Genomic DNA, 109,429 nt, shown 5'->3' on the forward strand with positions numbered 1-109,429 from the left:
CAGAGTCCCGTGACCCGTGTCGTGCGTCGCGCGGTGCGAAGAGGCAGGCCGCACGCCCTGAGGGCTTGGCCGCCTGTGGCCTGGCAGCCTGTCCCGGCGTCGGTCACGCCGTCGGGCTTCTCTCTCCCCACGTGGAAGGTGGACGCTAGGGTCCCTGGCGATGCGCGGGAGAGAGGTCGAGGCACGGCCCTGTGTGCGACGGGCCCCCGGCCTCCACCCAGCAGGCCTGCAGTTCGCGGGTGCAGGGCACTCTGCCCAGGGGAGTGCGCAGACACTGAAGGAAGGGAAGGGAGCTCGGCTGCCTCACGCAGCCCCCGCCCCAGCCCCCATACCCCGGCAGGGACAAGGCCGAGGGGGCAAGCCAGGCCCTGCCACGAGAGCGCGTGCAAACGACGGCGCTGAGCACGCCCGCGGCCCGACTGCGCCCTCGGGGTGCCTGGTGGCGGTCGCGCCCGGTGCTTGCAGCAGCCCGTGTGCGGACCGCGGGGGGACCGGGCTTGGGACTGTGGCGCTGGGGCTGCGCACGCGGGTGCTTGCGGGCTGAGCAGAGCAGAAGGCGCGGAGGCCTGCGGCCCGCACTGCTAACCAGGGGCAGCCAGGCCAGACAGCAGGACTGCGGTCGACGGAAGAAGGGTGCCTCGGCCGGGGGGCCGGAAAGGGGCGGTGGGGACCTGGAGCTGCGGGGAGAGCGTGCAGAGAGGGACAGCAGGTACCTCGTCCCCGTCAGGCAGCTGGCAAGGCTGGGTCAGTGAGCTTGGCGGTGGAGGACGCCCGGGGGAGAGGCAGGGAGGTCCCAAGTCCAGGCCGAGGAAGGCACGGTGTTCTTTCCTTCAGTCTGGGCAGGAGCAGAGAGAGAGGTGGAGATGCCGGCGCAGCCGCAGGTGTGTGTCCCTGGGGGTTGGGAGAGGGGATGGGCGTCTGTGCCGGTCAGCCAGACCTGGTGTGGGGGCGCAGGAAGGGCCGCCTGTGCCCTGATCAGTCACCTTAAATGGGGGTCAGCGACCTAACCTAGGACTCGGTGCTGCTGCAGCCCCGGGGGCCTCACCAGTGCACAGACCAAGGCCGGGGGCGGGGGCTATGTTCCATTCCTGCTTGGTTTACAGAGGCGGGTGGTGCCTGAGTGACTCCTCCTGTAGGTGGCTGTTTACAGACGCCTGGAGTTTTACTCATGACAGGCACCTTACCTGCTGAAAACTTCGCCAGGGTCTTCTGCCCCCACCCTATGCTTTGACTAAACCCCTGGCCCTGGGCCCCTGGGCTGCCTTTCTGTGGGTCCCCAGCGTGCGGTCTCACAGGAGGACACGTGGGTGTGGGTCTGGGTCCCTTGTCTTCTCCCTCCTCATGGCCTCGGCTCACTTGTCCCTCCCCTCCTCTCCCACGCTTGTTCATGTGCCCCCCCCTTTTTAAAAGATCTTATTTATTTGAGAGAGAGAGAGAGCATGAGAGGGGAGGTCAGAGGGAGAAGCAGACTCCCCATGGAGCTGGGAGCCCCATATGAGACTCCATCTCAGGACTCTGGGATCATGACCCGAGCCAAAGGCAGTTGCTTAACCAACTGAGCCACCCAGGTGCCCCTCGTGCCCTTTTTGATCTGGGTCCAGAATTTGTCATTTCTTGATCACTTGCATGTTTATCAGGGTCCCCTCTGAGCAGACCAGCCCCAGGACAGCAGGGACTCTTCCTGGGCCCCTAGCAGAGTGCCTGACGAATCAGAGGTGTTCATTCGTTCAGTAGGTATTTGCAGAGTGCCTGCTGTGTGCTGCGCACCATCCTGGCTGCTTAGGGTAACTCTTTGTCCCGCAGTGGGGACAGGCAGACGTAAAACAGTCCACAAATAAGTAAGACTTGGGGTGCATGGAAGGGAGCAAGAGCTGTGGAAGAAGTGGAACAGGCAGGGTTCGGGGCACTAGACAATGCAGGCTGAACTCTGTGAGCCAGCACCTCTGCCTGGTGCTGTTGCACGGTCTTGGGATGGAGCAGTGACCAAGACAGGAAACCAAGCGGTGCCTTCCTGGGGCACTCACTCTAGCAGGGCAGAGACAGAGAAGCCATAAGGACAAGAGCCGCGTGGTCAGCTGTCCCGGTTTGCCCCAGATGCAGACTTGATTCAGCACCAAGACGGGAGATCGTAGGCTCGTTTGCAGGACAACTTGGGAGGATGCAGTGATACTCATCACCGGACAAGATAGAGCAGGGCAAGGAGTATCCGGAACACCAGGGGAGGGAATTTTAGGCAGGCTGGTCAGGGGAGACTTCCACGGAGAAGAAGGCATTTGACCAAAGAGCAAAAGGAAGCGAGGGAGCATGTTTTGTGGGAATCTGGAGTAAACAGTTCCAGGCAGGGGTACAATGTCCTGACACAGGCATGAGCCTGGGTGTCAGCAGGCTTCGCGGTCCATGCCGTCACGACAGACGCCGCGGCTTTCGTTTGCATGCGCCTCCATCTTCCTGTCGGAGGCTGTTTGGCCTCTGCCCTTGGTGGCCTTGTGGTCTCAGCTCAGTGTCCGCAGGCCTGCGGTGACTGATGAAGGAGAAGCCAGTTCCTTTGTGTCCCTGGAGCAGAAGGCGGCGCTCACCTGGGTGGGGGTGGCTGTCCTGCACAGGTGAACATGCCCTGCAGGGGACCAGTACCCACCAATGATGGACACACTGCGGGCTTTGGGGCCACTCCACAGACCCTAGACAGCAGGGCCGACTTCATGCTGGAACAAACGAGCTTTCCGGCGCTAGGGGCTTCCTTTGATGCCTGGAAAACCAATCCCTCTGACGCCCTCCCATATTCAGCAGATCGGTGCTGGCGAGGATGGGCGAGGATGGGAGTAGACGGGAGTAGACGGCATTCCAGGGCGCGGCCTGGCCCTGAAGTAGCAACTCTTCATTTAGTTCATTGTTCAGGTTTCATTTATTTACTTGGTTTGAGAGCAGGTAGGGGCAGAAGGAGAGGGAAAGAGAATCCCAAGCAGACTCCCTGCTGAGCGTGGCACCTGACATGGAGCTCGATCTCCAGACCCTGAGACCATGACCTGAGCTGCAGCCAAGAGTGGGTGCTTCCCCAACTGAGCCACCCAGGCAACCCCAAGCTGCAGATCTTTGAAACCTTCTAACTCCGCCATTCATCTGGGAGCGCACCGCAGGGAGAAAGACGTGAATGCAGCAAGTGGTGTGTGATAGATGACCTTTAGGGTATTGTTAATAGCAGTGAAAAATGGGAAAAGCCCGAGCGTGTCTGGGCAGGGACTGTCATATGTCTGTCCTATAGTCACGTCTGCGTGTCCCTAAGATGTGGAAAACTCTGCCACGGTTGGAAACGCTGGTAAATTTGCTGTTGGAATCCCTGGCGCGTCTCACAGTCTGATGAAGGGACTATCCGCGGTGAGGTGGGAGGAAGTCACACGCAAATGCTAGCAAATGCCAGAGGAACCGTCAGAGTTGAACATTATCCGTTGACGAACAGCACAGCAGGAACTGATATGGGCAGGACAGGCGCCGTGGAGGCACCAAGTGGAGCCCAAAGGCCCTGCGGTGTCACCGGATCCTCGGCCGGGGTACTTCTGTTTACCGTGGTGCTCTGCTAGCATCACTGTCATGAAGAGGACAGAGGGACTGTTCAGGAGACATAAGCAGGTGCAGTGCTGCGTCCCCACATAACAGGGACTGAAAAGAACCAGCTCCCAAAGGACAATATGGGGACTGTCGGTGAAACTTGAACGTGGACTTTGTCAGCCTGAAGTGCTTGGTTTTAATCATCCCGTGGATGTGTGAGAGAATGTCCTTGTTCTTCAGAAACATCCTTTTTGGGGTGAAGGGGTAGGACGTAGGCAGCTTGCTTACTCTCAGATGCCTCCAGAGGGAAAAAAAGGCGGGGGGGTATTTGTCGGGAAAGAAAATCCTGAAGTGGTGTGTGGAAAAGTTAACCGTTGGTGAATGGGCGAAGGGTATACAGGGTTCGTGGATGTATTCTTGTCTCCGTTCTGCAAATTTGAAATTGTTTCAAAACACAAAGGTAAAAGAAGCAGGGGGCGGTATCCACACACACACCACATCTGGTGTGGAACTGAGACACTGCAAACCTGGCCGGTCAGGTCTAGGAGCCACTGGGGCCGTGCTCACCAAGACTGTGCTGCTGAAGATGGAGTGCGTGTCAGGCCCAAGCCTCGCCTGGGCCCATGGCGGGGGAAACGGAAGGACACAGGCATCCGTCTGCTGCTGGCTCTCAAGCTTCTCCCTGGGAAAGTACTTCTGCTCCCATGTCACAAGAGTCACAAGAGTCATAAGGGCTCATCTGATCTCGAGGGCGCAGGGCCATCCTGTGTCCCTAGGAGGAGAGTCTCTGAGTGCTCAGCAAACTGCTGGTCTGGTGCATGGCACAGTTGCCCGTCCTCCCTGCTCAGCCCCGTCTGCCCCAATGAAGACACTGGTGGAAGAGGTGATTGCTGAGACCACGCCAATGTTGCCTAAATTCCCCACGAGGGGGGGCGCTTTCCAAGTGAGCACAATAGTGATGTTCAGAGCCCCCCTGCCCCGCTCCCTGTAGCCAAGCAGGTGTGCCTGAGTGGGGGAAATCTGGCCAGTGCCGAATGCTTAGCACTTAGGATGAGGCTTTCTCAGACACAGATCCCCCTTTTTCCTCCTACAAGCAAACACCTCCCCGCACATGGTGGGAGGTGGTGGTTAGATTTCATGTGCCACTTGTTGGGTCAAACACCAGTCCAGATCTTGCTGGGAGGTATTTCATAGGTGTGATTTTTTTTTTTTTTCTTAGAAGATCTGAGAGATCGATAGGGAGTTGGGGACAGGGGCAGTGGGAGAGAATCTCAAGCTGACTCCCTGCTGAGTACAGAGCCTGATGCTAGGCTTGATCTCAAGACCCATGACATCATGACTTGAGCTGAAATCAAGAGACTGATGTTTGGGTTGCCTGGGTGGCTCAGTTGGTTAAGCATCAGCCTTCTGCTCAGGTCTTGATCCCAGGATCGTAGGATCGAGCCCTGTGTCGGGCTCCCTGCTCAGTGGGAAGTCTGCTTTTCCCTCTCCCTCTGCTCCTTCCCCCTGCTTGTGCTCTCTCAAATAAATAAAATCTTTTCTTTTCTTCTTCTTCTTCTTCTTTTTTTTTTTAAAGAGTCTGATGCTTAACTGACTGATCTACCCAGGAGCCCCTTGCAGATGTGATTATTTTTATCCATTGACTTCAGGTAAGGGAGATTATTCTCGATCAGATGGGTGGGCCTCATCCAATCAGTTGAAGGCCTTAAGACTAAAACCTGATGGAGCTCAGAAAAGAAGGAATTTTGTCTCAAGGCTGTAATAGAGAAAGCCTGCTTGAATTTTCAGCCTCTCAACCTGCCTTACAGACTTTGGATTTGCCAGCCCTCCCACAATCACGAGATGTTCTTTAAAATGAATCTACCCACACACACATCCTATTGGTTCTGTTTTCTGGAGAACCCTGATTGATAGAGTAAAATCTAAAATTTGGGGAAACACTTAAATGTGCCAGAGAGGAAGGGGTTTCCTTTATTTTCTTTTAAAGAGTTTATTTTTTTTTAAGATTTTATTTATTTATTTGATAGACAGAGATCACAAGTAGGCAGAGAGGCAGGCAGAGAGAGAGGAAGGGAAGCAGGTTCCCTGCTGAGCAGAGAGCTCGATATGGGGGCTCGATCCCAGGCCCCTGGGATCATGACCCGAGCCGAAGACAGAGGCCCTAACCCACTGAGCCACCCAGGCGCCCCAAGAGTTTATTTTTAAGTAATCTCTACACCCAATGTGGGGCTTGAACTCACAACCGTGAAATTAGGAATCACATTCTCCACTGATGGAGCCAGCCAAGCACCCCAGGAAGGGGTTTTCTTAGTGATAAAGTCAATACTGAAATGCACAGCTCACAACCCACACCCAGAGAGATGTGAAAATGAGACCTTCTATGCAAGAGAGCCTACAATTCTCAGCAAACACTTGGATGCCCCCAGGGGAGGGGTGTCCTAAAGTTCATAGGAAGGCCAAGCCTTGGAGGTACCTCTTCTCCCCACTGTGGTTCATAGTCAAGACACTAAGATTGGGGCAGGCAACTCTTATCATCACTATGTTAATATCTTAGTGCACTGGGGAAAATGCTCCCTGGTTCTCATAAGAGCTGGTGTTTGAATGAACGGTGCCATGCCACATGCACTTTCTGGTTTGAATTGTGTCTCCTCAAAGAGCTGTGGAAATGCTCGCCTCCGGGACCTGAGAACGTGACCTTACTTGGGAATAGGGTCTTTGCAGATGATTGAGTGTAGAAGTCACTGAGGGTGGGGACTGGTGTCCTCACCAAATGGAGAATTTGTACACAGAGGGAAGGTGCTGTGCATGTGGTGGGGTCCCAGCCAGTGCCAGCCAAGCCCCAGAAGCTGGGGGCAAGCCCCGGTACCAGCCCTCCCGTCAACCTCTCAGGGAACCAGCAGGTGGCTCGTTGCTGACGCTTCCGCTGCTTGTTACAGCAGCCCCAGCAAATGACCAGAGCATCCCACTTCAATGAGCCTCGGCCAGGGAACTCACCCAGAAGGAGGCACAAACCATGCTGGAATGCCCCGAGGGAAGAGGCTTGGTTAGGAAGGTGCCCAGGGCGTAAAGGCACTGTGCTCCACCCCTGACTCCAGGCTTGGAGGCAGACTCTGGGGCAGCCCTGACCACCTCCTAGATGTCTGCCCCCTCCTCAGCCACACAGGGGACTCCCCAGTGATAAACGTGGAGGTGGAAACCCATCTCTTCCCCACAGTAAACCTGGAGACCCTGGCTCAGGAAACATCTGTTTATTCCAAAAAAATACCAAGTTGCCACTCGGCCCGCTGTCCTCACCAAGGGACTCTGGGGAAGATTCTGGTGTTGAGCAGAGAGAGGGAGGGATAAAGAAGCTGTGGAGAGTCTTCTGGTCCAGAACTGTTTATCTTCTCTCGGCACCCCTTCCCTGCCCCTCCCCAGAAAGGGTGTGTGTGTGTGTGTGTGTGTGTGTGTGTGTGTGTGTGTGTGAGAGTGTGCTCATGCACGCTTGTCTGGGGCCGGAAGACGCAGCTGGCGAGGTCCCAGCGCTGGAGGCATGGAGGGGGATCAAGCAGGACAAGCCCACTTCCTCACCTGCTGGAGACCTCTCCCCACTATGGCTTATTTGAGATCAGAGGTCAAGACCCCAAGGTCAGGCAGCCTGTGGCAGTGAGTGGAGGGAAGGGAACAAGATACCTGGACTCCAGGCCAGGAGACAGCAAGTCTGGGGGGTGGGGGTGGTGTACAAAAGCTGAAAGACCCCAAGCCCCTATATTCCAGGGGCGGCGGGGGGAAGCTGAGTGCTCAGTGGGGGTGGGGAACAGAGGGCTGGGGGTGTGAAAGGGGAGAGGCGCTCAAGCTGGCTCCTTTCTGGGGGATGTCACAGTCTGCCTGAGGGGCGTTGGGCACAGGGAGGCCCTGGATGGGACTGAGGGAACCCACAGGAGCAGCTAGAAGCATGGACACGGGGGCCCAGGTAGATTGGGGTTGCTCCCCAGTTCCCCTGGGTGCTAGGAGCTGAGGGCCAGTTATCTGCCCCAGGCTTTTGATGAGAAGGAATGAGCTGAGGTGCCAATATTTGGGGGAGAAAGAAGAGGGAGGGGGACGGCCCAGAGGAGGGAGAAGAAGCCCCCTCACCTTGCCTTGGGGGCTGGGGAGGGGGTATGTAGCCCTTTAAGAGTGGGGGAATGGCCGCCCCCCCAACATGGCTATATACAAAGAATTGGGGCAAATTGTGCATTGGGTATTGAGGAATCCCCAAAACCCCTGGAGGCTCCCTGGTGTGTGAGGGGGAATTAAGGAGAGAATGCTGCTTCCTCACCATCTTGAGATGATGCAGAGCACCTCTCCACCCCATGGCCTTGGCAGTGGCCATGGCCCTCCAGATGTGCCTGCTCCAAGACCAGGCCAGCAGAAGACATAAGTGAAGGCCCCAGGGAGGTCAGCAGCTGTCCACCCAGCCCATGGGGTCTCTGAGGAGAGTTTGGCCCAAGCCAGTGGAGTGCTGTTTTGTGTGGGGGTCCAGGTAACAGGGGCAGGGATGTCACCTGAGGACTATGAGGCCCGTTCCCCACTCCCCTCGTGATGACAAAAGCTTTCTGTGTTAACCCTGTCACCAATCAGATGGTTGGGTGAAGGGCTTTGAGTTATCAGGAGGGGCCTGGATGCCCTCACCAGGGGGTGATGGGGACTGCCCAAGACCAGGTCTGTGGTGGGGTTGATGCAGGCATCAGCTCAAGTCAGGAGGGAGGCAGTGACATCATTAAGAAGGGGCTGGCTAAGGTTGATGTCATCAGAGGGGACCCCACCCATTCCATTTTTGAAGGAATGGAAAAATGGTGTGTATTGTGCTAGTTCCCCTTAAAGGAACAGTTATAGGTGCTATGGGACCCCAGAAGACAATTGAAATACAGCCATTTTAGTACTTGACCCTCAAAATGATGGATCCTGGAAGATAGTGATGCATGGTTGAAGTGAATCCCAGTAAATGACATATTTTGATGCCATGGATCCTAGGAAATGATGATGCTATGGTTATGGTGGATCCTGGGAGATGATGACACCATGGTTGAAGTGGATCCTGGGAGATGATGACTCCATTGGTTCTCATGGTTCCTGGGAGGTGATGACATCATGGACGAAGTGGATCCTGGCAGGTGATGACATGGTTGAAGTGGATCCTGGGAGGTGATGACATCATGGGCGAAGTGGATCCTGGGAGGTGATGAAACCATGGTTGTGGTGGATCCTGGGAGATGACACCATGATTGAAGTGGATCCTGGGAGGTGATGACACCATGGTTGAGGTGGATCCTGGGAGGTGATGACACCACAATTATGGGGGACTGTGGGAAATGGTGGCATCATCAGTACTCGTGGATTCTGGTAGAGGATGTTACCATCAGCCATAGAGGATTCTGGAAGGTAATGACCTAATATGTCATGGTAGATCTTAGGAGATGATGATACAATGGTTGTAGATCCTGGGAGATGAAGACACTATAGGTCATAGGGAATCCTGGGAAGTGATGTCATTATCAGGCATGGTTAGCATTTGACCCCAGGTACAATGCCATCATGAGTGGTGGAAGTCTTACGGTACTGATATCATCAGCAAAATCAATAGTGGGTACACCCCACCCAACCCCATCCCACCTCACCCCCAATAGGAAGCCAGGAGCTTGTTGACAGATGTGATGATATCTCTAGTCATGGCAGAAAGAAGTGACAAGGGCTTGGGCCACTATGTGTCCCAGGACTCTGGGAGACTGGTGGGCTAGAGTGGCTTCCTTGGGAGCAGAAGCCAGTCTGGGAGTCCTGTCCTCCAGGAGTCACACGGGAGAAGCCATCACTGAGCAGGGTGGTTTCTGAGGCCCAACCACCCTTTAGAGGGAGAGTCTGCTGGAGACCCTGCAATTAGTGTCCCTGGTGTCAGGGAAAGGAGTGACCATGTTAAGTCATGGCAGGACAAGGCAGAAACTCTGGTAACACCATCACAAGTGACGGCCCTCCAGAGCAGGCAGTGTCTCTGGTGATGACATCACAGCATTGGGACGGAGCCTCAGTGGGGGCCAGCTGCCAACAACCTACAGTCAAATCATCATCTCAGTGGAGACTTCTGCAGTTGGGGTTGCCTCCCCAGTGAGACAATCCCTCAAACAACTCCTCAGGTCAGGGCACCTTCTTGGGTGACCCCAGGGTTGCCATGGATCCAGGGCCTGCCCTGCCTTCTCATGACCTGGCATGGAGGCATCTTAGAGCATGACCCCAGAATAGGCAGAGTCCAGAGGTGAGATCACAGAAGGGCCCTCATCCTGGAGGTATCCCAAAACCGGGCTGTCCTCCCTGGTGATGACATTACAGGAAGAGGCATAGTCCTTCTGATCATGTCATAGGGCAAGGCACCTTCTCTGAAGATGGTGTCACAGGAAGGAGGCAGAGTCCCTGTGACAGTGTCCTGGAAAGGTCTTACTTGTAGGGAGGACACAGTTGGCAAGGCCTCTCCCCTGTGATGTGTCCTAGGAAGATGGCTTTGTCTGTAGTGACAACATAAACAGAGACATCTTCTCTGGAAGGAAATATTTTTCTGGTGTTGATGATGTCAAAAGAGGCCTCTCGGTGCCAGAGATGACATCATCAGGGTGAGATGTGTCTCTGCAGTGACATTCACAGGAAGGAATCTTTGTTTCTAGGGATGATGTCATAGGACAAGGCATTGTCTCTGCTGTGACATCACAGGGAGAAAGTCTGTGATGACTTCATGGAACAGAGACATGGCCTTTAGCGATGACCTCAGGGGTGGGCCTGTTCCTCTGTGATGGATTCATGGGAAGAAGGTGTTGTCCCTGTGATGACATCACAGAACACAGACATTTTCACTAGTGATGACCTCACGGGCAGTGCTCTTCCTCTGTGATAACGTCATGGGAAAGAGGCCTTGCCTCAAACAGTGACATAGGAGGAGGGATCTACCATGACATCCCAGAAGGAGGTTTCATCTCCGGTGACGAGTTCATCCAAAGCAGCGTCCTCGGAGGCAGCCCCCCACCCCCACCCCGTCCCGCGCACGGGCTGCTCCCGGGTCCCAGGCCCCTCCAGTGTGTTGGGGGATCCCGGCTGGGGTGGGGGCCTGCGAGGCCGCAGCCCGCCGCAGCCCGCCAGCCCCGGGGCCTGGCCTCAGACTGTCACCTCATTCTTGCTGGCGGTGCGCAGGTGCTGCGGCAGGTGGTGGCCCGGGATGAACTGCAGCTGCTCCAGCGTGCCCTGGCGCTGGAAGGGCGGCCTGCGCGCCAGCGTGCCCCCTCCCCCGCCGGCGTCCGACATCCAGGCGGGCTGCGGGGAGCCGTGCAAGCCGTGGTGGTGGTGCGCGTGCAGGCCGGGCGGTGGGGGCAGCCCGTGCAGCGGCGTGGGCGGCCCTCCGGGGCCCAGCAGCAGGTTGGAGTGGGATGCGGCCAGGCCGGCACGGGCGCCGGGCTCTGGGGGCAGCGCTGGGCTTCGCGGCGGCGACAGCAGGTGCTCCCGGCTCTGGCGCAGGGCCTCCGGCGACGACAGGAGCAGATGCTCCTGCGAGACCAGGCGCGCGCGCGGCAGGGTGAATTCGTAGCGCGAGCGGCCTCCGTCGCCCAGCAGGTGCTCCTGGGACATGACCCGGCGCGGGTTGGGCGCAGGCGCCAGGCCCAGCTCCTCCGGGCCGCCCCAGGCGTCCATGCGGTAGCCGCCCCCAGTGCCGGGCCGCCGCAGCGCGTGCAGGGGCAGCGTCCCGCGGGGCATCTCTGTCAGGGGCCGGCGCTTCAGGTAGGCCTCGTCCAGATCCTTCTCGGCTGGGGGAGGGGGGAGAAGCCAGAGGGGTGAGTCTTCAGCCAGCCCAGAAGCTCCCCTGTCCCCTGGCTTCGGTATGTCCCACCCCCACGAGGGCCCTGGGCATCACGGGAGCGCCCTGGTCAATATTAGCCTGGGCACAGGTGGGTGAGTCCCACATTGTAATTAGAGCAATCAGGCTGCCGGTGTGACCAGAATGCAGATTCCTAGGCCCCGCACAGGATGGTGGGCCGGTAAATGGAGGGACTTCGTTTCTCACCCCATCTCCCAAAACTTGGAGATGTCACCTCTTCGTGGGTTATGAAGTCAGTTTTGTGGATGGTGACTGGTATTTTGTTTTTTTTTTTTTTTTTTAAAGATTTTATTTATTTATTTGACAGAGAGAAATCACAAGTAGATGGAGAGGCAGGCAGAGAGAGAGAGAGGGAAGCAGGCTCCCTGCTGAGCAGAGAGCCCGATGCGGGCCTCGATCCCAGGACCCTGAGATCATGACCTGAGCCGAAGGCAGCGGCCCAACCCACTGAGCCACCCAGGCGCCCGTGACTGGTATTTTGAAAATGAAATAGAATTTAAAAATTATCAGAATGCATCCACACAGGGGCGCCTGGCTGACTCAGTTGGTAAAGCCTCCCAGTCTTCATCTCCTGGTCCTGAGTTTGAGCCCTATATGGGGCACAGATACCACTTTAAAAAAATCAATTAAAAAATTAAGGAGAGTGGTGGGGAAAAAGATTTTTAAAATTATATAAAAAAGAAGGTATTCAGGGGCGCCTGGGGGGCTCATTCGGTTAAGCATCTGCCTTCGGCTCAGGTCATGATCCCAGCGTCTTGGGATAGAGCCCCGCATGGGGCTCCATGTTCTCCCTCTCCCTCTGCTGCTCCCTCTGCTTGTGATCTCACTCACTCTCTCTGTCAAAGAAATAGATAAAATCTTAAAAAAAAAAAAAGCATCTACATAATAGGGGAAAAAGGGTGAGTACCCATTCATAAATTTTTTATTTCAGGTATGTTTGTGTTACTGACATATTAATGGATGCAGTGACAGTACCTACGGTTTGTTTTAAAATAATTCAGCAAAGGGTTGCAGGAGTGGCACAGAGGGTTGGGCGTCCCTCTGTTGGTTTCCACTCAGATCCTGATCTAGGGCTGTGGGACTGAGCCCTGCCCGTGTGGACTCCACACTGAGCTTGGATTCAGCTTAAGATTCTCTCTCCCTCTCCCTCTGCTCCTCCCCACTCTCCCTCTCTTTCTTTCTCTCTCTCTCTAAATAAAAAAATCTTAAAAAAAATAAAAGTAAAAAAAAAAAAAAAAGAAATAATCCACCAAAAACTGGGGTAGAGGGAGTATAGATTAATGAAATTTTGCTCATTTTAAGGTGAGTGATGGGAACATGGGGATTCATTTTACAATTTCCTCTAATGCTGGGTATATTTGAAAAAGTTCATAATAACAAATTTCAAATTTTTCCTGTAACTAAAAAATATGCATAGATATATGTGTCTCATGGGTCATAGCATAAAAAGTATTTCTTAATGGGGCTCTCAGTTTAAAATGTTTGAAGGCTACTCCCATTGACCAAAAATGTCTGGAGTCACAGTGATTGGTTCAGGGACAAGCATGTGACCCAGGTTGGGCCAGTACACTCCAGACCTGGGATTTTTGCTGGAATCATTGGGAAGAATGCTTTTCTGCTGGCAGAATGACACCCTGAAATTCCTCACGTCAGTCTTTGCCACCGCTAAGGAAGAATCTGTCTGAAAATGAAGCCAGCCCATCATTTAGTATAGCTGAGAGAAATAGAATCCTGGAGACAGCTTTTGAATTCCTGGATCTAGGCATACCTAAAGCTCATAGAGACTTTCCATTATCCAGCTAATGTAGGTTTTTTTTTTTTTTTTTGTCTTAAGTTGTGTTTCTGTTAATTGTTAAGTACAGGTCCTGATGAATACAGTAGCTCTTAGGAGGGCATGAATCTGCATTTAAAAAAAACACCTTCAGCGTCATTTGGGCCACTCTCCACCATTCTGAACCCAGGCCCTGGCTCTTCACCCTGCCCCATTGCCTGTGCCCTTCCCCTTCCTGGCACTCACCCAGTCTCTTGAGGGAGGAGTAGCGGTTGAGTTCGGATTTCACAGCGGCCTCGTAGGACGGGGGCAGATGCGAGAGGTTGTGGAAGGACCGTGAGCAGGAGAGTGTGGAGTAGTGCAAGGAGGGGCTGGGTGGCGGAGCGGCGCGCCAGTCTGGGGCAGAGGGGCGTGGCCAGGGTCAGTCCAGCCCCTCCTCCCTCAGACCCCTTAGTTCCAGCCCCCAGCCCCTTAGGGAGTGGAAACCAGGGATTCCAGCCCCTCAGAACCCCAGCAGCCAGCCCTGTACTCATTGCCCCGCCGCAGGAGACAGGCTCATAGCTGGGGAAGCAGGTCAGGGCACAGGAAGAGAGGCAACCAGCACCTGCTCAGCACGTGCTATGGGCCTGGCCCCAGGCAGGAGCGGCAGTCCACTCCGTGCATCATCCCACCAACCCAGGTGGGAGAGACATGACCACTTCTGGTGTCCCAACTGGGAAACCAAGGCTAGCTTGGTTACCTGGCTAGACTGGGAGGTCAAGGCTCACAGGGTCTCACGCCTGCTCTGCTGTGGGCCCCCAGCTCAGGCTCAATTTAAGGCAGGGGAGGAAAGGAGCCTTGTCCTCCCCACAGCCCAGCCCCTGTCCGTACCCATCGTGGCGGCATGGTGCTTGGGGCTGTTGACGTTGAGGTGCAGGTAATTGTGGTGTAGATTATCTGTGGGGACCAAGAAGGGAAGTGGTGTCACTGCTGTCACCTGCCCCCCACTGGCACTGCTGTCATGGTCTTGTGGAAGGATTTCCACTCATGTCCACTCAGTCCCTGGCTCTGATTCCCTCCCACCTCCTGAATCTCTGCTCTGACTTGCCTTTCCCTCCTGGATCATCAAATCAGCCTTCCGGCCATCTAGCCAACCCATCTTCAAGATCAGCCCCCCAGGGTTGTACTCCCAACACCCACAGCTGCTGTTACAAACTCTTTCCATGTCTGTCTCTCACCCACAGGACAAAACTGAAGCCAGGAGGGGCACCTGGGTGGCTCAGTGGGTTAAGCCGCTGCCTTCAGCTCAGGTCATGATTCCTGGGATTGAGTCCTGGGATTGAGTCCCATATCAGGCTTTCCCTGCTCTGCAGGAACCTGCTTCTCCCTCCTCCTCTGCCTCTCCCCCTGCTTGTGCTCTCTCTCTCTCTCTGTGAAATAAATAAATAAATAAATTGAAGCCAGGAATTACTTGGCTTAGATTTGTCTCAGCTGATGCCTTGCCTGAAGGAGCCTAGCTCAGTCCTGTCACCGGGTCTTTGCACATGCTGTTGATATTTTCTCTGCCTTGAATTCCTTCCTCTCCTTCTTTGCCTGAAGAACTCCTACTCATACCTCCAGATCCACCTCAAATGTCTTCTCCTTTTTACTACTATTCAAACCCACCTCTTCCCCTCCATTTCTGACCCCAGTTCAAGCCTTGTCCTGTACAGCCTGGAGTACCATCCAGCCTCTTCCTCTCATCTCTTCCCTTTTACATGGATTCCAGAAAAATCATTCTTCCACTCACTGCTCTAAGCTCCATGGTGGCTTCCCACTGCCATCAGGACAACGGCAGAGCTCTTCAGCCCAGCCTGGTGCTCAGGTCCTTCCCAACACCCTCTTCCTGACCCAGCAAACTCTGCTGCAGCGGCCCAGAGCTCCATTGACCCAAATAACCCCCTCACCCTCCAGGCCACTACTCAAACAGCATTGCCTGTGGGAAGTCTTCCTCCTCCTCTAACCCGCTACAGCTCCCTGGACTTCTCCACTGATGAGCTCATCATAAAATATAAGAGTAACACGAACAGCTGCTCATATCTATATGGCGCTTTTTCTGTGGGAGGCATTGCTCTCAGCCTTAGGTCAATAGTTCCTTTGACCTTCACAATAACCCTGCGAGGTGAATGCTGTCGTGCTCCTGGTTTTATGGGTGAGGACGCTGAGGCCCAGACAGGTGAAATGGTTTGCCCCAGGTCAGCAGTGGCAGAGTTAGGATTCAAACCCAGGTTGTCTGGTTCAGAACACATTCTAATTCAATTGTTAGGAACTTTGTGACTTTGGCTGTTGGGAGCTCAGACACGGACTTTCTCAAGAGCAGGGGCTGGGAATGTCGAAATTTAAATCTCTGCGGCGTCCATGACACCCACTCATGATGGTTCTGAGATGGCAGAAGCCCGTGGATGGGACTGGGGGCGGGCCTGGGCCGCGGGAGGCGGGGCTATCGGGGAGGGTGGGGCTACAGTGCTGGAGGCGGGGCCTGGGCCGCGGGAGAAGCCGTGGAAGGCGGGGCTACAGCCCTGGTGGGCGCGGCCAGAGGCAGCAGCGGCAGCCCGGACTCCCAGGTTCCACTCACCGAGATTGGAGGGCTTCACGGTGTTGTAGAGGTTCTTGGGCGTCCTTGGGGGAATGCTGTCGGGGCCTCCGACCCCTGGGGTCAAGGAGCTGCTTCGTGCCCGGTCCGGTCGGGTCCCGGGCCCCGCCTGATGCCTCAAAATGTCCACCAGAGCCCTAGAGGGGCAGAGCGACGGTTAGCAGCGGCCTGGGGACGGGGGTGGAGCAGGCAGAGAGAGCGCCCAGGGTTCTCATCTCTCCCCGTTCTGCCCTCTGCGGGAGTCAGTCGGGCCGGGCTCCTCGCCGGTAGCCGCACCCGTCGCTAATGTCAGTTTGAGCGCCGCCCGCCCCAAATGTTCCTCCGACCTTGTTTCTTGCTTGAAGCAGCCCCTGCCTCAATTCATTTGGACCCAACCCCTCTGAGGTGCTTCCCACACCCTGCCCCCACCCCCGGCCCCCTGCTCCCCTGAGCCTGAGACCTCACTCCTGTTCCTTTACAGTCATCCCATGGCGGTAAAGTGCGTCCCAGTCGTACAGTTATACGACCGAAAACAATACAATCATCCCGGACTCCCGTGTTCTTTCTTTCATGCCCCTCAGCAATCCTGCAAATTCGGCCTCTAAAATAAATCCCCAGCGGACCACTTCTCACCGCCGGTGCTGCTCCCGGTACCTGCTCTCACCCGGCTCATTGCTAGTGTCCTGACTGGTCTCCCGCGCCCACCCTTGTCCCCTGCAGTCCGGCCGCACACACGCAGCCCGGGGACTCTTGCAATGACCAGACGGCTTCACGTCGCGGAACTCAGTGCCCCCGAGAAGCTCCCCCATCACTCTCAGAATAAGCCTGCTCCGTGCCCTCTGCTCTGTGGCTTCAAGGGCCCCTTCCCTGTCCTGCAAGTACTCCCACCAGGCCCTGGCACGCCCTGTTCCGTCCACAGGGAAGGCCTTTCCCACAGATCCCTGGAGGAGTTGCTCCTTCCCTTCATGCCTCTGCTCCAGGGCCTTTCCTGACCACTTCGCATAAAGCAACACCCTCGGGCCCACTCTCTACCTGTCATGCGGCTTTCTTTTCTTCACAACGGTTATCAACACCTAAAATTATATTGCATATGTGGTTGTTTGCTTACTCTGTCCGCCACTAACGTTTAATGATAATGGCAGCCAACAGTTACTCAGGGCTTGCCATGTGCCAGGACTCGACATGAATCAATTCAGTTAATCCTCGCTACAGCCTGAATGGATGGGAACAGTTCTTAGGTCTATTGTACAAGCAAACGGAGGGACAGGCCCAGGGTCGCACAGCTCGCAGACAGCAGACCCGGGGTTGGAAGTCGCGTTCACCCAGCAGAGTGGGGACCTTGTCTTGATCACTGCTGTATCCCCAGCTCCTGACCCACAGAAAGTCCTCAAAAAATAATCTGTTGGATGAATGAAGGCCTGAGCCTCACCTGTCACTCAGCAGCCAGGTGCGTTCTGTCGCATCTATTCTTAGTGCCCGCCCATCTCCCTAGGCTCCGGTGGCGGCTCCCAGGCTCCCGGTGGCCTCCTTGGTCTCTGAATAGGCCCGCACCCCTGTAGCCACGCCCCCGCCAGGTGGCTCCACCTCTCACCGCCCAGGCCCCGCCCCCAGACCCCATGAGACCTCAGCGCTCACATACCTGGGCACGTTGATCTCCCGATGCGCCCTGGGCGCACGGGACGCCTTGCTGAAGGCCACTTTGGCGCCGACGCCCACAGCCAGGGCGAAGCTGATGACCCCGCACACCACGTAGGCCGTGCTGCCCCCGGGGCCCTCGCCCCCGCGCCCCGCTGCGCCTCCCGCCCGGCCTCCTTCCAGCCACCCGGCCTGGCCGGGACCGGGCCCCCCTCCCGCACCCCCAGCACCCCCGACGCCCCCGGCCAGCGGCGGCGGCGTGGTGGCCCAGCGCGGCGTGTCGTAGTTGGAGCAGGAGGCCTGCGCCAGGCGCATGTGGCGATGCTCGCAGCAGAAGCGGTAGTGGCAGGTGCCGCAGCAGAAGCGGTAGGAGCCCGTGCTGCAGTTGAAGGTGGCGTCGTACTGGCCCATGACGTCGTAATATCCATGGCAGAGCTCCGCGGGAGGGGGCGCCCGCGCCGCCGCGCCTGTCCCGCTCGCGGGGCTGGTCCTGGTGCCGTTGGCGCCCGGGCCCGCAGTGCCCCCGCCGCCGGTCAGCGCCCCGGTCAGGCGCCGCAGGTGCGCCAGCAGGGCGGGCAGCGGGCCCGGTGGCTCGGCGCTTGTGGCGTTGGACGGGCGCGCCCCGGCCTGGCGGGCTGTCGAGGCCAGGAGCAGGAGGGTCCCGAGGAGCAGGAGGGACGGCATGGGGCCGCCAGGCTGGGGGACGAAGCAAGGCGGGAGCCGGCGCGCGAGAGAGACGGCCGGAGGTGCAAGATGTGGGAAATGGGTGGCCGGACAGGGTGAGGCAGGCGGGCCGAAGGTGGAAGGATGGAGGAAGACAAGCATTAGGAGAGCGAAAGGATGGATGGACGGAGCGGGCGATGCACGGGCCCAAGGTGAGCAGCCCCACAGGGCGGTGGAGGGCAACGGTGGGGGGTACGGAGATATGCCCAGACGCGGCCAGGGAGGATGGAAGTGGTAACATGCAGACGGGGAAAGGATCACAGTGAGCGATGAGGGCAGGAGCAGAGATTGGGGAGGTCGTCAAAGATAGCAGAGGGGTGAGCGGAAATAAAGACGGACGAACACCAGAAGCAAGATGTGATGAGGGGAGAGGCAAGCATGCAGGGGAGTGAAGGAGAGAGGGCGAGGGCGGAGGGGGCGGAGAGAGCGGCGGCCGTGGGAGATTGGGGGAGGAGGAGCGGTGAGGGCGGTGGGGTGGGTCGGTGCGGGTGGGGGTGGGAATGCAGACAGAGGTGCAGTGGGCCAGATGGGAGGAGCAGGGGAAATGGGGAAGGAGAGAGGGAGGGGTGGGTAAGGGGAGAGAGAGAGAGAGATTGGAGTTGAGAATCTGAGTTTATTGACCAGGCCCGTGGACCCAGGGGGTGCGGCCACTAGGTGCCAGGAGAATTCGCATTCTTCACATGCGGACAGCGAAAGATGCCTCCGGACATTGCCAAATGTCCGCCTGGGGCCATAACTGAGCCCGACTGAGAGTGACTGGCTTAGACCCGGGCGGTCCTCAGCCGCCCCAAAGGCTGATTTCTCTTCCATTTAGGTTGGGTAATCCAGGGGTCTCAAGCATCTGTCTCTCTGCCTCTTCCTTCCTCCCTCATCTGCCCTGTCTCTATGTCTCTCTCTCACACAGAGACAGGCACACAGAGGCTCACGTAGAGACACACGTACACATGCGCACACCGACACACGCACACACAGACGTTCTCCCAGTTGCAGGCCCGAAGCGTCTCAGAGCCACAGCGGGAGAGGCAGGGTGGCAGAACGCCACCGTGTGCCAGCTGCCTGACACTGCAAGGCTCTTACCCCAAATTCCCGTGCCTCAGTTTCCCCATGTGTAAAATGGGGGTAAGGATGGTTCTCAGAGGGCGGTTATGAGGATGAGCAGGGTTAACCTGTGGAGGGAGCCCGGAGCAGCCGGGCCTATTGCCAGGCGGACTGTGCAGGCGGGCGCGCCGGTGTTTGCCGCCGTGGCTGCGGGCGGAGAGCAGGACGCAGGACGGAACAGGGAGGCGGAGCGGGTCTGCCCCCACCCGCCCCCGCACAGAGGACGCCCGCCGCGCGGACTGAGCCCCGAGGGGACTGAGCCCCGAGGAGACCGCGGTGACTGACCCACGGGGTCCCCGCCTCTATGGGGCTCAGGGCCCAGCGGCGGGAGAGGACCAGTGCACAGACAGAAGCCCGTGTGGAGTGCGGGGGACACTGTGGTGAAGAGTATTAAGAAATCCTGAAGAAGTCACGGCTACAGGAAAGCGGCGCAAGGGGATGGGAGGGCGGGTAGGACTAATCCAGTAAGCATGACGGGGTAGTACTGTCACGTGCTCCTTTCCATTGAGCGCCTCTGTGTCTGGGGACCACACCATTACCCCCACAAGTCGCAGGCGCTGGCGTGGAGAGAGGGTTTTGGGAGCTGAGACTCCCCACGCCGTAGCTGGCTCCCCTCCCGCTTGGGGCCTCAACTCTCCCTTTAGCTCCGGCTCGGCCCCTCCGCTGCACTCTGGGCTAGAACCCCTCACTCCAGGTGTTTCATAGGCATCTTAGATGCGGCTTAGCCCACACTGCGGACAGCCGTCTGGTGGTTCCTCAAAAGTCAAACAGTTATCACATGACCCGGCAGTTCCACTCCTAAGAACTGGAAATGTGCGTTCACACAAAAACTTCCACACGAACATTCATAGCAACACGGTTCCTAATATCGCCAAAGGCCACCCAGATGGCCTTCAAGGGAGGAACAGATAAGCCAATGTGGTCTGTCCAGAGAACGAAACGTTACTCAGCCTTAAAGGAGCACTGGTACACTTCCTCGTGGGTGAGCCTCTAAACATCAGGGGAAGGAAGCCAGACACAAGAGGTCACATAATGTGTGATCCCGTGTATCTCAAATGTCCACAGCAGGAAAAGCCATAAAGCCAGACAGCGGATGATTAGTGGCTGCCTGGGGCTGGGGGTTGGGAAGAGTGTGGAGGGACTGCTTTGGGGGGATGAAGATATTCTGTGTGAGACAGTGCTGATGAATGTCCTAAGTATCATTGAACTGTACCCTTAAAACAGTTTAAAAATAGCTTAAATGGTACATTTTAAGTTAGGTGTATTTTACCACAATTTTAGGAAACAAACAAAAAAACACCAACATAGGTCAGATGACATCAAGCCCTCCCCTGCTGAAACCGCCCACTGCCTTCCTGCCATGCCTGCGATAACATGGGAAGCCTTCTCCCTTTCCTGTCCCTTCATGCCTTTCCCAAGCCCAAGGGAGTCCCTTCCTCTTGACTGCACCTGCGGCTCCTTTCGCCTGGGCCCTCCCTTTGCTGCACATACCAGTCTATGCCCCCCTCTTTCCTTCAGGTGTCCCTTACAGGTCATCTCACTGAGCCTTCCCTGTCCTGTCTAAAGCAGGGGCGCCTGGGTGGCTCAGTCCTTAAGCGTCTGCCTTCGGCTCAGGTCGTGATCCGAGAGTCCTGGGATCGAGCCCCGCATCAAGCCCCTCATTGTGCTCTCCACTTTGAGGAAAGCCTGCTTCTCCCTCTCCCACTCCCCCTGCTTGTGTACCCTCTCTCGCTGTATCTCTCTCTGTCAAATAAATAAATAAATAAAATCTTAAAAAAAAAAAAAAGAAATGCAAGCTGAAAATTAAAAAAAATAAATAAAGCAGGACTTCCAGCCGCTCTGGTCCCCATGCCTGCTTTCTGTCTTGTCATAGCTCGCATCTCTACTTCCCAAGTTATATGTGTTGGGACTTATTGTCTGTCTCTCCCACTAGATCATCAGCCCCGCAACGGTGGACTGTTTCATCTGCTGGTTCCCCATAGTGCCCACAGTACCCAGCACTTGTGCCGGACCCAGGAGGTGTTCCGTAAACATTTACTGCATGGCTGAATATTGAAAGAAAGTGTGAGAGGTGGGACTGCTCTCTCTTTCATACACACACACTTCAGATGAAATACTGAGGTTCCAAGAGGTCCCATCATTTGCCCAAGGCCTATAGCACCCAAGCATTGGAGCTGGGCTCTAAACTCGGGTCTCAGGGCACTGCTACCTGTAGAACCTTTATCTCATGCAGAGAAACGTGGGTTGACATGCACACAGACACACACCTTTCATCAGTGAATCCACATGCATGCAGTGATGTGGATTTCTTCATTCACTGAAGGCTGCCACATACAGTTGGGCAGTTTGGGCACTGTGCAAAGAGGTCTGGTTGAGAGACTGGAATCCAGCCAGGCTCTCATCCTTAAGGCGTACTGGTGGGACTGCATCCATCTGGGGGAAGGGGCACCCTTTAGAATTCACACAAGGTTGCCATCTGCCTGCCAAACCACAGACACAGGGGAGCTATGTTGGGCCAGGGGGTACCTTTGTGTCATTGGCATAAAGGCGCTGTATGGGCTAGCAGTTTGCCTACTCAGTCCCCATTCTGTGCCAAGCCTCCAACTGAGCTCCATGGACACAGTTCTTCCCCCTGCTAACAGAGTCCCATTGTCCCCTCCAACTGCACGTGCATGTACATGCCCAGGAAGACACAACTCCACACCACTGACAACTCTGGGGAATGGGGACTGTGGCATCCATCCCCTCAGACCCAGTGATGCACCCAGACACAGTACACACAGCACATCTACAGTGGGGGGAGTCGTGGCCTCCTGTCCCTGCCTTACACCTCCTAGAGGGAGGAGGACACACACCGGGGGACACAGTGACCTGTCTGGACACAAGGATACAGGGGGACCCATTCTTACCTTGCCTCACATAAAACAACACATAGACATACACAGCATTGTATACACACAACAACAGAGGACACCCGCATGGTGTGTAGACACAACACACAAGGACACCCAATGTCATCCTGGTGGGCGCACCTGTAGCCTCCTCCCAACACATGCACACTGCTCCACGTGGACACACGGCTGTGCACTTCTGGGCATTTCCACCCACAGTACACAAGACCCAGACAATCTCAGACACTGCGACACATGGGGACCACACACAACTCCGGAATACATCAAGGGACCTGCCCAAGTCACCTCTACGCGGACACACAACCGGACACATGCCAGCCCACCACCAGGCAGCCTTGCGGGTGCACACAGGGGCCAGCACACCCTCACCCAGCGGTGGGGTCCGGAAGCATGCATGTGACACCCCCCCACACACAGACACAGCCTTCCCGCACCCCCCCCCTACAGGCACTCTCCTCCCCCATAGCTGGAGAGGAAGGGGGCCCTTCACCCCAATGTCCTTCCTTCCTGCAGCATGCATCCCCAGCAGCCAAGGGCCAGGACTATGGACCCCGGCGCTAGCCTAGGACCTGAGAGGTGGACAGAGGTCAGGGGAGTGGACTCGAGAAGGATTTCCAGAGCAGGCCCTGCTCGGTCCCTGGGCTCCAGGAGACCTCACAGTGCCTGCATTGTCCTGTGCCCCACACTCCACATCCTGCCAGCTGGGGATGGGGGCTGGGGCTGGGTGGGACCAGGTGACCAGCCTCCCTCCTGAGATGTGTGGCTGCAGAGAATGAGAGATGGAGAGGATGGGGGGTAGGGACAGGGACAGGGAGAGAGTCTTGGGAGGTTGGTGGGGGGAGAGGCAGATAAAGGAGGAGAGAGACCCAGGGAGAGGGGGACAGAGACAGGGATCAGAGACCCAGAAGGCAAGCAGGCTGGGGAGAGACAGATACTCACAGGAGGGGCACAGACACCTGGGAAGTGGCAGAGATTGAGAAGCCAAGAGAGAATGAGAAAGAGAGAGGAGAGAGAGAATGGGGGAGGACAGAAACCCACAGAAGAGTAAGACCCAGAGAGAGAAGACCTGGCCTCAGGAAACTGGGGGCTGGAGGGGTTTGCAAGTGGCGGTAGAGGGGGGCTGAGGGTACGCAGTGGGCATTGAGAGATAGAGAGAGGGTCTGGACACATGCAGGGTCTGGGTGGCGTGCAAAGGGAGGGGATCCGAGGCATATCTGGGGTCGAGGGGTCGGTTTGAGGTAGGGATGTGGAAAGCAGGCCAGAGGAGGAGAGGATGTGGGTTCATCAGCCGCTGCAGCAGAACAGAGGGAGAAGGGGAGGGGTCCAGATGTACAGCAGGGATCCCAGTATTGGGCACCCAGGCAGCAGGGACTCAGGGATGAGGAACCTCCACCAGATGCATCCAGAGGCTCACCCAGCCTTGGTCCCTGCGCCCCATCCCCAGGTCTTCCTGTGTTCTGTGCCTCTCTGACTCTGGATGTCTCTGCATCTCCCTGCCCACCCCTCCTCCCCGACCCCGCCTCCCACCCGCCAGCAGGCCCCTCGCATCTCTAGGGATCTGCCCTGGGTCACAGTCTTCCAAGCCTGTGCCTCTACATATCTCATCGCTTCTCTGCATCCCTGAGTCTCTGTCCACCTCCCCAGCCCCCACGCGCTGTCCCGTTCTCTGAGTCTCAGTTTTCTGTGTCCCTTCTTCCCTTTGCCCAGTCTGTCTCTGTCTCTTTAGATCCTGTCTCTGTGTCTCCCCCCACGCCCAACCCCCACAGCCCTATCTCTTTGCCTCTCTGTCTCTGTCTCTGTATGTCTCTTTCCCAGGTTTGCTATCTACAGATCTCTGACCCTCTGAGTATCTCTGTGCCCCCCACCCCGGACCTCAGTCTTCCTCCCTGGTCCCCCTACTCTCACTCAGGCCGGGGTTGGAGGGGCGGGGTGGGGGGGCGCTGCAGCGGGAGCTGTGTGTTCCCAGCGCAAAATAGACTCCCGTTGCCATGGCGACGCGAGCGCGGCCTCCGAGACGCGAAGCATCAGGCTGGGGGGTGAGGAGGGGGGACACCTGGATCCGGAAGGCGGGGGCCGGGGGCGCCAATGCTTGTCCCGGGGGCTCCTGGAGGAGGGGGGAGGATGGACTCCTAGGTTCCTGGGGAGAGGGGGTGCTGGGTGCTCTTGACGCCGGGTTCCGGGGACCCGGATTTCTGGGAGGGGTGTGGGATCCCAGAATTGGCGGGGGTGGGTGGGGGGGACTCAGATTCCCCAGTGGGGGGCGGGCTAGTTGGGAGTTCTGACGCCTTGGTCTATGGGGGATTCAGAGGTTGCCTTTTCAGGTCTCCAAGGTTGGAGGAGTGGGGAGCAAGGACTGCAAACCTCAAGGGGCTGAGGGGTCTTGCCTGGGGGCTCCGTAGAGCCCGGGGCCCCTGGTCTCCGTGCGGGCTGCAGAATTCTGAGAGCCCCCATGTGGATCCCAGGCTCTTGCGTCTTAGGGGAGCAGGAAGCACTCAGGTGAAGCCGTCTGTCCTTCCCGGCCATCCATCCATCCGCATGCCGGTCTCTTCTTCCTCCCGTCCCCTTGTCCCCAGTGCCTCAGTTTCCCCCTCCGCACCGGGGTGCGGTCGCGCTCACCTCACTTTCCAGATTCGGGACCCTTGGGGCGTCGGGGGTGGCGGTGGCGATGGGGGCCGGCCGGGGAGGCAGAGCGAGCGCGTGTCTGCGAGCCAAGCGGCTGGGCGTGTGCGCGCGCTGGTGGGGGGCGGCCGGCGGCGTGTGGGGTGTGCGACCCGGCCGGCGGCTCCCGTCTGTGCAGATGCGCGCCGGCTCCCGTGCAGATGCAGCCGCGGCCAGCCTGCCTTCGCCTGGCACCGGCTGGGAGCGAAGAGGCACCTCCCCCTCCCCACCTGCTGGGACCCCTCTTCCCCCCACCCGCGGCCCCTACTCGCCCCCGGGACACCCCCCAAGTCCACGAATGGTTCGGTCCACAGCCACATCAGTGTTTATTCTGCAAGTCCGGGTTCCACAGCCTGTGACACTCCCTCCCCCGCCCCTCCCCACCCCGTGAAGTGGCCCGGGGCCTAGCCCCGCCCCCAGCTCAGCTCAGCCAACTGCAACCCAGCTTCCAGGAGTCTTATTTGCATTTCCGGGCGCTTTGGACCAATGGCAAGGTAGCGCTTCACCTCCCCTCCCGAGGGGCTGGTACTCCCGGTGGACTGCACCACTCTTGGGAGCCAAGGATGGGGGCGAAGCGATTCCACTGAGGTCCCGTTGACAGAAGGGTGGTCTTGGGGTGAGGAGTTCAGCGGAAGAGGGGGTTGGGGCCTTGGAAGACGCCTAGCAGCCCACTATCCTGGGCAGGCTCCTTGATGATCTTCTGGATCTGTAGGGGGAAGAGGAGGGCTCAGGAGGCGTCAAGAGTTCCCATCTCTGTGACTGATGTGGAGTGGCAGATCTCCATTTCATATGCCTTGCCCCCTTGGCAGCAACTGGCCAAGCCAACCACTCCCTCTTCTCGAAACTTCTCCTTGGGCGCCCCTCCACCATGGCTGCCTGGGTGAGTGCCTGATCACCCGCCATCTTGGTCTGCTTTGCTGGCTTGCACCAAGGCCCTGTCCTGGAGCTTCTTGTCTATACCAGATCCTGCTTAAGTAATCTCACCTCTCCCATCCCTCTCAACCTCTAAATCCAGACCATGCCTTGCCCCTCAACTCCGGACTCATTGATCCAACTGCCTCTTAGAGGTGGGTCCCCACCTGACCTCTCAAACTGGCAATGGTCTTCCCCCAATCTGTCGACCACAGGGGCACAGATGCTCAGCCCCCTCTCTAGGGCTGCCTTCCCCCAAAGCCCCACACCGCACCCACCAGCAGGCCCCACGGTGCTTGCCTCCAGAAAAGTCAGCCCAAATGCACCCCCACTGCCCCCACTCTGGTCTCCCTCCTTCCTGCCCCCGCCCCACATCCATGGGCCACCGAGAACCAGACTGCAGATCTGACCATGGTCCGCTCTCTTGGGCAAAACCCTCAAATCTGTGAGAAGAGGGGGCTCAGGCTCTTCTCTGCCTCCCCTCCTCCCATGCTCACCATGTCCTGCTCGGTTCTCTGAATAAGGCCAAGTTCAGCCCCACCTCCAGGCCTCTGCCCTAGCTGTTCCTTCTGCCAGGAACACACTTTGGATGAATGGCTGCTTGTCCGACTTCAGGTCTCTGCTTCAAGGCCACCCCAGGGAAGGACCTCCCTGCAGCCAACCCCCATCTTATTCCTCACACATTATGAACATGTCCTTCTAGCTTCTGGCCACAATGTGTAACTGACGACAGACGGGCTTTGGCTGTCACCCCAGGACCTCCCACAGAGGCTGGCCCATAGTAGGTGCTTGAAAATGCTCAACAGAACTGAACTAGGAGGAGGGAAAGGGCAGACCTTGGGGGACTGGGCGCCTCCTGCCACCCTCAGGGACAGCGGTGGCGGCTGCGGGGGCTGGAGGAATGGACAAATTGGGTCACAGGGCTCCCATCGGCAGTGCCTCTGCCAGACTCTTCGTGCCTGTCTGCCTCCTGTACCTCTCTTCCCGGGAGGCCTCCCACTCCACCCCGTGCAGCCCCCTTCTTTTGCACCCTAGCCCTCCCAGTCCCCTCGCTTGCTTTCTTGCTCTCCTGTCCTCCTGGCCCCCCGGACAGCTTCCCTCAAGGAACGTAGTACTTTGCTCGCCTGGAGGCGGCCGCCTGCTGTGTTCCCAGATGTATTCTGTCAACTGATAGGTGGTGGGTGCTGGAAAGGGAGGCGCAGGAGGTAGGGGTGCGGGGCCAGTACCTCCTTAAACCGGGGGTGGGCAGCGTCACCCACGAGCTGCAGAATCAGCCCTTCGCTGGTGGAGAGGAAGGCCCCACTCTGCCGCATCCGGGCCAGTGCCACCAGCCTGTCCACCTGGCTGGGAGGGGCAGGAGAGCTGTTGGTACCCTGGCCGGGCCACCTGGATCCCTGGCACACTAAGGAGGGACCCCACTCCCCGGTTCTTCCTGGGCACCCCATCTGTACCCCATGTGTGCCACCCCCAGCAGGATCCGCTCACTTGCGAGAGGAGCAGGCGTCCACCACCACGTGGACCTGCAGCCCGCGGTCTAGGAGGTCCAAGGCTGTGTTCTGGGGGCACAGGCAAGAACAGGGATTAGGGAGGGTCCGATCAGGGCAGGATGGGAGCAGCAGGCAGAGAGGGGTCCTGAGTATGGATGAAGGTCCCAGGTCTTGTAGGGATGGGGTCCTGCCAGGATGGAGGGTTCTGGGCCAGGGAAGATACAGTTAGTGGGAGGAGGGGTCTCACCAGGATGCAGGCGTGTGCCTCGATGCCACAGAGGAGCACAGAACGCAGCTGGGGCCGGTTGTCCAGCTCCTGCTGCACTGCGGGGACCATGCTGAAGCAAGTTTTGGCCATTGGCCGCAGGCCTCCAGCCCCCAGCTCAGGCACCGTGGGGCCCAGGCCTGTTGGATACTGCTCTGTCAGTACAGCAGGCACCTCCAGGAGCCTGGCCACCTGTGCCAGAAAAAGGGACAAAGGCCTGAGCCTGAGGGAGGGGTCTGTAGGGTCAGACTCTGGATCTGAGGGAGGAGGGGGTTGGGGGTCTGGACTCCTGGGTCTAAGGGAGGAGGAGGCTATGGGCCTGGACTCCTCGATCTGAGAGAGGAGAGGCAGGGGGCCTGGACTCCTAGCCTGAGGGAGGAGGCCCTGGGGGCCTGGACTCCAGGTCTGAGGGAGAAGGGGCTGTACCTTGAGCATGCGGGCAGCCACAGAGACAATCTGGGGGAAGTATGCAACATGACGGAACTTCTCCTGCATGTCACACAGGAATAGGATGGATGATCCGGGGAGGACTCGGCCCAGGTTGGGCCCCACAGCTGCCATGTCCTAGGGATGGGCAGAGGAGCTGAGGCGGCAGGGTCAGATGGGCCAGGGGCTTCTCTGCACACCCAGCGTCCACGTACATAGACTCTTGAGGGTCCCACACAGGGCTTTGGAAACCATCGTCCTCCCACCCGCAGGCCACTTTATCTGCGGTTCCCGGTGCCCGGAATCCATTTCTTTCTTAGTGTGTCCTACTCAGCCGGGAGATCACATTCCGAAAAACGTTCTCTGACCTTGACTGCCCTGGTGCTTCCAGCCTCACTATCCCAGGGCCCTGGGAAGCCTTCTCCTTCCTCAAGATCACTCTTTCTCCTGCCACATTGCAGGCTCCAACTGCAATCCTCACCCAGCACTCAGGGGAGAAACTGAAGCCTGAAGGACCCATCCAAGGGCCCACAGCAGCTAACACCGAGCTGATTTGATTCCTGAGGACAAAAGAGCCTGGTGCCCGAGTTCCGTCAGGTTGGACTCCTCCCACTCAGCCTCTGAAACTCGGTTTACCCCAATGTGCAATGCCCAGGCTGCACAACCCCTACAGGTCCTAGACAGGAAGGCGGGGGTCCCCTCTCAGAGGAATGTTATCCCCCCATAGAAAGGAATGGAGTGGTGCCCTGTGGGACATCATGCATGAACCTCAGAATCGCTGTGCTCGGGGAGAGGGGCCAGTTCCTGAAGGCCCCACGCTGTGCAAGCCCGTGTATATGAACTGTCCACAGAGATCAAGCCCAGAGGCAGGAAGCACACTGGTGGCTGCCAGGGGCTGGGGGCGGGGAGCGACCAGGACTGACCCCCTAAGGTGTTCAGTTTCCGTCTGGAGTGATGAACACATTCTGGAACTAGGTGCTGGCCACAGTTACACAGCGTCATCAGTGTTTGTAACGGCCACTTCCTGCTGCGCTTAAAAATGGTGGAAATGGTAAATTTCATTACATGAACTTCAGAGAGAGAGAGAGAGAGAAGGAAGGGGCAGGGCTGGTGGAGCCGTCTGCCCAGCAGCCCTTCTGGGGGGGGTGGTCCACGGAGACCCAGAGGGGTCCCTGATTTGCCTGAGGTTTTGCACGAGTAGAGGACAGCAAGTCTCCCAGTCAGAGTGGCTCCTCTCTAGCACCTGGGGCCCTGCCACCGCAAGTCTCAGCATGTGCCAGCCATGTCCCCAGGAAGCTTGAGTCTTTGGGTGCCCAAGTTGCTGCAAAACTAGGGGGCCCTGGCCAGGCTTCTGCGCACAGCTCTCATCCCCTCTGCGTTCTCACTCGTTTGCTCTCCTTAATTTATCTGGGACACAGGAGACCCTGCTGGCCCAGTGAAGGACAAAGGGTTAACACCGGGGAGGTGTGAAGGCGGGGTGGTGAGCACACACAGGCGTATATGGGTGTTCTCTCAAACACATCTACCACAGAAAATGTTTTCTACAGGCAACTATCTAAAACATAAAAACCCATGGATGCTTACAACAGGGAGTTTTATGCTATGTGAATTTTCTCGAAGAACAAAACAGCACGGCATCTCCCACAAAAACAGTATCACAGTGAATGAGCTAACCACCTAATTACAACCGTGATCAGTGCTGGGATTTCTAGGGAACCTGATCTATCTTGGCGGAGTGCAGAATTCTCGCCAAGGAAGCGGCCAGAGACAGGGAGAGAAAACACTCGGAAAACACAAAGTGCATTCTGCCGCTCCCCGGTCTCAGCCCGCACCCTCCCGCGTGGCTGCTTCTGTCCTCAGGACTAAAAGGTGACCCCCTGGTCCTGCAAGGTGCTGAGAACCCCTACAGCCTCGGCCAGGTCGTGTTGCCCCGCCAGGACTTTTCCCCGTGGTTCCCTCCCACTGTGGCGCTCAGTCTCACTTCCACTCCCTTGAGTCTTCAGGAGGCAGGAGGGTCAAGGTCAGATCAGGGTTTTCTCTGGAGCAAGAAGGATCTCCCCAGCACGCTTGGAGGGGTGTGTACTGTGACAACCCTGAGGGAAGCACGTGGGGCCACATTTCTCAAAACTGGAGTTATCTGAACCCTGCGACCCAGAAAACTTGCTCCTGAGTGTTGGCCCCACAGACACCCATGGGAGATGACACCAGGTTATTCACCACCAGACCTAGGTTACACATCATGGGACTCTTCCCCTGAGCGAAGGAAGAGAAATCAATGTAAACATCTGCGGCTCGGGTCCTGCCCGCCTGTCACGGCCCATGCACACTACGGAATCCTCCACAGCCAGGAAGAATGCCAAGGATGCTCTTTAAGTAACAGAGTGGAAAAGTGTCCAAGAGAGGTTAGCAGTGCAATGAAGCAGCACAGGACATCTGTGCCCCAATCCAGGGAGAAAAGCCAGTGGAGCCCTCCTCTCTACACTGACCACATACTTCAGGCCAGGGAGCAGGTGTCCACTGGGTGTGAAGATTTTATTTGCACTGTTCTGTTCCTTTTGGATTTTGGACAATCTGCTCTGTAACATCTAAAATACAATATAATCTTCAGGTAAGGTGAGAACCCAGCAAAACCAGTCTGTGGTGGTAAAATTATGAATGAATGGTTATCCTTGGATGGCAGTGAAGAAGGGAGTTCAAGGTGGGGGGGCTTCTGGGATGTGGGGGATGTTCTACTTCTGGCTGGGTTCAAATGCTGTTTACACCAGAGTGTTTGCTAGGTATTTGTAATTTGTGTGGTTTTCCTGCATATGCAGTATACCTCCATAAAAAAGTTTTCAAAATATCAGATAAAACGGGGGAGGCCTCACTGGCCTCTGTGGGGCTGGACTGGAGCGGGAGGCCAGGAAGGAAAAACCAAGGCTGCAGTCCAGGTGGGCAAGGGTGAGGCCTGGGCTCTAGGTCAAGGAGAGAACAGAGGGATTCAGGGTCAGGTGCAAATGGCTGTGGGGTAAGGGGGAAGGAGGAAGATCTTCGGGTTTCTGGCTCATGGGTGGCAGGTCCCAGGTACTAACTGGGGACCTGGAGAGGGGAACTGGTTTGGGGAAGAAGATGGAAAATTCAGAGCGGGTAATCTGTGAGTGTGCGTGGGCATATGGGGAGGTCTGGATTGGAGACGGATCTGGGGGTGCCCTGGGGTAGTGGTGAGAAAGTACAGAACTGAGCTCTGGGTGGAGGGAGTCCAAGGCTAGAGGAGGAGGGGCAGCAGCAGGGAAGGGGTGCCGCTTAGATCCCCACGTGGCCTGGGGGGTGGGCAGCCCTGCAGCAGGGACTTCTGGCTGTGTGACCCTTCGCAAGTTTCACGCTCTGTCTGAGCCTGCAAACAGGGGTCAAAGCCACCCACCCCACGGCGATGATGCAAACCTCGGCCAGGGATGCAGACAGGGCGGGCACGACCCGTGGAGGGCCCGAGTCCCTGGCTAGCCAGTTCGGCCTCCCAAGGGGAGGCCTGGCAAAGCCTCAGTTTCCCCATCTGCGCGGCGGGAAGATCGGTCCCTCTGCAGCGCTCGGGGCCAGGGGCCTTACCCGGAAGGTGCCGGGCCCCAGGGTGGCCCGGCCCTCCGCTGGAGAAGCCCGGGGGAGACTCACCTCTCCGAGCCCGGACTAACGCCGCTCAGCCCCTCTCGACCGGTTCCACGGCTGTGGTTACCGTTTCGTAGGTCGCCACACGTGGCCCGCCCCCGCGCCCGCCCATCCAGGCCGAGCCACCCAGTCGGTGCTCGACAAGCTCGGTTCCGCCCCTGCGCCGGCCAATCTACTGGCTAGGCTGTTTCGCCCTCCGTGGAGGGGCGGTGCAGGGCACGCTGGCAACGTTGAGAGCGTGACTGGCCCGCCTGAGGGAGGGGGCGGGAAGGCAGCGCCTCCGACCAATGGGAAGCCGCAAAGGCCGTGAGTGGCGGGCCCGGGGCGGAACAGCGCCGTTGGGTGCAGAGAGAGCGAACTCCAACTGGATAGGTGGGTAGCGGCCACCCGCATTGTTCCTACAAGACCTGGGAGGCCGAGGAACAGGGAGCGAGGAGCGTACCCTGGGCAGAGGCAGGCCTGGGGTTCGAACGCTGGCTCTTGTGGGTGGCTAGAGACAGGAATTTACCAAGAGACCCGAGCACTTTCCAGGAAAGTGGACTTAAGCCCTCCCAACCCTGCTCAGTCTGTTTTTCCATCCGTACGGCACCTGCCTCCTAGGGTGGTGTTTGGCTATTTGTTTGTTTTGCGTCGTGTCTGTAATATTTAGACTCTGTGCTTGGAAATGGGGCTTAAGGAAGAGTTGGGGAGAGAATTTCCCCATTAGCTTTGGAATAAAATCCAAACTATTCCCAATTCTTGTTTGCCTTTGTGAACTTCTCTGACCTCATCTCTTACCACTTGCCCTGCTCACACTGCTCCAGCCACCTCAGGGCCTTTGCACATGCTGTTTCCTCAGCCTGCAGCCCCAGACCTTTGCTTAAACCCCTCCTTGTCATTCAAGGCTTTCCCTGACCCCCTGATGTCAATCAGCCACTCAGTCAAGTTTCTCTTTTATTTTCTTCACAGCACTAATTCCAATCTGAAATCGGAAATTTATCTTGCATTAAGAAAATGTAAAAATGTCCTCATTGTCAGTTCCCCCCTACCGGTACCCGTGCCTCACGCCCTTAGATGCAGACATCTTGTCTGTTTACTCACTGCTGAATCCTCAGCACCTAGATGGGGCCTGACACATGGTGGGTGTTCGGTATATATTTGGGAATAAATGAGGCAAGACCAGACATTAGGCAGAAATGAGCCAAGGTGAGGAGGCTGGAGCAGCAGACACTGCGGAGATGGGGCTGGGACGAAAGAGGGAGAAGGTGGGGGAGGGAGAGTGTAAGGGGGCACCCCGGCAGAGGCAGAGTTGGGGGACCTGGGTGAGCAGAAGATGTGGTCTGAGGTGGGAGGAGTCTGGGGATGGCTCATGCTCCTAGGAGTTGCCAGGAGGGGAGTGGACGGGGCAGGGGCTCTTGGGGGCAGCTGTTGAGCTATTGTAAGGGTGGCCTCTGATTTGTCTGGGGGCGATGGGCCTGGGTTGGGTCGTGGTTGAACATTATGGGGAGTAGGTCCCCCAACCCTCAGGGATTCCCTGAGAATGGCAGGCACAGGGCACCTCCCACCTGCCCACCCAATCCCCCTCAGAAGCCCAGGGCCCGTCCACACCCTCCAGGGCATTTGAGGGAGGGGGTGGGGGATTATAGAAATGTGAAGGCTGCCTCAGGTCTGGTTGGCCCCCAGTGCAGCAGGACAACTCAGATGGCACTGAGGGACACTCTGGGGTGAGTGCAATATCATCAAAGAGGTCGAGGGTGGAGGCGTCCAAGGCCGCGAGGCTCAGGCTGGGGCTGGCATAGGGTGCCTCGGTGGGAGCCACAGCACAGGCCACCCCCAGGAAGGGGGACGGAGGCGGTGGGGGTGGTCTTCGGGGCGGAGGTCTCTGTGGAGGTGCCTCCTGGGACAGGATAGACAGGGCCAGCTCCTGGGTGGCAGCTTCAATCTTGGCAAACTGCCTGCAGGGAGACAAGCATTACTAGCCATGAAGCATCCCCCCGCCCCTGTATGCCATCCCAGGACCAGTTTTTCCCTTTTCCTCCTCTCCATCTTTCTACTCTAGGCTACCTGGTTTCACTTTCTTGAGTCTGACGATTCAGTTTTTCTAACCCTGTTCACAGGGAAGCTCTGAACAGCTGTGGGGGTTGTGTACTGCACAAGGCGGCACCTCTGGTTCAGGACAATGCACATTTTTTACATTTAGACTTATTATGGCCACATCCCAACATATAAAAGTAAAAAACATCTGAAGGAAAGGGTGCCTTAAAAAGTGTCTTCCACACAAGGCATGCTGTGGGCTGGGGGGCATGTGTAACAGTGACGCCCTGTGGATTCTGCTCCCTACAGAGCTCTTGAATCTGCCCACCTCCGCATCTCCACCAATCCTTGGTGAACTTGGTGAACTTTCCCATCTGGATGACCACAATAGCCACTTCACTGGCCTCCCCTTAGCGTTCCTTCCTGTCAAGAACTGTGTGGACGGAACTCACAAACCGTGATGGGCTCAGTTATGTCTCCCTGAAATTCATATGCTGGAGGTTGAACCCTCAGTACTTTAGAACATGAGAAATCACAATGCCAGTTTATGGGAAGGAGACCCCATGAGCACCTCTGGCGGCACGAAGGGCCCTGTTCCTGGATCTGAGTGTTGTTTACACTAGTGGGTTCCCTTTGGGGAAATCCGTCAAGCTCTATGCTGGTACTGTGTGCATTTCTTGTAGTTGCTAAACTTCCAGAAGAGGTTTTATTTAAACAGGTAGCTGACCTTGTATGCTTCTGTTGACGTGAAATGTCCAGAACAGACCAGTCACTGGAGACAGGAAGTGGACTGGTGGCTGTCGGTCCTGGGGGAGGGGGAATGGGAACGACTAACAATGGGTATGGGATCTCCTTGCGGGGGATGAAAATGTTCTGGAACCCAATAGAGGTAATTGCTTGCAAAACATTATGAATATACAAAACACTAATGAACTGTACACTCTAAGACATTCAAAATGGTGAATTTTACCCCAAGGAAAAAGTGTGAGCTGCCACTCCAGAACTCTCTTTGATGCCAGGGAGAAGCTTTTCTCTGAGTCCCCAGGGAAAATGTTCAGAAATGGGAGGTCAGGTTAAATGGCACAGGATGGGGGTGGGAAGAGAGAGAGGAGGAGTTGACTTGAACAGACTTGGTATAAGTGACATTTAGGGCTGAAGAGTCATGACATTTGTGATTTGCTTGAGCTATTTTAAGAATATAGAGGAAGGGAATAGGCTAGGATGTTATGGGCAGTGAAGTCTGATTGATGGTACGTGAGTGATCTTTAGATCAGCAGTTCTCAAACTTGAGTGCACAATGGAGGGCTTTGGCAACACAGGCCCTTAGGCCCCCGAGGTTTGGGTTCTGCAGGCCTGGGGTCGCGTCCACGGATCTGTGTCTCTGGCACACGCCCACACCGTGCTGAGGGACTGATGCTGCAGGTCTGGGGACCACTTTTTGAGAACTGCTGTGTTAGACCGCTGTCTTGACTTTTCTGTTGGAAGTTGGAAGTTGGAAGGTTGGAAGTTCTTCACAATAAAAAGTCAAAAATCCACATGCATGGGTGGGAGGGGGCCCTTGAGGGAGCAGGACCTGAGGGGATCTGGAGGGAGGAGGAGGACGTGGGTGGGAAGGTGCCGAGGATAGTTTGCCTCTGACCTGGATTTTCTCGGGTTGAGGCTGGGTGCCCAGGGGGATATGCTGCAGAGCTTCCCCGGGCTGCCCATGAGACAGCTTGTGGGTGGCCTGGGTCTCCAGGAAGCGTGTGTCAGAGCCAGACATGGGGCTGGGAATGTCTGGGATGCTACAGGGGATAAGTTGGGAGCGGGGAGGCTGATGGGGAAGAGTAGATGGGGAACCTGGGAGGTGAGAGGCTGGCATCAACCAAGGGTCCGGACTGGAGGTGGGCAGGGAACCCAGATGGGGTTGGAGATGGGGAAGGTCCTGGAGTGGTTGATGAGGGGCTGAAGAGCAGTGAGAAGGCCCTGGGACCTAGCGCTGGACCCTCTTTGAAGAGACACATGTTTTCCTCTTCAATAATGGGTGTGTAGGGTGGTGGCCGGGACCATTCTGGGCGTAGCCAGGGCTGGGCATCCTGGAGGAAGGCAGCTTGTAGTGCGGAGGAGGCAGGAGTTAGGTGGGACCAGGCTCCTATTTACTCAGATTGGATTCCAATGCCTCTCGGAGCAAGGTCCTAGGCTGGTGGGGAGAAAAGCCTGCTTTGAAAAAAGCAGGTCCTTGGGCAAGTCACTTTACCTCTCTGTGCCTCAGTTTCCTCATCTGAAAAATGAGGATTATAATAGGGTTATTATGGGGGATTAATGTTCATTGTGAGTGAGTGTGATAAGTTTATACTAAAGTGCTTAGAACAAGCACCACCATTATCACCATCATCACCATCACCATCATCACCATCATTACCATCACCGCCATCATCACCATCACCATCACCACCACCATCACCATTACCAGTACCATCGTCACCACCTTTACCATCATCACCAGCGTCATCACCACCATCACCATCACCATCATCCCTATCACCAACATCACCTCCATCATCACCATCACTATTATCACCATCACCATCATCACCGCCATCATCATCGCCGTCATCATCATCACCATCACCACCATCACCACCACCATCATCGTCATCACCATAATCACATCATTGTTATTGTCATGTGATGATCGTCATTGTCATGTGATCATCATCATCATCATCCCAAGTCCCAAGTCCAGGCAGGACAGCAAAGTGGTACAGAGCACGGGCTCTGGACTCAGAGTGCCTGGGTTGAATCCATTCTTCAACTATGTAGTTTGGATAAGTTGTCGAATCTCTCTGAGCCTCCTGTCTGTAATGTAGGGACAAAGTCAACCTACTGAGCAGATCCACTGGAACACATTGTATGTCATATGTATGTCATACATATGTGTTAAGGAACATATTGTATGTTCTTGTATGTCATAACATATGTGTTAAGGAACATATTGTATGTCAAACCCTTAGTATCATAGACCTGGCCCACAGCAGGTGCTCTTAAGCAGGTTACTGTCACAGCGGGAGGGGAGAGCACAGGGCAAGGTGGGATGGGGCTGGGTGGAGTGTGAGAGGGACAAGCGTGAGCACAGACCTGAAGGAGTTCAGGTCCCCTTCTACATTCCCAGAGGGAGGGAAGGATATTGCCCCACAAAGGGTACAGATGTGCAAAGGCCCAGAGGCTGAATGGTATAGTGCTAAATGGGGATCTCCTTCTTTCTGTTTCCCTCCCCCTTGGACTCTGCTCCAGCCACACTTGCTCTCAGACATTCCAGGGATGTTCCTGCCTCAGGGCCTTTGCACGGGGCTGTCTCTTGCTTGGAATGCTCTTCCCTCAGGCATCCACAGTCTTGTTCCCTGGCTTCACTCAGGTCTTGGCTCAGTTGTCACCTTCTTCATAGAGCCTTACCCACTTTACCTAAAAGGTCAGTCCTCCCCCAGCATGCCATCCATAGCCCTTACCACTTCATAGCATGCCATATAATTTTTAAAAATGGAGGTAAAATTCACAGAACTTAAAACGGGCCACTTTAAAGTGTGCAATTCAGTGGCATTTCGTACCTTTACAATGTGCAACTACCACCTCTAATTTGTTCCAGAACCTTTTGTCACCCTAGAAAGCAGCCCCAAGGCCCTCCCCCAGCACCACTCCCTGACTCTCCGGCCCTGCCTGTTCTGGACGTTTCACATGAATGGCATCAGGCGATACATGGCCTTCCGTGTTGGGCTTCTTTCACTCGGCATCATGTTCTCGAGGTCCATCCATGTATCACTTACTTTATCCACTGTCCCTGACCAGCTGCCTTCCTGCTGGAGCCCAGGCTCTATGAAGGCAGGGGCTTCTGTCTGCCTTGCACGATGGATCTTGCGGGCCCGGGATACAGTTAGTGTTCAATAGATGCATCTTGAGTGTTGATTGTCTCCCGAGGTCCCCTTCTCTCTGTTCTATATGGGCCCCATCTCCCCCACTCTGAGAGGTCTGCCCCCCCCAGCCCACCTCCCCTCTTCCACCCCCCCTCACCTGCAGATCTGGTTGTGCAGAAACCTCCTGTGGTTGGGCCTCCTTTTGGGGGGCCGGGTCCGCCGGGGGTGCAGGGTGCGCAGCATGTGGGTAGTGGCCCCGCTCACGAAGGCACACAGTTCCCGGGGGCTGGGTTCAGAGACTGCAGGGACTGCAGGCACCCCGGGGTGCATGGCCGGGCGACAGCGTAGCTTCTCCACAATATTCTGGCTGCTCAGAAAGGAGCTCCTAACTCAGAGGAGAGAGGAGCAGCCAGGGCTGGGAGCGCAGGGCTGGGGAGCGAAGCAGACAGGGGAGGAGAGGGGCCCTTTGGGAGGGGCAGGCCAACTCTGGAGGGGAGACAGGGCTCTGGTTGGAGGAGGCTCAGGCCGAGGGAATTAGGACCGGTCCTCCTTCCTAAGCCCCATCCCTACCTCCTGGAGGCTGGATGCTGAGCTTCGAGGAACTCGTGGGTGGGTGGGGGCTGATACAGGAAGGGAAGGGGGGGGCTTTATGCGTGCCCCTCCCCAGAGACCCAATTAGCACATAGTTGGACCTGGGATATGGGACAGGGCAGCATGGTGGGGGGCAGAGAAAAGCGCCTGGAGATAGCCAATTACAGGCACAAAGGCCTCATTAGGAGGCGAGGCCATGGGCTGAGTCAACCGCATCGATTAGTGTTGAGGACCCTTAATGGGAATTGAGGGGAGGGGGCGGCAGGAGGCTTGGGTGCAGGCTGGGAGGGAGGGGGCATGGCTCCCTGGGAGGGTGTTGGGAGCCTCCAGCTGCGCCAGACCATGGACATCTGCCCACCCACCTGCAGCTGTACAACCCCCCACCCCACCCCGTGCCTTCCCGGGCTCTGGCCAGGCATCCTGGAGAAACTGGCTCCGAGAAGGGGCTTGCCTGTGCCCCAGGCCTCCAGCCAGCAGGAAGGGTTGGCTTCTGTGTGGGGTTGAGCCCCAAACCCTGCATTTTGGCTGGAGCAGGAGCGAGCAAGGAAGGGGGCGGGGCACATATGCTGGCTGAACTAGTTGCTTAGGTGGGTGACAGGAGGGATTGTTCCTGGCACAGCCTGGCTGCTGCCATGGGAGGGGAAGAGAAAACATGGGTGTGGTTTCCCTGAAGGCATTTTACTGAGGGACTAGGGGGCCCTTGGTGTTTGGGGGAAGCAGAGAATAGGCTGGGACATGGTGGGCGGAGAGGCTGGCTCTGGGGCGTCAGGAGTGGGGTCCTCTTGTTTTCTGGGAGGGCGTTGGCCAGAGTGGGGGACCCTGGTCTGGGCTGTGGCGGGAGAGCATCTCCATGTTTGCTCTGGGGGGTTGTGTTGCAGGTTTGTGCTGGGGGAAGTGGGTGGGAGAGTCCTTGGGGTATGATTTACTACAAACCTGGTGCCTTAAAACCACCTACATTTATTCTCCTGCAGTTCTGGGGGTCACAGGTCCAAGATGGGTCTTCTGAGCTGAAGTGCCCCGTTCCTTCTGGAGGCTCCAGGCGAGAAGCCGTCCCCCGCATATTTTCCCGCCTCCAGAGCAGCCCATACGTCTCCAAGTTCACACTGCAAGTAAGTGGCCTAGCTGGGATTTGAACTCGAGGCACCAGAGGCCCTGACAGGACACCCTTGTGGGCAGGGTCATTTGGAGGGAGACGGTAACAGAGGCCGGCCCCAGCTGGGGATGGGACAGCAGCAGGCACCAAGCGTCCGCCTTGGGTGCCTCTGAGGGTCTCCAGCCCCCTCCTTGGGTGTCTCCTGTCCTCTCCTCCTCACTGTCTCTGACTGCAGCACCCAGCTTGGCTGTGCTTCTCAGCTTCTCTGTCTCTGTCTCTACAGGGTCTCTCAGAGTCTGCGTCCCTGTCCCTTGGCCTGGGCAAGTCGCGCGTGTGTGTGTGTGTTCACATGTGTGTGCGCATCCTGGGCGTGCATGTGATGTTGTGGGACAGCCTGGAAGTTTTCCTGTCCTGTGACTTTCAGGCCCAGAGGGGACCGCACAGGGTCCCTTGGCTAAGGGGCTGTGGGGGAGAAGACCCTCTGGAGGGCCGGGCTCAGGCTCAAGGACAGCCGATGCATGGCTGGGCGTGACCTTTCCTATCCTGGCTTCACGCCACCAGGAACCAAGGACAGCATCTGCTGGCCGGCTCTGTCCCTCAGCGGGTGGGGTCGGACCGCAGCTAGGGCCGCCCGCCCTTCCGGCTGTTGCCTAGGGATGCTCCACCAGGGGGCGCCCACACCCAGGGCAGTGCAGCGATGCCGGGCGGGAGCGGCCCACCTTCGGGCCCCTCTCCTCCTGCGACGTCCTGGGTAAGCCGGGGAGGAGGTCGTTTAGTTGTTTAATCAACATGGATTGAAAACCTGCAGTGAGCAGAACAAGCACAGTCTGTCCCTGGAGGAGTCTGGGAGTGATGGAGCTTGGATGGGGAAGGGGTGGAGAGGGAGGGAGGGAGGGAGAAGGTCTGAGAAGGTGACAACTGTCCTGCAGCCTGAGTGGAAGAGAGGGCAGCCAGGAGCTTCACAGGCAAAGGGAGCAAGAGGAAGAGGTGAAGTCAGAGAAGTGGACAGAAGCCCCAGGGTTCTGTAGGCCAGGTGGGAGGAGTTGGCTTATGAAGGCAAGAATGAGGAGGAGCTATGCAGGGTTTGAAGCTGACTTCTGCCTAGACCTCAGGGCCCTGCCCCAAACCTCCTTTCCCAGCCTCGCTGCACCTGGAATGCGGGGACCCCACTCCTGAATCCCCCTCTAATATTTGGAGGCGGGGGGTACTGAGGTGTCAGGATCAGGCCAGGAGCCCAGACAAAACTTGTCTCCCAGGGGCGCCTGGGTGGCTCAGTGGATTAAGACTCTGCCTTCGGCTCAGGTCATGGTCTCGGGCTTCCTGGGATCAGTCCCACATCTGGCTCTCTGCTCAACGGGGAGCCTGCTTCCTCCTCTCTCTCTGCCTGCCTCTGCCTCCTTGTGACCTGTCTGTCAAATAAATAAATAAAATCTTAAAAAAAAAAAAACAAAAAAAACCTTGTCTCTCCCTGCCTCCATGCTGCTTATTGGCAAGCTCTCTACCTAGTCCCAGAGGGACTTTGTTTGCCTTAAAATTTATTGTGAAAATTTATAGGTGGCAGTTTCCTGATGTTCCCAACCAAGAACTCAGTGGCCAACCAACCCTGTCATATTTGTTTCACACCATGGTGTGGCTAAGTGGTGTCTCCCTAGACTCATCCACTGACGTCCTAACCCACATACATCAAAATGTATCTATTCAGAAATAAGGTCTTTATTATTTTAAAAAATATTTTATTTGGGGGTGCCTGGGTGGCTCAGTGGGTTAAAGCCTCTGCCTTCAGCTCAGGTCATGATCTCAGGGTCCTGGGATCGAGCCCTGCATCGAGCTCTCTGCTCAGTGGGGAGCCTGCTTCCCCTTCTCTCTCTGCCTGCCTCTCTGCCTACTTATGATCTGTGTGTCAAATAAATAAATAAAATCTTTAAAAAAATAAAGATTTTATTTATTTGATAGAGATCACATGTAGGCAGAGAAGCAGGCAGAGAGCGAGAGGGGGAAGCAGGCTCTCCGATGAGCAGAGAGTCCTTCCTGTGGCTCAGTCAGGTGGACACATAAATGCAGGGCTCGATCCCAGGACCCTGAGATCATGACCTGACCTGAAGGCAGAGGCTTAACCCACTGAGCCACCCAGGCGCCCCTGGAAATAAGATCTTTAAAGGGGTAGTTAAGCTAAACTCAATCATATGTCTATGTCCAATCCAATATGCCTGGTGTCCTCATAAGAGGAGGAAATTTTGAAAATGGACAGATACAGGGAAGACCATGTGAAGACACAGGGAGAAGACAAGTTGTGGAGGCAGGCCTCAGAAGAAACCATTCCTCCAACACCTTGCTCTTGGATTTCTAGTCTCAAATATAAGAAAATAAATTTCTGTTGGTTGAGCCACCCAGCCTGTGGGACCTCGTTAGGGCAGCCCCAGCAAACGAACACAAGAAGTATATTAGTTATCTATGTTGTGTCCCAAAGAACCACAATTACCATGGCTTGAAATCATGTACTCTGATTTTCTCACAGTTCCCATGGGTCAGGGAGTCCAGGCGTCACAGCTTATCAGGTCCTCTGGTCAGGCATGAGGCTGTGTTCAAGGTGTAGGCTGGGGCTGCAGTCCCGTCCAAGGTTGGGATCCTCTTCCGGGCTCACGTGGAAGAACTCATTTCCTTTCCTCTGTAGAACCCATGGAAGCAGATGGCTTCAAGGGCAGAATCAACTGACATTTCACATCTCTCACCTCTAGCCCCAGTTTCAAAGACCTCGCCTGATAATATCAGGCCCACCCAGGGCAACCTTTCTATATTAGCGCTCTTCAGGGAAACAGAACCAATAGGATCTATATTGGTGTCTATTCTATCTCTATATCAAGAGACAGAGAGAGATGTTATGTATCTTACACTTATTTTAAAGAGATCTACTATATGATGTTGGCTCATGCAATTATGGGTGAGGTCCCATGATCTGCTATCTGCATGTTGGAGGCCAGGAAAGCCAGTGTGTATTTCCAAGGCCCAAGAACCAGAGAGCCGATGGTGTGGATTCCGGGTTGGGTCTGAAGGCCTGAGAACAGGAGCACTGAGGGCAGGCAAAGATCAGCTTTCCTGCTCAGTCAGGTAGAGAGAGAATCGAGCCTTCCTGCACCTTTTTGTTCTAGCCAGCCCGGGGATTGGGTGATGGCCACCCCCGGTGGGGAGGGCCATTGGCTTTACTCATTCTACTGATGCAAATGCTTCTCTCTTCCAGAAACACCTTCACAGAAACACACAGAAATCGAGTTTAACGAGATACCTGGGCTTCCTGTGGCTCAGTCAGGTGGACACATAAAATTAACTGTTATATTTCCTTTTGATTAACATCAAATGACAGGGAGCCTTGACTGCACCTTCCCAGATCCCTTCACCTTCACCATATCACATAACCTATCATGGGAGTGATGTCTGTCATGTCCACTGGCCACCTGAAGAAAGGGCACTTGGTGTACAAGGGCATGGGTCACTGGGGATTGGCATGGAAAGTGGTGGTCACTCCTGGGGAGGCCATTTGGTGCATATCTGTCCCTGTCCACGTTTTTTTACTGAAAACAGAGGGATGTGTTTTCCCTGTACAGAAGGGACTGTGTGATCCAGGGTGACTGCCAGGGAGTCTTCTCTGGCCCCCATGCTGGGATGTGACCATGCACATGGGGACCTGCTAGATGGGCCTTGGATGGGGGTGGACTCCGGGGCTGGAGACACTCCTGGTTACATCACTTCCGGGTTACAGGAATCACTTCCTGGTTCAGGATGTCACATCACTTCCTGGTTCTGTGCCTGGCCAAGAGACTTCAGAGGACCTCTACTTACCCCCCAGTCAAGTGGGGATCACACTCCTTCCCTAAGACAGGCCCATTCGGGCAGGGCTGACTGGGCACCCATGGGAGCCCCAAGAGATGTCAGAAAGGAGCATCTTCAGTCTGTGGGAGGCATAGGCCACCCCCTGGGCTCCTGCCCACCACCCACCTTGCTTAATGTGCATCTCTGCTCTCTTTCCTGCACTCAGATGAAAAAAGTTATTTTATTTTTAGCCTCTGGCCCTGGGAGTCCTTCTTTGGTCCCTATGCCTCCTGCTATGTGTGTAGGGGGAGCAGGTGCTCCAGGGACATCTGTCACCCCAGCCCCTAATCCTTTCCTCTCTAGGGAGCACAGGTGGTCATCACAAAGATGGAGTGATGGGCAGAGTGGCCCAAACCAGAATCTAATTCCACACAGCCCGACATCACAAGCCCCCTCCTTCCAGAGGGAAGGGATTTGGATTGGAGGGCTTGAGCATGTGGGAGCACCACCCTGTGATCAAAGAGGGTAGGCCCAGGCTCTCATCCTGCCTGGGCCACCTTGGAGCTGGACTGTTTCAGAAACCCAGGACACATTTCCCAGGACCCACAGAGTGGCTGTCAGGGAAGGGAGGGGGGAGTGTGAGGAAGAGGGAAAGGTTCAGGCTCCCCAGTTCCTCTCAGGGTCTCTCTTCTCCTTTGACCACCTGTGAGGGTGGGGCTGCCTTTCTCTGGAATCGGGGGTGGGTGGAGTGCAGATCCTTGCCAACCCTTTCTTGGCTGGCAGCTTTGGGATGCTGGTGGACAGAGAGGGACACAGGGGCCTTTGGGGCAAGAGTAACAGCCGAGGTCCCTGGGAAGGGTCAGGTAGGTCTCAGGTACCTTCAAAGCCTGCAGTCCCCATGCCCAGCTCTGTTCTCCAGGATGAATGGTTCATCTGGCTGGTAAGGCAGGGGGCAGGGGCTCAGAGGGCCTGGGGCTGGATTAGATGCCTGATCTAGTCAAGGGGGTTAGTTTCCCCCAAAAGCACCGGGGGCAGGGTGTGGCTGGCCAGAAACAAGAACGCCAGGGGTCTACAGTGGTGTTTGCTAAGTTCCCCGTTTAAACTCCTAGAGGTCTTCACTCATCCATACCCACCTCTCCTGCTTTATTTTTCTTAGCATGTAGAATGCGACATACATTATCACTTGTTTAGATTTTATATAAACTCACCAGGACAAGACTTTTGTGGCCCTCACACCCTATTGCTTTGTCCCCAGCTCTAAAGACAAGACCCAGGAGGGGCCTGGATCAGGACAGAGGGTCTGGACACCACAAGGCCTAACCTGGGCCCTTCTGATGATTTCCTGTGATCTTATCTGTGTCTCAGATGCCTGGACTCCCAGTTTGCTTGTCCGTATGAGGTCCCATGAGGCCCCTCACAGAGGGTTCTACATGTTGTCTAGCTACTACTGTTTGAAAAAAGAAGTTAAATCTGCACAGCCAGTTGCTTGAGGCCATTGGGTTCAAAACCTTTGCTTACTTTCTGGCTCCAGAGTAAGGGATGGCAGAGGAGGGCAGGTGCTGGGACTCTGCCCTCTGACCTCTCTTATTGTACCTGCTGACTGGCAGGTAGAGGGAGGCTGGCTGGGGCTCTGTTGGCATGGAGAACTCCTTTCACTATTGCGGACCCCAATGGCCTGAGATGAAGCAGGTGGGCTTGGGTTCTCCCCACAGCCAGCTGGGCCATACATTCCACATCCACACCTTGACCCCGTGTGGAGTCCTCCATCTGGAAGCAACCTTAGGGAGTTGGGGAGCTCCAGAAGCAGGTGGTGACCAACCCCCCACCTTCGCCCCCCAGCCTGGGCCTCCTAACTCTATGCTGGTGCCTGCAACTCTTGCCTTCCCCTCTGTATTCTTCTGTAGCTCAGAGCTCTGCTCCTATGTCCCTGCCAGTCCCTGGGCAGCTTCCTTTCTGGCAGAGGAGGTAAAAGCTGAAGTGCAAGGGATGTTCAGGCTAAGCTGGAGTCCTAGGATTTCCATGTACGAGTTCACTGGAGACTGCAAAAACCATCCTGTAGGGCCGGGAGAGGTCCACATCCACTCTGGTCACAGCGGAGTTTGGGCCTGCCTGGGGGCCTTGGGAAACCGCCTGGGAGGCTCACTCAATGAAGAGTAGCACTTGCTTCCGATCAGAACCTTGCTGGTTGCTGCAGATGTTCGGGTGAATCATGGCTGAGTGCGGCTGGGTCTGTAAGGGGACCCCACCTAGCATGGCGGGTTTTCCTGCAGGAGTTGAGGAGGTGTGGGGTAGGAGTAGAGGGGCCTTTTGGTCCAACAAACAGTTGAGGCTGAGGGGGATTTTCCTGGAGCAGTGGTTCTCAACCAGGGGCCATGTGGGGGAGAGAAGGTGGAGGCCCGGCACAGGGAGGCTACTGACCCCCTACGAGACTCAGGATGGCCCTCACAACAAGGAACGGTCTGGCACAGATGTTACGAGTCCCATGGTTGAGAAGCTGAGCTGGATGACCTGCAAGAGCCGGTATGGCTCAAAAGGCTGAGGCCGTCCTGGGCTGTCATTGTCATGGAAAGGAGGGATGGGGATCCGGGACAGCTCAGTGGTTCCCTAAGGTCCCAGGCCACGAAGGAGAGAAAGCATAGCTGGTTCATGCGCAACCACACACACGAGCACGCAGCAGACGCCCAGGAACCGCGAGCGCTGGGACCTCTTCGGGGCAGGAAGCTTCGTGGGCCTCAGTTTCCCCAACAGGGCAATTAGAGACCAGGGCTTGGGGGCCGGGCCAGGAAGCATCACAGCCCTGGCCGGCGAGGCCGTTCGCAAACCAAGGTACCGCAGAGGGATTCTAGACAGAGAGGGAGAATCAATAGTCAAAAAAGGGAACAGGTTACCCCACGTCCAGGCCCGGCCTCCCTGGGCCTTGTGCGGACTTCCAAAACGACCGGGAAGTTGGGGGCCGGGCAAGAACTACAACTCCCACAATGCCGCGCGCCGCTTACGCCACGGAAGGAGCGACTGCCGCCGGCCAACGGGAGGGGCGAGGCGGGGCCTCGGCGCACGTGGCGTCGTGACGCGCCAACGGCGACGTAGGGGTTTGTGTGCGCGAGAGGCCGCCGATAAAGGTTGGGTGCCTCGCGCCGGGGGCTGTTGGGAGGGAGCGCGCCCCCGCCCCCCTCTCAGGCCCCGACTCCCGTCCCGCCGCTGCCGGGGCCCCGTCTTCCCGTCGGCCCCCGCGGGAAGGCCCTAGGTCTCCCCCGCTCATTCCCCCGGTCGGGGCCGCAGGTGAGAGACCGGAGGGGTGGGGGTGGGGGGAGGGACCGGAGGGCGGAGACGTTGGGGAAACGGAGAGCGTGAAACCGGAAGGGACGCCTTAAAGGGAAGGGCGCTACTTCACCTCCGACTTCGTCCGCTAGGCGGGCTCCGCCCTCTTAAAGGGCAAGGGCTGCTTTTAGAGGGGCGGGTCAGGTTGTGCGGTTCCCCGCCGTCCCCGGTTTTTCTCCGCTAAGGACGGGCCCTCTTGTGGAAAGGTCGCGGACAGTGTCCCATACATCGACGGGGTAGTTTATGAGCCCTGGTGGCTTCGACGCCCCCTCTAGCTTAGCTGAGCAAAAGGAGTTAGGTGGGCAGCGGGAGCAGCCTCTTAAAGGGGAAGTCGGGCCTGATGGAAGGGTGTGGTCCGGCTTTGGGCAGGATGGGTCCGGCTCGGGCCCAGGGCGGACCGCTCTCGTTTAAGGCCTACTCAGCCTTCCGAGAGGCACGTGCAGCTTCTCGTAAAAGGACTTACTTCCATTTTAAAGAGGACGCTCATCGTATTAAAGGGAATCTTGATAGCCCGTCTAAAGGGGAAGCCCGGCCTTTTTCATTCAGGACACATCTTCGCTGGGCTCGCTCTGCCAGACGTTGTTTTAGGCGCTGGAGTGCGACAGTGACTAAGATGCCACTCGATTTAGCGGGCAGAGGGCTAGGGATGCTGCCGAGCGCCCCACAGCCCTCGGGACAGGTCCCTGGCACTGGCCAGCCCCACATCTCAACAGGGCTGAGGGTTGGAAACCCTGATGAGAAGCAGGTTGGGAGGTGATAAGTGCTGTAGAGAACGGGGAGTGTTGGAAGGGGTTGCAAGTCTACGTCTGGGGCAGGGAATGCCTCCACGCGGTGACATGTCAGCAAGCACCCTGGCAGGAAGGGGGTGGTCCCTGGTGGGGGTCCTGGGTGGTGTGAGAAGCTAGCGGGAGGTCAGGGAGGGAGGTGGCCGAGGGCATGGGAAGTCTGCAGGCTCCTGCAAGACATCTGTCTTCTCTGAAGTGGGAGCTGCAGAGGCCTTTGGCAAGTTCCCCACAGCCTCTGTGTTGGGCGCACACTGGGGTAGGGCTGGAAGCATGGAGATCTGTTTTAGGAGGCTGTTGCTGCTGCCCAGGAGGAAGGCCCTGGACAAAGGTGGCAATGGGGGACTCAGAGAAGTGGCCACATTCCAGATATGTTCGTGCTGGGACAGGAGAGCCCACCGATGGGTTGGGCATAGGTGGTGAGAGAAAGAGGCGATGCCTGGGGAAGGGCTGAGTGGTATTCAGGGAGGGAGATGGTGGGTGAAGAACGAAGCAAGCAGGAGTAAACCCCTGCCCCCCCAAGTTAGATTTGGGGCATGTTAAGTTTGAGTTGTCTGTGGGGCGTCCGTATGGCACACTGTAGCAGAGGGATTAGAGTTCAGAGGAGACCGGGTCAAATAGAGATACAGACTGAGATCTGAGAATGAGTGGGGGCTCCTTGGGAGACAGTGTGGATGAGGAAGAGGACAAGGATGTGCAGAGTCTGGGACTGAGTTCACAAGTCAGGGAGGTGAAAAGGCACCAGTGCCCCAAGGTGAGGAGAGTAGGTAAGGAGCAGAGACCATGCAGTTCAGCACCAAGGAATCCAGGAGTAGAGTCAGGGGAGGAGCATCTGAGTGATGGGGTTTGAGAGGGAAAAACTGCATGCTTTTTGTTTTCATTTGAGAGAAAGAAACAACGCAGAGGGAGAGTGAAAGGGAGAAGCTGACTCCCTGCTAAGCCGAGAGCCCAGTGCGGGGCTTGATCCCAAGACCCTGAGATCAGGACCACAGCTGAAGGCAGACGCCTGACTGAGCCACCTGGGCGCACTTTGACAGCACTTGGAGTTGCTTTGTTGCAAAAGGGGTGGGGAGAAATAAGGCCATAGCTGGAGGGCGTGGTAAGGTGAAGGGTTTGTTGTTTAAAGAGGAGAGATGCAGCTCGTGGATACACTGAAACAGTCTAGGAGATAAGGAAAAGTTGTAGGTGGGAAGTCAAGAGTCCACGGGCCAGCAGCAGGCAGGGGACGGGATAGTTCCGGAATTCTCAGCTCAGTGCTAGTGGTGTTTGGTGCTGTGGAGGCCTGTTCTGTGCACTGGAAGGTGTCCAGCAGCATCCCTGGTTTCCCCTCACCAGATGCTGGGAGCACCAGCCCCTCCAGGTGACAGCTCGAGTCTCCAGGCATCGTCCCCTGGGATGGGAGAGTCATCATTTGTTCTCGTTGAGAATCACTGCTTTTGCAGTTGGAACATGGGAACGTTCTCTTCTGCTTGCTTTTATGTTCTCAGTGGCAAGGTCACCTGCTAAGAGGAGGGGGCAGAAGGAGAGAGGTTTGAGGGGAGCAGAGGCATGTTCAGTACCACCTGTTGGGTGGGAGTGTGTGTGGTGAATGGACAGAGGAGGGCAGTGTGAGCGGTGCTGGGAACTTTGAGATGCTCGAGTGAGAGTGCAAAGGAAGACTGAAGCCAAGGCCGCCCGCCGGCTTGGTTGGGTAGAGTGCTCGACTCTTGATCATGGAGCTGTGAGTTTAAGCCACACATTGGGCATGGGGATTACCTTAAAAATAAAATTTTGGGGCACCTGGGTGGCACAAATCGGTTGAGCAGCCGATTCCTGGTTTCGGCTAAGGTAATGATCTCAGCGTCATGAGATCAAGGCCCACATCAGGCTCCATGCTCAGCGGGGAATCTGCTTGAGATTCTCTCTCTCTCCCTCTACCCCTCCTGCTTGTGCAGGCTGTCTCTCTCTCTCTCTCAAATAAATATATCTTTAAGAAAAATAAAATCTTAAAATAAAGAATTTTTTAAAAAGGGAGACTGCAGCCAGACAGGAAGTGAAGATGTGGATGGGGTGCTGGGCGCAGAGGCATTATGGGTCTAGGGGAGGTTAGGGATCTTTGATTAATACCCAAAAGGGAGAAGGTGAGCAGGATGGGGCGTGGTGGAGGGTAGAATGCTCGCAGGGCTTTAGTTACAGTGGCATTCGGAACTGGTGGGAACTGGTATTGAGGTGGGGTGGAAGATGAGGTTTTAGAGGGAGAAGGGTCAAGTGTCAGATGCCAGTGTGCTAGAGAGACCCCACGCTTCTTCAAGGACAGTGTCTATCTGTAGAGGGAAGGAGCTTAGTCCTAGGGAAAGTGCTGGGCCTCCTAAAGACCACGCACAGCTTTCTCAGACTTGTCTGGCTTGGAGGGGATGGCCAGCACCCTATGGCTGGTGAGCACTCCTCCCAATTTTCCAGAACTTTCTGTTTCAGCACCTAAAGCCTTGCACTGGGGCAGACCTGGACCACCAGGGGCCCTCATTTTAAGGGAGTCTCCCTATCCCTGGCTGGGGGGCTGGGGTGGTCCTCTCTGCCTCTTCGGGGGCAAAGGTGTATGTCCAGGTTGAGAAGATGGGGTGTTTGGGTGGAGGTGGGGTGAGCTCCCGCCTTCCCTTGACCCAGAATCCCCCGCCAGGTGTGATGGTCGGCTCCCACGCAGACATGGCACCCGCCTCTACCACTGAGGGGCCCGGGGAGAAGCCCGGCCCCACAGCCCCCACCCCGGCGGCCCAGTATGAGTGTGGGGAGTGTGGCAAGTCGTTCCGGTGGTCATCTCGGCTCCTCCACCACCAGCGTACGCACACGGGCGAGCGGCCCTACAAGTGCCCCGACTGCCCCAAGGCCTTCAAGGGCTCGTCCGCCCTGCTCTACCACCAGCGGGGCCACACGGGCGAGCGGCCCTACCAGTGCTCCGACTGCCCCAAGGCCTTCAAGCGCTCCTCACTACTGCAGATACACCGCAGTGTGCACACCGGCCTGCGGGCCTTCACATGCGGCCAGTGCGGCCTGGCCTTCAAGTGGTCTTCCCACTATCAGTACCACCTGCGGCAGCACACAGGCGAGCGGCCCTACCCGTGTCCCGACTGCCCCAAGGCCTTCAAGAACTCGTCCAGCCTGCGGCGCCACCGGCACGTGCACACGGGCGAGCGGCCCTACACCTGCGGCGTGTGCGGCAAGAGCTTTACCCAGAGCACCAACCTGCGGCAGCACCAGCGCGTGCACACCGGCGAGCGGCCCTTCCGCTGCCCGCTCTGCCCCAAGACCTTCACGCACTCGTCTAACCTGCTGCTGCACCAGCGCACGCACGGCTCCGCGGCTGCCGCCGCCCCCACCCCCTCTGCCGCCGCTGCTCCTGCCCCGCCACAGCACGAGCCTGGCGCCAAGGTATTGGTGTCGGACGCCTACCTGCACGCGCCCGCGCCGCCGCCGCCGCCCGCACCTCCGCCGGTGGTGCCGGAGCTCTTTCTGGCTGCTGCGGAGACCACGGTGGAGCTGGTGTACCGCTGCGAGGGCTGCGAGCTGGGCTTCGGCAGCGAGGAGCTGCTCATGGAGCACCAGCCCTGTCCCGGGCCCGAAGCCGCCACCCCGCCACAGGACGGGCAGGGCACCACAGCGCCCAAGGCAGACCCCGCCCTGCTGCCCTCCCAGTCCCCGCCGGCCCCCGCGCCGCAGCCCCCTCCTGCCTCCGCAGCCCCCGGCTTCGCCTGCCTCCCATGTGGGAAGTCCTTCCGGACGGTGGCCGGCCTCTCCCGCCACCAGCACAGCCATGGCGCGGCCGGTGGCCAGGCGTTCCGCTGTGGCAGCTGCGACGGCGCCTTCCCACAGCTGGCCAGCCTCCTGGCGCACCAGCAGTGCCACGTGGAAGAGGCGGCTGCCGGGCGCCCGCCCCCCCAGGCGGAGGCCGCCGAGGTCACCTGTCCCCAGGAGCCCCTGGCCCCAGCCGTCCCCACCCCGCCCACCGCCGTCCCCGCGCCGGCGCCCGCCCCCGCGGGCACCGAGCGGCCCTACAAATGCGCAGAGTGTGGCAAGGCCTTCAAGGGCTCCTCGGGGCTGCGCTACCACCTGCGGGACCACACGGGCGAACGGCCCTATCAGTGCGGCGAGTGCGGCAAGGCCTTCAAGCGCTCCTCGTTGCTAGCCATCCACCAGCGCGTGCACACGGGCCTGCGGGCCTTCACGTGTGGCCAGTGCGGCCTCACGTTCAAGTGGTCCTCGCACTACCAGTACCACCTGCGGCTGCACTCAGGTGAGCGGCCCTACGCCTGCGGGGAGTGTGGCAAGGCCTTCCGGAACACGTCGTGCCTGCGGCGCCACCGGCACGTGCACACGGGAGAGCGGCCCCACGCCTGCGGCGTGTGCGGCAAGAGCTTCGCGCAGACCTCCAACCTGCGGCAGCACCAGCGCGTGCACACGGGGGAGCGGCCCTTCCGCTGCCCGCTCTGCCCCAAGACCTTCACGCACTCGTCCAACCTGCTGCTGCACCAGCGCACGCACTCTGCCGAGCGCCCCTTTGCCTGCCCTGTGTGCGGCCGCAGCTTTGTCATGGCGGCCTACCTGCAGCGGCACCTGAGGACGCACGCCCCCGCGCCCACGGCCGCCGCCGGCCCCGCAGCCCCCGCAGCCCCCGCCTCCAGCTCCCAGCCCCCCGCCCCGCTGGCTGCCGCCCCAGCGGCGTCTGCCACCCAAGACGTCCACGTTCTCCCACACCTCCAGGCCACGCTCTCCCTCGAGGTGGCAGGGGGCCAGGCTCCGGCCCCGCCCCCAGGCCAGGCAGCCCCCAACTCCCAGACTTTTCTCCTGGTGCAGACCGCCCAGGGCCTGCAACTCATCCCCAGCAGCGTCCAGCCCCCCACGCCACCGCCCCCACCGGCTCCCCCCAAGCTCATCCTGCTGCCCTCGTCCAGTCCTGGTGCCGGGAGCAGCCGCCGTAGGCAGGGCCCACGGGCAGCAGGAAAATCCGGTCAGGCGCCTGGAGTAGTATGGCTGCCAGGTCCTGGGGGACTGGGGGTTCAGGGCGGGGGCAACGCAGGGGCCAGCGGGGGAGGGCAGAGCCTCATCGTTCTACAGAATGTAGGGGGTGGGGAGGCAGGGGCCCAGGAAGTGAGTGGGGTCCAGCTCCAGCCCCTTCGGCCAGGCCCGGAAATGACCACGGTCCAGCTCCAGCCAGCCCAGGAGGTGACCACGGTCCAGCTCCAGCCAGCTCAGGAGGTGACTACGGTCCAGCTCCAGCCTGTGGCAGGCCAGCTCTCCAATCCCAGTGGGGGAGCAGTGACCACTGAGGCCCCCAACCTGCTGGTGGTTCAGAGTGGTACAGCGGAGGAGCTGCTGGCGGGCCCTGGCCCCGGGGAGCCCGGTGATGGTGACACCAGTACTGGCGTCGTCCAGGATGTGCTCTTCGAGACGCTGCAGACAGACGAGGGGTTGCAGAGCGTCCTGGTGCTGAGCGGGGCAGATGGCGAGCAGACCCAGCTATGTGTGCAGGAGGTAGAGACCCTCCCCACTGGGCTGGCAGAGCCTCCTGCCCCAGGCCCACCGGGACAGAAACTGCTCATCATCCGCAGCGCACCGGCCACGGAGCTGCTGGAGAACAGCCATGGTGGGGGAGGCGCTCCCACACTGCAGCTGCTGACCCCTCCACCACCGGGCCAAGCCTCTGGTCCAGTGAGCATCTCCACGGCAGCCACCTCCCAGATGGTCCAAGTGGTACCCACTGGCGCTGCCCCCGGAGGCATGCCCCCACAGGGCCTGCCTTCTATCCAGATTGTCCAGACTCTGCCCGCAGTCCAGTTGGTGCACACATTTTGAAAAGAACCACTGGGTTCTTGAGGGCCCCACACAGAGACCTGGACTCCCTGCTTGGGCTGGGCTGGGCTGGGCTGCGCAGCGGGACAGGGAAGCTGCGGGCTGCGCTTGCTAATAAAGACCGGAATTTCCTCTCCGCGGTTTTGTTCTCTTGGGGGCGGCTGCGGTGGGGGCAATGTCACGGCGGTAGCCACTGCTTGGGAGCTCGGAGTCTTGTTCTCTATTGCTTCCTGGCTCCCAGGGGACTGACTTTGCGATTGGGAGCCAGACACTTCTAAGTGAGGTTCTGTTTGTTCTCCAAGAAAAGGAGGCGCGGTGGTCATTAGAGTGGGGAAGAGTGGGGATCTAAAATCCGGGTTGTGCCACTTGTTCGCCGTCAGTCACCCGACTGGTCTCATCTGGAAAATGGGTGGGTGGGAATCCCTGTCCCGAAGTTCCCTGAGATAGAGCCCAGGTGGCTTGGGTGGAGGTTCCTGGGGTCGGATCTGAGTTTGGGAGCGCGGGACGCGGCCCCTCCCGCGAAGGCCGCAGAGCCAATGAGAACTGGGGCGCTCCCGTCGCCGGCCCCCACCCGCCTTGCAGCTTGCTTAGCAACCGCCCTCGTGCGCGTCTCCTCTGCCGGCCGCGTAAGTACCTTCCTGCCCGGCCCCGCCGCCCTCGTCCCCTCCGGCCCGGCTCCGCGACTGCTCCTCCCTCTGTTCCATCCCCGCCGGGGTCGCTGCTCCCCGCTCCCGTCCCTCCTCGGCCACCCGACCGCCCTCCCGCCCCGGCCAGGATGCTTGGCAACCGTTGCTAAGGCAGGGTGCGGGCCCCGCCCCCTTCGAGCGCGGTCGTGACGTTATTTCCGCAGGCGACCCCTTCCCGACCCTGCTGCCCCCTCACCTAGTGGAAGGATTGAGGCGACCTGCAGAGGTTCTTGCGGTGCCTGCTCCCGCGACGCGGGTCGGGGACACCTGTGGGGCAGGGAGCGTGGTCCAGACCCTGGCTGTTTGGGGGCGGGGGGAGTTCCGCTGACTCCCCAGGGCAGCCCCAGAGCCTGGGAGGGAGCGCGGGCTGCGGGGTGTTGGCGTCTGCAGGGCTTTTGGGGGGAATTTGCTGAGCACCGCGGCAGGCGGAGCGGGGCGGTGGTCCGGGAGACTTGAGAAAGGTCGCAGGTTGGAGGGTGAATCCCGTCCTGCCTGGAACCTCGCTCGGGGGCCCCGAGCGTCCCCAGTGTCCCCATCTGGACCCTGCTGCTGCTGGTCCCCATGCCTGGGGCGCTGTGGGGACGAGGGGGGCCCTTCACTGACGCTGGCCTGCTTGTTTCACCAGGTGCACGCCTGCTCCCCTCGGGGGTGCGGGAGCCTGGGGGCTGCCATGGCCCCCGGCCACTTGTCAGTGCGGGAGATGAGGGAAGATGAGAGACCCCTTGTGCTGGAGATGCTGAAGGTGAGAGCCGGCGGGGACGTCTCTTGAGCGGCTCCGGACACCTGCCTGAGCCAGCCCGCACTCCCGGAGCAGGATGCGTTCCTCCTGAGAGGCTTCCTGGCTCGGTCCCTTCCTTTCCTAGTGCCTTGTTCCTACCCATGGGGTCAAAAAGGTTTTAGGGGCACCTGGCTGGTTCATTGGGGACCGCGGGGTCGTGAGTTCAAGCCCTACTTTGGATGTAGAGATTATTTAAAAGTTTTCATAGCTGGAGAGCTGTGAGATGCGTGTGGCATCAGCTCTGTACTCCCTTTGCAGACTTCAGCCTGCCCTACGCCCCCCCCCCCCCCCCCCCCCCCCCCCCCCCCCCCCCCGCCAGCCCACAGGAGCCAGCCTCCCCAGCACTCTCCAAGCATAGCCCTTGGGTCTCAGCCTGGCCCTGAGTAACCCCCCACACACACCTGCCACCCCCCAGTGCCACCTCCTGCTGCCCAGAGAATGGTCCTCCTCGGAACTGGGCCAGTCCCCTGTACTGTTCTGGGCTCAGCCTCACACCTGCAGCTCCCCTGCATCGTATGTCCCCCCACAGCTCCCACCTCACTCACTCGCTCAGGACCCAGTGTGCCGGACTCTGTTTACCGGAGCCACAGCAGATGTGGGCTGTTCCCTGCCTGTTCCCTGGCTGCAGGCCCCAACACAGCGCCTTCCCTTCTCCTCCACCCCTTTGCCCCTACCTGGGCACAGCTCACCCCCTCTCCTCTCCCTGGAGGTCCCCTACCATGGGGGCCCTGGTGGGAGGGAAGGCCCAGGACCCCGGCTCTGACAGCGCCTTTCGCCTGCAGGCAGGTGTGAAGGACACGGAGAACCGAGTGACCCTCCACGCCCTGACGCGGCCACCAGCCCTGCTCCTCCTGGCAGCGGCCAGCAGTGGCCTGCGCTTCGTCCTGGCCTCCTTTGCCCTGGCCCTTCTCCTGCCCGTGTTCCTGGCTGTGGCAGCCATGAAGCTGGGCCTGCGGGCCCGATGGGGCTCGCTGCCTCCGCCAGGTGGCCTGGGGGGCCCCTGGGTGGCCGTGCGTAGCTCAGGCGATGTGTGTGGGGTTCTGGCCCTGGCCCCAGGCTCCAGCGCTGGGGACGGGGCCCGGGTCACCCGCCTCTCTGTCTCTCGCTGGCACCGCCGCCGAGGTGTGGGCCGGCGGTTGCTGGCCTTTGCCGAATCCCGGGCACGGGCCTGGGCAGGCGGCATGGGGGAGCCCCGGGCCCGGCTCGTGGTCCCTGTGGCGGTGGCAGCGTGGGGTGTGGCGGGGATGCTGGAGGGGTGTGGCTACCAGGCTGAGGGGAGCTGGGGCTGCATGGGGTACACGCTGGTGAGGGAGTTCAGCAAGGACCTGTGACTCCGGACCGCGTGCGAGGGAGAGCACTGTGTGAGTGCTGACGGTGTGCAGGTTCTCCCTTGGTGGATGCCCAGCCTGCCCAGGGCCCAGAAGCAGGTCTGCAGAGGGCGAGACACCCCACTGCAGGCCAATATCTGACTGTAGTGTCTGAACTTTTCATAAAGGTCAACTGTCCAGCCCCCAACCCAGATTTTGTCTGCACTAAGACCTCCTCAGTCTGGTGCCAAGGTTGCACCATTTGTGTTCCAGGCCTGAGCCCGGGAGAGAGAAATGGGGAGGAGGAGAGTGGACCCGCCATATGGGGTAGGACTTGTGGCAAGGGCACCCCAAGTAGGGACGAGGCCCTCCTGGGAGTGGGGAGGGGTTTACTGACTGCTCGGAGCGGGTCAGCAGAGCCTTTGCAAAGGAGGGTAGCCTACCCAGCAGAAGGCCCTGGCCAGGACAGGGTGGGCACCAGGCTGCCCATGCCAGGCCCCTCCCCGGAAGGTGAACTGAGAGGGGCCGCCAGACCCATCTGGTTTTTTGCACCCGATTGTTAATAAAGCCTGAAACTGCTTTGTGCAGAGCTCTCTCTCTGATGCCTTTTCCAGTCCGCGTCTGAGCGCCCCCCCCTTCTGTCTGGCTTCTCCTTTCCCCGACTTGACATTAATTGTTGCTGGGGGTGCTGGACCGGGAGAGGGGGAGGCAGTGAGCTCACAGCAGCCCTGCTCCCTGCCAGCCCTCTGACTCACGCTCCCCATTACCGAATTTTTTCCGACTCACAGCTGCCTGGTGCAGAGTGGGGGGTGGGGGGAGTGAGTGAGTGTGGGTTTGTGTGTGTATGTGAGTGTGCGTGTGGAGTCCCCCTCCTTCACCTTACACCCAGCACTTAGTCCGCCTGCCCCCCCCCATCTCCGGCTTCCCTGGGGTTCACCCAGTGCCCCCTCAGATGGGGGCCCAAAGGGTTTGCATCCAGCCCCGCGAGGGCCAGCCGGGAGGGCTTCCTCAGTCCCCTTTCCCAATCCAGGAAGTCCTTCCTGGTGTCTAGCTGTAAGCCCTCTTGCTGCCGGTCAGGATCCATGGTCCACCCGCTCCACCCTGGTCTCACCGCGTCCCCTGGCTGTACAGAGGAGGCAGACGGTAGCGGCCTGTGCGTGCCTCTACTGGGTCCCTTTACCGGGGCCCGCCCTCCCTGCAGCATCTCTAAGCACAGCAGGGCGCCGGGCCTGGCGGCTCTGGCTCCCTGTGGGGGTTTGCAGCTGGACACCCCCCCCCCCAGCCACCCCCTCCTCCTCAGGCCTCCGCTGCGGCCAGCCCCCTCCCTGCCCCCGCTCCTGTCCCCTGCTGCCTCCTCGGCAGGCAGTCTCTCTTCCTTCTGGCAGAGCGTCCAGCCACTGCCTGCTCCTCCCCGGTCCAGGGCGCCTCTGGCAGGCGCTTCCCTCCCTCTCTCCCTCTCTCCTTCCCTCCCTCCGGTGACCGGCCGCAGCCTCCTCCCCTCTCCTGCTCAAGTCCCCTTTCACCCCGTCCCTGCCTTGGAGTCTGCAAACATGAGGGTCTTGGCCTGCCTTATCGGTGAGTGACCCCTTCTCCATGGGGACTCAGGGACCTCTGACCCCTGAGCTCATACACTTAAGCGACTCAGACTTCCGGGGCCCTGTCTCGAGTGCTTGGGATGAATGACATCTGGTCGTCCTTGCCTGATCCCCCCCAAGGGACCCAGCCTCTGGACATGCATCTCACCCTCTGAAGACCCCAGGGACTACTCCCCCTGCAACTGGCCCTGACCTTGGGGGGGGGGTCACTCCCATTTGACATTAACCAGGCCCCTGGGGGAGCACAAAGGGCCTGGCTCCTAGTCCTGACCCAAGGCATGTGGGGCCCCGCCCGTCTCAGGGACCTGAGTCTTGCCCAGCCCTCTGTCCAGAGTCCTGCCTCCCAGCAGGGGTTTCTGGTTCAGAGGAGTGCGGATTTTGTGTGTGTGTGTGTGTGTGTGTGTGTGTGTGTGTGTGTGTGGCGTGTGCTCGCACTTGCTTGGGTATTTAAAACCAGGAGAAAGCACCCCCATGGGGCCTGTCCTCACTCTACCCCACCCCTCCAACCTCCCTTCCAGCGGCTCTGATGGGGATCCAGGCTGTTGGTAAGTGGCCCTGAGCACCTCTGTCTGGCCTTGTCCAACTCCAACCCACCTGGTCCAGTCTCCCCCTCCAGGGGAACCCCAGCAGCCCTGCGGGCAACTATGACCTTGGACATTGCTCCTCCAGAACCGCTGGTGACCAACCCCCCATTTATCATGGGGGTCACCTCTCTCCTGAGAACCCAGGAGTTGGGACCCCCACCAGTGGCCAGGGTGGCTGGCCTCACCCACACCCTGCAGGCAAGCCCCTGGCCCTGCCATTCCCGGGGACCGGGCCTCCCAGGTGTCCCAGCCTTTCCTCTGTCCCCTCAGAGCGGCTGCGTCTGGCTGACGGCCCCCATGGGTGTGCCGGCCGCCTGGAGGTCTGGCACAGCGGCCGCTGGGGGACCGTGTGCGACGATGGATGGGACCTGCGGGACGCCGCTGTGGCCTGCCGGGAGCTGGGCTGCGGGGGTGCACTGGCCGCCCCTGGAGGTGCCTTTTTCGGGGAGGGCTCGGGGCCTGTGTGGCTGAGTGAGCTGGCCTGCCGGGGCAGCGAGGGACAGCTGGGGCTCTGTCCCCACCGCGGCTGGAAGGCCCACATTTGCTCCCATGAGGAGGACGCGGGCGTCGTTTGTGCAGGTGAGAGGTCTTGGAGCCTCCGTCGGGGGGCACTCCTACAGACATGACCCCAGGGACTCAGAGGGTCTGGACTTCCAGGTGTCCCCACCCCTCCGAAAACTGGGTGTCTCCCTGCGGTACTCCCAACTGACTATTGCCTGAGGTGTCCCCATGCCGGCCTTGGTCAGGGCCGCCCAGCCAAGCTCCTGTGCTCTCCTTCCCTCAGGTCAGCGAGTGGCCAACTCCAGGGACGGGGAGGATCCGCCTTCCATCCTGGAGGGGGACCTCTGGCCAGGGCCGTCTGGGGAGCTGAGCCCTGGCTCTCAGGAGCCTCCCATGACCCATGGTGAGCCCACTCTGGCCGTGCATCCAGCTGGGAGGGAGAGGGCAGGGCCTTCCGCACTGATATGTCCCGGGGACAGGGGACAGAGGATGCAGGGGCTTCACCCCCTCAAGGGGCCCCCTGCCGCACCCTCAGGGACTCCCAGGCAGCACGGTATGGCCTGGTGGGAGGATCCGCAGCGACCAACCACAGTCTCTCGCAGCCCCCCGCCAAGCTGGGACCCCACAGAACAACTCCAGGAAGAAGAGCCTGAAGCCAGTCAAGCAGCCCAAATCCACCAGGGCCCCCATGCTAACGGCTAGAGCTCCCCGACAGGGTATGTTCTCTGCATACCTCCCTGTCACAGTTCTGGCCTGGCCTGGACTGACCTGGGGACCTCTGGGTGGCCTCCTCCTAGCTGGTACCTGGGAGGGCTCCGGCGTGCGCCAGATCCCTCGGGGCCTCAGTCGGGCCAGACTCCCATGCCCCGCCCCTCCAGTCAGGGGCCCCAGGCAGCTCCTGCCCCAGACACCTAGCTCCTTCTGGGACCCCAGCACTCTTAAAGGCCCAGCAGGCAGGTGGATCTCGGACCACTGCTCCCTCTGGGGCTCAGTTTTCCCAGTTGGAAAATGAAGGGTGTTTGAATCTGCTTTTCCCAAACTGCCCGGCATGAGAATCACCACCCCCTCCCTCCCTGCCCATCCCCCCACAGAGCGGCTGCGCCTCGTCTCAGGCCCCCACGGGTGCTCCGGGCGCCTGGAGGTGTGGCACGGCGGCCGCTGGGGGACTGTGTGCGACGACGGATGGGACCTGCGGGACGCTGCTGTCGCCTGCCGGGAGCTGGGCTGCGGGAGCGCACTAGCCGCCCCCGGAGGCGCCAGATTTGGCCCAGGCTCGGGGCCTGTGTGGATGGATGACGTGGGGTGTGGAGGCGGGGAGCAGGCTCTGCGGGACTGTCCCCGGAGCCCCTGGGGTCGGAGCAACTGTGACCACAGCGAGGACGCAGGGCTGGTCTGCACTGGTATGCCCCCGCCCGCACCACCCACCCCCTGCACCCCATCTGCTGCACTTGCTCTCACTAGGGCTCTCCTCTGTCCTCCCTCTATCCTCATTCTCCCTCTTCCCTCCCTCCCCCTGCATCCTCTCCCCATTCCTTTCCTCCCTTCCTCACTCCTCCCTCCTCAGTTCTCCCCCCTTCCTTCCCTTCCTTCCTCCTCCCTCCCTCCTTCCTTTCCTCCCTCCTCTTTCCCCCCAGCCTCTCCCATCCCTCCCTCCTACCTCTCTACTTCCCTCTCTCCCACTCTCCCTTCTTCCTCAGTTCTCCCCCTTCTCCATTCCCTCCCTCCTGCTTTCCTCCTTTCCTCCCCCTCTCCCTTTCCTCTCTCCACCCAGTTCTCTCCCCTCTTCCTTCCTTCTCTCCTTCCCCCCTTCTCTCCCCCTCCCCCAATACCATTTGAACCCCATCCACTCCAGGCAGGGACAGCTTGAGACCCAGTCCTCACTCTCATGGACTCACAGCGGGTCTGCTGCAGGACCCGACAGGCACAGGGTGACGGCCACCCAGAGTGGTGGGGTGGGAAAGCACAGGGGCTGCAGGTAGACAGTGGGTGCCCACCAGAGCAGGGAGGCAGGGGGTGGGCAGTGCTTCCGTGGGCTGATGTGAACGGGAAGAGGAAGAGGACATTATCCTGAGTCCTGCTCTGTGCTAAGCAGTGTGCTGGGTACCTCCCGGCTGTGTCTGAGCCTCACCACCACGTGGATACCCTCTGGGGTGGGTGCTCTCATCCTGTCTTCCCAGATGTGGAAATGAGGTTTGGAGAAGGACCCCAAATGACCCAGGTTATGGACTCAGCCCCAGACTCAGAACTTGACCAGCCATGTCTATCCCGCTGCAGACAGAGCTGCTGTGCGGGCGGGAGTCTAAAGCCTGGAGTGGTGGGGACGGAGGCCACCCATGGGGGTTGGGGCCCTGAGCAGTGGGCTGGGACTGTGCTGTGCAGGATGGACAGCCTGGAGAGGCAGAAGCAGGTTCTCCAGAGACCAGATTGGGAGGTAAGTGGAGGCCCCAGGGAAGGCTAAGTGGCTGGGGAAAAGAAGTGAAGGCTACTGAGGTGTCTGGGGAAGCTTGGAGCCTTACTGACACCTTAATCCCCAGAGCAGTCCTGTAAGGCAGCTCCTCATGTCTGACCCCTCCCCGCTCAGTTCTTTTCTTCAGAGCACTGATGGGGGTGGGGGTGATGTACCCCCCAAACTAGGGGGTAGAAAGATGGACTCTGTACTACCCAGTGGTGACCCCAGTCTTACCCAGAGAGACCCAACAGAAATGTACCCTAAAGCCAGCAAGAGGTTAGTCCGCAGACTAGGGGTTCTTTGCAGAGGGTGGGGTGTGATCTCCCCCCACCCCCAACTCCTCCCAGGGGACACTGGGCAAAGTCAGTCACACTGTGGATGTCCCTCACATGTGGGGATGGAGCCCAGGGACACTGTGGACATCCTACAGTCACAGCTTGGCCCCACACAATCCCCTGATGTTGGTGATGCTGAGGTCAAGAAGCCTGCCGTACAGGACTGGGGTAGGCAGCCGGCATATGGGGTGAGGGCCAGTGTCCCCAGGGCTTGCTTCTGCACAAACGGGGCACTGGGAGGTGGACAGACAATTGCTGGACTCCCGGTGAGTGACTTCCCATCCTGGAGCCTTTTCCCCATCGGCAAACGGAAGGTGGGGCGTCTCCTGTTCCCCTGAATACTGCTGCATGGGCCGGAAGCCCAGCCCTGGAGAGCTCAGCTTCTGCGCACGCACGTGGCTGCCTGCCCTCCGAGCTCACACCACTCACCCACTGCAGTCTCCCGTCTGTCTGTTCCCCTCCCTTTCCCCACGTCCAGGCCCAGCTCCCCGGCTGCGTCTAGCTGATGGACCCCACGGGTGTGCGGGCCGCCTGGAGGTGTGGCACAGCGGCCGCTGGGGGACGGTGTGCGATGATGCCTGGGACTTGCGGGATGCCACTGTGGCCTGCCGGGAGCTGGGCTGCGGGGGCGCGCTGGCCGCCCCTGGGGGTGCCTTCTTCGGGGAAGGGGCTGGACCCATCCTCCTGGATGACCTTCGATGCCGGGGTAACGAGACAGCCCTGCGATTCTGCCCCACACGGCCCTGGGGCCAGCATGACTGTCACCACCGGGAGGACGCCGGGGCCGTGTGTGATGGTGAGGAGGACACAGGGAGAGGCTGGGGGTGTGGGAGCCTCAAGTGGAGGCACAGGAAGTGGGGGGCTCGTGGGGCATTGGCACACTCACCCGACGCACCCCTCTCTCCTGTTCTGATGCATGGACCCTCACTCTGAATCTGTGGTCCTGGGATCACCCATGGTGGTGATTGGCTCTTCCCTGCCCCAGGTATGCCTCTGGGGTATGTCCCCCCCACGGCCCCAGCAGCAGACAGCAACCGCTCTTCGTCCCAGGAGGCAGTGTCCAGGCCCTCGGCCCCCACAGGGACCCTGTCCCTAGGCACAGCAGACATCCTACCTCCTCCTGCCTCCCCCACTGTCCCTCGGGAGACTGGACCGGAAGCTGGTGAGTCCGTTCTGCTCCCTGAGAAAACAGGGTCTTACTGACTGCCTCCTCCCCCAGAGTCAGTGCTCCACCCCCCCCCCCCAACCCCTGCCCTTTCTCCCTGCTCATAAGTTCTCATTGGGGGAAAGACAAGGATGGTGAATGGAACAGAGCCCTGTGCCCTCAAGGTTCTGTGCTTGGTTGAATGCCCTGCCGTGTTACTCAGGTGTGGTGAAGCCAGCAGATCAGGACGGGACTGCCCTTGGAAAGATATTGGGTTTCTAGAAACAGAGGCCAGGCAGGGAAGGAGCAGCATGGGCCAGGAGGCAGGGGCAGTGAGGGGAACACACAGCTAGAACCTTGACCGTGGCTGCCGCTGCTGCTGCTTCTTCTTCTTCTTTTTTTAAAAAATATTTGACAGAGAGAGGGAGTGGGACAGGGAGAAGCGGGCTCCCTATTGAGCAGAGAGCCTGATGTGGGGTTTGATCCCAGGACCCTGGGATCATGACCTAAGCCAAAGGCAGATGCTTAACCAACTGAGCCACCCAGGCGCCCCTTGACCATGGCTTCTGTGGGAAGGGGCGGGCAAGGCCGAGTAAGCAAGCTCAGGGTCAGCTTGCTTGGATGGTTTCCAAGAGCTGTGGGGCACCAGGGCTGCCCCTGGTTGTGGGGCACCAGGCCACGTGGACAGTGGACCAGAGTGTGAGCAGGTGGGGGGGGTGGGCTCTGGATTGGCTGGTGTGCAGACAGGAGGCCGCTCTGCTGGCTTCCTGTCTCTTGATTTAGGTAGCCCTCCAGGGGTGGTCCCTTCAGGGTCAGCAAGGCCCTGAGAGACCAAAGCGTCAGAACAGACTGTAGGGCACCCGAGTGGCTTAGTTGGTTGGGTGACTGCCTTTGGCTTGGGTTGTGATCCTGGGGTCTCAGAATTGAGTCCTGCATCAGGCTCCCTGCTCACCGGGGGGTCTGCTTCTCCCTCTGACCCTCTCCCTTTCATGCTCCCCCCACCATAATCAAATGAAAGAAAGAGAGAGAGAGAAAGAAAGACAGACAGACACACAGACAATAAAAAGGCCTGGTTAGCACAACTGACTCCTCCAGGATGGGAAACGCATTCTTGCTGGAGGCCACTTCCCCCTTTTCCTGAGTCACTCAGCGCTCACGGGCTTGTGTGTGATCAGCGCTGTTGCAGGCATGCTCCTTGTCTCCATCAGGGGACACTCCTGGCCACGGGGCCCTGAGTGCAACATGCTGTCCGTGTTACAGAGGAGGCCACATGGCTAAGACATAGGTGAAGGCAGAGCATCCCAGAGCCCACGTCCTCTGTTTGGTTCGTTGTGGTCAACTATACGCAATGTAACATTGACCGCTTCGTCTGTTTTTAAGCATGAGTTCAGTGGCATGAAACCCATTCATGAGGTCGGGCAGCCACCACCATCCAGCTGTGGGACTTTGTCACCATCCCAGACACCCCAGACGGATTACGCGTGGGCTCCCCATCCCCCTGGCCCAACCCAGGCACCCACCCTTCTACTGTCTCTATAAACTAGACTCCTCCAGGGGCCGGGTGCAGATGGGACCCTACAGTACTTGTGCTGATGTCCTCTGGCTTCACCCACGGGGCAGGTCACGGAATTCCCTCCCTAAGAAAGGCTGAATCCTATTCCATTTCGTGCGCAGGCCTCACTCTGCTATCCCTCCATGCAGGGATGCACAGTCAGGCTGTGTCCATCCTTGGACTGCTGTGAACAGTGCCAGGACCCTGTGCGTAAGCACGTGTCTGAGTAGCCATCCTCCATTTACCGGCAGTAAAGCCCAAGCAGTGGGATTTCTGGATCATACAGGGATTCCGTGTCCCGTTTATCGAGGAACCCAGACCATGCCAGACTCTATCCCTGTGCCTGCCACCAGGATGGACGGATATGGGGAAGCCCAGATGAACAGAAGGCTGGATGAATGCAAGGCAGGCAGAGGGACGGACAGCTGGACAGTTTCCTGTCTAAGTCTTTGGGTCTCTTCCACCCTAGGGTCCCCCCAGCTGCGCCTGGTGGCAGGACCCAGCAGGTGTTCGGGCCGGCTGGAGGTGTGGCACAATGGACTCTGGGGGACGGTGTGTGATGACAGCTGGGACCTGCAGGACTCAGCCGTGGTCTGCCGGGAGCTGGGCTGTGGCAGAGCTCGGCAGCAGGACCCTGCGGCTGGCCGCTTTGGCTGGGGGGCTGGCCCCATCTGGCTGGATGACGTGGGGTGCTTGGGGACCGAGGCCTCACTCTCAGAATGCCCCGCTTCGCCCTGGGGGAAGCACAACTGTGCTCACAATGAAGATGTTGGAATCTCCTGCACTGGTAAGGAGGTCCTGACCACCTGCTGGCTCCTGGAGGGCTTCCTGGAAAAAGGAATGGGAACTAACATCTGCACTAACATCTTCTGAGTGCATGTCTTCCTAAGCCCCCTGCCCAGGCTGGCTGTTCCCACACATGTGACCACACTCACGCCTCACAATAAGTACAAGCTGGTGGGTGTTATGCTCATTTTACTGAGGAAGCTGAGGCACAGAGAGGTTCAGTAACTTGTCCAAGGTCACACAGCAACTAAGTGGCACAGTTGGGATTCTTTCTGCTCCTCCTGTTTATGCTCCCCAAGATAAAGGAAGTGAGGACAGGGATGTCGGGAGCTGGAGAGAGGCCAAGGTGAGGGCCAGCTGCAGTATACACAAGCTTTGTTGTGTCTGTCGTTTGCTAACGTTTACGAGTGCCAGACACTGAGCTGGGTGCTGGGGTGTCAGATAGAAGGAGCCCAGTCCTGGCCTTTGGGATGCTCACAGCTCACTGACATAAAGGTGCACCCACACATCTCTGCAAACCTGTGCAACACGGTATCATTCAGAAGGCCCCAAGACAACCCTCAGGTTCTATAATCTTCTAGAAGGACTCCCAAAAAATCAGAAAAGCCGTCATAAAAACCAGTTGAGGGCAGAGGCGCAGGGGCTGATGCAGGAGAGGTCTGCAGGGAGCCCCCAGCCTTCCTCCCTGAGGAGCCATGCAGAGACCACTTAGCTCTCCCAGCAGGGGCAAGTGACCACACACGTGCAGTACTGCCCAGCAGAGACGTCCCCCCAGCCTCGGGTGCAGAGTTTTTACAGGAGCTTGGCTACGACCTCTGGCTGCCTGCCCACTGGCTGCCCGTGAGTCACAGTATTGGTACTGACTCTCTGGGTAGCCCCATGAGCCAGTGGCCAGACATTTCCTTGGGCAGAGGTGACACTTTACTGCACACACGTGCTAATCTAATCAGAGAAATGTGACAAGGGCTGTGGCCCACACAATGGCGTCACAGAAGCTAAGGCCCTTTCCCTCTCCTCCCGAGGTCACAAGAGCCACAGAAGGGTTTTCAGCTGGGGAATGACCCGCCAGACCTGGTACCACTCTGGTAACTGGTGAGAGCTGGACAAGGAGAAAGGGAGACTGTCAGAAGTTATGGGAAGTGACACCGTGGGTGGCCAGTGGACAGGTTGATGTGGGAAGGGCAGAGAGGGTCAGGCATGTCCCAACTGGAAAAGCCAAGGAGCAGGGGATGGTGTGTCTGGCCAGCAGGTTTGTATCCCCAGAGTCTGGCACAGTGCCTGGGTGATAGAATATGCTGGATAAATGTTGGAGACATGCAGGAGTGAATGAATAAAGAACAAAGAGATGAGGGAGAAGGGGGGATCCAAAAGATTACCTTGTCATTATGGTGTCTGCCACCTTCCATGTCCTCTCCTCCCAACTTCCAGACACTCCTGGCCTGGACTCCATCTCAGACCCCTTCAGCTGGAGCTGGATCCCTGGCCTGGGTAGAGATCCGGATGCCTGGCTCCCTGGGGAGCTGACAACCAAGCCCCCAGCAAAGCTGACCCCCAGTGTTCCCGAGAAAACCACCACCAAAGCCCCAGGGAAAAACCCCAAGGGTTCTAAGAAGTGGGTGACCAAAAATGCAAGGAGACTGACCACTCAGCCCCCCGTGATTCCAACCACTAAACACTCCAGGGTCCTGGGCACCCAGAGGCCACCTGAACTGACCTCACAGACCACCACGACCCTGACCACTGAGGCCTCCCGAAGAACAGTTTCTGAGTCTACCGCCAGGTTGAGCACTGAAGCCCCCCACAGGATGACCTCACATACTACTGCAACACGGACTCCCCGGGCCCCCCGAGAACGGACTGCCAAGACCGTGGCAACACCGACCACTCAAAGCCCCCGAGAAATAACCTCTGAGGCCACAGTGGAGCAAATCCCTCTGGCCTCCACGGAGCCATCCACTGAGACCCCAACACAAGGTTCTCCAGACTCTTCCAAAGACCCAGCCCCCTCCCCCACTGGGAGCACCGCTAGGGGATCAGGTGAGTGGGGGGAACATGAAGAGGTGAGGCTGACCCCTGTTGACCCCTCCTGACTTGGGGTCTTCTACCAGCAGGCCCGTTCCGGGTGCGTCTGGCCGATGGGCCCAACCGGTGTGCTGGCCGGCTGGAAGTGTGGCATGCTGGGCGCTGGGGGACAGTGTGCGATGACAGCTGGGACCTGCGGGACAGTACCGTGGCCTGCTGGGAGCTGGGCTGTGGAAGGGTCCGGTCCCGAGTGGGCAAAACCCACTACGGCCCCGGGACCGGTCCCATCTGGCTGGATGACGTGGGCTGCAAGGGAATCGAGGCCTCCCTGAGTGACTGCCCTGCTGGGGCGTGGGGCCAGCACAACTGTGACCACGAGGAAGACGTGGGGCTCACCTGCACTGGTACTGGGAATGGGGTGGGGCACCCAGAGTCACTCCAGAAGGTTCTGGAAGGGTATCTGGAGCAGCAGCAAGGACCTGAGGCAGGGAGGGACTCAACCCATGTCCCACTTTCTCCCAAGGCCACGCCGATGAGGATGATTATCCCCCCTGGACGTGGGATCCCACCTCTGGAGAGGACCTGGCCAAGCTGACCACCACCGCTGGGGTACCTGGACACACGCTCTCCTGGGGCACCACCAAGAGCCCAGGCGCCCCCTCTCCGGCGACAAGGCGTCTTCCGGACACAGGTGAGGTGTAAGGCCAGGGTGCAGATGGGGCCACATCGACCTGTGTGCTCCTCCCAGCCGGGCTTCCGAGAGACCCTGGAGCTGGCCTGGGTGTCGGAGATCCTGGACAGGTTCTCCACGGCTCCAGAGGCCCAAAACGTTCCTTCCCTAGGCTCCTCTCTAGAGCCTTTAAGAGGAGACCCCCGTGTGTCTCTGAGAATCAGACCAGGCTCAGCAGGGCCCAAGCCCACAGTCCTCCAGCAAACCAGCCATGACACCTGAGGCTGGGCCCCTCCATCCAGAGCCCGGAGACCTCCCAGAGGGCCGAAGTCACCACGTCATCCCCCAGCCCCCTAGAGCTTGTCCCTGCGGCTCGAGTGTCCTTCCACCCCTGCGACCACACCCGGAGCCTGTGCACCCCAGCCCCCGTGCTTTCCCAGCGCATGCTGCTCAGGTGGTTTCCCCGCAGCATCTCCCAGGCCCTGTGGCCCTGCGCATGTGCATTGCTTCCCCGTGGGGGTCCCCGTGTCCATGCACGTGCGCAGTGTCCTTCCAAGCTTCCCTGTGGCGTCTGTCTAGCCCCGCATCCCTGCGCGTGAGCTCGTGCTCTACGGGCTTCGCAGGCTCTACGGACCTTGCGTCCCTGCGCATGTGCCTGTGCATTTGTGCACACGTCCGCGGCCCTTGGTCCTCTCCCGCGCAGCCCGCTGGCTCTCTTCCACTGGCCCACTCCGCGTCTCTGTCGCACTGCTGTTCTCATGGTCCACTTGTCTGTCACCGTCACTCTCATGTGCTCGCATCCAGTGCACACGTTCCTGTTCTCCCCCTGCCGACGCCTCTACCCTCCGTGTTCTTGCTCTCTCTGCCACCGACCATCCACCGCCTGCCCTGCTGCTGTCTGCCTGCCCCCCGCCCGGCCACTTGCGCCTCCGGCCGCCCCTCTGTGCCCACGCGCGGACTCCAGCTTCTGCTCACCAATGGCTCCTCCTGCCCCGGCCCTGCCTGTTTCACTCCACCCAGCCTTGTGCCCCCGCTTCACCCTCCCGCTGCCCTCTCCCTTCTCCGGGTGGTCTCCCACCCTCCGAAGGTCCCCCTTCTGCCTGTCGCCCCGCGTCCCTCTGCTAGTCTTTCACTGAGCGACTCGTCGCCTCAGGAACCGGGCGTCCCGCCCCGCGGGCATTTTCCCGCCTTTTTCTGGAGCTCCGCACGCACGCGCGGCCCTCGGGGAATGGGCCCAATCCGCCTCACGGCTTGTGACGTCACAGGGCGCTGCGCCTCCTGATTGGCCGGCTGACCCACGCCCGCGGCAATAAAAGCAGGGGGTGGGGCGGGAGGCGCTTACTGCGCTTTCAGAGCGGTGACTTGTCTGCGAGGTTGGGCCGGTGGTGAGGGGGAAACGGAGAGGAAGGGCGGGCCGAGGGGCAGCCGCGCGTTAGGGCGAGGGATCGGAGTTGTGAGGTCGGGCTTGTCCTGCCCGGCGGTCCGAGGTGCTGCTCCTGGGTGCCGGGCGGCCGGGGTCCTAGAGCCTTTGTTCTAGAACTGCAGCGGGGCGCAGACCCCTGGCTATCCTCTAGCGCCCCCTCGTGGCAGAGACGGTCAGATGCGGGGCCCGGAGCGCCTACTGGGGTGCGGGGCGAGGGGAGTAGTCGGTGACATGAGCTCGGAGTGGCGTCGCGAGCCGCGCCTGGGAAAAGTCGGGGTAGTCCCAGGTCCAGTGATAAGGAGGCCAGATGGCGAATGGGAGGAAGGACAGAAGCGCCTTCCTCCCCCCTCACTGCGAGGTGACCCTGGGAAAGAGGGACGCGCCTCTCTGAGCCTGCTTCTTCCTGTGGGAAACAGCCCCGCACAGCTCCCTCGGTGCGGGGTGCACGCGATTCCGGCGCCCGGGAGACCTGGGCCCTGCGGCGAACGCCCGGGCTGCGGCGGGGGCAAATCTGCCTCAGCGGAAACTCAAAAGCTGCTGCTAAGGCCCGTCTTCGTGATTCCACACACATTTCGCTCTTCAGACTGGGAGAGATGACGGAGTTACTGAGCTAACGATCAGCGACTTGCTTAGTCCAGCTCTCGGGGGTGTTCCGGGGTTAGAACTAGCGGGCGACCTCGGGTCCTGATCCCAAGAACAAAATGTGTGTGAAACTGTTTAAAACCTCGGAACGCTGGTGGCGAGGCTGGTTTAGCGTGAATGTGGCCGCTGCAGGATCCCAGGGAAGCCATTGTTTCTTGTAGGGCGATGCCGAAGGGCCTCGCCGAGGACATGGCATTACCCAACAGAAGACACCAGGAGGAAGGGAGTTCTCCGGGGGGCAGAGGCCGGGGTTAAAGGGCATTGCCCGCCGGACACTGCCCTCTCCTTGGACCCTTGGCTCCATCCGGCCTTTACCGTGACATAACCGCCCGGTACTGCCTTGCAGCAGTGCAGGCTCACTTTGCAGTCCCCTGGGTCAGAAGTCCAGCAGGGATGTGTTCCTTCCCAAGGCTCTAGAACAAAATCTGTTCTCTACCTTTTCCGGCTTCTCGAGGTCCCCACATTCCTTGCTCGTGGCCCCTTCCTCCCTGTTCAGAGCTGGCAATGCTGCACCTCTCTGACCTTCCTTCTATCTTCATGTCTTCCTCTGTCCTAATTTTAAGGATTTGTGTGATTGGATTGGGCCTACCTGGATTGATGCAGGATAATCTCTTCCTCTCAAGGTCTGCACCTTTAATCACAACTGCAATATCCCTTTGCCACATAAGGTAACCTATTCAGAGGTCCTCGGGACTAGGGTACAGGCGTCTTTGGGGGAGCATGGTTCCCCCACTGGTCTACCACCGAATCGTGCTGTAGAGACTCCGTGAAGACTTACACGCTTGTTGAATGAATGTAACAGCCGAAGCTAGAAGCTTAAAAGGTTGAATTTCACTTTCCAGTTCATTGAAGCAGTATTTCTTGAGGCTTCTCAGAATTTGGAGACATAGACATTTACATGCCTGTCGCCTCCAGTTCATTGAAGCAGTATTTCTTGAGGCTTCTCAGAATTTGGAGACATAGACATTTACATACCTGTCGCCTGCTGTGCGGCAGGCATGAATACTAACCCCTGAGAACACAGCGGTGAGCAAGGGAAAGGGAGGCTGAGATTTGCAATTTAGAATAGGATGGCCAAGAGATGCCTTACGGAGAAAGTGCCCTTTAAGTGATGACCTTTAGGAGGAGAGGGAGAAAGCCATGCAAATATCTGGTTGGAGAATGTTTTATACAGAGGGAACAGTGCATGCAAGGGCTTTGAGGTAGAATCGTGCTTAGCTGGTTGAAGAAATGGCCTCAAGGTCAGCGGGGCTGAAATGGAGTGGTCGATGGGAATGATGGCAGGAGATGAGATCTGCAATGGGGACCCTGGATGGAGCTAAGGGTGCATTCCAGACGGAGGGAGCAGTGCATGCAAAGGCCCTCTGGTGAGACCTTGAGAGAATGGCAAGGATGCTAGCATGACCGAAACACAGTAAGCCAGGTAGTGTGAGAGTGATAGGAGAGGGCTAGACTCTGAGTTTTATTCTCTATGCAGTGAGAAGCCCTTGGTGGGGCATTTTGAGCTAGGAAGGACACGGTCATGAGTGCATTTTCAGCAGTCACTCAGGATGCTGCATGGGAAATGGATGGAGGAGCCAGAGTGCATACAGGGAGATGGAGAGGTCTCTGGAAAGGTGACACTGGTCTCTGCCAGGGTAGCAGTGGAGACTAAGAAGTGGATTGTGTAAGCTATATTCTGGGAGTTGAGCTGATGGATTCGAGTGAGGGGTTGGGTGGGGTGTGAGAAGAGGGAAGTGGGAGATGGGGACCCACCTTTTACTGGATCAGGGAACACTGCTGCTGGATCCACAGGATCCACAGTGGGAATATTAGATCTATTGGTGATGTGTTTGACACACCCAGGTGCAGACATTAGATACACCATCCTGGAGCTCTGCGGAGTGCCTGGGCTGAAGATATACATTTACAGAGTGGAATGTGAGGCTGTGGGAATGGATGAGGCTGTGCAGACAGCTAGCCGTGTCTCATGGGCCTCCCATACCCAGCTTGGAAGGTGGGATGACTCATGGATTTGGGCTGTTGTTGTATGTTACGGCTGCATGAGGTCATGCAGAGGGGAGAGGATCCAAGAGTAAATGCAAGATTAAATTCAGAGGTTGGGTGATAATATTAACAATCATAGCTAGTTTTCACTGAATGTACCCCATGTGTCAGGAACCATCTACCAGCATCACATGGCTTAACTCACTTCCTCCCCCAAGGAACCTTATGAGATCAGTACAACACCTAACACCATCCTACAGATAAGGAAACAGGTACAAAGAGGGCTAGTACAGCAAACAGCAGAGCTTGGATTCTAACTCCAGGATTTACACTCTTAACTACGCTAGTCATGGACACAGGGAAGGAGTATATGACAGAATTAGCTCTGAAGAACACAGGAAGCATTATGCAGGCATGACTTTATTGAGGGGGGAAGGGGCTCACCAGGGGAGGAGTGGGGTAAAACTCAGTAGATTTGCACCTCAAGGGAAAGAGGTCTCCATTAAGGACCAGGTAGACCTGTGTGGGTCTGAAGCCTAACACTGCTCTTTGGCTGTGTGACTTTGGGAAAGTTCCTTGCCTTCTCTGGGCTTTAGTTCGGTCATCTGTAGCAAAACAGCAGCTTCGGCAGCCACCCTCTCCCCATGAGATTGCCAAAAATTAAAATGTCTGACAGTACAAAGGTTGTGGGGTAAAGGTGGGCATGCGAATCTGCGCCTCATTAGGAGGGCAGTTTAACAATGTCTAGGGAGACACCTCTACCTTCCACACCATAGTTATACAATTAGGTGTTGAGGAGTTCTCACTCCTGAGCCCAAGGTCACAGATCTAAGGAGTTCACTGCAGCTGTATTTGTAACAGCAAAACATTGGCCACAGCCATAGCCTACCTGCCTGTCAACAGGGCACAGACGAATGTTGGTACAACAGAATATTAAATGAAGGTTAAAAAGAAGGAGCTAGAGAGAGATGAATTGAATTCAAAGAATAAGCTTATCACATGCCAGGCTTTGCGACCCTATGGAGTAGATCATCATGGTACCCATTTTACAGGTGAGGAAACTGAGTCATGGAGTAGTTCAGTGACTTGCTCACCCAGCTAGGAAGGGCCATGCCCACATCCAAGCTATAAAACTACACAGTGTTATGTAGATGGGCAAATCTACAACTTAGGAAGCTAAAACATGGAGAAACAATATGGCCTCAGAGAGTCCTTTGGGGGAAGGGAGGTGATTGGGCCTCACAAGGGCTGTAACTCTGCAATGCTGCTGCTTAAATTTAAAATGCACATTGTAATGAAAAAAATCAAATTGACCCCGCACTAATGGACGGGTGGCTATATATATATATATATATATTAAAGTACAAATATATATATATATATTTTAAGATTCTATTTATTTGACATGGAGATCACAAGTAGGCAGAGAGGCAGGTGGAGAGAGAGGGGGAAGCAGGACTCCCCACCGAGCAGAGAGTCCGATGTGGGGCTGGATCCCAGGACCCTGAGATCATGATCTGAGCCGAAGGCAGAGGCTTAACCCACTGAGCCACCCAGGTGCCCCACAGGTGGCCAGATCTTAGAGCACAGTTCAAGAACACAGAGACCCAAGGAGTATGCCTGCAGTTGGTGGACTGACATTGTAACGGGGTTCAATTTGTGTTCTCAGTGGAGTTCTCCTAAAATCCAGCATCTTGAAAAGACATCTTCACCGCTAATGGGTTTTTTTCCCCTAAGCTTGTTTCCATTTTTGATTTTTTAACAATAAGGCTAATGGTTCTTAAAATTCCTAATGCGTATGACCATCAGGTAGGATTTCATAGTTTCCCTCTTAGAGTATGGGGACAGGCATGGGGAAGGTATTTAATTAAGAACGGTTAATAATAGGGAGATGGGACTGAGGTATTGGCAATGCCAGGCATCAAGGTGAAAATTGACCCATGTAATATATTAGCAGGTGACAGAGCCAGGGATTTCTGCAACTGGGACACCTAGCCGCAGAGCTCAAAGTGACCAGGACAAATGTGCCTAGTGTGTCAGACACCATCCTTCTGCTGGTTTCATGTGCAGAGTGGGAAAATGTCTATGGTGGAGAAGGGAATTCCAGGTGGGGGCAATAGCTCGGGCAAAAGCTCAGAGGTGCACCGAGGCTAGATGGGAACACCTCAAGGTTTGGGGTCCGGTGTGAGCAGCAAGCCTGTGGGGAAGGCGGCACGGTGAGGGGGTGTCAGAGAGGTGGGCAAGGGGCAGTGTGTGAAGGGAGGGGAGGAACATGGAGTTTCTGGTTTCCCAACATTGTGAATACACTCAAACCTACCAAACTGTACACATTAAGGCATGCGAATTATATCTCATCAAAGCTATTGTGTTTTTTAAATGATTTATTTACTTACCAGAGAGAGAGAGAGAAAGCATGCACATTTGCATGCAAGTGCAGGTGAGGGGCAGAGGGGGAAGGGGAGAACCTCTAGCAGACTCACTGGGCGTGGAGCCCCACGTAGGACTGGCTCGTCCAACCCTGAGATCGCAACGCGAGTTGAAATGAAGATTCAGACACTTAACCGACTGAGCCACCAAGGAGCCCGAAAAAACTATTGTTAAAATAAGTTTTTTGATCCACCAAGCTAGAAGACTGAATTCAATCTTTCAATTCTCTCTATATAAAATGGTGTATTTTACATTATATTTTACATTATACTTATAAAATAGTTAATTTTTATATTACACAGCTGACCATTGAATAACACGGGGGTTAGGGGCACTGACCCCCATGCAGTCAAAAATCTACGCATAGATGAGAGAGTTTGACTCCCTCAGAACGTTACTAATAGCCTACTGTTGACAGGAAACCTTACTGATAACATAACAATTAACACATATCTGACCATTGAATTACACGGGGCGGGGGGGGGGGTTAGGGGCACTAACCCCCATGCAGTCAAAAATCTACATATAGATGAGAGAGTTTGACTCCCTCAGAACTTTACTAATAGTCTACTGTTGACAGGAAACCTTACTGATAACATAAAGAATTAACACATATTTTGTATGTTATATATATTATACAGTGTATTTTTTATTTATTTGACAAATACAGATCACAAGTAGGCAGAGAGGCAGACAGAGATAGAGAGGAGGAAGCTGACTTCTTGCTGAGCAGAGAGCCTGATGCGGGGCTCCATCCCAGGACCCTGGGATCATGACCTGAGCCGAAGGCAGAGGCTTAACCCACTAAGTCACCCAGGCGCCCCAATATACACTGTATTTTTATAATAAAGTAAGCTAGAGAAAAAAGTTACTAAAATTTTAAGTACAGTATAGTATTGTACTGTATTTGTGGGAAAAATCCACATACAGGTGGTTCTGCATAATCTGTAGAGTTCGAGGGTCACTGGATATTATACATTTATATGTTACATAAAATTGTCATGTAGAGATTATCCAAGTGTATTCATCCAAAATACATAGTGAAAATGCTACAGAAATGTTCCTGGTTGTTCATTAATAAAGATATTATAGGTGTCCCCCTCCCCCCGAGGGAAAAATAAAGAATGAGTAGGGGCGGGACATCAGGACATTGAAATAAGAACTGTTCTTATTTTATAAGCTGGTTTAGTCCCAGTTTCTGCTCTTAGTAGTTCAGAGCATCTCGGCTGAGTCACCGGGGTGGCTGTGAGGTCAGGAAGGAGATTGTGGGGGGTGCAGGTGAGACAGGATAAGACCTGAGTTGGGGTCCAGGAGGAGCAGAGGGTCACAATAAAGGGAAACGAGATTCATTTCTCCCTATATCTCTCAAGGTAATGAGGACAGTTACGAGCCTTCCTGGACATGGGATACACCTTCTGGAGGGGCTCCGCCCGAGGGGACACCCACCGCAGGCAGACCTGGATCCACTCTTACCACTGCTACTACCCAGAGTCCAGGCCGTCCCTCTTCAGCTCCAAGGATCCGTGGAGACACAGGTGAGGCATGTAGCTGTGGCAACCGGGTTGTTTGTGTTGTGGGTAGAGAGATGGAATCCGAATTCCCCAGTGCTGACCCCACTCTCATCCCAGAGATCCAGCAGAAATATATCCTGGTACAAGGGGTTATTTTCTACGTCTGTGGCCCTCAACTGGGAGTAACTAGCAATATCTGAAGATGTTTGGGATTGTCATGACTAAGAGTGGGGAGGTTACTAGAACCTAATGGGTCAAGGCCACGGGTGTTGTTACATATCCTACTCTGTACAGAGCAGTCCCCCACAACAAAGAATCATCCAGCTCCAAATATCAACAATGCCCAGGTAGGGGAACTATAACCTATACTATGCAATTCACTCTGACAGATCAATGAAGAAATGACAGGAAGCCCTACAAGAGAATGGGTAACAGTTATGACCAGGCAATTCACAGAAGGGAAAGCCCAAATGGCCAACAAGTATATGTAGAAACATTCACACTCATGAAGAATTAGGGAAACTAAAGTTAAAGTGATGACAAGCATGGAGAAAATTTGGAAGATAGATAATATCAAGTGTGGGTGAAGATGTGGGAAAACGGACATCCCCACTGGATACAGGTATCTGATAAAGACAGTGAAATTAGGTATGATTGTACATTGTGACCCAGCAATCCTCTTCCTGTATTCCAGAGAAATTCTTTTTTTTTTTTTAAAGACTTTATTTATTTATTTGAGAGAGAGAGGGAGAGCATGAGAGAGGTCAGCTGGAGAAGCAACTCCATGCTGAGCAGGGAGCCCCATATGGGACTTGATCTGGGACTCCAGGATCATGACCTGAGCCGAAGGCAGTCGCTTAACCAACTGAGCCACCCAGGTGCCCCATGTATTCCAGAGAAATTCTTGAATAGGCTTCTATGGTCAAGCTGTATGAGGGTTTTCTTTGGAACACTGTGATATCAAGGAGTTGGAGGCAGGTTATGTGTCCAGCAGTGGGTAACGAGAAATGCAGTGGGTGTGTGCGGTGAAATCCCACGGGGAGCTAAAGCGAGTCGAGCTGCACACACCGGAGCACGGGGCAGTGTGAACAACTAAAGATGGAGAAAGCAGAGTGAGATTTCCAGCGATTTGCAAAAGCTAAAAAGCACAAACACAAAAATACACGTACGCTTATTACATTAACATATATACATATATGCCTTTTCTATTTTATAAGGTATTGTGTAAGGACCTATCTTTAAGGACATGTGTCAAATACACTAATGGAGGTAGCTGTGGGGGGAAAGTGAGAGGGATGGAGAGCGGGAAAGAAAAAGGAGAAAAAAGAAGAGACATTGCCGGGCTGTTGATGACAATGTACAGAAGAGTATTATTAGTTTGGCTTTCTGAACCTTGGGTCCGAAAAATTAAAAATACCACTCTAGACATCTGAACCCCTACAATATTTAAGCAAGCTGTGATTCTTGAAATAATAACTAAATCAGTTAATAGTTACTGAACAGTACACCCAGGTGTTGGGGACTGTTCTAAGAACTTTATATATATTACCCCTTTAGCTCTCAGGCATCTGTAGGAACCCTATGATGTAGGTGCTATCATTACGCCCATTTCATAGATGTGAGAAACTGAGGTATGGACATCAATGAGTGTGACAGTATTAGTCACAAGAGTGCCTGTTACATGCGAGGCGCTGTCCTAAGTCTCTGCACACACAGGAGCTCCCTGCACCAGCACAGTTCTACAAGGGAGGTCCGTTGATCATCCACAAACTGAGATTCAAGGCAGTTAAATAACTTGTCCATGGTCACCTAGTTAGGAAGCGACAGATCTGGGGTTTAAGCACAGGCAGCATGACTGGAGGCCAACCCCCTTACTGAGCCACTTCTCTGACGCTGCAAACCAGTGGCAACAACAGGAGGCATGTCCAAAATCCTGCAGGAAACCTGGAATTCTCTAGAGCTGTATTGTTCAATATGCTAGCTATCAACACTGGTGGCTTTTTACTTTAAATGAATTAAAAATGTGAAAAAGGAGGGCAGTCCCCTTGGGTCCCCTCCCTCCTTGGGAGCTTTGTGTATTCACTTCGCTATCATTCAATAAACCTTGCTTTGCTGCCCACCAAAAATATATTTTTTAAAGATTTTAGTTATTTATTTTACAGAGATCACAAGCAGGCAGAGAGGCAGGCAGAGAGAGAGAAGGGGAAAGCAGGCTCCCTGCTGAGCAGAGGGCTTGATCCCAGGACCCTGAGATGATGACCTGAGCTGAAGACCGAGGCTTTAACGCACTGAGCTACCCAGGTGCCCCCCAAAATAATTTTTGTTGAAAAAAAAAATTCCAACCCTTAGTTGGAATAGCCACACTTCAGATTAGGGTTGGCCATATGTTATCACACCCATCACTGGGAAAGTGATATTTAACGACCCAGACTCTGAATGCAAAGGACTTTGCTTCAAATCTTGTCCCCACAATTTGCAAACTGTATCTGTGCGACCCATGGCAAGTTACCTACCCTTTTGGCCTGACTCCCCTCATCTGCAAAAAGGGATAAAATTCTCATTTACCTGGAAGCTGAGCCAAGAAAGGGATAAGGCTTCTCATTCTACTCAGGCCCTAAATGTAAGGTGCCGCCAAAACACGCAGTTACCAAAGTAAATATCTTTATAGTTTTAAAAATCGAAATTAATGTAAAACATTTGCAATGAACTGAACATCAAAAATTTAACGAAAGGCAGGATCCCATCTACCTCACTTGACTTTCCCTAATCCTGGCCCAGTCAGATCCTGCTGGGCTAAAATTTGGACTCTTTTGTTCATAGAGGATCTTTTACAATAATTTTGTTTAAAAAGTGACATAAAAATCTTGACCACTGAGATTACACTCAGAAGCCTCTTGCATCCCCCCTCACGCTTCTGCACCTTCCGGCATCTTCCCCATTCCTTCCCATTTGCTCCCTCATCCCTCCGCCCTTCAGCCCCTCCTGTATCCCCAGGTAAGCCGCCACAATCCCCACACTCCCGCGTTTTCCTTCCTGCTTTTGCAAGACCCTCCAGCCGCCCCCCCGCCACGTTTCCGCTCCCTCCCACCTTCCACGGTACCCCTCCCCTCCCTGAGCTCCCTTGCCCGCATAGGAGGACGCCAGGTGGCGTCTGGAGACATCACAGGTGGCGGGGAGGTGGGGCGCTGGGGCGGGGCAAAGTCTGCTGGGGAACCGTGACGTTGCAAGGCTCCGCGCCCTCCCGTTGGTCGGCTCCTCCCTGGAGAGGCGGGGCAGGCCAAGGGGGTGGGCGGGGCAAGCTGACCTCGACCATCTGTCTTTCCTCCTCCTCTAGGTTCCCTGAGGAAACTGTGGCCAGACCGTCGGCTGCAGCGTCCCACAGCGGCCAGGACAGCGCCCCCTGCCGCTTCCCCAGCTCCGTCAGCTTCACCAGAGCCCCCTGGCCCACCGGTGACCCTCGACTCTGCGCCTCGGCTCATTCCCGAGGCAGCTTCAAGGCGAGGGGTGACCTCTGACCCTCCTGACACTTCAACACCCAACCCAGACCTGGCCTCGCAGATGAACTCAGACCTCACTCTGACAACCCCTGGCCTCACTCTGTCCACCCCTGAGGGCGCTGTGACTCCAGCGCTTATACCTGATCTTTCACCCACCCCACCACCCACCTTGCCCAAAGAACTGACCTCTGACCCCTTTGCACCATCAGTGGTGACCCACCTTTCTTCTACCTCAGAGTTGACTCCAGAATCTGACACAACCCCAAACTTGGGCACAGCTCCATATGCCAACACATTTCCAGATCATTCCAAATCCCCAGACTCCTCCATAAACCCCCACCCTACTGGCACCCCTCATTCCACCTTGACCTCTCAACCCATGACCACGCCTCATTCCGCCACAACCCCACCACTCACTAGGACCCCACAACCCACCACACCCCCTCAACCCACCATATCCCTTCAACCCACCACATCTATTCAACCCACCACAACCCCTCAACCCACCATATCCCTTCAACCCACCACATCTATTCAACCCACCACAACCCCTCATCCCACCATGACCCCTCAGTCCACTGCCTCTCCACCTACCACAACCCCTCACCCTATCACAAATCCTTACCCTGCCACAACCCCTCACCCCACCATGACCCTTCATTCTACCACCTCCACTCACCCCAGCATGACAGCTGACCCTACCTCAACCCCTATGATCACTACCAAGTCCATTCTAACTTCCTCAGGAACAGAACTGTTCTCTCCCACTCCAGCACCAACAGTCAAGTCTAGCCTACACCCCTGGTTGACTTCCACGGGGTCTTCTCATCTCTCTACATCCAAGATGTCAAGCCTAGCTCCTTTTCCAAACTCAGAGTCCAGCCACTCAAGGCCTTCTCCAGCTCCAAGCGTGGACACTCTGTCCACTGACGACTTCGAACCACCAAGAAGCCAGAGCCCCAAACCAAGCCCACCACCCCCACAGACCCCACACTCAGCCTCTGACCCCACAGTGACCTCTGACCTCCACCTGTCTTCCATGGCCCTACCCTTGGGTCAACCTTTCCCTGACCATCTCACCCCAAGGCCAACCCCTGGTCAGAGCCCAGACCCCCTTGGCCCATGTATGGCTCCAACACCACCTGTAAGGGTCATGGCTTGTGAGCCGCCTGCCCTGGTAGAGCTGGTGGCAGCTGTGAGGGAGGTGGGTGGCCAGCTGCAGAGGCTGACCCAGGTCCTGGAGAAGGAGCAGCAGCAGCGCCAAGCCCTGGGACTGGGGCTGACCCAGTTGGTGGAGGCCACCCGGAACCTAGGGCAACTGGGTGAGGTTGTAAAAAGACTGGCTGAGGGGGCCTGGCCCCCTAGTACCTCTGCACCAGCCACCACCACCCCAGAGGAGGAAGAAAGGCCTCTGAGGGGAGATGTGTGACCCCTATATGGGATTTGAGGGGGTAAGACACACCCAACCAAAAAATGAAAACCATAGTATCTAATTAAAAACAAGATATCAGTGACATTTGTGGGAATCTAGGGGAACTCCAGAGAGAGGGAATCCCAAGATTGGTCTTGAATTGTGTATCCCATAGGCACCTTGCAAGGCAATGATGTTTATGGTGATGGTGTTAGTGATAATGGGTGATGACCATGGTGGTCATGGTGATTATGGTAGTGAGAAGGAGGACAGTGAGCCTAATAGTGGCCATGATGACCATGGTGACGATGGCGATGGAAGTGATGTTGGCCATGACCACGGTGGTGGTGATGATGAAGGTGATCATGGGCGTGATTGTGATGATCGTAGTGATGACGATCGTGATGGAGATGGGGGGTGGTGACAATGGTGCCACCATTGGTACTGGTGAAGCCCCATGATGGCAGAGATCTTTGTCTTATTCACAGATGTATGCCCAGCTCTTAGAACAGAGCCTGACGTAGAGTGCACACGCCTTAAAAATCTTGAATGCATGAGTACATAATAATAATAATGACTAATATTTGTTGAGTGCCTCTTCTGGATCAGGCTCTGTTTTGAGGGCTTTCTGTGCATAACGTCACTTTATCTTCACGAACACCTTCTGAGGAGGGTACTGTTACCACAGCTCAGCAGAGAATGGGTGGGCTTTGGAGCCCAAAGGCCTAAGTTTGCCTGTGGTCATGAACCTGAGCCAGTTACCTAACTTTTTGGTCTGAGTTCTTTCAGCCATGTAAGTGGGGTAGTAAGTGCACACCTCATGGGTGGTTGTGCTAATTCTCTACGTCCATGCGTGTGTTAGAGCACTTAGAATGGGGGCCGGCTCTGAATAAGCACTTGTGCTGTGCCAGCTGTTGTCTTTGTCCCCTTTTTACAGATCAGGGCACTGAGGTCCCAGGTCTCTTAGGGAAGATGTGGTGGAGCCGTGATTGGTAGCCAGGCCTGTCGACTAGGCCGTTGCTCCTAAGTCAGACTAGCCTGGACTCGAAACCATGTCCAGGCAGTGGGACTCTGGGAGCTTGTTTCCTTTCTCTGAACCTCAGTCTCATCAGTGGTACATGAGGATAGTAACAGCACCTGCCTCTGGGGAGGTGGTGGTGGGGAGGATTAGAGAGGTAGCCGAGGCAAGGACGGAGCTCGCGTGTCATGTGCTCAGTTAACAAGAATGATCTTGTCCCTTCCTGACTGCGCTTCTCTGCGTCTGACCCAGTGTGGCCTCTTAACACACTACATCCCATCCTCACCCCAGCCCTTTGAGGGAGGACCTTGATCCCCATTTCAGAAAGGACACCGAAGCTCAGAGAGGGCAAGTGTCTTGCCTAAGGCTACACAGCAGAGTGGGAACTCAAACTCAGAAAAATGCGATGCAAATTCCCCTGGTTTGACCTTGGCCTGGGGTTCCAGGTTAGGACTCCTATGATGGCCCCTCTTTGAGTGACCTTGGGTGGGCTCCTTCCCATTCTGGGTCTCCACTTGTAAACTGGGGGCCACCTTGAAACACTGAAGGAAGCTCCAATTCTGGTTTCTGTAGCCTCGGACAGGAGAGACCGTTCCCTCCTCCTCCTCTCCCCAATCTGGAGCCTGGCTCAGAGGTCCTGGAAGGTCATGGAGCTGGCGCCCCCACAGTCCGGCAAAGGCCAGCAGGGTCCAGTTACGTGTTGGGGGCAGGGAGGGATAATGTGTGGGGGTCCTGATAGATGGACTGTCTGCCCCCGCCAACAAGCAAAGAAGCACGCAGAGAATTCTGTTCCCCGGGTCTCATTAAGCCCCAGACTTAAATAACTGCTGACTAGTAAACAGGGAGGGCTGAGGGGGCCCCTGCCTGCCTGCCCCTTGCCCTCCTGGGCAGTCAGGGGCTCAGAGGACAGCACACCGACCTGGGAGCAAAGGGTCTGCTTCCCTATTTGAAGTTGGGAGCAGGCACACCCCAACTCTGGGTCCCCCCTGAGGGCCCCACTAGGAGTTTAGGCTCCAGGCTCCCATCTGTGAGCCGGATTTGGGGAGGGTAGGGTGGCTGGCTGTTGGGCACTCTGGCCCCAGGTCCCTCCACCCTCTACAACCTTCTGCCAGCCCTGAAGAAGCGGGTGCTTAATTATCCGGTCACTCTATCCCTGCTTGGCCAGGCAGCTAAGCCCAAACATCTGGCCCTAGGGCCCAGGGCCAGGGTGGGTGACCAGCCCCCACCTACTGTTGGCCCTGACCTGGACACCTCCCATGGGACAGCTGAGCCCTATCCTGTGCCTGCCAGCTTGCAACAAGCCCAGAACAGTAGCTGCAGAAGCCTAGCGATCTTGACCTTTGCAGAAAAACACATTTGACAAAATTTAACAGCCATTCATGGTGAACACACAGACACACACGCACACACACACTCTTAGCAGAATAGGAGCAGAGGGGGCTACCTTAATCCCAGGAAGCGTGGAGACACAGATCTGTCCTTTCCCGTGGGCAATCTGACTGTCCATGTAGAAAACCCCGGAGCATTCAGCGCACAAATGGTTAGTGTTAATAAGAGATCAGTGAGGACGCAAGATCAGTATTCTAACATTGTGTCCCTTGCACCAGCAAGTGTGGCCCATGCCCTGGGAACATGGGCCTCACCAGCACCACCTCAGACTCTCCGGATCAGATTGGAATCCACGGTTTAGCAAGCCGGCAGGTCATTGTGGCTGGCAGCTGGAGGTCTGAGAAGCGCTGCTCAAGCTATTTGCATTATCTGTGCCCCAGCACCCACATGCAGGGACTCTGCCCCAAAGCTTGTTCTCAGAGGTTTGCTGGGTTGGCCCCTTCTGGCCCCCGGGGTTGGCCTGCTCCCCGCTGCAAGCAGCTTGCAGGTGGGGTGCCAGTGGGTTGGTTTAACACTCTGCTGATGCTCTTCATGATTTTTGATCCTGAGTTTTCTAAGTGAAATTGATGGGGAAGGAGCGCGGGCTCATGCAAAGACACTTCCCTGATGGGTTCTGGTCATAGGACCCCATCCCCAGCGAGTAGCTCCATGCCCCAGGCCCAGGGGAGGGCATGGCATCACTAGCAAATGGCAGAGAGGGAGAAGGAAAGGAAAAACTTTTTTTTTGAACCAAGAAGCCCCACATTTTCACTTTACACTGGACATCTACATGGTCCTGCTTGCAAGCTTGAGGTCCCAGCTTAGGGGGTAGGGCAGAGTGTCCTTGGCAACCACCAGCTGGGTACACTTTAGAGGTGTTGGGCTGGGGTGAAGATCTGGGTTTGAATTCAGACTCTTCCATCTTTAGACTTGCTGGTCATTAGAAAGTAGGTTTCTTCCCATTGGGGCCTCAGTGGTCTTTTCTGTAAGACAGAGCGGGGAGTAGGTTCTGTGTTTAAGGCCCTGGTTTGTGATTGACTCAGAACTATGAGGAGAGCAGTGTTTTCTCTTTTCTCTTTGATGGGAATTCAGAGGGCTGGAGAAGGAAAGGAACTGATTAAGGCATGAGAACCTTAGAAATGCTTCTTTTGTGGTATTTTAGCCTCATTGAGATGAAATCTGCATGCCATGAAATTTACCCTTTCCCCATGTACAATTCGGTGGTTTTAATATATCCAGAGTTGTGCAGCACTCACCATAATCTAACGAGTCCACCACCACGCCCCCCGAAGAAGAAAAGCTGTGCCCCTTACCCGTCATTCCCTGTCTCCCCCTGACAGACCCACCCCCGCATCTGCCTGTTCTGAGCATTTTCAGAATGGAGTCCTGCAGTGGCATATCTTGCACTGCTGACCTCTCTCTTCTCACGGCGTTGGTGACGTCCACCCGTGGTTTGGCACGGGTTGGGGCTTCGTTCTTTCCCATGGCGGGGTACTAGTCCAGAGTCTGGATGGACCACCTTGTGTTTGCTTAGCTGTGGACAGACACTTGGGTTGTCTCTGATGAGGAAGCAGGAGGCTGGCTGAGGACAAAGCAAAAGCTGGCGCCTTGCACCCCCTCTTCTTCTGGGACTTCATCATCTCCATGGTTTGGCTTTTGAGTAACGTACTAGAATATCTGTGTGGATGCATGCTTTCCGTTGCTTGTGGGCACGAACCTCAGAGTGGAATTGCCGGGCCACGTGGTGGTTCTGTGTCTGATGAGCTGACAAAGGCCAGCCTGTCTCCCACGATGGCTGCACCATTTTTTACACTCCCTCCGCACTGCACTGGGATTCTAGCCTCTCCACGTCCTCACTAACACATGGCAGTGAGTCTGGAAGCCTCTTGAGCCCACCTCTTCTATCCCGACGGTTTACCTGCCCCAACGCACGTGTCCTCCCAGGGAGGGACGGCCGCCTCACAACCCCCCATGCACGCTCGCATTGCACATTCAGACGTACACAATACCATCACGCAGCCCGCCACATGCACCCCAGCCTTCTGTGTGGGACCCCTTTGGCCACTGATGGCAGCCGAACACCCTGAAGTTAAAGACCATGGTCCCTGGGCAGGACCCAGTCTGGGTTTGGCTCCGGGCTCTGCTCCTGCTCCTGATCCAGGTGGGAGCTCAGGTGTTACCTTGGTCACCCATGCACCCCGACCCGTGAACTGAAGAGGGTCCTAGCAGGTGAGCCAACGTTTCTGGGGGGGGGGGGGGGGGGGGGGGGGGGAGCGAGGGGGTTTGGGGGGGGGGGGGGAGCTGGAGGAGTGAGGAGCATGCTGCTTTGTCAGTGTTAAGTATTATGATTAGGATTAAGCCTTACTTAATTAAGTAAATAATACTTAATTAGCACTGCCCCGGGTCCCTTCGGGCCTTCTGGGAATTTTCGTCCTCCCACCCTGCCCTGGGGCCCCCCACTGGGTCATTATCACCTCCCAGTTAATCCTCAGCTGCTGCCACCAATTAACACCCTCTGCAGCCTCCCCTGCCCCTGCCTGCCCCTGCCCATCTGCACTCCCCCCTTCCCAGCTCCACCCTGCCCCAGCCGCCTCCAGCTTTTTTGGGACACATTCTTGGCCTGATGGTTCGTGCTACTTCACATTCATGGATAAGATGGCAGAAGGTCCTGATCCTGCTCCCCCCTCCCCCCCACTATGTACCTCCCTGTCTTGTTCTTTCCAGTATCCCCTACTCCAGGAAGCCCACCTGGATTGCCCAGGACAGGGGCCAGTGTCCCTAGTCCTCTCTATTGAAACTAGATTCAAGGGTCTTTGGGGTCACTCCACAGGCGCTGTTAACACCCCCCTCCCAAGTCCAGGCAACACCTAGGAGGCCACAGCAGGGGCCCTGGGGGGGGTGGTATGGGCCTGGGAGAGAGTGACACTTGATCCAGCTCTGAGTTGTAACCTTGCTCTGGGCGGGAGGCCAAAGAAGGCGAGGAGAGGAAGACAGAGTGTTTGCAAACAGGGCAGTGGCCAAGAAGGGGCCGGGGTGAGGGTGGGGGGAAAGTGTGAAGGAGAGAGGGGCCCAGCTGGTGACTGGCAGCCGTGTCTGGGTGACTTTTCTCCTCCGGCTACACACACACTTGCTCAAGGTCCTGTGGACACACAAACCCAGGTCTGATGTCCATACATGCAGGGCCAAGCACACGCAGACTTCCGTGCTGTCCCCTCACACACAGGCTCAAACACTCGGACCCATCAAACACACAGTCACATCACCCACACAGGCCAGGACAGTCACACCCCACCGTGTCCCCCCCACACACCACGACTTGTGCACAGCCCTGGGCCCAGAGGCTTATGGACACACACCTCTGCAGAAATCCCCACCGCAGTCCAGCCGCAGTGCCCGTCCGTAGCAGCTCTGATGCTCAAGGCCTCTGCTAACACGTGGGCCCGCGCAGAGACGGGCTTTCCCAGTCCTGACATGCATCCACGCCAGCCTCTGGCATGAGGCACGGCCACACCGTGCGGCCATGTTTGGCTTCTGCGGGTCTCTCCCTGACAACATGCTGTCGGGTCTTCCCCACAGGAACAGACCAGCAGCATCATGGAGACCAAAGTGCCGGGTAAAGCTAGGTTTGAAAAGAGGGCGATGGCCAGCCCAGACTGTGGGCGGAAGATGCAGGGCTGGGGGAGTGGGGGAGACCCGGCCCAGGAGGAGAGACGGGACTGGAAGACAGGGACACAGAGGCGGTGACACAGAACCAGACAGGTGCATTTATTGAGCAGACATCTCTGAGGCCCTTCTGTTGGGCCAGGACTGCGCCGGCTCCATGGGGCACCTCACAGGACAGGTGGGACCCCTGTCCCCGCAGGACACACAGAAGAACCACATGGACCTAAGCTGACAGCTGGAAGGGGATGAGTGTCCCGGAGGGCAGGGAGCAGAGGAGAAGGAGGCGGTGGGAACACAGGGGCGGTGACCTCGCCTGCCAAGGGCAGGCCTCACTGAGCAGGGCAGCTGAAGCACCCAGGGTGTGCGGGAGGCGAGGGAAGGAGCCACAGGATTTCGGGCAGGGGGGAAAGCAGGTGCCAAAGCCTTGGGGAACGGCGATGGTGGGACAGGCATGCAGCTGTCTCAGGGGCCCCCTAGGCCACAGGAGGGATGGCCATGTGGGAGGTAAGGAAGAAAGGAAGAGGGAAACGGGTAAAAAAGAAGCCAAAAGGCAGCACAAGAAGGTGGAGGCAGCCTTAGGACATGGGCACGTGGTTCCGTTCCCGTATCTCCGCAGGCAAGGTGGGCTCGGGCAGCCCCCCTCACTCTCCATCCTCCTCGCCATCCCCCTCCTCCACCTCTTCAGCTTCCCCCTCCTGCTGCCTCCAGGGACGCCCCAGGTAGTCCCGGATGGAGCTCACGGGGCTCCTCTTCCGGGGGTGAGGGTCCAGCAGTCCCCACAGGAGACTGTCGGCCATAGGTGTCAGGCCGAACCAGGGCTGAGGACGGTCCTCGGGCTGGCTAGACGCCTGCCAGATGAGGAAGTCCTCGTAGAAGGGGTCGGCCTCAACCAGGGGTTGGTCCCAGGGGAAGTAGCCAGTGAGCAGGCAGAACAGCAGGACCCCCAGCGCCCAGGCATCCAGGGCAGGCTGGATGGGCAGGCCCTCGGGCAGGGGCGGAGGGCAGCAGAGCTCAGGGGCCGTGTAAGGGATGGGCGGCCCAGTCAGGCGCAGCAGAGTCCCACGCGGCCTTGTGTGGCCAAAGTCGGTGAGCTTGACCCGCTGGCACGCCGGGTCACACACCAGTACGTTCTCGGGCTTGATGTCCCGGTACACCAGGCCCCGGGAGTGGATGTGCTCCAGGGCCGAGGCCAGCTGGGCCGCACAGCGCTGGACTGCCGGCTGCGGGAGGCCCACCTGCAGGGGACGGGTGTGAGGGCCTCCTGCCCCTGCGGACAGCTGGCTGGGGACTGAGACCATGCAGGCGCTCCTCAGCCCCGGGGGCCCAGGACAATGAAGGACCTCCAACAGACTTGCCATGGGGAGGCCCAGCGTGCCCCGTAGGGACTGTGAGCCCTGGGGAGGTCTAACATGACCCCCTCGAGGCCTGGGCTGAGCCCATGGGGGCGAGTGAGTCTCGCTAGGGTACAGTGTTGGTTCTGTGGTGATCTATGAACTCCAAAGGAGACCAGGGAGGGGCCCACCTACCCACCTTGGGCTGGATGAAGGTGATGAGGTCTCCATACAGGACGGGCTCTGTCAGGAAGCTGTAGGAGTCGGCCGACTCAATGCCAATGCCGTAGGCCGTGACTATGGCTGGGTGCGTGCCCAGTGAGAGGCCCACGCAGAACTCATACAGGAAGCCACGGAGGGAAGTGGACGCCTTTGGGAGCTGTTTCAACGCCAGGGTCGTGCCTGGGACAGCAGGGACAGGAGTGGAGGGAGTGAAGGAGCCAAGGGTCACCCTGGCCACCCCCTTGCCCCCCCAGCCCAGACTCTCTCCCCAACGCCACTGCCACCTCCTCCCTGCCATGCAACCCTACATGCCGCGTGGCCACAAAAACGCCGTCCGTGGTAATTAATAAGAACAGTAACGCAGCATTTGGTGATTTTCTGCTCTGCTGTGTTGGAACAGATGGGGGCCCCCTGGGAAACTGCACTCGGAACTCCAGATGACTTCGTTTGGCTCCTGGTTCCAGCAAACCCGAGCCCCAAAGCCACAGGGAATGCGGAAGGGAAGCTCTGCCCTAGGGACGCCATCCCTGGAAGGAACCTTCATGCAAACAGTTCTCAAGAGTGTAGGTCCCCTGAGAGCAGGAACTCTGGCTTCTTCACCTGCAGAGTCACCCGCTGCCCTCACCAGGAGCCCAGGAGTGATGGACAGAGGTCACCTCCTTGCCTCACATGCGGACCACTGTCTTTCTGTCCCCCGGCTGGATGCAGCAATGCCCTGGACCTCAGCCATGGTGGCATGTGCCACTGTCAATTCTGATGGCGTCCGTCCCTTGGGGCTGTGAGTGCTGGGCCCCAGACCCCTCCGGCTCAGGGGCCCGCATCCAGGAGGTACAACGAAGCATGGTCCCCTGGGCCCCCCGTTAGGCCTCGTGCCTCCATAGTCCAGGAGGGCCCATGTCTGGACCTCTTGCTCCTTGCATCAGTCTCTGATATGGGCTGAACCATGCACCCCCGTCCCCGAATCCAGAGGTGGAAGAAGTCCTCACGGCCTTTCGCAGAACAGAGCCCTGTCTGGAGATAGTCTTGAAAGAGGTAAAACGCGGTCCCTGGGGTGGGCCCCAATCCACTGTGACCAGTGTCCTTAAAGAACGAGGAACCGGACGCAGACACACAGGTGTGGATACACAGGGACACACCTGCTTGGGGACTTCCGCCTCCAGGAGCTCAAGAAGGTGGACTCCTGCTGTTTGAGGCCAACCAGCACCCCTGCCCCAGCCCCAGCATGCAGAGCTCGGCGCCAGCTGGCAGGGCGCACTTGCAAAACCCTCCCCCTGTGCAGGCTGGAGCTCCGCCGTGGAGGCAGGCCTCACGGACTCAGCTCTGGGTTCCAAGCACTGAGCACTGAGGGCTGAGTCCCTGGGCAGCCTTGCTAGGCGCGCCCTGTGTCGATGCTGACTCTGAGTTCCATCCACACTGTGCCTGGCTCAGGGGACCAACAGAGGATGTGTGCATGCCTGGCCAGAAAGTTCCAGATGAAGCCAGCCCCCAGAGGATGACCACAGGGAGGGCTCTGTCTGCTCCCCTTTCTCTCGGGTACTATAGCCATTGACACATGCTCAGTCACCCACATTCTCGAAGGAGGAGCTGAGGCTCAGAGAGGGCAGGGGAGAGCCCCAAGAACACACAGCCTTGTGGGGGGAGCAGAGGCAACACTCGATTCCTGCTGACACTCCCGGCCTCAGCTGGCACCTGTCGTGACCCATTCAACCACCCTCTGACCCTCCTGCATCTGTCTCCAGGCCCTGGTACCTTTCTGACGATGGGTGACCAGCAGGACCCGGCCAAAGCGGCCCTGGCCCAGGGAACGCACTTGCTGGTAAAGCTCGTCCACCTCGGCCCGGACCAGGGTTTGCGCACTTAGCGCCATCATGTCCTCTAGCTCCAGGGCTGCCTCCTGGCCCTGCCGGAGCTCCTCTGCTGTGAGGCCCCCTAGGTCCTCCTCAGCTACATTTTCGGCAGCCCCTGCCTCCACCTGTTCCTCATCTGACTGTTTGCCGGGCATCTCTGTGGGGCAGAGTAGAGACAGTGACCCAGGGCCCAGGTCCTGCTAGACATGGGTCTGAGGAAAGAGGGGGCCGGAGGTCTGGACTCCTGGATCTGAGGGAGGAGGGTCTGGGGGCCTGGACTCCTGGATCTGAAGGAGGAGGGAGCGGGGGCTCTAGATTCCTGGGTCTGAGGGAAGAAGGGGCTAAGGGCTCAATGACACTTTTCATTGTGACTCAGTCTCCCTCTTCATTGGAGCATCTGAGGAGTGGGGAGACCAGTTGCTGGTCAGGGTAAGGTCAAGCCTCAGGTCGCAGATGGCTCTCACCCCTGCCCCCACATCCTGGCACCACCCAATGGCCCAAGGGTGAAAGATGAACCAGATAACTTGAGACACCCCCCAACCTTGTTTCCAAAGCAAACAGACTTGGGCCCTGGGGGTGGATGAGTAGCCTCTTTCTCCTAAGAGCAAACAGGTGCTATCTCCCTCCAGAGGCTGGAGAGGGCAGCCACGCACACCAGGGCCTTGGAGGACGGCTGGAACCTGGGTGGGAGCAAGCACTTGGGAGCACCAAGTCCTTGAGACACCTGGGGTCCAACTCTTCCACCCCCAACCCCTCCTCCTCCCTCAGACCCAGGAGTCCAGGCCCCCAGCCCCTCCTCCCTCAGACCCAGGAGTCCAGGCCCCCAGCCCCTCCTCCCGCAGACCCAGGAGTCCAGGCCACCAACAACTCCTCCCTCAGACCCAGGAGTCCAGACCCCCCAGCCCCTCCTCCCTCTGACCCAGGAGTCCAGGCCCCCAGCCCCTCCTCCCTCAGACTCAGGAGTCCAGGCACCCTGCCCCTTCTCCATCAGACATGGAGTCTGGACCGCCAGCCCACCCCTCTCCTGGAACGTTATACAACTCACACATCTTATGACTCCCAGACTCTGCTTCCCTAACACTTAACCATTCTAGAGCCTCGAAGTTCAGCCCCTGACCCCCTGAGGCACCCAGGACTTGGGTCAGCTGTGTGCTTCACTCTCAGGTGCTGCCTACCTCAGGCTGTTTAACCCTTGCCTCCTCCTGACCTGCGCTCCGGCCTCCAAACCTCACCTTCTCCAAGCTTGCCTGACCCTTCGCTGCGCTGTGGTCAGTGCCCAGCTCTAGATCCCATGCCAGCAGAGGCCTGCCCAGGAGCAGACCCCGCCCCCACCTAGGGGGTCGTAAACCCCGCCCCTAGACCCGCCTCTTCTACCCCACTAGGGCCAGAGCGACATCGTGTGTTGACTCCTAGAACTGGCTGCCACCAGAAATCTGTCCCAGACCCAGGCCCAGAGCCTCCTCCACTCTCACACCAGGGAGTCCAGGCCCCCAGTCCCTTCCTCCCTCAGACCAGGAGTCCAGACCCCAGGCCCCTCCTCCCTCAGACCCAGGAGTCCAGACCCCAGGCCCTCCTCCCTCAGACCCAGGAGTCCAGACCCAGCCCTCCTCCCTCAGACCAGGAGTCCAAGCCCCTGTGGAGGATGAACTCATTTCTCTAGTTTGGCCCTGACATAACCCCACCCAGCTGCCCCATCAATACCCCAGTGACAGGTCAGACACAAGTGTTTCGTGAGGGGTGTTCAGGGGGTCGGACACTGGGGTCCTGTTTGGGGAAAGAATGAGACAACCAGATTCCAGAACGATGCAGTGAGAGATGATGTCAGACTTGGGGCTGAGGGGAAGCAGGTGGTGGAGCAACTGGGAGGGGAGGGGTGGGGGGAGGTCCTCATTCTGCATCTACAGATTTCAGAGTTGGTGGGGGAGGCAAGGTAGGCACTCCTGGGCCTGATGGAGGAGGGGCTGGGGGCCCAGGATTCACATTATTTCCTTGGTTTGCTGCAAGATGACCACTGTGAAACTCCCTTCATTTTATTTATTTATTTTTATTTTATTTATTTATTTTTTTAAAGATTTTATTTATTTATTTGACAGACAGAGATCACAAGTAGGCAGAGAGGCAGGCAGAGAGAGAGGGGGAGGCAGGCTCCCTGCTGAGCAGAGAGCCCGATGTGGGGCTCGATCCCAGGACCCTGGGATCACGACCTGAGCTGAAGGCAGAGGCTTTAACCCACTGAGCCACCCAGGCGCCCCCCTTCACTTTTTTTTAAACAAACCTTTAATTCAGAATAGTTTTCAGTTTCCAGAACAGCTGGAAGGATTGTGCGGAGAACGGCCAGGCCGTCCCCAGCTCCCCACCAGGTTGGTATCTCACGTAGGCAAGGGCACATTTGTCCAAACAAAGGAGTCATCAGTCATCAGTCAGGCTAGACCCTGCATAGACTCTGGATCAGGTCTCAGCAGCGCTTCCGCCAACCGCCTTCTGTCCTGGGTCCGAACCAGGACACCACACAGCACTTGGTGAACCCACTCTTTTGAGTCTAGAAAGCACACAGGGCAGATTCCCTGGGAGGGGGAGCCTGAGCTGGGCCTTGGGAAGGGCCTGGGATGCCCCGTAGGTGGGAAGCCCCAGGCATCAGGCTCATGCTGCAGGCTGGAGGGGCAAACGTCCCAGCTGGGCCCAGGGCTCTCAGTGCAGACTCCGAGGCCCACAAAGCTGGGACAGCCCCACACCTCGCCGTGCCGGTAGGGAGCTGGCACAATGGGGAGCAGAACCCCTCCTCCAGCAGGAGCAGAACTGAAAAGATGTTGAAAGAAGGAAAACCAAGTCCACCCCGGACAGCCCAACAGGTGAGGCCGAAAACCATGGGAGACAGAGGTCACCTGGGTATAGGTTCCAACGAGGCTGGAGAGGGCTTGGAGGCACTGAGCTGTGAGTAAAGTTCTCGGGAGAGGATGCACTATGCACAGAGGGCCCATGGCAGGACAGTGCGTGTGTGTGTGCAAGGATTTAGGTCCAGACAGGATGAGTGACTGCCCCAGTGTCACCCGGAGTCGAGGGAAATGGAAGAGGTGGAGGGTGAGGTTTCCATGGAGCTGGATCTTGAGAACTCAGACATAGTGCCACAGATTGCAAGAGTCAACCAGGTGTCAGTGGGGACGAGTGGCCCTGTCAGAGCTCCGTGAGAGGCACTCGGCAGGTCCCCGCAATGTGGAAACGTGTCTACGGGGAGCAGAGCCTTCCTTCAAGAAGGCACAGTCAGGACAGAAGGAAGAGGAAGGGTCCTTGAGAGAGGAGGCAGCTGGGGGCCTGGACTCCAGTCTGAGGGAGGAGGGGCTGACTCTTGGACTCCCAGGTCCTCTGCTGAGAGGGGAATTGTGCTTCCCAGTCCAGCCCTCAGCAGGGAGAGACGCACTGTGTTCCATCTCCGTCCTCCAGGGAGCAGCTGTCATCCAGGTGGCCGGGGAGGGGGGGTTACTGGGGGAGGGGCCATTGGCCCAGACTCTGACCACCTGTCTCCGTCACCTGGTCAGGGAGCTCCCCGATCTGTCCCCATCCTCCTGCCATCTTTGTCCTCCTCCTCCTCTTCATCTGTCCACTCCTCCAGGCTTGCTCCCCCCTCTTCCTCCTCCTCCCCATCTTCACTAGACATGCCCCCCAAGCCCCCAGGTCCCTCTCTGTTCCTCTCTAGCCCCCAGTCATCCCCCAAGAAGTCCAGGACAACCAGTGGGGGACTCCTCGTTTCAGGATCCAGGTCTAGGAGCCCCTGGAGCAATGCCAGAGCCGGGGGAGCAAACTGGTCCCAAGGGGGGGGTGGCCGAGGGGGTTGGGGCCTGGTGGTCATCCAGCCAGCAAAGGTCTCAAACTCGGGGTCCGGGGCCAGTGCCACATCCCAAGGGAAGCAGGCAGTGGCAGTACAGAAGAGAAGCACCCCCAGGCCCCAGGAATCCAAAGCTGGTCGCAGGGGAAGGGTCTCAGGTGGCAGCAGGAGGCAGAGCTCGGGTGGGGCAGAGGGTAGTGGCCCTGGTGGGGCAGGGGTTGGACTGCCCTCGGGCCGGGTCAGACCCAAGTCACCTAGGGCCACACGGCTGCAGACAGGGTCAAAGACCAGCACGTTGTCTGGTTTGACATCCGCATGGACGAGCCCCCGGCCATGGAGGAAGTCCAGGGCTCCAGCCAGCTGGGCCATCACCCGCTTCACCAGCAGCTCTGGGAGGCCCTGGGGTCAAGGAGAGATGAAGGTCAGGGTGTCTTGGCTCCTTCTTTATTTGGTTTCTTGAAGTTCAAGAATTCAGAACTTCAGACCAGTGGCTACCTCTAGTGTCCCCCAACATCATCTCCAGATTATCCTCAGCCACACCTTGTTACAACCTCTGTATTCCAACCCCCAGTATGTCATCACCGGAACCTCAGACTGAACCAGAAGCTGTTTTAGCTTCCATCAAGCTTTCTTCTAACCCTAACTCAAACCCCCTCCTCACATATCCTGTCTCCTCTAGCCTGATCTCCCAGATCTGCAATGGGAACTGAAATCTCATACTTAATCCCAATCTTAGTTCCTACTAATTTAGATTCTACTGCTAGTAGAATTCCTACTAATTTAATTCTCTAACTCAGACACCACTCTGAAGTCAGTTTACTTCATTGGATTGATAAATCAATCCATCTGTCAAACCACTCATCCATTCAAGTTTACACAGCAGTGTTTCTGCTTAGCTTCCATTCTACCAGCCAGTCAGCAATCCAATAAAGTATTGAATTATTTGTTATCCAAAATCCATCCATTTGTTCTTCCTTGCTTCCTTCCATTTATCTGCCATCCATCCATCCATCCATCCACTCATCCATCCAACCATCCATCCATCCATCCTCCATCCATCTATCCACTCATCCATCTATCCACCCACTCACCCATCCATCCATCCATCCATCTACCCATCCATCCATCCATCCATCCATCCATCCATTGCTCTGCCCATTCATCTGTCTCCCTCCCTTCTTTCTTTCCCTCTGCTTATCTCTAACCCTGTCTGAAATCCAAAATTTATTCCTAAAATTGGCTCCATCCTAATCTTCAAACTCATGTACCCTCAGAATCTCATGAATTCAGTCCTGACCTGGTCTCCTCAGCAGAAAGAACTTCATTACTCCTCTCCGATCTCCAACTCATTCTGTATACATATCCTCAACCATCCCATCCATGCTTTCTACACCCATTACCAATCTATAATCAACCCACACAACTCCACGCATGCCCGCACTCCCAATCCCGGTGCGAACTAAAATCTCACCCCTAATCTCATTCCCACCCCAACCCCAAGTCCCTGCCCATGCAAACTTGTGTTGGGATGGTTGGGTGGATTAGGTTAGGGTTAGGCATGGGATTGCACTGAGAGTTAGAAATAAGGAGGGTGTCTAGGGCTTAGGGAAGGGCTAGACTGAGCACTGATTTGGGTGTCAGGATTGGAGCTAGAAATGGGTTAGGGACAGTTGTACATAGGATAAGCCATTCTGGCCTTTGGTCCCCACCCGCCTCACCCGTTCCTTCAGCATCCCGCTGAGGTCCCCATATGGCGCGTACTCCTGGGCAAAGGCGAAGTGTCGGGGGCTTTGCAGGGGTCCTGCCAGAGTCTGCAGTAAGCCTGGGTGTGAAGAGACACAGCGGCCCACACAGAACTCTCTCAGGAAGGTGGTCCTCAAGACCGAATCCCGACGAAGGACCTTCAGGGCCACAGCAGGTCCTGCCAGGTAGAGGGGAGCAGAAGGGAACTCAGAGAGCTCTGATCTTGCTGTGAGACCTTAGGCAACGTGCTTAACCTCTCTGAACCTCAGATGTTTCATGTGTAAACAAGAATGGGAGGGAATAGTGTCTGACATCTCTCAGCTTCCAGTCTGTCCTTGTGTGAAGTAGGGGTTAAAGGTGACCATCCCTGAGGACTCCCTATTTGGCTGTGTGGCCTCACGCAACTGCTTTACCCTCTCTGAGCCTGTTTTCTCTTGAGTCAAGTAGGGAACATGGAGACCTGAGCTCCAATAACTGCACTCCTGCCTTGCTGTGTGGCCCCAGGCAAGTCAGCCTTCCTTGGGCTAGCTCTGTTTATTGGAAGATCAAAGAGCTCTTAACTTTCTGAGTGCCCCCGTCCAGGGTTCCTGTCATCTCCTGGGGATGCCCCTTGTCTCTGTGGCTTCTGAGAATCCTATTCTAGGGACATGCTGGAGTCTGCCCTTTGGTGGCCAAACTCACCTCCTTGGCGAGGCCGGGCAAGGAGTACGCGGCCATAGGAGCCAGAGCCGAGCTCTCGGATGAGGCGGTACGGGACACGTAGATTCCTCACTGGGGTCACCCTGGTGGCTGTCAGCTCCACGAGCCGTTGGAGGGCTGTAGCTGTGTCCTCCTGTCGGAGAGGAGCAAAGGTGGGGAGGGGGTGAGTCTGGGGCCCCCTCAGAGTGGTGGGGGAAACTGGAGGTCCAGCCCAGGGCTGGGGTGGGGTGCCAGGGTAATGGGGTCATTGTCCCCAGGGAGAAGGATGAGTCACAGTGACTCACCGGCCTTGGGCCACCTGTTTTTGTGTCCTGGCAGGGTCAGGGTGATTGTCTCAGAGACCCTGCCCATCTGTGGGAACCACCAGAAGCCCCCAGCCCCGGCTGGGACTTCACGCTCAGCTCACACAACCTCCACTGCACCCGTCTCTCTCTCCATCCTCTCCCTGTGTTTCCCGTTCTTTATTTCCGAGTCCATTGCCCTGAGTCTAGCTTTGTGTCCTCAGGTTGGTGTTATTCTGGGTCTCTCTGTTTCTCTGTTTCCCTGTCTCTCCCATCCCTCTGTGTTTGTCCATGTCCCTCTTTGTGTCTATCTCTGACTCTGTTTTTCTGCCTCTCTCTCTTTCTCTTTCCCTGTTTTCCATCTCTCACCTCTGGGTCCCCATCCTCATGGTTCTCGGGCTCCCTGAGCTCCATTTCAGAGACCCCTGGCGTCCGCTGGACCTTGCCCGAGCCAGTACCCCTTGTCTGGGTTGCCTGCGTCCCGCTGTGCCCCCACAGAGCTGAGGTCTAGAGCCCGTTGGAAAGGGTCAGCCTCTGTCTCTCTCTGCCTGTCCGAGTCAGAGGATTTCTTTGCCGACCTCTGCCGGACTCCTGCCTCCGGACAGCCCCGTCTCTGTTTGTCCGTCTGCACTATCCTGCTGATTTCTCTGGTCCGTCTCACACCTCTGTCCCCTCTCCAACCTCGCGGTATCTTTGCTTCTGTGTGACTGTCTATCTCCCAGTCTCTTTCCACCAGCCTTCCTGCCACTGTCTTGCCCCTATCCCAGCTCTCGATTCTCTGGGTGGGTCTCCCTATCCTGTGTCTTGTCTCCCACACTCTCCCCACTGTTGTCACCACTGTTTGTCGTTCAGGATATCCCGCACTTTCACTCTTTCTCTGTTCTCCCACTTGGCTGCACTCTGGCCTGCTTTCCCCAGTGTCTCTGTCTCCCTCCTCCCGTCTTTGTTCCTGACTCTCTCTCAGAGCCTTTGTCCCTCCCTTTCTCTGGGCCTGAGACAGGGGTGTGTGTGACAGCTCAGAGACATCCTGCCCCCCCCCACCCCTCCCTCACCCCCTCTGACCCGCTGCCCCCCTCCCTCCCCCTTCCAAACTTAGACCAGCTTGGACTCTGGGCTCTGGTCCCAGGACAGAGGGGACAAAATGTATTGTGAACCCCCAAGGGCCAGACCTGATGGCAGTGAGAAAAGGGGAGCCAGGGCCCCTTCACATACCTTACTTGGGATGGGAGACCCAGAGCACCATGATTTGTGCCTTCCTCCATGGGATGGGAGTCTGGCCTCCAGGAATAAGGGAGACTGTTCCCAAAGCCCTGTTCTTTAATACCAGGTTCCCACCCCAGCTGCCTTCTCCCTCAGAAGCAGAAATCCAGGCCCCCAGACCCCTTTTCCCTCAGACCCAGGAGTCCAGCCTCCTCCAGCCTCCTCCCTCAGACCAAGGAGTCCAGGCCCCCAGCCCCTCCTCCCTTAGACCCAAGATACCAGACCGTCAGCCTCTCCTCCCTCAGATCAGGAATCCAGACCCCATCTCCTCCTCCCTCAGACCCAGGAGTCCAGCCCCCCAGTCCCTCCTCTCTCAGACCCAGGAGCTCTAATAACCAGGTGATGCACTGGGGAAAAGAATTTTTTATGTTCTCAGCACCTGCCCTGAGCCTGGTTCTGTGTGGGGCTGGGGTGGGGCTTTACCCTGGATCCTCCCAGCCATCCAACAAGGGTAAGGATTTATCCCCAGTTTACAGAGCAAGAGACTGAGGTTGGGAGCTGAGACTGCCTTGCACAAGGTCAGAGTGGGAGGAGGCATCTGGCGGGCCCTGAGCCAGGTCTGAGTGACTCACAGCCCTGAGTTTTGCCCGACTTGGTTTCACTACTACTACAATCCTGCTATTAATAAAGACACAGCAACGACGCTACCCAGACTCTGGAAGGATCCCGGGGGAAGCTGGCGAGCACGTTGCCCCTGGGAACCCAGGCAGGGGGTGGGGCGTGTAGCAGAGAGAGAACTTCCTTTGCTCTTTGATTTTTGGGGGGTTTGCTGGTGACAACCTCTGCAAATGTGCAGAGAAGCCCGAAGAGCCCACAGTGCCCACCCTCCAGCGTCCTGACCAGACTTCTCCTGTTGGCATTTTCCAGTGCTCGCTGTATCTGTTTCCTGGCAGGCGGAATGAAGTATTGCAAAGTCGGTTGCAGCCTACCAAAATCTTCTTGGGTGAAATGGTGTCCCAGCTGGTGCCTGCTTTCAAATACTCCAGCAAGAGAACATCCACCAATGGCCGGGGAGTGGGGTTGCGGGGAGGAAGGCAGCGACGGGAGCCATGCTCACCTAGCAAAGTGCGGACACCAGGTTCCTTTTACTCTTTATTTTTGGTTATGCTGGACGTATTTCCTCATGAAAAGCTGACTGTTGTCAGACACACGACAGGCAGCTCGAGAGTGCATTGCCACACTGCGGTCTCCCGCTCTGTGACGGAAGGGATCTTTCCCAGCTCAGTTGCAAAGCTTTTATTGATTGCATTTTGTGGCATTGAACAGTCATTCCAGAAGTCCAGCTGGCACCCAGTCCTATTCTGTGTGCCCCAGTTTGCCCAAGTAAATCCTCTGTTGATGCCACAGTTGGGTCAGTAATGGGTGAAGACGCCCAGCTTCTGGGGAGCTTTCCGTTGCTGTGCCTTTTGTACTATTTGAATTTTTTTTTTTTTTTTAATTTAAGACTTTGTGGAATCCTCCCTATAAGCCGTGGACCTGTAGAACAATGGTTTCCAATTCACTGATGGGGAAACTGAGGCAGTGGTCTGCAGTCACTGAGAGGAAGAGATAGGCCTCCAACGAGGGTCTGCGGCCTCCAGGCTGCTCCCTGTCCCCTGGCTGGGCAGCTGGAGGAAGGCAGACCCCCCGGTGTCTGACCGGAGCCGAATTCTTCCACTGGGGACTTTGGGCCGGATGTGTGTACCCAGGGGGCCCGCGGGGACCGCAGAGCAGCTGTTCAGCTAAAGCCAGAAGGTCAGGCTGTGGAGCCACCTGGGTCTGCTGGGAGGAGGGTGAGGGGGGACGCTGCAGGCCTCACTGCCCCACTCCAGCCCCCCTGGGAGGCTCACTGATGATCCAGGGAGCTTTGCACCTCCCCATTTAGCAGCGATGCCCCACAGGGTCACCCGGAGTGACCTGGAGAAGGCGGGTGCAGGCCGGGGACGCTCCAGTCCGGGCCCCCAAGGTGCACACACCCTCATTAAAGTTGGCCTCTAGGCCTCCAGCCCGTCCCCTCCGCCTGTCCCCAGGGGCTCTTCGGGGGACTGTCCTAGTTCAGTCCCTCCTGGCCCAGCAAGTACTCTCCCACAAGTGTCCAACTGCCCCCATGCCTCAGTGTCCTCCTTATGAGATGCGAGCAATTGCAGGTTCTACCCAGAGCGTTCTCTGAGTGAGAGACATTTCACATTACAGTATGTGTTACATTTATAATATGTTACATATTGTATATAATAGAATAATAGATGTAACCTGCATTACCTTGTATAATATATTATGTATAGTATGTACCATCGTATGCATAGTAGTGTATATATCTTATATATTTTTAAATTGTTATTTTTTAAAGATTTTTAATTTTATTTATTTATGAGAGAGAGCAAGAGAGCACAAGCAGGGGGAGCAGCAGGGATAGGGAGAAGCAGTGTCCCCACTGAGCAGGAATCCTGATGGGGGCTCGATCCCAGGACCCCAGGATCATGACCTGAGCCGAAGGCAGATGCTTAACCCACTGAGCTGCCCAGGTGTCCTGGTTATATACGTATTTTAAAGATTAGATGTTTAAAGTAATCTCTACACCCAATGTGGGGCTCAAACTCATGACCCAAAATCAGGAGCCACACACTCCACCAACTGAGCCAGCTGAGCACCCTATTATTTATATATTTTATATTTTTTTCCAAATAAGTTTACTAAATAAAATATATATGGAAAGATTACATAAAAAATTGAGTTACACTTCAAAGACTGTGAACTTGACAACTTAACCCACTTGCCCTCCCACCCCAGTGCCAGGCCAAAAAAAAAAAAAAAAGATAATTGAAGAAGAAAAAAAAGTGATAAGATTAAATTGATTTGTTTTGTCTAGAAAGAATAAGATGACAAACTGATAAATCAAAATCTTGGCTTTTAATCGTTATTGTGGTACAGTTGACAGTCTGGTGATGAAGCCTGGGCTGTCTTCACTCCTGGTTCTGAGAACATAATTCTGTTTTCTCTCTGGTACCCCATGGTACCCCTTGGCTCATAAATATTGAATAAATATTACCAAATAAAATAATAGATGAGTGGCGCCTGGGTGGGTCAGTCATTAAGCGTCTGCCTTCGGCTCAGCTCATGATCTCAAGGTCCTGGGATCGAGCCCCACATCGGGCTCCCCCCTCAGCAGGGAGCCTGCTTCTTCATAGGCACAGAAAACCTTGCTGTGGAATATTTTAGCCAATGCACCCAAAGAATCCCAAATAACCTAATGAGTACCTGTCTGTCCACCACTGTCCAGCTGAAGAAAGAGAACGTTTCTACTATAATTGGAACCTGTGTTGTCCTTACCCCAGTCCAAATCTTCCCCCTCCCTCCCTGAAGTAACCACTATCACTAAAGAGGTATTTGTTATTCATGAGAAAAGTGCATTTGCTATGTATGGATAAACACATAGCTGCAATAGGGGGTTCACCATGCCTGTAGTTAAATGTTGTATAAATAGTATCACATCGGTGACCTTCCCCAGCTGGCTTTTGTCCTCACCAGCTCAACCCCGAGTTTGCAAACTTCATCTGTGTGGTTACACGGAGCTCAGGCTCTGTGCTTGGCAGGGATGTTGAGTATTCTAGCCCGTGAAGCTGCCCTCTTCCAGGGATCCGGTTCTGTGGATGATGGATCCTTTATGTCTCTCCCATCCTGCGCTCTTACAAGCCGGGATGCAAAGAATATTCTCCCTCCCGTGTGCTCCCCCCATGCTAAGGGGCTCACTTTGGTACTGTCGCGCGCTCTCTGAGGGGGTTCTATCTGGCATCGCCCTATTATTGTCATTCTTTAAAGTTCATAGGCCCCTCTGAGAATCTGAAGAAAGCCATAGGGACTGGCACCGTGTGATACAGAAGCCACCAGCCACATGTGGCTCTTAAGCCCTTGAAACGTTGCTGGTCCAAATTGAGAACTCCTGGGAGTGCAAAACAGACCGTGGCTTTCAAAGACTTAGCTCCAGAGAGAAGAAAGCTCTCTCCCTGACAACTTTTCTATTAATTCCATGCACCGTGGCAATGTTTTGCGTATATGGTCCCCTGCATTATTTGTGGATTTCGTATCTGCAAACTCATCTACCCACTAAGTTTCCTGCGGTCCTCAGATCCGAGTGGGCAGGTGTAGGGCAGTGAGAATTTGAGCCTGCTGTGTTGCGTGCGGGGACCCTCGGCTTCCTTGCTCCCCCGTCACCCTGCAAACACCTTTCACCCTCCCTCTGGTATTCTGGCTAATGCCACATTTTTCGCAGTATTGTGCCTTTTTGTTGTTGACTTCATGGTTGTAAGAGGCCCCCAAGCACAGCAGTCCCAGAATGCTGGGATGTGTCTTACACAGAAAGATCTGTGTTCCTTGAGCTTCCTTCCAGCCTGAGTTAATGGTGCTGTTGGCCTTGAACTCAGCATGAGCGAGTCAACAGTGTCTATCAGGCGAGGTGTCCTCAAACAGAACACACGCGAAACAAGGTTATGTACTGACCCATTAATGAGGATAGTGTGACAAATGCTTATAGGAACCCAACCCCGTCCTTACCCAGGGTCAATGTTTCCATTTTCACTGATTCCACGGTCACTACGACTTCAGAGACCACAACCACCACAAAGAAGGAGACTCAAGTGTACTGAGAGACAGGAATAAGGAGGTTCCCTATGCTGAACCCAAGAAAGCATCAAAATTATTTTCACCTTTTTTTCTTTTTTACTTTTGGAAAAATGGAAACGTGATTTGGCAGACAGTGTCCAGGGTGACCCTACTGGATCTCTGTAGAAGTCTAGAGACCACAGGTTAAGAACCACTGCCTCACCCATGTCCACTGGGCTGTTGGCCACGGTCCCTCACATAAGTGGCCCATAATCCCACCTTCCTCCTGGCCTCTGGTGTCTCCCTGTAGAGTGTCCCACCCACCACCCCGAGAGCATCTAACACTCAGAGCCAACATGTGTCCCTCTCCTCAAGAGCCTCCCATGGCTCCCTATTACCCTTGGGAGAGAGTCCAAGCTCCCCAGCCTGGCCCCTGAGCCCTTCTGGACGGGGCGCTTGCCTCATCTTATCTGCTGCCCCGCCCTATCTCACCCGACACCCCAGTCACAGGGAAGGACTCACAGTTCCCTGGAGCACACTGGATTCTCTCTCCCTCTCCTCAGGAAATGTGTGTGAGACGCGACTGACGGATGGCCGGAGAGCGTTTGTAATGGCTCCGTAAATCCCGCGTGATTAACGATAATTATAGCTAGCATTCACTGAACTGTGTATTACCAGCCCCTGTGCTAATCCTCACAGCAGCCGGGAAAGGTAGGTCCTATTATTAGCTCCGTTTTATAGTTGAGGGAAGGGAGACGCGCAGAGATTAAATCCCTTGCTCTGTGTCCCACTAGGGGTCAAGGCGCAGCTGGACTCCGCATTTCACATGCCCGCCCCCAACCCCCGCCCCAGCCTCTCTGGTGTGGGCGGACGTGTGCGGGCCAGGAGCTAGGGACAGACGTGTGTCAAGGTTGCCGACTTCTCTTGTTTCCATTCCAATTTAGCACACAATTCCTGGGGCCTGGACGAGAGCAAAGACAAGCAGAGGCCTGTCCTGTCTGGGATTCAAGTTAAAACAGATTGGGGGCGCCCGGGTGGCTCAGTGGATTAAAGCCTCTGCCTTCGTCTCAGGTCATGATCCCGGGGTCCTGGGATCGAGTTCTGCATCGGGCCCTCTGCTCAGCAGGGAACCTGCTTCTCCCTCTCTCTCTGCCTGCTGCTCCCTCTGCTTGTGATCTCTCTCTCTCTTTCTCTCTCTCAAATAAATAAATGAAATCCTTAAAAAAAAAAAAAAAAAAAAAGGTTAAAACAGATCGGTTGGATAATCCTGGAGTTTTGGAGCAGAATCGCTGGTTCTGGGGGCAGAGAGCAGGCGACGAGAGCTCCAGTCCCTGTCCTGCAAGGCCAACCTGCAGACCCTGGGATGGGACGGGTCCTTGCCCAAGGCCTGGAGGGTGTGGGACGCTATGGGGTGAAGCATCAGGGGGCTCTTTCTGGGGTGATAGAAACGGTCTGAGGTTGATCATGGTGACAGTCCCACGGCTCTGTGCCCACACCAAAGGTCATCAACTGTGCGTTTTAGTAGACGGATGGTGTGCTAGAAGCAGCCCATCTCAATAAAGCTACAAAAAGAAAGTCCTGCCATCAAGTGAGGTGCAGAGAGCGGGTCCACCCATGGATAACTGAGCGACTTTCAGCAACAATCCTGGAGTAACCTTTGGCATCACTCTCATGGTTTGGGGGAGGTGGTGGTTCTTTCTTTCTTTCTTTCTTTCTTAATACACTTCAGTTTTTAGAGCAGTTTTAGGTTCACAGCAAAACTGAGAGGCAGACACAGAGATTTCCCGTAGACCTCTGCCTCCACCTGTGCACATCCTCCCTCCCCCAGCATCTGCGTCCCCCACCAGAGGGTACGTTTGTCCCAGCCGACGACCCACATTGAAGCCGTCATGACGGAAAGTCTACAGCTTCCATTACGGGTCACTCCTGGCGTTGCCCGTCGCGTGGGCTTGGACGGACATATAACGGCGCGTGTCTGCATTGTGGTATCACACAAAGCAGATTCACTGTCCTGAAAGTCCTCCGGGCTCCCCCATTCGTCCGCCCTCCCCTGAGCCCTGCAACCACTCCCCGGTTACTGTCTCCATAGCTCTACCTTCTCCAGAATGTCCTAAAGTTGGAGACTTTTCCAATGGCTGCTTTCACTTAGTGATGTGCGTTGAAGGCTTCTCCTTGCCTTCTCAGGACCTGATGGACAGCTCATTTCTCTTTAGCACCAAATAGCATCCCACCGTCTGGATGGACCCTACTGGTCCATCCGCCTCCTGAAGCCTGAAGCACTTCTCAGTTGCTTCCCAGTATCAACACCGAATGCTGTAGACATCCATGTGCGCACGAGATTTTTGCTTATTTGCATGAACACTAAGGGGCTCGATTGCTGGATGTCTCTCAGAGGACAAAACGATTTTTAAGAGCCATCACTTGTCATTTTTTTTCTTGATTTTTTTTCTTTTTTCTTTTGCAAACAATCAGAAATTGGAGAGAACACCTTCTAATGTCAGAGACACCAGCTCTGATCTGGCAAAGATTTCAAGTGGGAGCTCAAACTTGTGTTTCAGTAAAAACCGTTTTCATCGCTTGGCGGGCGCTCTGTATCTCCGTTTCGGACTTGATCCATGAACACAAACTCCAAGGGCGACAGAAGGTCAGCACCCCAGTCTCTCAGGTTCTGTCTTTAGAATCGCTGTGCCACCTATGTGTCCATCGAAACTACCGTTTTAAACGCAGCGGGGACGTGGAGGCCCACAGAGGCTGAAGGCGTGGGTTGCATCCGAGTGAGCTTGGACAGTCTGGTGCTTGGGACCTTAGTGGATGGCAGGGTCTGCGCAGCGAGGCAAGGCGTAAATGGGTTCTCTGCATTGCCCTCGAGCGCCGGAGAGTGCTTCAGGAAAGGATGGGGGAGCGGAGTGATAACACGTGCTAATTACATAAGCGAATCTACACACACTGTTACATGTATGAGTCCGTATATATTCTGTATGTATATACACATACATACATGTTTAATATTCATGTATATATATGTATATATATAACATATTTAAAACTCCGCAGTAATATCTGCAGCAAATGTTCGGAAGTTAGACCAATAAGCTGTTTCGTAGGGAGGGATTTCTTTTTTTAATTCTTTTTTTAATTCTTATTTTTTATTTAAATTCAATTAATTAATGTATAGTGCATTACTGGTTTCAGAGGTAGGGGTCAGTGACTCAGCAGCCGCATGTAACACCCAGTGCTTGTTCCCTCACGTGCCCCCCTTTATGCCCGTCCTGGTTACCCCATCCCCCCGCTCCACCCCCCAGCAACTCTGTTTGTTTCCCAGAGTTAAGAGCCTCTCATGGTTTGTCTCCGTCTCCGATTTCGTCTTGTTTCATTTTCCAGGGAGGGGTGTGTATCACTGACACTGGCTCTGATCGCTGGGGCATGACATCAGTGAAAAGTGGACCAAGCGGTTTTGTTTGTTTTTCTTGTTTTTGTTTCCCCTGCTACTGTCCAGTCCGCCCCTCCTTGCCTGCCTCCAGGGTGAGCTGGTCCCACCGTTGCCCCTGCTGAGGGCAGTTGCCCTGGACGGAAGTTAGGAAGGGGTCGGGCGTGGGAAAGAGGGCCCTGGGGTTCCGCTGGCAGGTGTGCAGGCTGGCGCGGCCTCCTGGGTGTGAAAGCGGGAACCTCCACACACACCCCCACCTTTGCCGTCTGAAGATCCCTTTCCTGGGTGAATTTGGCCCTGGAGATTGTCCACAGAAGCAGTCCAAATGTTCTGGCTGCCTTCCGTTTGTCCATCTGTCTCCTCTCTGTCCAGGTGACCCCATCCCATAGCATCAGCTGGGCTGCATCTGGCTGCTGTTTGGGTTCAGCCGATGGGAGGCATCAGCAGGTGATCAGAAGGTGGGGGGCAGTGACAGTGACCCTGAGCAACTCATCTCACCCTTCTAAGTAAGCCTCAGTTTCCCCCTCTGCCCAGTAGGGGTGGGGCACATTACGACTTCATTTATTTGTTGGACAGTTATTTGCTGTGAATGTACTGTGTGTTGATCACTGCGCCGGGCGCCGGGGACACAGCAACGAGGCAACCAGGCACCTTTCTGTTCTAGTGAGGGGTGGTCGGCAGCCAACCTTTAAACCAAACAAATTAGCAAATGAGAAGAAAACAGTGAGGACAGTGGCCTTATCCTCACCTGAAAGATACAGAAAGAGGCTCTCAGAAGTAATTCACCAGGTGATTTAGCAAAAACAAAGTCTGTTTAAGTGCCTATGTTGTGTCAAGCAGTACTCGAAGCTCTAGGGACCCAGATTTGCACCCCAGATTTGCACCCCAGCGGACTGCTCGTGTGGATAGGGATGGCACTATGGGTTACATCGTGCCCCATACCAAAAAGAATCTACCGAGACCCCAGTTCCTCTGGATGTGACCTTATTCGGAAAGAGTGTCACTACATATGGAATTAGTTAAGAGGAGGTCCTACTGGAGGAAAGTGAGTTCCCACGTGATTCTCCCACAGGAAAGGGTGGAAAGACAGCCCACTGAGACCACCGCTGCGTGAAGATGAAGGGGAGAAGGAAACGATGCCTGTACAAGCAAACCCCCAGAAGCTAGGCAGAGGCCAGGAAGGCTTCCCCTGGGGGCTTCAGGAGGCGTGTGGCCCAGAGATCTTCCACTTCTAAGCTCTAGAACTGCGAGACAACACATTTCTGTTGCTTGAAGACCCCTGGCTTGTGATCCTTTGTTACAGAAGCCTCAGCCACTAATACAGGTGGATGAGCATATTGGAAACAGTCAAAGAAACCAACTGACTTTTGACAGTGAGCACCATGAAGGAAACAAAACAGATTACAGATTGCCTATTTTTCTGCGTGACGTAACAGACAAAATGTAAGCAGCTTAGAAGAGCACCCCTGATTAACTCACAGTTTCTGTGAGTCAGAAGCCTGGGCATGAACGACAGAATGATGGGCTTCTCTGCTTCGGGGAAGACTCAGGGATTCCCATTTCCTTGCCGTTGTTGGGCAGAACACACTCAGTTTTCAGAGGCTGCCTGCATCCGCTGGGGAGGGGTCCCCTCCTCCTTCAAAGCTGGGAACAGAAAATCGCCCTCTTGTTGAATCCCCCTCAAGCTCCAGAAAGCACCCTGTCCCTTTTAGGGAGTCACCTGATTAGACCAGGCCCACCAAAGATAACTTCCCTAGCTTAAAATCAACCGATTTGGAATCTTTTGGAAAAAAATTGTATTGAAGTATAATTGATGTGAAGTATTATATTTGTCTCAGGTGCACAGCATAATGACCTGACAGTTCTATACATTTCACATTTCATAATGCTCATCATGAGAAATGTCACCACTTGCTACTGCACAACACTATTACGATGTTATTGAATATAATTCCCCATGCTGTACTTTTTCCTCTCTGTGACTTTCTCTTCTAAAGATGTATTTATCTGAGAGACAGGAGGGAGTGCCTGTGCACATAAGCAGGGGGAGGAGCAAGAGGGGGAAGGAGAGAGAACCTGAAGCTGACTCTGTGCTGCGCGCTCCATCCCACGACCCTGAGATCATGACCTGAGCTGAAAACAGGAGTCAGCCACTTAATGGACTGAGCCACACAGGTGCTCCTCATCTCTGGGACTTTTTTCTCATAACTGGGAGTTTGTACCTCTTAATCCCTTTTATCTATTTTCCCCATCCATGTAGCACCCCCTCCTCTCCGGTAACCACCAGTTTGTTCTCCGTATTTATGAGTCTGTTTCTGTTTTGTTTGTTTTGTCTTTTACATTCTCCATATGAGTGAAATTGTATGGTCTTTATCCTTCTCTGTCTGACTTACTTCACTCAGCAGGATGTCCTCTCTCTCCATCCGAGTCATCTGACTTGGAATCCTAGTGCCGTGTGCAAAGTCCTTTCCCAGGGGCTCCTAGATAGGCTGGGGGAGGAGGTGCACGGGCACCAGCAGTGCAGGAATCTGAGAATTCAGCCTACCACAGGGGACTGAGAGAGGTGGGGGGAGGTAGGAGGGCCTCGCAGAGGAGGTTTGAAGGGGCAGATAGGAGAGTCACTCCAGCAGAGGAACTGCCATCCCAGGCTGTGAGAGGAGGAAGCCTGATGGGTGCTGGGGCCCTGCAGCTGGCAGTGTGGCCCGTGGGCCCCAGAGCGTGGGTGTGACGGCAAAGAGCAGCTCCAGGCATTATCCTGATATTAAAAGCTTGGAGGTGGCCAGTCTGCAAAGACTCTCTTTCTCTCTCTGGCCCCCTCTCCCAGTGACCTTGGGTGGGTCACTTCCCTCTTCTGGGCGCCACACCTGGTGCCAGCAATGCCCCCTCCATCCCGGAGAGGAAAGAGCTGATGCTGGGGGAGGGGGTTGCAGAACGTGGGCAAAGCCCCCGCGATGGGAGAGGAGGGTGTCTGGGGCTCAAGCAGCTGGATGAGAGGCAGCAAATATTTATGCAGGCCGGGTCTGTGCCAGGCACAGTGCTGGGCGTGGCGAGATAAGGGGCCCAGGAGGCGCTGGGGCTTGGCCTCTGAGGCTGGATTCCAAGCCGCCCCCCAAGAGGCCAGGTGCAGGCAGTGGAAACCTCCCACTGTGGGCCTGGTGCCCAGAGGGAGGCATAGCTCCAGGTCGCTGGATGCCTGGGGGAGGGTGTCTATCCCCTGGGATCCTCAGAGCCCCCTGGAAAGGAAGGGAGTCCAGCTCCTGATTCCCACTCTCAGCTCCCTGGCCCATCTGGATCAAGTCTCAGATTACCCCTTCCCAGAAACCCTCCAGGACCACCTGACTGAAGCCGCAGCACCCACCAGCAGCCCCAGCTTCTCCATGAGCAGTGTCCTCTGGCCGGCACACAACTTTAGAACTGGTGGACTTCCGTGAAAGAAATAATGTCCTAGGGGACTGTCCCCCAAAGGACAAAGGAAACATCTTGAGTCCGAATCGATACAAATATACGATTGTATGAGTGACTAAACAAGGGGAAGGAGAGGGGACCCGGAATCTTCAAACTTGGGTCTGAATGCTTCCCCCTCCCCTCCAAGTGGGCCTTGCTCAGTGACGTGGGCACCGATTGGAAAAGGGGAGGGGTTGTCGTGGACTGGGTGATGGAGGGCGGCATCAGCAGTCAGTCACGTGGATACTTGAGCACCCCACCCCTGCCCCCACCAATGATTCTCCAAACTGAAGCCAGAAGGAGTCTGTTAAAGCAGGAGACTGGTCTCCTGTACTCAGGAGTGTGTATTTCTAAAACCATCTCAATTGATACGATGTGGGGTGTATGCCTTTCACTGTAGTAAAATTTTACCAGGGACAAGAAGCCTAAATAAATATTTGGTATCCTGTAACGATATGCGTGCTGAAGTGTTTGGGGGTGATGTGACCTAATATTTGCAAATTGCGTTGAAATGAATTTTTTTCAAAGATAGATACATGGGAACCATCTACAATTTCCACCCGATCGTTCTGTGAAAGTAAAACTGCT

At 56.6% G+C, this 109,429-nt stretch overlaps 8 protein-coding genes across 14 annotated transcripts; 3 read left to right on the forward strand and 5 right to left on the reverse strand.

Moving 5' to 3' along the window:
* Positions 1-10,407: 10,407 nt before the first annotated feature.
* SHISA7 (shisa family member 7) lies at positions 10,408-25,013 on the reverse strand. Of its 2 annotated transcripts, XM_059382171.1 has the most exons (6): positions 24,756-25,013; positions 17,411-18,102; positions 15,775-15,929; positions 14,052-14,117; positions 13,428-13,577; positions 10,410-11,339 (listed from the first exon to the last, which is right to left on the reverse strand). In XM_059382171.1, the coding sequence occupies exons 2-6, from the start codon at positions 18,088-18,090 to the stop codon at positions 10,696-10,698; spliced, it is 1,695 nt and encodes a 564-aa protein (XP_059238154.1). In that variant the 5' UTR covers positions 18,091-18,102; positions 24,756-25,013; the 3' UTR covers positions 10,410-10,695. The 2 variants fall into 2 exon arrangements, with proteins under 2 accessions (XP_059238155.1, XP_059238154.1); XM_059382172.1 differs by lacking the exon at positions 14,052-14,117 and having other exon boundaries at positions 10,408-11,339.
* A 155-nt stretch (positions 25,014-25,168) lies between these two features.
* On the reverse strand, positions 25,169-31,641 carry ISOC2 (isochorismatase domain containing 2). The gene is made up of 6 exons (XM_059382223.1): positions 31,533-31,641; positions 27,888-28,025; positions 27,444-27,653; positions 27,195-27,265; positions 26,936-27,053; positions 25,169-25,503 (listed from the first exon to the last, which is right to left on the reverse strand). The coding sequence occupies exons 2-6, from the start codon at positions 28,020-28,022 to the stop codon at positions 25,423-25,425; spliced, it is 615 nt and encodes a 204-aa protein (XP_059238206.1). The 5' UTR covers positions 28,023-28,025; positions 31,533-31,641; the 3' UTR covers positions 25,169-25,422.
* A 1,362-nt stretch (positions 31,642-33,003) lies between these two features.
* On the reverse strand, positions 33,004-37,756 carry C17H19orf85 (chromosome 17 C19orf85 homolog). Its single transcript, XM_059383122.1, has 2 exons — positions 37,584-37,756; positions 33,004-33,460 (listed from the first exon to the last, which is right to left on the reverse strand). Exons 1-2 carry the CDS (start codon positions 37,754-37,756, stop codon positions 33,004-33,006), a joined length of 630 nt encoding a protein of 209 aa, XP_059239105.1.
* An 8,354-nt stretch (positions 37,757-46,110) lies between these two features.
* Positions 46,111-52,973, forward strand: ZNF628 (zinc finger protein 628). Its single transcript, XM_059383682.1, has 2 exons — positions 46,111-46,193; positions 49,671-52,973. Exon 2 carries the CDS (start codon positions 49,676-49,678, stop codon positions 52,838-52,840), a length of 3,165 nt encoding a protein of 1,054 aa, XP_059239665.1. The 5' UTR covers positions 46,111-46,193; positions 49,671-49,675; the 3' UTR covers positions 52,841-52,973.
* Positions 46,112-56,197, forward strand: NAT14 (N-acetyltransferase 14 (putative)). Of its 3 annotated transcripts, none has more exons than XM_059383685.1 (3): positions 46,112-46,193; positions 54,149-54,265; positions 55,084-56,197. In XM_059383685.1, the coding sequence occupies exons 2-3, from the start codon at positions 54,194-54,196 to the stop codon at positions 55,630-55,632; spliced, it is 621 nt and encodes a 206-aa protein (XP_059239668.1). In that variant the 5' UTR covers positions 46,112-46,193; positions 54,149-54,193; the 3' UTR covers positions 55,633-56,197. The 3 variants fall into 3 exon arrangements, with proteins under 3 accessions (XP_059239668.1, XP_059239666.1, XP_059239667.1); XM_059383683.1 differs by lacking the exon at positions 46,112-46,193 and adding an exon at positions 53,229-53,463; XM_059383684.1 differs by lacking the exon at positions 46,112-46,193 and adding an exon at positions 53,646-53,749.
* Positions 56,198-57,015: 818 nt separating this feature from the next.
* Positions 57,016-80,235, forward strand: SSC5D (scavenger receptor cysteine rich family member with 5 domains). Of its 3 annotated transcripts, XM_059382092.1 has the most exons (14): positions 57,016-57,183; positions 57,722-57,748; positions 58,058-58,366; positions 58,572-58,691; positions 58,891-59,004; positions 59,380-59,688; positions 61,551-61,868; positions 62,058-62,234; positions 64,238-64,555; positions 65,983-66,591; positions 66,663-66,980; positions 67,100-67,267; positions 75,095-75,259; positions 78,570-80,235. In XM_059382092.1, the coding sequence occupies exons 1-14, from the start codon at positions 57,159-57,161 to the stop codon at positions 80,159-80,161; spliced, it is 4,569 nt and encodes a 1,522-aa protein (XP_059238075.1). In that variant the 5' UTR covers positions 57,016-57,158; the 3' UTR covers positions 80,162-80,235. The 3 variants fall into 3 exon arrangements, with proteins under 3 accessions (XP_059238075.1, XP_059238076.1, XP_059238077.1); XM_059382093.1 differs by lacking the exon at positions 66,663-66,980 and having other exon boundaries at positions 57,018-57,183; XM_059382094.1 differs by lacking the exons at positions 57,016-57,183; positions 57,722-57,748; positions 58,058-58,366; ... (1 more) ...; positions 58,891-59,004; positions 59,380-59,688 and adding an exon at positions 60,277-60,719 and having other exon boundaries at positions 61,511-61,868.
* Positions 80,236-86,270: 6,035 nt separating this feature from the next.
* Positions 86,271-90,911, reverse strand: SBK2 (SH3 domain binding kinase family member 2). Of its 2 annotated transcripts, none has more exons than XM_059383976.1 (4): positions 90,825-90,911; positions 89,495-89,749; positions 87,723-87,925; positions 86,271-87,427 (listed from the first exon to the last, which is right to left on the reverse strand). In XM_059383976.1, exons 2-4 carry the CDS (start codon positions 89,745-89,747, stop codon positions 86,834-86,836), a joined length of 1,050 nt encoding a protein of 349 aa, XP_059239959.1. In that variant the 5' UTR covers positions 89,748-89,749; positions 90,825-90,911; the 3' UTR covers positions 86,271-86,833. The 2 variants fall into 2 exon arrangements, with proteins under 2 accessions (XP_059239959.1, XP_059239960.1); XM_059383977.1 differs by having other exon boundaries at positions 90,768-90,852.
* A 798-nt stretch (positions 90,912-91,709) lies between these two features.
* Positions 91,710-96,549, reverse strand: SBK3 (SH3 domain binding kinase family member 3). Its single transcript, XM_059383414.1, has 4 exons — positions 96,505-96,549; positions 95,837-96,023; positions 95,131-95,333; positions 91,710-93,811 (listed from the first exon to the last, which is right to left on the reverse strand). The coding sequence occupies exons 1-4, from the start codon at positions 96,547-96,549 to the stop codon at positions 93,122-93,124; spliced, it is 1,125 nt and encodes a 374-aa protein (XP_059239397.1). The 3' UTR covers positions 91,710-93,121.
* Between the last annotated feature and the right edge of the window lie 12,880 nt (positions 96,550-109,429).

Source organism: Mustela nigripes, chromosome 17, assembly GCF_022355385.1.
Source record: "Mustela nigripes isolate SB6536 chromosome 17, MUSNIG.SB6536, whole genome shotgun sequence".
In the NCBI taxonomy this organism is placed as follows: domain Eukaryota; kingdom Metazoa; phylum Chordata; class Mammalia; order Carnivora; family Mustelidae; genus Mustela; species Mustela nigripes.

Coding starts and splice junctions, on each gene's coding strand:
- SSC5D (XM_059382092.1), top strand. CDS start 57,159: ATGAGGGTCTTGGCCTGCCTTATCG. Junction 66,592..66,662: donor GAGCACCGCTAGGGGATCAG/GTGAGTGGGGGG, acceptor GTCTTCTACCAG/CAGGCCCGTTCCGGGTGCGT. Junction 75,260..78,569: donor AAGGATCCGTGGAGACACAG/GTGAGGCATGTA, acceptor CTCCTCCTCTAG/GTTCCCTGAGGAAACTGTGG.
- SBK2 (XM_059383976.1), bottom strand. CDS start 89,747: ATGCCCGGCAAACAGTCAGATGAGGAACAGGTGGAGGCAGGGGCTGCC. Junction 87,926..89,494: donor GGTCACCCATCGTCAGAAAG/GTACCAGGGCCT, acceptor CTGCTGTCCCAG/GCACGACCCTGGCGTTGAAA. Junction 87,428..87,722: donor TCACCTTCATCCAGCCCAAG/GTGGGTAGGTGG, acceptor CGTCCCCTGCAG/GTGGGCCTCCCGCAGCCGGC.
- NAT14 (XM_059383683.1), top strand. CDS start 53,374: ATGAGAACTGGGGCGCTCCCGTCGCCGGCCCCCACCCGCCTTGCAGCT. Junction 53,464..54,148: donor GCGTCTCCTCTGCCGGCCGC/GTAAGTACCTTC, acceptor TTGTTTCACCAG/GTGCACGCCTGCTCCCCTCG. Junction 54,266..55,083: donor TTGTGCTGGAGATGCTGAAG/GTGAGAGCCGGC, acceptor TTTCGCCTGCAG/GCAGGTGTGAAGGACACGGA.
- SBK3 (XM_059383414.1), bottom strand. CDS start 96,549: ATGGAGCTCAGGGAGCCCGAGAACCATGAGGATGGGGACCCAGAG. Junction 96,024..96,504: donor ATGAGGATGGGGACCCAGAG/GTGAGAGATGGA, acceptor AGGGGGCCCCAG/ACTCACCCCCTCCCCACCTT. Junction 93,812..95,130: donor GCGGGATGCTGAAGGAACGG/GTGAGGCGGGTG, acceptor CCTTGACCCCAG/GGCCTCCCAGAGCTGCTGGT.
- SHISA7 (XM_059382171.1), bottom strand. CDS start 18,090: ATGCCGTCCCTCCTGCTCCTCGGGACCCTCCTGCTCCTGGCCTCGACA. Junction 13,578..14,051: donor GCACCATGCCGCCACGATGG/GTACGGACAGGG, acceptor CCTCTGCCCCAG/ACTGGCGCGCCGCTCCGCCA. Junction 11,340..13,427: donor CTCCTCCCTCAAGAGACTGG/GTGAGTGCCAGG, acceptor CCCCTCCCCCAG/CCGAGAAGGATCTGGACGAG.
- C17H19orf85 (XM_059383122.1), bottom strand. CDS start 37,756: ATGCACCCCGGGGTGCCTGCAGTCCCTGCAGTCTCTGAACCCAGCCCC. Junction 33,461..37,583: donor CTGCACAACCAGATCTGCAG/GTGAGGGGGGGT, acceptor GTCTCCCTGCAG/GCAGTTTGCCAAGATTGAAG.
- ISOC2 (XM_059382223.1), bottom strand. CDS start 28,022: ATGGCAGCTGTGGGGCCCAACCTGGGCCGAGTCCTCCCCGGATCATCC. Junction 27,266..27,443: donor AGGCACACGCCTGCATCCTG/GTGAGACCCCTC, acceptor CTGTGCCCCCAG/AACACAGCCTTGGACCTCCT. Junction 27,054..27,194: donor GACGCCTGCTCCTCTCGCAA/GTGAGCGGATCC, acceptor TGCCCCTCCCAG/CCAGGTGGACAGGCTGGTGG.
- ZNF628 (XM_059383682.1), top strand. CDS start 49,676: ATGGTCGGCTCCCACGCAGACATGGCACCCGCCTCTACCACTGAGGGG.